Genomic DNA, 144,179 nt, shown 5'->3' with positions numbered 1-144,179 from the left:
AGGGAAATGGCTTAAGAGCACTATATAAGTCGACTGGTAAAAGGCACTTTGAATATCTGTTGGAGGCTTTCCGGGCAAAAATCCCCCCAACTCTGCTTTATGGCATAGAGTTTATTGAACTAACTGAATGGGGTTTCTTAGACACTGTTGAGGGATCCCTCTTGAGAAGCTTAACATCAGGTAATAATAGCTGCAGTACTGCTGCCCTTCGTTTGGAACTTGGGCTAAGAAGCAGCTGGGCACAGGCTTTGGCAGGAGCCATTCGCTGGGTAATATGTCTTATCAAGGGAAAGCCGACAACATTAAGATCCCTAATTAAAAAAGAGTTGATGGGCCCATTAAAAGAGTACTCATTGCTTATAAAGAACTATAGGAAGGCCCTCAAACTCTTGGATCTGGAGGAAGCTTCCCTCCTAGCCCTTTCTACACAACAACTAAAGCTCACATTAAAGCATGCCACCTGGAAGTTAAGCTATGAAAGGGATCGTAACCTGATTTTTCAAAAAAAGGGGACAAACCAAGTTGTTGATTCTTGTTTGGTAAGACAAATACAACCTTACGTCACTTGGAACATGCCCCATGGCTTGCGCCGCTTCTGGCTACTTCTTAGGCATGATATACTCCCACTGAATAAACTGCTAGCCAAATGGTATGGCATTTCCAATATATGTAATTTTTGTAACAGTTCAGTCCAAGACTCCTTACACGTCTTGTTAGTCTGCCCAGCACTAATGGCACACCGTCGGCAATGGGTAAAGCCCGTATGTATCCAGTTCGGTATTTTATCTGCTAAATCTTTGATGGATGCAATCGTTTGTCCCCCGAATTAAATTTTCTGTAACAGAATTTTTAATTTTTTTAAATGTTTTTTAGAATTGTACTAGTTGAATGGCATGAAATTTGGTATATCACCGTTCAATAGGTTGATAACCTGTGGCCTTATTTTATTATGTTTAACTTGTATCATCGTAATATGTGGTTCTCCACGGAGTTCCAAAATCATATTTATAAATAAATAAATAAATTGTAAATTGTACATGTGTGCTGATAATTCCCTATGCGTGTGAAAAACAACTGCTAGAGCACATATTGGAATTATAATTTCTTTTTAAATTGGAGGACAGTGATGGTACCAAGTGCAATAAAAAAGCGAGGCCCAATACATTTTGGTAGGTCAAACTTGCAGGAATGAAAAGGGAAAAAACATCATGGGGCATATTATCACCAAATAGCGATATTTATCGCTAAATGAGCTTAGCGATATTTTTTTTTATTGCCGAGCATCGCCGGATTTTATTGCAGAGATAATGTGCTATTAGCAACGTTTATCTCTAAAGTGATCAAATATCCGGCGATAGCGGCGAAATGCGTGAATATCGCTGGGAATCCAGCGATATTCAGGCATTAACGCCAATAGGGTCTTAACCTGAATATTCAACTCCCATTGGATATACAGGTTAAGAACTGGTCAGAGCAGGTGTTAGCTTTTGGCAATATTCGCACTTAGCGCACATTTTTTTAGTGCTACGCCTGCGTTGATAATAGGCGATAGTGATGTTAGCGACTGCTTTCAGTCGCTAACAGGTTGGGTACACCCACTTTGCATGTCATTAGCAATAAATATCGCTGACATGCAAAGCGGGCCCCAAACCGGTGGCTATCGCCTACAAGCTCTCTCTAACTGCTGTTAGCGACAGTTTGCGAATAAGGCGATAAAATTATCGCCACTTTTTGGCTGAAAACAGCCGCTAAAGCGGCGATAATCTCATCCCGCCTTGAAAATATGCCCCCATACATTCCCACAAACCTGTGATATGTGATAATAATTGCACCCTCTATAACTTCCAAACACGTCAGTGACGGATTTTAATAGTGTTATAAATATCACATCTCATAATTAGCCACTCACCGTGTGGGCCTTAATAGAGTGGATTGGAAAGCCCCTAAGGATGCGTGGAGACATTAGAAAAATTGTGTTGTTGGGAAGTGAGTGGAGGATAATCTGCATAGCACCTTTCTGGGGGTTGAATTTTAAATCCCATTTCTCTAATTTAGGCTTTCTTAAAGAAGACCAAGCTTATCAAGTGGGAATATTGTTCAAACTGTATTGTTTTCTAATCAATGTATCACGCTTTGGAGGAATAACTATTCATACTTGTAAAAAAATGGGTCACTAGGCAGGTGAGGTGGAAACCTCACTCAAACAATAAACACAGTTCTTGTCAGAATGCACCACAAAAGTCACTAGATAGATGTGTGATTAACCACCCAGTAGCATGGCACAAAGCAGACAGACTTAACTTAGAGGCATGTATTTATGCAGTACTCAAACAGTAATAAAGTGAAAGCACAAAACCACAAAAGAAAAATCCCAAACAAATTGTGAAAATATAATAAATAAAATGACATCATAGTGACAAAAATCCAATCAGTAGACCCAGCTTTCACTAACATTTGCACCAAGAAGCTCAAAGAGCCTACTAGAAAATGGGCTTTTGGTTGAGGGGGGCTGTGAGCCCTTTTCAAGCAATATTCCCCATGTCAGAGAGAGATCTCCACCCTGGTCCCTGACTCGTTCCGAGACCAACCTGCAGAAGCTTCAATTTTGAACTGTGCAGTTTCTTCAAACAAAACCAAAGTTAGAAGTGCACAATCTGATTTTACCATAGTGATAGAGATGCTACCTCAATTAGATAGATAGATAGATAGATAGATAGATAGATAGATAGATAGATAGATAGATAGATAGATAGATAGATAGATAGATAGATAGATTGATAGATAGATAGATAGATAGATAGATAGATAGATAGATAGATAGATAGATAGATAGATAGATAGATAGATAGATAGATAGATAGATAGATAGATAGATAGATAGATAGATAGATAGATAGATAGATAGATAGATAGATAGATAGATAGATAGATAGATAGATAGATAGATAGATAGATAGATAGATAGATAGATAGATAGATAGATAGATAGATAGATAGATAGATAGATAGATAGAATGAGTTTTGGGGTTGATTTACTTTATTGGCAGCTCCGTCTTTAGTTGTTCTTTTTGGAAGGTTTCTAGGAATTTGTAGAATGTCGGTTGGGATCGTCCTACTGTGGTTTGCAAGTAAGATTGGATGGTCTTTCCCTTCTTTTTTCGCCCTTGCCTCATTTTTCCCACCTTCTTTTTGTTGGCCCTTAGGTCTTCGGGCACCTTTTCATGGCTAATCCATGTTAGGGTGCAGGTGCTCTCTACTCCAAACATGGCTGCCACTGGCCCCTGCTACTGCAGCGTGGTCTTTTAGTGTAGCAACCTAGTTGCCAGGAGCTGACTGGGACCCCATACATTATTGCAATCCCCTGTCCCTAGGTAGAGTGGGGAAGCTCCTGGAACCTTCCAGAAGAGAGGCGGAGCCTATTTTTGCCTCCTTAGAGAGTGGTCACCTGACCTGGGCATATAAAGTAAGGGAGGGAACTTTTTCTAGTCAGTTGGGGCATCGCTGACCTGGGGAACCCACGCAGGAGTTTTAGGCGGGAGGGCCTAGTTAGGAACTTATGCCACTGGGAGTGACAGGATCTAGGTGCTGCCTCTTAAGCTGAGTGAGGTGTCCTAGACTAGCCCCCTGATCTGGCCCAGCGGTAGGGAACCCCAGGGTCCATCTGCAGTGACTGAAGGAAAACTCATCCAGCCTCCAACTCAACCCCCGCACTTCAAGAAACCATCACCTAAGGGCGCAGAACCATCCAAGCACCAAGAACACTACTTGCTTTAACCAGAGACTGCTGAGGGATCGACCAGGTACCGGACTGTGCTGCCCTGCGCATCCCCTGCCTACAGTGGGCCCACCTTGCCCCACCAGTCTCCCCCTGACTGAACTGCTCTGCTGTCCATTCTGCCTGCCTTCCCTGCTGAAGCGCTGAAATCCCCTTGTCAAGCGCTGTGTTAGACACAGCCCGGCCTGAGCTAACTGTGCACTCGTGACTCAAGCGCTGTAGTCCCCTGAGAGGCACTGGAATCCTGAGGCACTTTTTTCTCAAGATTCATCCTGCCCTGCGAGGCGCTGCAGTTGCCCCCAAGAGCTCACCTGCTGTCCCCTGCTAAGCACTGACATCGACACCCCGGTGTCCCTGTAGCGCTGTGATTGCCGAGTGCTGTCGGCCGCCGTCCCGCTGTGCCTGGAGGCGCCAGTGGCCCCCGCGTCTGCCCAGCCGAGTCTGCCCCTCAGGCGCTGTCGCTCAGCGCGCCAAATCATCGCCGCGGCCCAGGGAAGCGCTGCCATCGGCCCCGGCGACCCTCGGTGCCAAGGGAGGGTCGCCGCCGTGTTGTGTTTGGTCGGCCCCGGAGCCAAGGGAGGGCCGCTGACGTGAGAAAGGGCCGAGCTGGGCCTGAAGCCACACACTCCCAGGTCACGTGACGGGGGACGAGGCCCGCCTAGGCCGCCCCCACGCCCTCAGCCGCGCTGTCATTGGCGGCAAGTCCTTAGCCCTGATTACCTGCCTGGAGATTGGCAGCGGAGGCCGCACCCACCTCGCGCCAGCCCCTGATTGGTTTCCGGGTCTCTGAAGCACTCGTAGGCCCGGGTACAGGACGGAACACCGACGGAGGGCTCCGTGGATCGTGGGAGCCCCTCCTTGTGCCCAAAAGAGCCCCCTTGCCGCACCGGCCCCCCGGAGAGGCAGGAATCGGACCGGAGGGCCACGTGAGGCCTGACAGTGGGCTGAAACCCTCCCGCTTGCAGCGAGCCTTCGCAAGGGCCCTGAGCAGGCTGAAGATAGCAGGTAAACCTAGGGGAGGAGGGCGGAAGGCCGCTTTAGGCCCCAAGTTCACCCCTCCCCTGGGAAAAACCGAGGCTGGGCCCCGTTGGCCCCCCACGAGCCTCGAGAGACTGTGAGGCCTTAATTAAGATTCTTGGTGACCCAGGCCCATTGACTTGGTATGCCTGGGGACAGGCTCATCCCCTGCTTAACTATCGACGCCTGATTAACTGTTTAGGCCCACATTGATAACCAGGTTATTCACCCCCTTTACTGTCTTAAGCCTGCTAATTGAGCTGTGGGGCTATGCCTTGTATCGAATTTATTGCAGGGGCGGGCTTCAATGAATCCTGAGGGGTTTGTGTGATGAAATTGCTTGATTTACCCCATTACTATTTTGGTGACATGCTTTCTGGCATTGAATGGTTGATATTTACAGGGGGAAATGTTCATAACTGCTCTTGAAATGTTAATCCATGGTTTATGAGAGTACCCCCTTTTGCCTGCTGAAGAGTATAGAACTACAGGCTGTGTTATTTAATGTGTTACTGCTTTAATGAAACACTTTACTGAAAAGGTTTTACTGCTCTAATGAAATGCTTTACCACTTTAAAGGAAATGCATAATGGAAGGTTTCCATAAAACGCTTCAATGGAGTACTTTCATGAGATGCTAATGAAATGCTAACACCTGAACTGCTTTGATCTAAAACCTATATAAAAGATCTTGATTTTCAAACACAAATATGGTGTGGTCTCCATTATTGCGCCCACTTCTTGTCTCAGTGGATGAATGTGTTAAGTAGCTGCTTTACACGTACGCCCCTGGCTGCCTTCCTGCTCGAGCCAAGCTACCCCCCGGAGTACTGGTGGTCCCAGTTCCTACATTGGTGGCAGCGGTGGGATCCAGGACCTGTAGCTACCTAACACCCTCCAGTGGGACAGAGTGCGCTGCAATTAATTGGATACCTGTGGTGCCTATAAGCTAACTCAATTGCCCACCACTGTCTAGTCTGCAAAGTGTGTAGGAACCTGTGTTGACCCAGCATTGTGCCTACGTCCTAGAATCTTTCTTTCAGGATTATCTGGGTCCCCACCTGACAAAATGGAGTTCCAGCTGGCTGACCTTGATAGGTACATACTAGTGCAGTTAAGGGAGTTTTGTCAGGGGATGGGGGTGCCGGTGGGAGCGAGAGCTGTAAAAGAAGACCTCCGCACTGCCTTGAGGGCATGGGTAAGGGCCCACCCAGGGGAGAGAGAGGATGAGGAACAGGGGGAACAGGTCACACCAAGGGAGGTGGACACTCAAGAAGACCCAGGCCTACTCAACATTGACATGTCCGACAATGTGTTGCCAGGAAGACGTTCCGGGGCAGGGAGTAGTGTATGTAGGGGGAGTGCATCGTCGCAGGAGTATGAGGACAGGAGGGAGGAGAGGCGATTGAAGTGGGAGCTTGCCAAGTTAGAGCACCAGAGGGAGAGAGAAAGGGTGGATAAGCAGTTTGCTATGGAAGAAAGGAAGTTGGCGCATGAGTTACAGCTCAAGGAAATGGAGCTGAGAGCATTACAGTTGGGTGCGCCAGGAAGTCCGAATAGTGGCAGCGTACCAGAGGCTCAGCAGGAGCCCAGATTCTGGTTACCTAAGGAGGTGATAGCGAGCTACACCAAGGGGGATGGCATTGCCAGGTGGTTGGAGGCGTATGAAGTGGCCTTGACTGTCCATGGGGTGCCAGAGAAACATTGGGGAGGTGGTTTGTACCGGTATATACCCCCCGACGTCAGGGACACCCTCCTGTATTTGGAAAAGGCAGACCAGTTTAGGTATTCCCCCATGAAGGAGGCGCTCATTAAACATTTTGGCCTCAACCCTGAAAGGTATCGCCAGAGGTTCCCTGGCAGCCATAAGCTGTCCACGCAGAATTGGGTAGATTTTTTTCAGTATGCCCGTAAGGCTCTGGATGGTTGGGTGGGTGGCAGCGAGGTGCGTGATTTTGAGGGTCTGTATAACCTTTTTTTGAGAGAGCACCTCTTGGATAAGTGTTTTCCGGAGCTGCGCCAACATCTGGTGGACCGCAAGCTTACTGATCCCCGTGAGCTTGCAGAGGAGGCGGATACTTGGGTTAGCAACCGGGTGTCACACAAGGGCCCCGGGGGAGATGGCCCGAAAGGCGGACAGGGTGCCCCCCAGAAGAAGGAGGGTGGAGATAAAAGACCAGAGCTCTCACGAGGCCCACAAACTAGACAGTTTGGGAGAGGAGTAGGTACCCCACCTCAGAACAGTTTCCCAAAAACCCACTTACCCTGACAAGAGTCAGCAGCCAAAAGTGGTCCGGTGCTATGAATGCGGAGAGGTCAGACACTACAAGGGAGATGCCCAGTGTCGCAAATGACCCCTAGCCCCCACTGGTGGCAAGGGTCCCGGGGTGGCTAGTGTAGCGCTTGGGTTGGAGCTGCCCCTAGATAGGGAAGGGGAGTTGACAGGCCTGACCCTGGTTTCTCTCGGGGATAGAGAGATGGTCCCAGTGACGCCCTTACCATCGAATACTGCTAAGTACCAGCAGAGGGTGAAGGTCAATGGGGAGGAGGTGGACGCTCTGAGGGACACAGGAGCCAGCATGACCACCGTAGTGAGGCGGCTGGTGTCCCCTGAGGAGGTAGTACCTGATGTGTTCCATCCAGCCGTGTTGGCTGACGGCAGTATGAGCTACTATCCAGTGGCTCAAGTTCCCTTTGAGTGGGGAGGAGTGTCAGGCCCGTTGAGAGTTGCGATCAGCCCTGCCTAGCCTGTGGACTGTCTGCTCGGTAATGACCTCGAACATACCGCCTGGAAGGAAGTGGAGTCTAAGGCCCACACTGAGATGCTGGGGTTACCAGGGTGGACTTGCGTAGTCACGCGGTCCATGGCTGCCCGGCAAGAAGCTCAACCCGGGTTGGAGCCTGAAACAACGGCCCAACCCAATGCCGGTCCAGAGGAGAGTGGAGTGGAGGACACACCCTGTGTGATGGATGGGGAGCTCGCGGAGGTAACCCCGGAGTCCGTGGAGGTGGATGTCGTTCCCTTGGGGGACTTGCTGACCCTTGCCGAGTGGCATGTGGAAGGAGGGCCTACCCGGGAGGAATTCTGTCGGGCGCAGAAGGAGTGCCCCACGCTTGAAGCCATGCGCCGACAGGCCGAAGCCCAAGCGGTCAACCAAGAGACCGGCAGTTATCACGTGTATTGGGAGGAGGGCCTCCTGTACAGTGAGCCAAGGGTTCCAGTGCATGGATCCTCGAGGGCCTTAGTGGTCCCCCAGTGCTACCGGGCCTTTTTGTTGGAACTGGTGCATGAGATACCCTTAGCCGGACACCTGGGCCAGGACAAGACCTTTGCAAGGCTCGTCCCACATTTTTATTGGCCCAAGATGAGGGTCGCCTCTGACGCCTACTGCAAGACCTGCAAGACTTGCCAGTGGCAAGACGGGGACCAAAGTGAAGGCCCCATTGGAACCACTCCCAGTGGTCGGGACCCCTTTCGAGCGGGTCGGAATCAACATTGTTGGGCCATTGGACCCTCCGACCTCTGCGGAACACTGGTTCATCTTGGTGTTGGTGGACCACGCCACTCGGTACCCGGAGGCCATCCCTCTGAGGACCATTACTGCACCTGTGGTGGCGCGGGCCCTGATGGGGATATTTACCAGAGTGGGATTCCCCAAGGTCGTGGTGTAGGACAGAGGCACAAATTTCATGTCGGCCTACATGCAGGCCATGTGAAAGGAGTGCGGAGTGACCTATCGGTTCTCCACTCCTTACCACCCCCAGACTAACGGGCTTGTAGAGCGCTTCAATAAGACCTTGAAGGGGATGATCCGGAGCTGACCCGGGGACTTGAGGTGGAAATGGGACATCCTCCTCCCTTGCCTGCTGTTTTCATACCCCGAGGTACCACAAAAGGGAGTCGGGTTCAGCCCCTTCGAATTGCTCTATGGCCATCCCGTTAGGGGGCCCCTCAGCCTTGTCAAAGAGGGGTGGGAGAAGACTTCGAAGAAGCTTCCCCGTGATGTTGTCAGCTACATGCTGGCATTCCGCAGCCAGATGGCTAAGCTGTGGAAGGAAGCCTCAGACAACTTAGAGGCTAGCCAAGCCATCATGAAGGAGTGGTATGACCGCAACGCTCGGACGGTGGAGTTAGACGCTGGACAGAAGGTGTGGGTCATTGAGCCTGGGGAGCTTAGTGCCCTCCAGGACCGGTGAACTGGTCCGTACGAGATTGTGGAGCGTCGAGGCCAGACCACCTACGTCGTTGACTTGAAGACCCGCCGTCAGCCCTATCGGGTGCTCCACGTCAACCGCCTGAAGCCTCACCATGAGCGTTCGGAGCTTGCTCTCCTCATGGTGACGGATGGGAGCGACGAGGAGGAGAGTGAGCCTCTTCCTGACCTTCTAGCTGCTGGGGAAAAGGATGGTTCAGTGGAGGGAGTTGTCCTCTCCCCATCCTTGACCCTAGAGCAACAGAGGGACTGCCGCCAGGTATTGGCGCAGCACGCCTCGTTGTTCTCCCTGACGCCTGGAATTACCCATCTGTGTACCCATGATGTGGACACAGGGGACAGTCCGCCAGTAAAAAGCAAGTCTTACCGGCTGTCCGATAAAGTGAAGAACAGCATCCAGGGTGAGGTGACCAAGATGCTGGAGCTGGGAGTGATCGAACCCTCCAGCAGCCCGTGGGCCAGTCCGGTCGTGCTGGTGCCGAAAGCAGCCCCACCGAGCATCACACCAGAGCTTCGGTTCTGTGTGGACTATCGGGGGTTGAACTCTGTCACCAAGACAGACGCGCACCCGATCCCACGGGCAGATGAGCTGATTGACCGGCTGGGAGCAGCCAAGTACCTCAGCACCATCGACTTGGCATCAGGGTACTGGCAGATTGCCATGGCCGATGGAGCGAAGGAGAAGACAGCGTTCTCCACCCCCGAGGGCCACTTCCAATTCCGAGTGATGCCCTTCGGGCTCAAGAATGCTCCGGCCACCTCCCAGCGGTTGGTGAACCAGGTGCTATCTGGCCTGGAGTCCTTCTCAGCGGCATACCTGGATGACATAGCTGTCTTCAGTAGCACCTGGGAAGACCATCTGCAGCATCTCCGGGAGGTGCTGCAGGCTCTCTAACGTGCTGACCTCACCATCAAGGCTAGCAAGTGCCAGATTGGACAGGGATCTGTCGTGTACCTGGGACACCTGGTGGGCGGGGGTAAGGTGCAACCCCTCCAGGCCAAAATTGAGACCATCATGGCCTAGGAGCCCCCCAAGACGCAGACTGAGGTCCGAGCTTTCCTCGGTCTCACTGGCTACTACCGCAGATTCGTCAAGGGATAGAGCACCATCGTGGCCCCCTTGATCGAGTTGACATCCAAGAAGCAGCCACGCAAAGTGATCTGGACGGCTGCTTGTCAGGAGGCATTTGAAACACTAAAGCGCGATGTGCACCACTCCGGACTTCCACAAAGAATTCATCGTGCAGACAGATGCCTCAGAGCATGGCGTAGGCGCCGTGCTGTCGCAACTCAACGATGATGGCCAAGACCAACCTGTTCCCGGAGGAAGACGTTGCCTGGGGACACCGGTTCCTCCCGCGAGTGCTACATTTGGAGACCTCAGGAAGAGCGTGTGACTTGAGCCACTCCTGTGAACCATACGATTTGGAATCTATATATTGTGTTGGGCGGACACACTGTAGAGATTAAGATTTCTCGAGACTTGAGCCGAGACGGTGGCACCTACCCCACCCTTCTGGGTGGGCTGTGGGTTGACCGAGTATATTTGCCCTAGATTTGGACAGGGCCGTGCAAATGAGAGTACCCATGTCCTGATGAAGCCTATATCATCTGGCTGAAACGCGACCGCGACTGCGTCAACACCTTTAGCTTTGAACGGAGTCCCTTAGTTCAATACAACAAAAATTTGATTTATTCATTGATGCACCTACACAAATATAGGTTGGGTATATGTGTTAACCCCCTGGTGCCTGTCTGTTGGGACTACCTTTTTTGTATACTCCGTTAGATCGTAAGAGGAGATACATTTGTAAATTGGTGTATGTATATATATATTTTTTTCATATATATATAAATTTTTTTCCTTAGGGTACATAAAAGTTTTTTTGATATTATATATATTGTAAATTTGTATAGAATGTACATGTGATGTGTTGTATATATAATGTTTTTCTGTTGTGCCTCTCTGGCTGCCCGCCCATATATGTATATATGAATTTATGGATATGCTTCTTTGATTTAATTTGCTATTCACAAGAAAATTAATTGTTTCTTGTTTGAGAAATAAAAGTGGATTGATCCCTTCAGTACCATTTTTTTCTACTTTTTTCATCCGTGGATGTCTCCTGCTCAGGTACGGGAGGGTGAGGTGGGCAGAACCCCTAACCATTTTTTCTAGTCAAGACCAACCTGTGGCCTTCATCTCCAGAAGACTCCTCCCTTGGGAACAGCGATGGAGTACCATTGAGCGAGAGGCCTTCGCTGTGGTCTGGGCCTTGAAGAAGCTGAGACCATACCTTTTTGGCTCTCAATTCCAAATTCAAACCGACCACCGTCCCCTTCGCTGGCTCATGCAGATGAGAGGCGAAAATCCCAAGTTGCTAAGGTGGTCCATTTCCCTACAGGGGATGGACTTTAGGGTGGAACATAGGCCCGGAGTTGACCACGCCAATGCTGACGGTCTCTACTGGTTTTTCTGCCTTAGTGACGAGAAATCCCTAGAGGTTGGGTAGCTCTCCCCTCTTTCAGCTGGGGGGGACGAATGTTAGACCTGTCAACCCTAGGGTGGCCTTTCCCTACTTTTTTCGCCCTTGCCTCATTTTTCCCACCTTCTTTTTGTTGGCCCTTAGGTCTTCGGGCACCTTTTCATGGCTAATCCATGTTAGGGTGCAGGTGCTCTCTACTCCAAACATGGCTGCCACTGGCCCCTGCTACTGCAGCGTGGTCTTTTAGTGTAGCACCCTAGTTGCCAGGAGCTGGCTGGGACCCCATACATTGTTGCAATACCAGCCTGCCATCCCCTGTCCCTAGGTAGAGTGGGGAAGCTCCTGGAACCTTCCAGAAGAAAGGCGGAACCTATTTTTGCTGCCTTAGAGAGTGGTCACCTGACCTGGGCATATATAAGTAAGGGAGGGAACTTTTTCTATTCAGTTGAGGCATCACTGACCTGGGGAACCCACGCAGGAGTTTTAGGCGGGAGGGCCTAGTTAGGAACTTATGCCACTGGGAGTGACAGGATTTAGGTGCTGCCTCTTAAGCTGAGTGAGGTGTCCTAGACTAGCCCCCAGATCTGGCCCAGCGGTAGGGAACCCCAGGGTCCATCTGCAGTGACTGAGGAATACTCATCCAGCCTCCAACTCAACCCCCGCACTTCAAGAAACCATCACCTAAGGGCGCAGAAACATCCAAGCACCAAGAACACTACTTGCTTTAACCAGAGACTGCTGAGGGATCGACCAGGTACTGGACTGTGCTGCCCTGCGCATCCCCTGCCTACAGTGGGCCCACCTTGCCCCACCGGTCTCCCCCTGACTGAACTGCTCTGCTGTCCATTCTGCCTGCCTTCCCTGCTGAAGCGCTGAAATCAGACCCCTTGTCAAGCGCTGTGTCAGACACTGCCCGCCCTGAGCTAACTGTGCACTCGTGTCTCAAGCGCTGTAGTCCCCGGAGAGGCACTGGAATCCTGAAGCGCTTTTCTCCTCAAGATTCATCCTGCCCTGCGAGGTGCTGCAGTTGCCCCCAAGCGCTCACCTGCTGTCCCCTGCTAAGCACTGACATCGACGCCCCGGTGTCCCTGTAGCGCTGTGATTGCTGAGCGCTGTCGGCCGCCGTCGCGCTGTGCCTGGAGGCGCCAGTGGCCCCCCCGTCTGCCCAGCCGAGTCTGCCCCTCAGGCGCTGTCGCTCAGCACGCCAAATCATCGCCGCGGCCCAGGGAAGCGCTGCCATCGGCCCCGGCGACCCTCGTGCCAAGGGAGGGTCGCCACCGTGTTGTGTGGGTGGCCCCGGAGCCAAGAGAGGGCCGCTGACGTGAGAAAAGGGCCGAGCTGGGCCTGAAGCCACACACTCCCAAGTCACGTGACGGGGGACGCGGCCCGCCTAGGCCGCCCCCACACCCTCAGCCGTGCTGTCATTGGCGACAAGTCCTTAGCCTTGATTACCTGCCTGGAGATTGGCCGCGGAGACTGCACCCACCTCACGCCAGCCCCTGATTGGTTCCCGGGCCTCTGAAGCACTCGTCGGCCCGGAACAGGACGGAACACCGACGGAGGGCTCCATGGATCTTGGGAGCCCCCCTTGTGCCCGAAAGAGCCCCCTTGCCGCATCGGTCCCCTGGAGAGCTAGGAATTGGACCGGAGGGCCGCGAGAGGCCTGACAGTGGGCTGAAATCCTCCCGCTTGCAGCGACCCTTCGCAAGGGCCACGAGCAGGCCGAAGATATCAGGTATTATTATTATTATTATTATTATTATTATTATTATTATGTTTGCACTTGTAAAGCGCGCTGCTACCCTGAGGTTTCCTGGCGCTGTGCAACGCTGGGGAACCCGTCCTGGCTTTCCCTTTGGGATGGTCCCTGCTGGGAGTTAAATCTTTTATATGTCCATCAGTTGCACTCTTGTTGTCTTGATTTAAACTTCTGTTTAGAATTTTTCAACATTGTGCGACTCCCTCCTGAAGTGTTTTGTCTAGAAACACTGTCTACGTACATTCAAAATAGGTGAGAGCAGAAATTCTACACTCTGTTTGAGGTGTGCACATTTACACTTGGACCTGAAATGGTCCTATTCTTTAGATCCTCACCGTTCAACAAAAATCCATGAGAAAAAGTTTTTTTTTAAGCATCTTCCAATCCAATGTTTTATTCAGTATTTTTCTTCATTGAGCATGTATTTTCAAATATTTACGAGATTCATTATTTAAAGCATTTCAAATTGACCCAATGCATTTCGGGTACAAACGGACCCTTCCTCGGGGGTCTCTATGGAAAAAAACAAAAAAACATTTTTTTTTTTAGCCCAAAGCTATGTTTGAAGATATACAAAAACGTAATGGTTACATATTCAAAGCGCTAAGCAATTTAACCCAAAAACGTAATGTAACCATTACGTTTTTGTATATCTTCAAACATAGCTTTGGGCTGAAAAAATAAATAAAAAATAAAAATGTTTTTTGTTTTTTTTCCATAGAGACCTGAATGAATGAGTGATTGGGTACAAAGTGATGTTTATAAAGGTATTTTACTGATGACAGATGTAATTACTAACGATCATTCATGAGCAAATAGGCACATCAGGAAGAGAAAAGAAATGTTAAGGTTTCACTGCCACCTAGTGCCTAAATGAGTATCTTGTTTTGGCAACTTAAATAGCTGTGAAGGCTCACCTATCCTTACATGAGAGATGGGTGTAGATAATGTACAATAATTAAAGCAATTATGAGTGGCAAACTCTTAATGAGTCAATAAGAGAGTGGACAAAACTTTTGTTAAATTGTTTTTGGAGGCAATGGTTTAGAACAATCTACGCATAAGGGGTGCATCAAATAATGCAATGTTGTCTGAGGGTGTGATCAAAGTTTCATTACAGGGCTTGAACTTATGAGCATTTACTTGTAGTAAGGGATTGGTAACCGAAAGGGATATTGTGAAAAAAATATCACATAATAGACGATGTTGAGACATTAGGTCCACACAGATTAACAGGTTTACATAAGAGTTCCTCAGTTCCCCTCTCGAAGAGTATGATCAGAAGAGAAAAGCAGTCACCAGAGAAAAGCTGTGAGACAAGTGACATGCCATAGTTTCTATAGTTTAGGAGCCCCTGCATACCACTCAGAGCCCTGACTCATAGGGTGACCTCCATGCCATTCCATTTCTTATAAAAAACGCAGACTCGGGGAACGTTTTAAAACCTTTATCTATGTAAGATTTTCTGAGTCAAATGAATAAAGGCCACAATCTTGTGACAATACATTTTATAGACAAGACTACAACCAGTAGGTCATTAAGTTTGTAAGACATCACAGCAACACCATTAGACATTGGTACCTGGGAAGGGTGAGAAAGGGAAATAGCACAAGGACATTCCACACAGATTATATTTGCCTAGAATGGTGCAATGACCAATCCTGGTCATGGGCTGGGGCAAAGAGATTATGACCAGGCTCCCGACTAATGAGGTGCACACGGCACAAGACAGGTGCAGATGAGGACAGGTGACCTCAGCTAAGTGCATCGCCAGCGTCACACCCCTCTCTCTAGGGAAGCCAATTAGTACCCCGACTGGGTATTCAATTCTTCTGACAGAGTGCTCCGCCAGCACCTCTGTTCTCGATTGCCTATTGAGTGCGTTGGGTCAGTGACAGGTCAGCTATTCGGACAAGTCGGACAATTTCTCTATCTAAACCTACCTATTTTGTTGGCAATGTACCACCCCTAAATGTTGCAAATCTATGTCTTCCCCTTCAGTGATTGGTTGGAAAGACGAGGAGGGGTCATCACACCATACTAAGATGATGTAATTCCAGTTAGATTCATTTGATTGAATCTCCACCCACAATTTATTTTCCCATGACTTTATTCCGCCCAACAATATTGGAATACAAATCATATATATTGTATTTATTTGAGTCTTCTTGCTTATTCTTCAGAGGTCAGTAGAGCAGGTTCCAAGGAACATCATGGGGAGGATGCTTCTTGGCAGGATTTCAATGCCAATGCTTCAGCAATTTCAGAGTCAGAGGGCGCATGTGCGCATCCAAGATGGAGAATGAGACAATGGTCAGGCCCAAAGTATGATCTAGTAGCAAATTCAAAAAGAAACATATTAGAATATAAAGATAAATGAATGCACTGTATACCACTTTTCTCTACTCTATTCCCATTACTTTATTTTAACTATGGCATTAATGGTCAGGCACAACAAACAATGTTTAGTACTAGCAGCAGCATAAGCATTAGCATGTGAAACATAGAGCCGCCATCTTTAGTTCTAGTGTGCAAAAGCAAAGATTTCCCACCAAGCAGAGAGTACGTCATGTCACATGAGTGTGACAGACGCATGCGCAGTGAAATTCCCGCATTGCGGTGGCCATTTTAATGCAATTGCAGTACTGTTAGTAAAAGCACATAGGCGAGCTTCCCCTAGATACTAGAGATGTTGTGTTTGTGCAATATTCATAAACAAAACATATTGATTAATATATTACAAGTTAATTTGAGAGGGTTGAGTCCAAGCAAGTTTCGATATATGTGAAACTTTGCTCCATCACTGGGGTGCAGCGTGCATCATATCAGAGTACTTTAGGGGTCGGGTTTGTGACAAGCATCCACTGGCACTAACAGGTGGGCCCAAGTGCCCTTGCCACTGGAATGCAGTGGGCTGATATAATATTTTGGAGCTTTGTAGAAGAAACATTTATTTATTTTTAGAAAAAATGAGGCAAAAGTGAACCAGACACCCTAATTCTGGGTCAGCTGAAGTAATAATTTGTTCTGCTGCATGGGTTGCAGAGAGATGGAGGAAGGAAGAATCTGGGTAAGTAAAGATAGAGGGCAGAATGGAAGGTATGGCAAGAGGAGAGAAAGAAATATGAATTAGGGGAAAGAGAAGAGGGAAGAAGGAAAGAGAAGAGGAGGTGGAGAAAGGAAACAGGCAAGAAAAAGAAAAGTGAGAAAAAGTGGACGAATGGCCCTAAAACGACCAGATGTGAAAGTTATTAAAGAGACAAGAGGAGGAGAAGATGAAGAAGATAAAAGTGAAAAAGAGAAAGGAGAGAGGCAAGGATGGGTCACGGATTGATAGAGGCCAGTGCTTCATTTCAGTTTTCAATCTATGATGCCAGCTCTGCTGAAACTACCAGTGATGAAACTCCTAAATGCAAGGACTCGTGGGGGCATATTACCAACAAGTAGCGATATTTATAGCTAAGGGCTTAGAGACAATTTTTTTATCGCTGCCTATCGCTGGATATGTTAGCAGAGAAAAAATGCTATTAGCAACGTTTTTCTTCATTGTGCTAAAATATTCAGCGATAGCGGCGAAATGCGTGAATATCGCTGAGAATACAGCGATATTCACGCATTTGCGATGAAATGCTCTTAGACATGTTATCCACCTCCCATTGGATAACATGGCTAAGAACTGGTCTGGGCGGGGGCGTGGCCACGGAGGCGACTAAGATGGCCGCCTCCGATCAAAGCTCCGGCACTCGGGGGCACAATCCTGTACATCCTGTGGTGATGCTATAAACATATCCCCCGCAACTTCACTCCATCCTACAGCTGCAGCAATCTGCTGTCATCCGACGTTTGTGCCAGGCTCGGAGGTGGCCGGAGAGCATTAATCGGCAGAGGGGATCGAGCGCCACCCCCCTAGCGCTCTCCCTACCTGCACCCGGCCGGAAGGTGAGTGCTGCACCGGCGGCTTTCTGGCCGGCCCTGCGCTCTCTTGTAGCGCCGGGGGCCCGCTCGCCTTTTCCCCGGGCCCGCACAGAGGGGGGGGGCGGCTTTGGGCTTGCGGCTCTGGATGACACCTCGGTCTGTGGCCGAGTAGGTAGGCCGGAGCCAGGGGCTCGATTTGTGGCCTTCCCCGGTGGGCTTGGGGCATTGGCTCGGGGTGTCCCGGGCGCTGCGGGTGGACGGGCGGGCTGGACCAGGGGCCTTCGGGATATGCGCCACACCGGCCTAGGTGGCCCCGCCTTCCTTCAATACCTCCACACCGGCACGGAATTGGACGCTCGAAACAGCGCTATGGGCCTACATACCCGGCCCAGCCACAATTTCCTCTATAAGGATATGTGGGCACCTCTTCTACGGGCAAAGGTTTTGCCCCACTGCCAGAGGGAGCTGAGAGGTGCTGGTCTCCCCGCTTCCAAGTTGCGCCAGTAACACGCTCCAGACTCTTCCTCAGCGCCATACCCTGCCACGTGCGTGGACTGGCCAGGTTCCTCAACATGTGTGGGGCTTATTGCTCCCCCCCCGGAGCCCCGCTTTGGAGTGCCCTACTTGTACCCTTCAAGCTACCATTGGGTTGGCCGGTAGGCCAGTGGTCCGGACCAATACTCACTTTTGCCCGCCCTCGCTCCACCTGCATAGTACTTTTCCTAATCAACGCCTGAGGGTGTCTCCTCCTTGCCATTTCCACTGCTACTTGCCCCGCCATGGGGAAAAGAGACCCGACTCAGCGGAAGCTGAGCTTTGAAAAGACCCCCTTGCATGCCACCAATGCACCCCCTGGATCCTCATCCGACGCAGAGGCCCCACCCACACATGAGGACACCACCTCCCTGGTCACGGCCATGATGGGCGAAATGCGGGCGGGCTTCAAGGCGCTAGACGGTGGATTCGACAACCTGGAGCAAAAACTGGTGGACATGGGGTCCAAAGTCCAGGCCCACGACCGTAGGCTGGACGTTGCGGAATCTCGGATCTCAGACGCGGAAGATAATGCCAATAAGTCGTTGAAGCACCTCGAACGTGTCGAGAAAATCCTGAAGGAGGTGGCCATTAAAAACGAGGGCCTTGAGGCGCGTGGACAACGCAATAACATTCGTATTTTAGGAATTGCGGAGACTACCCAGACTGGCAGAATGGACGAATTTGTTGAGACTCTGCTCATTGACTTGTTCGGGAGGGAAACGTTCACCCAGGGGTTTGTGGTTGAGCGGGCCCACAGCTCACTGGGTCCTCGGCCCCGACCGGGTCTCCCACCACGTCCCATAATTGCCAGGATCATGAACTTTCGGGACCGTGATTCGGCTCTTCGAGCCACCCGGGATAAAGGTGAGATACAATGGCAGGGTAGTGCTCTCGCCTTCTATCCGGACTTCACCTTCATGGTACAAGAGGCGTGACGGAAGTTCACTGGAGTTAAGGCCACCCTGAGGAATCTTGGCCTCAAATACGGGATGCTGTACCTGGCGCGCCTCAAGGTAGAGGTAGCCGGCTGGTTCCGCATATTTGATTCCCCCACAGAGGCTCAAGAGTTTTGCCAAAACTACAAAAAGCAGGGTTCTCAATCAAACAACGATTCCAGAGCGCCTTCTCCGGGACGGAGTGACTCTCAGCACAGTGTAGAGCTATTTTCAGGCGGCGGCACAGGCTGATGTTCCCACATGCTTCAAGTGGTCCCATTGAGTAGTATCCACCAGAGATTCATTCATATTTAATTGATTGGTTCTTCCAAGTGTCGTGGCGTTGCCGCACCCCATGGCGTACGCCGTTGCCTTCTTTGTTTTTGCTGGACTCTTTAGCGTGTACATTGGTAGTATGACATGTGTAACGTTTGAATTTCCTATTATGGGGTGTGGGGTTTTCCTCTTGAGGGTTCATAAGAGAATGGGAGGAGGGTGGGGGGGTGTGGTTCAGTACAGACTTAGTTTCACATGTTGCCATATTTGTCAATCCCTGGAATGGGACACGAGCTACTCACTGTTTCTTTTGTTTTATGCATGCATTGCCTTATGGCCAGGTTAGGATTGCAGCTCAGACCTTCCGAGCTATCGATAATGTCCTGGAATTTTCGTGGGCTGAATAACTCCAAGAAATGCAAACAGGTCCTTAATTACACTTCCAGACACAGAATTGATATAGTCTTTTTTCAAGAAACGCATCTGACCACTGCGAGCACCACGCAGGTTGCCAGAGGCTGGGGAGATCACAGATACTTCTCCTGCTTCAGGACATACTCCAGAGGGGTTGCAATATGTATTCATAAGCGTGTCCCCTTTGCTCTATCACAGTGTATTTCAGACAAGGACAGCAGGTTTGTCATTGTTGATGGGTCCCTATTGGGACACAAGATAACACTGGTTGGTGTATATGGCCCCAATGCTGACGACCCTTCCTTTTTTCACGACTTACAGGTTCAACTGCTCACTTTGTCTCCAGGTTTGCTGATAATGGGAGGTGATTTTAACTTTCTGTTTGACCCGGTAGGGATAGCACTTCTGCCTCACTTGACCCTAAGGCCCGTTCGCGCTCTGTGCTCCTCGATATATGCTCTCTTTTTACACTGGTCGACATTGAAGCTCGCCTGCACACAACGACGCCCGCATACACACATTATTCCGGATACCACAAAACCTGGACAAGGATTGATTACTGGTTGCTCTCCCCTGGGGTGGCCGGTTGGGTGGAAGACCTTCTTACACTCCCACGCACCTGGTCTGATCATTCTCCCATCGTCCTTCGATTGAAGGATCCCAGGGCGGGTGGTTATGAACGACAATGGAGATTCCAGGGAAGGGCTTTAATGGACCCGGTGTTCACAGAAGAGATTAGGCTGGCCATAGAAGAATACTTCGAGTTGAATACTGGTACGGTGGATACCTGGGCTGTCCTGTGGGAGGGATTCAAGGCCACCATCCGAGGGGTCTGCATAGCAAAATACACTGGGGTGTTGCGTGATGTCCGCTCCACTCTGACCCGTATTGAACGTGACATTGCTGTGCTCGACGAGGAGCAGCTTGGATCCCCCTATGCGGAGAGGGAGACCAGGCGTCTTCAACTGATGGTTGAGTTTCGGGATGGGGCTGAGAGGGAGTTACGATTTTTATCCAAACAGCACACTGCACAGCAATATGGGGAAGAAGACAGACTAGGGAAGCTGCTGGCACACTTACTTCGTCCTCCTAATTACTCTTCTTACATCATGGAGATCAAGGGTCCACAGGATGAAATACACCATTCCACACCGAGATCTGCGACACCTTTTTGACCTATTATAAATCCTTATACACATCCACCTTATCAGGTGATCACTCCGATCGCAGCGCCTATCTTGACGACGAGATTGCGCTGGTTTCATTAGAGAAACACATGCAAGACTTCTTGGCCAGCCACATCATGTCTGACAGTATCGTTGAGGCCATTGACTCGCTGAGTGGTTCGTCTGCGCCTGGACTAGATGGCTTCTCTGCAGACTTCTATAAGACCTACAAAGAGGAACTGGTTCCTCGCTTGGTGGAAGTCTACGCTGAGGCTCTCGAAACAGGCCATTTGCCGCCCACACGCGGTAAATATGTTACTTCCCAAGCCAGGCAAGGACACCACCTTATGTGGTTCCTACAGACCTCTTCCCCTATTAAACTTGGATTATAAGATCCTTGCTAAGGTGTTAACAATCAGATTGTCGCTGCTCATGGAAAACATTATCTCCCTGGTTCAATCTGGCTTTGTCCCGCACCGTTCGACCTCCCTTAAATCTTGGAACCCTTTTTTCCGTGCTACACCGCATCGATCTGGACATCCCTGCTGCCTCAGTTCTACTCAATGCCAAAAAGGCATTCGACTCTTTGGAATGGCCCTTTTTTTGTCCATTATGAGAAGTATGGGGATGCCAGAGTGCTTTTTCCCCACGGTTGCACTGCTTTACACTCTGCCCGCTGCCAGACTGAGACTAAATGGCACCATCACGGAGCAGTTTCGCCTGACACGGGGTACACGCCAAGGGTGCATTTTGTCACCGTTATTGTATATTTTGGCAATGGACCCGCTTGTCTGACTCTTCCAGGAGAAGCACCTGCATTGTGGTCCCCAGTTTTGAACAGGCCCACTGTTACTTTTGGTATATGTGAACGACACCATCTTATATGTCCATCAACCCCACATTAATCTTGAGCCTTTGATATTGGAGATTATTCGGTTCGGCAGGTTCTCCGGACTTCGGATCAACTGGCACAAGTCAGTTATTTACCCGCTCACCCCCTGTACGGTGGAATGGCCTTGCCCCTTTCCTCTCACATGGAATAGGGATTCTGTGAAATATTTGGGAATTCATGTCCACTTAGACGCAGCGTCCATAGTCAGGTTAAATTACGGCAGGGCGATGTCTACCCTGGAGGGCCAGATTGACAAATAGATTCAACTTCCCTTGTCCATAGCTGGGCGTATTGCCATAATTAAAATGGCTGTCCTTCCTAGGTTCCTGTACTTTTTCAACAATATCCCTATTCCCCCTTACCAAGGTTTTTTTACTCCCAATTGCGAACTATGTTGCTGCGCCTTTTATGGGGTGGAAAAAACCCACGCGTGTCTTGGAAGGTCTTGACCCTCCCGTATGAGCGTGGTGGTTTCGGGGTTAAGGATTTTTACTTATATTTTCTTATTGCTCAATGTTTTTATGCATACCCGTGGTTTCACCCTGATGCCCGCATCATATATTTAAAACCAGAAGCAGACCTTGTTCTCCCCGGCAAGTTGTCCACTACACTTCCTACCGGTCTCTCCACGAGATATCCAAACTGTCTCGTCGACCTGCTGGGCGTGGGATAGACTACGCAGATACATTGGCCTTGATCAGTTATATTCACCGGTCCTTCCTTTACCCAACCAAAAGTGGCTCCCGATTACGGGAGAATCTGTAGTGCGCCATACACTGGCTAAATTCCACATTGTCACCATTGGCGATTTGTTCCCTGATGGTCACGCTTTTTCAGTTTCTGAGGACCACCGCTTCGCAGAAAGGTCGTTCATGGACTCCTTTGTGTTGACCAGACTGCGCTTCTTGTTACGAGCCTCATTTTCTACATTTCCTCTGCCCCCGGAGGAAGCCACCCCCCTTACCTTTTTAATTCAGCACCCATCGGGCGCCCATCTGGTTTCTAAAATGTAGTCATATGTGCACTAATTTTCTCCCTTCCACAGATTCCAAGGTTCGTTTCGCATGGGAGACAGATCTGGGCTACCCCAACTCAGAGGAACAATGGAAGTGGTGTTGTAGGGCTACCAGAGTAGTGTCCCTCAACAGTTGACATAAGTTGTTACACTTTAAATTTCTGCGGAGGTTATACCACACCCCGGCATGCTCACACAGGATCGACCCTGAGGCTCTCACAATTGCCCTAAGTGCCGAGCCCTGTTCGCTGACTTTGCACACCTCTCATGGACTTTCCCTCTCATTCAGGAATACTGGTCACAGGTACACGGTACATTTAGTGATATGTTACTTCTACAGCTGATTCCCACCACGGAGATGGCACTACTAGGCTATGTCGCAGACTTCCCACGTGGGGTGCGTAGACTGGCCTCTCTGGGGTTTATATTGGGCAAACGGGAGGTGGCGCTTAAATGGTGTGACAGACGACCCCCGAGGCATAGCTCTTGGCTCCGGAGTCTGGCCTTCTGCAACACTAATTGTGAGGAATTTTCGATGACGGTCCCCTCTGCTGCTAGACCGATAGATATATGGGGCCCGTATCGCACATACATCACCAAACATTTGGCTGCTCACCAGTCGCAACTAGACCACCACATTGTACCCGAGGGTGTTGGCTGAGGAGGGGCACAATGTCCCTCTCTGTGGGTAAAACACTGCAGGGATTGAGGATTGCCTGGTACACTTGTATTAACAACCCAGGTGCAGTGACTGAATGTCTGATATGGATTGTGGGACTGTCGCCGGAGGGTTGAGGATTTGTTGTATCTATAATTAAGGTATGCTTGTAACATTGAACCCCTTTTCCTCCCCCTATGTGCTCCAGGTGCTACTGATAATATGTTGCTTGTATAGATCTCATTCTTGATGTCTGTTGCTATGCGATATTCTCTAGGACTTTCCACTAAATAATCAAATGCTTGCTCTTTCCTTATTTGAATATAAAAGTGAGTGGACTCTATCGCGATTCTAGATACGTCAAATTGCAATGTAATGTGTATCATTTATGTGCTGAATATTATCTTTTTTTTTGTTTTGGAAAAGACAAATAAATAAAAAAAAAAAAAAGAACTGGTCTGGGCAGGTGTTAGTATTTGGAGATATTCGCGCTTAGCGCGAATATTTCTAATGCTACGTCTGCCTTGCTAATAGGCAATAGCGACGTTAGCGACTGTTTTCAGTTGCTAACTGGTTGGGTACGCCCACTTTGCATGTCATTAGCGATAAACATCGCTGACATGCAAAGCGGGCCCCAAACTGCTCGCTATCGCCTAAAAGCTGTCGCTAACATCAGTTAGCGACAGCTTGCTAATAGGGCGATAGAAATATGCCCCAAAGATTTTCTAAATACTGTCTCTGGCGCTGCTAAATGCCATAGTTGCAGAACACCAATATATATATATATATATTTTTAATCAACGTGCTTCATTAGCAAGTTTTTTTATGCATACATAGTACAGTAATAGCGTTGGCGGTGGCTCGCGGACGCCCTTAGGGTTACGACAGGCATGGCGGGCTTCATGGTGGAGCATATATCACGTAATCGATAGTATAGGCTTGTTGTTTGAATCTTGTTGCACCCTCGCTGAGAAAAATGAGAAGAGTAAGAGATGAAAAAAGGAGGGTGAAAGGAAAGGGAAAGGAGATAGAGATAGGTTGTCATGTGGTTCTACAGTGTCGAGCACCGGTGGCCAGTGGTGGGTTGGTGGCCCGTACTGATCCTTTTCAGGGGGGGTCGTATAGGCCCAGGTGTTTGTCCAGGGACGCCAACATTTCACCCCTCGCTTTATGATTGGGAGTGTGCATCACCGCTATGTTGTCTGCCCCCTTAGGAAGGTAATCCAGTTGACCCAGCCCTTGAATGTTGCTTTCCCTTTGTCTTTCCAGTTCGCTAGTATAGTTTTGACTGCTGCCGTGAGGAGAAGGTCTATCAGGTCGCTGTCCTCTTTGGATCCCAGTTCTGGGGCCATGAATGCTGTTGCTAGTCCCACAAAGCCTGGCTGTATGTCCCGTCCCACAATCTTTGTGATGAAGTCCTTGATTTTTGCCCAAAAGGTCCTGACTCGGGTGCAGTGAAAGATTTGGTGTGCAAGATCTCCTCTCTCCCTTTTGCAATTCCAGCAGGTGTCATTCTCTCTCACCCCACCTCCGCAAGGCCGGCCGGTGTCCAGTACGCCCTGTGTAGCAGCCAGTATTTTGTTTGTGCCACCTGGGGGGAGATTTTGTTCTGGGAGGCGGATATCCACAGGCGGCCTTTTTCTTTCTCATTGAGTTGTCTGCCTAGAAGTTCCTCCCAGAACCCCATTGTCTTAGTGTTGATTTTTGACGTTTTTGGACTTAGAAGTTTGTATACGTGGGAGGTTTGGTGGCCTATCTTGTTCAGGTTGATCATGTATTGTATGATGGAGGGTGTTCTTTTGTCTAGGTTGGCTTTTGTGATGGCCGCTTTGATTCTGAGAAACCCATAGAATTCGACTACGGGTAGGCTGTGGAGGTCTTTTAGGGCGTCAAAAGTTAGTGGTGTGTTGTTTATTTCCAGTTGTGTGGGAGTGGATATACCCTTCCCGTACCAGGTTGTGTTAGCTAAGAACTTTCCTCTATATTGGACTTTGGGGTTGAACCAGATGGACTCCCATTTAGTGTTCCTGATGCTCTGGTCCATCTTTTTATCTACCTTAAGGAGAGCTGCTTTTGTGATTTTGAGGATCGTGTTGTTGGCCTCTGGATGTTTGTTTGCTGTGAGAATGGCTATGGGGTTTAGACCTCCTAGTATAGCTCTCTCCAACTCCAGCCACACTCCGCTGCGTCTTGCTCCCGTGAAGCAGGAACCACTCAGGCTCCTGACTTCCCTAGCCAATCCCAATGCTGCTATGCAGCGTTGTGATTGGTCTGATTGTCGTAGATCAGCCTAAGACGGGGAATGGAGGCCTGGGCATGTTCTGCAACCAGATTGCAAGCAAAGTGCGCATGACTGCTATGGTCAGCCAGAGAGGACCGGCCAAACAGTTATTGGCACTTCAGAGTGGAGGAACCCCTCCTCCTGGCCCCGCTCTGCCAGTCTAGCCCGGACCAGGAAGCCCAAACTTAAAATGACAATAACGCTGGTTATTAATATTTTAGTTTTCGTTTAGCTACTGCTTGCAGAGCAGCGGGGCGACGCCCCTCCACCACAGTGAAAGAACTGCCACTGATGACTTGGCAGGTCTGATGTCACATCCGGGAGAGCGTGCAAAGGGGGCCTTACGTCACAGCCGGCACCCTATGATGAGTTGGCAGGTCTGATGTCACATCCGGGAGAGCGTGCAAAGGGGGCCTTACGTCACACCTGGCACCGTATGATGAGTTGGCAGGTCTGATGTCACATCCGGGAGAGCGTGCAAAGGGGGCCTTAAGTCACAGCCGGCACCCTATGATTCGTTGGCAGGTCTGATGTCACATCCGGGAGAGCGTGCAAAGGGGGCCTTACGTCACACATGGCAAAGGGGGCCTTACGTCACACATGGCATTGTATGATGAGTTGGCAGGTCTGATGTCACATCCGGGAGAGCGTGCAAAGGGGACCTTACGTCACAGCCGGCACCCTATGATTAGTTGGCAGGTCTGATGTCAGACCCACCCCTTTAAACCCTAAACATGATGACGCTTCTGAGGCCGAGCCAGGGTGCTGTCAATAAAAGCGGCCGCGGCCCTGGCACTGCCTCCGAGGCTGGCATCAGGATGGCACCGCCGGGGCTGGGGCTGGCTCTGCTCTGTGCTTTGGTTTCCAGGAGCTCCGCGGAGGCTCCGGACCCGGCCTTAGAGAATCATTTCCCTGCGCTTTGGCCGCTGGTCCCGGGACGCCTCGATGAATTCGAACAGAAAGATAACCGCGTGCGCATCGACCCGTGGAACTATCTGGGCAGGATGGGGATGGCCAAAGCTCTGTTAAATTACACTGCGAAATATAACGTCATTACGGTAATGAATAGAAGCCGCAGCGCCCTGTGGAGTCTCGCCCTGCTGTTCGAGTGGCTGTATCAATCAGGTAAGCAGTCTGGAAACAGGACTTATCTGGGAGAAAGACACCGTTTTGTTAAATAATGTTTACCTGCATCGCACAACAGAAATATTGCCCCTTTGTTTGCAAACACGCTAAAGGTTCTGAACTTGCAAGAATGCTGCCCAGTATTTCAGGCACTAGACGTACCCCGAGCCCGTCCCCACCTGTCCACATCTCCCGCAGCCCCGTCGAGTCTTTATCACGCGTTCAAGTGTCATTTTACATCTCTCTCTCCTTTCCTCATTTCTTGATCTCTCTCTCCTTTTATCCATATTCATTCGAAAGCGCGCTGTCTTCATTCCCCATCCATTCCTGGGCCCCGCGGCGCGCGGCCATGACTCGTTCGATGCCTTCAGCAGGCTCTGCTTTTCGAGACATCACCTTGTACATTTAGAGAGGCTTCCTTCAGCTCTGGCAGCAACGAGAGAGGGGCACAAAGTCTGTAACGAAGCATAATATTTAAAAAACAACTTTCAAATATCACTAGCTTTGTAGATGCATTTGGTGGGACTGCGCTCCGCCCCGCGGTCATGCCTATTTCGTGCATAGGACCATTCTAAAACAGCAGAAAGGCTGCAAGCAAAACAAGCATTGGAAATGCAACCAGTCTCGCATTTGTTTGCGCTCCTCCCCATGGTCATGCCTATTTCCTGCATAGGACCAATCTAAAACAGCAGAAAGGCTGCAAAGAAAACAAGCATTGGAAATGCAACCAGTCTCGCATTTGTTTGAGTTGTATTTTTCTTATCTCTTATGGAGCGTATGTATGTGGTGCGTACTGAAATGGCTTGGATTGGATTAGTTAGTTGTGTAATTGTGTAATGCGGAATTGTGCCGAGTGGATTTGTGTAGTGGCAATATGTGGCATGGTGTGCTGTGGAAATATATGGTTACCAATGATGTGGCATTCAGTTTAGTGACATTATGTGAAGTAGGATTGTGTGTTGTGGAGCGGTTAAGTAGTTCAGCTCAATTATGTGTTGTGCTGTTTGTTGAATTTTATGGCACAATGTGGATTTGTGTGGTGTGGATTGGATGTATGAGGTGTGTTGTTGAGTTGTATTATGTGATTTGGTGTTAAATTATGTGGCGTGGCTGGAAATGTGTGGAGCAGAAGTGTGTGGAATGGATCTGTGTGGATAGCTTTGCGTTTTTGCTGACAAAAAAGAACAAATAAGTAGGAGCTAAGCATCAGATCTGTGTGTTTAAAAAAAAAGAAAGAGTTGGAGCTATTGGCATTGTAAATTACTCTTACCTATGTCTTATGGATTGGAGTGGATGTATGTGGTGTGTACCAGTTATGTGGGTTGGATTGGACTCGTTAGTTGTGGTATTGTGTGATGTGAAACTGTGTGGTGTGGGTTTGTGTAGTGGAATTAAGTGGTATGATGTGCAGTTGTATTAGTGAATAGTAACTATGTGTTTTTGAGTGAATTGGAATTATGTTGAGTGGGACTCTGTGTAAGTGTGTGGAATGGTATTTTGTGTTGTGGAGTTTAACGAAGAATTATGTACAATTTAATAACTATTATAAAAAGAATTAACAAAACATGTCTTCTCAATTTTTTGTCCTTGCGATGTTGACAACCTCTTCCTGCCTGTTGCAATGCTTGTTTATTATACCTTTTTTATGAATGGAGGGACATAAACAATAGGAGGGTGGGGATTGAGAAATAGTACCTGAATTACAACATGAGCAGCGGACGGGCACTAGGAGAAAATCAACAGATGCCAGAGTTCGAAGGCACGCTGAGGTAGTGCTAAGTAATGCTGAAGTGGGGCTGAGGTGGTGGTGTGCTGGTGCAGATGTGATGCACAGGTGATGTTGAATGTTTCTCAGTTGCTGCTGAGTGATGCTGAGGTAGTGGTGTGCTGGTGTGGAGGTGATACTGAGTGTTGCTGAGGTGGTGCTGAGTGATGCTGAGGTGCTTCTGAGTGATGCTGAGGTGCTGCTGAGTGATGCTGAGGTGGTGCTGAGTGATGCTGAGGTGGTGCTGAGTGATGCTGAGGTGGTGCTGAGTGACGTTGTGTTATGCTGAGGTGGTGGTGCTGCACTGGTACTGAGGGTGCGCTGAGCTGGTGCTGTGTTGAGGTGATGCTCTGTTGATGCTGAGGAGGTGCTCTCTTGGTGGTGGTGTACTGATGTGAAAATGGTGCTGATGTTTATGTTTTGCTGCATTGGTGCTGAGGTGGTGCTGTGCTGCTGCCGAGTTGGTAGTGAACTGATGATGAGGTGATGCTGAGGTGATAATGAGGGGATGCTTAGTGATGCAGAGGAGATGGTCCATGCTAAGGTAATGGTGCTGCACTGGTGCTCAGGTGGTGAAGAGAGATGTTAAGTTGGTGCTGTGCTGAGGTGAACCTGCGCTGTTGAAGTGGTGCAGTATTGGTGCTGAGTTGCTGCTGAGATGGGCTGCTTTGGTGCTGATGTGGTCTGGAGTCATGGTGAGGTGGACCTGATTCATGCTGAGGTGGTGCTGCTGCCCTGGTGCTCAGGTGGTGTTACACCTAGGAGGAAGTAGTGCTGTGCTAATGCTGGGATGGAGCTATGCTGAGGTGGTAGTGTTCAGGTGGTGCTATGCTAATTCAAAAATGGTGATGCAGTGGTGCAGCAATGATCCTAAGGTGGTGCTGCACTGGTGGTGGCTCACTGATGAGGAGGTGGTGCTGTGCAGAGTGATGCTGAGGTGGTGATGTTTGATGGTTTGGTGGTGCTGAGTGATGCTGAGGTGGTGGTGGTGCACTGGTTCTGAGGTGGTGCTGAGCCGGTGCTCAGGTGCTGCTGAGTGATGTTGAGTTGGTGGTGTGCAGAAGTGGTGGTGCGCTGAGGCCGAGGTAGTGCTGCGTTGGTGCTGAGTTGCTGCTGAGGTGAGACTGCGTTGGTGGTGGTGCAGAGATGCTGAGATATTGCCGTGCTAACGCTAAGATGGTGCAGTGCAGATGTTAAGGTGGTGTTTCACTGGAACTGGGCTAATGCTGAGTTGGTACTGCACTGTTGGTGATGGGCTGATAAAAAGGTTGTGCTGCGCTGATGCTGAGGTGGTGCTGAGGTTATGTTGAGTGCTACGGCTTACTTCATCACCACCATCCTTTAACAGTGTTCCTTCAGGCTCCATAACCAGTAACGTTCAGATACATTTAATTAGTTATAAAGAACCCCTCATAGCAGTGTAGGGTTTAAAAACACTTTGCATTGCACACAAATTATACAGAGGCAATCAATCATATGTGTATGAATTAGGGTAAGGGAAATGTTACACAAGGCAGAGGATTTCAAGGTGTAGGATTCACAAGCCATGGATTTTGGTAGGCAGCATGGCTAAAGAGTGCTTGGACCCCAGAAGCACAAATTCAGAAATGAAAGCAGCACACCATAATTGGGGGATCTTTTAAATTAAATTAAATGATTTCTACCCAGATTAACCCTTTTTTCAACATTAATATCTGCTCTAAACTATACTTTGCAGTGCATGCAGTTTTATGATAGCAGTTATAAATTAACTTATAAGCTGCAAGTAACAGAAAAGCATTTACCCACTGACCTATTCACATCTTACATGATATATGGAATGACTCCCTTCAGACTGGCATCTACCCCGACTCTTGGAAGCACGCCAGACTAGTGCCCATATTCAAAAAGGCGAATGCAGACTCTACCGAACCAGCTAACTCTCAACCCATCTCCCTGCTCCCCGCTTCAGCTAAAGTACTTGAGAAACTCGTACAATGGCAACTGGCTGGCTTTTTGGAAACTCACGGCGCCTTCCATAACTCACAGCACGGATTCAGACCCGGTCATAGCACCGAATCCGCCCTCATTGAGATGGCTGATGCCATCCGATGGAAGCTGGATGAGGGGTCAAGAGCGGTGTTGGTGCTGCTCGATTTGTCGGCAGCATTCAACACCGTCTCCCACCCCCTCCTCCTTGACCGTCTGCAGTCAAAAGGCATTCAAGGCAAGGCCTTGGAGTGGTTTGCTTCCTTTCTATCCAATTGGACACAGGCAGTATTCACACCCCCATTTACCTCGGACAGTCGCCTGCTCAGGTGGGGAGTCCCTCAGGGCTCCTCACTTAGCCCCCTTCTGTTCAATGTTTATTTTTCCCCCTTGGCCGAGATCATCGCTAAATCTGGGATCAAGGCCACTTCTTACGCTGACGACATACAGTTACTGTTTTCATATGACTCCCCATCCCAATCTACCTTTGACCCGTTGAAAAACTGCCTCCGCAACATCGCAAGTCGGATGGACAACAACTCCCTCCGGCTTAACGCCGGCAAAACCGAGGTCATATTTTTCCACCAGCCCGCACCTCTGGATTCCAACTTGTGGTGGCCCCTCGAAGTGAGCGCACCCCCTTCACCTAAAGACTCAGTTAAAAACCTCGGGGTAATCTGGGAAACCAACCTCTCTTTCCAAAACCAAATCCAGATGGTATCCGCGGCCTGCTTCTCCAAGATGAGGATGATGAAAAAGTTCATCAATTTCCTTCCCAGTCATACTAGGAAAACAATCGTGCAGGCTCTAATCACCTCCCATTTGGATTATGCCAATGGATTTTACCTTGGACTTTCCTTGGGCCTTCAACGGCGTCTCCAGACAGTCCAGAATGCTGCTGTTCGTCTGGTCTGCGGCCTCCCCCTTCGTGAACATATCACTCCCCACCGGCATAAGCTACACTGGCTTCCCGTTCACAGAAGGGTGGAATTTAAGGCACTTACCCTAGCCCACCGGGCTGTCAAGGGAAAAGGCTCTGCATACCTATCCTCCTGCCTCCGTCCCTACAGCAACACCAGACTTCTCCGTTCCAGCTCTAAACATCTCCCTACTACCCCCAGATTAAAAAAAGTTCGTTCTGGGGGAAAAACATTCCAAGTCTGTGCCGCCACCCACTGGAACAAACTACCTTTGTCCATGCGGACCATCCAGGAGGAACCCCCCTTCCGGAGAGCTCTAAAAACCTATCTCTTCTGTTAGTCCCATCTGAGTCAGATACAGTCTCATTACCCACAGGAGCGCCGGGACACCCTGTTGGGGTATCTGTGCGCTATACAAAATGCTCCAAATAAATAAATAAATTGTATGCAAATCGTGGTCTGCATGGTACACTTTCTTTGCAGCTAGAATATTAACCCTCTGCTAACTTACGAGTCAAAACATCTTCCACTAGACAACTCCATCTCTCCAGCAAGAACATTAATCACAGGAGTTATCTTGACATTTTTATTGTCTGGAATTGTTTAAGGCCTGAAATGTGTCAGTGAGTCCTTTTAAAAGCAAAATAATCTCTGGAATGCAGCCCCTCTCAGGGCTCGACAAATCCACTCGCCCGCTCGCATTTGCGAGGTAAAATTAATGAGGACAAGCTATTTTTAGAACCTACTCACCCTTTCTGGCGGGTAGGAAGACAAACTAAGTGTTGTCCTCTGTCTTTGAAAACGGAGCAAATGTGACAACATTACAAGATTTAACCGCTCCGTGTGGCGCCGATTCCCCTCCTGTGCTGGACATTCCAGAACAGGGTGCGGTCGTGACGGAACCATTCCGTCATCAGCACAGCTCAACCGTGACTGATGACGGAATGGTTCCGTCTCCAGCATCGAAGGGGTTAAAGGCATTTTTATTGCTCACAAAGAGAATGAGCAATGAAGATGCCTTTAAATCTTGTTATCTTGTCACTTTTGCTCCGTTTTCAGAGACTGAGGTCAAGTAGTTTGCAATTAGGTCGCGGAGATTTTCTAAAGTACCAGGTCTGCAGGACTAGTAACATTTTTCGGATTTTTCGAGCCCTGCCTCTTTTCTGAAGTCAGTATGGAGTGCAATCACACCACCCTTGTGCCTGCCCTGCCTTCCTGTTCTGTAATTATTTAATGCACTACATTCAAATGCACATTTGCAGGGACAATTCTTCCAGAAAGAAAAGTTTCGGCATTATTGCAAAACTAAGAGCAGAACCCTCCATTCCCTCAGCCAGCAGCCAATCACAGGTGCTTGAAGGGTATGAAATAACACAAGCAGCATGCATATTCAAGTATCATTTGATGTTAATTTAATGCAACTGAAACAATGGCTGTTTTTACATAGTGGTTTATTTTTTTACATGATTTAGAGCTGCAGTAGCTAGATGGCATGCCTGTTACAGTGCTTTTGTGCCTGTTTTTAGAGGAAAGTAAATGAAGCAGACTTAGTCTAAATACCGCAATAATGAATTGCTTCAAATCAAAGCCAGCTTGATAGCTGTTTTCTGGAAGAACACAAAACATTACCAGCCACAGGGACGGTACTGAGAGGGTTAATGCTGCAATAAAATGTAAGCAGCTATGGGTCTGAGCAGCCACATTTTAACATGAGGTTAAAAACTTAATAAAATAGTCCCCCATGAGCAGATCAACAGAACAAAGCGTAATTATATTGTCCCTGCTCCTTGGTGGAATAAGGAGGGACAGAGAGGCATGACTGGCCACAAGTAAGCAAGGATTTTTAAAGGACATTGAAACAAACACATAAGATGCAAGAAATGGCATTTGGCCCACAGAGAACTATGTATACTAACGTATACAAGGGGTCGGAGTTTTACGCTCGGCCTTAAAAAAAGCTCACAAATATATTAACTTGTTGTGAACCTTAACCGGACCTTTGGGTTTATGGTGTCTTAACAGTCTTATGCCGGTTCAAAAAGAGGAACACACAAAAATCTTCAGAGGAAAGTGTGGTCTCAGAGCACGATACGGATACATCTAGACTACCAGCCCAAAACTTGCTGGCTGCAAAAAACATCTGAAAAGAGGCGGATGAAACTGCTTCAGGAGCTACAGCAAGTGCGTCTTTTTTTAGAAGGGGACCTAGATCCCGTCCGACCATCGGATCAATCATCTACCAAACTTACAAAGAAAAAACAAGGAGAGGAAAAGGAAAAAGAAAAAGACAAAGGCAAGAAAGGCCTCAGGAGTCAGTCAAGGGTAAACATCCTTTACCACGAAGTTTTTACCACGCGGTACCTTTACCACGAGGCCGTTACAACGCAAGTCGTTACCACGACTTGCGCTGGAGGGCACTTAAGGATGAAAAATAGTAAGTTTACTATCCCAACACCTTCCCTAGGGTCCACGGGGACTGGTGTTAGAATAGTAAATTATACTATTCGAAATCCGAGCCCCCAACGCAAGTCGTGGTAACGACTTGCGTTGTAAGGGATGCGGTGTAAAGGGATGCGTTGTGACGGTACGCGTTGTACCGTCATACATCCCAGTCAAGAGTCTCATAATTAACATCCCCAAAATTGAACTTACAAAATTTGAGAAAAAGGTACTGAATAAAGGCACTTCGTTTGTTAGTACATACAATACCACCAAACTCAAGACCGAAGTAGCATTCTTCAAATTTATGAGGATTCTAACACTAAAGAACTTTTTCTCCAATGTTTGTCCAAACGAGCCCAGTCAAGAGAGCATAAAACTCACTTTTAAACCCAAGAGCCCATTTGTGGCACCAGTATCCCACAAAACTCTCGATACTTTTGAGATACTTGTAAAAAACGACCTAAAAAATTGATTTTTCGAGAAAGTTCAAAAACTTAAGGCGAGCGGAATATAGTGCACCCAATTCATTGGCAAAATATCTCCACATAACTTTTCAAAAAGCAGAGAAAGGAGGAGGGTTGGTCCTAATGGACACAGAATATTATGACAGAAAAGTCATAGAACACGTCACCAATGTCACGACGTATGGAACCCTGAATGGTGATCCAACCATGGAAACATAAGAACTTTTGGGGAAAATACTGGATAGAGCAAAGAAATTAAACTGGATCGACTCAACTACAAAAATATATCTCATGAATCAGTTTCCAAGGAGATCAAGAATCTACCTATTACACAAAAAAAATTCACAAGAATCCTGTTGATCCTCCCTTTAGACCAATTGTGATGGGATGTGAATCCCTGTTTAAACATCCTGGGAGATTCATTGATGCCCATTTACACCCATTCGTCCAGCAATGGACCACTTACAATGACGACACAATGGATTTTCTTCTAAGTTTGAACTGTATTCAGGAAAATGTATCAGAAGATTGGTTACTATGCACCATTGACGTGGTCGCACTATACACTTCCGTCCTCCATGCAAGTGGACTTGAGGCCGTTGAATAAGTATTGCTCAGACAAGAGAATCCTGAAGTTTCAAAATGCTTTGTCATGCAGTTGTTAGAGTTCTGTCTACAGAATAGGTAATTCACATGGAAAGACCAGTTTTTCGTCCAGCTTAATGGAACTTCCTTGGGTTTTCCCGGAGCTCCAGCTTACGCGAACACGTTCATGGCGAAATTTGAAAATGAGGTTATACTGACTGACATGACCTGGAATGAAGGCCTGGTTTTCTTTTGCAGGTACATCGATGACATCTTCCTCATTTGGTAAAAAATCTGAGTCTGCTTTACTAGACAACATACAAACTTTGAATCTCGTGGATCCCATGATTCAATTTACACACAATATCAGTAAACGGTAATTGTCATTTTTGGATGTGTGAATACAACTAGCGGTGGGTAAAATCAACACACAAGTTTACAAGAAACCCACCGATAAGAACAACGCTCTTCTATACAGTAGTTTTTGCCCTCCATCTCTCATAAAAAACTTACCAGTCTCACAATTCTTGAGAACTCTACGCATTTCATCAGACAAAAAAGCATGTGAGGACACATTAGAAGAACAGAAATTGAACTACATCAATAGAGGATACCGCGGAACATTGCTAGATCTCCAATTGGAAAAGGCTAAACAAACACTAAGAGAACAATTGTTGAAAAGGGTACTAAGAAATCCACTACTAGGGTAGTGTTCATATGAAATTATTCCACTGCATCGCGATAGATCAAAAAGATTATATCTAAACGTTGGGACCTACTTGAAGCAGAGACTGATTTCCAAAAGCTATTCTGTGAGAAACCCCTTTTTGCATACACAAGAGCACAGAATCTCAAAGAATTACTAACAAAGAAAAAGCAAACAACAAAATCTGAGTTAACATCCATAAAAAATGGCACAAATAAATGCTGGAACTGTAAACATTGTAACAATGTAATTCGAGGGGATATCTTGTTACATCCCCGGATGGGTGCAAAAATAAAGCTTCGGAGTAGCACCAACTGTAACTCGGAACATGTAGTTTACACTATCAAGTGCCCCTGTGGGCCTTGGTAACGTCGGTAAAACCAAGAGAAAAATGAAAATCAGGCTCACGGAGCATAAAAGTTGGATTCGTAACAGGAATTTGACTTCAAGTCTGGCAGTTCACTGGGATAAACAACGCCACACAATCCCGCAACTTAACCCCTTCGCGGGGGGGGGTTATTCCCCCGCTGTGCTGGGGGGGAGAGGGCGCGCACAGAGCCCGCATGCTCATGACAAGCTAAGCTCGTCATGAGCCACGGCGCTCCTGTGCTCATGACGAGCTGAGCTTGTCACAGGTGCATTGGCTTCCGTGGAACGCTCAGCACAGCAGGGGAATTCTCCCAAGACCTGAGCGTTCCATGGGCCATGACGAGCTGAGCTCTTCATGAGCATCGGAGCGCCGTGAGCACCGAAGGTGTTAAATACCAGATCATTGAACAAATCCCCAAAATACCAGGCGTAGACAATTCAAAAATGCTCCTCCAGAGAGAAGTATTTTGGATGAAAAAATTGCAGACATTGTCGTTACTGGGACTCAACGATAAATTGGAAGCGTCATGTTTCCTCTAATAATGTAATATGTTAATTCCGTACCTACTCAGGGACACACTTGGGAGCATCAAAAACACCACATTACTTCCACACCATATGTTTGACACATAGACTGTTACACTCAGAAAAGGGCATCCCAGCGTTTGTAAACATGTTGTCCTGTACAATACCTCGTGTTTCAAATTACTGCCTTTAATGTGTATTGTGATTTATTCTTATCATCTTGGCCATTTCGCTAACCACTATCACGCTTGCTTAACCATTGGTATGCATGCACTGCGTATACTAACATTATTTTTTCTAAACCCACTTTTTTAGACTGATACGCCACATCAGTAATTGGTTTACAGAGTTTTTGTGGTATTTTCAGTTTTGTCACATTCCTTTTAAGACCGTTTTCCACAATTGCTAATCGATTTGGAGTGCCTGTTCGCAGTTGTGTTTTCGTTCAGTAAAGCTTTGGTGCCAACTTTAAGACCGTAGTCTATGTCTACGGATTCATGAACACGTCGCTGCGCGAAGGTGGGCATACATTGCAATGCGTCTGTGGAAGAGTGTTCCGCACGGCGGTTGCCCAAGCAAGTTAAAGGACTTGTCTACAGGCGGGATAAGGTGAGCACAACTGTCTTAGGTTTACCTGAATTTGGACACTGGAGTTCGGTAAACAGGTCGTTACTGGATTCTCCTCATTATTGTAGGTTCACTTGGTCTATCGGAGTGTGCACAGTTAAGACACATCAGGAGCGGGTCGACTGCTAATTGAGCAGCCTATCGGCAGGTAAGAACCCCTAACTGCAGAATACAACTTTTTGTTGTTGCTTTTGTATCGTAGTGTTTCAGTGAATACCTTCCACTTACTTTGCAGACCTCTGAAAGATTACGAGTCGCTCCGTTGCCATACGTTGATTATTGAGGGCAATTCTACACTGTTCTTACATTCTTGAGGTCAGTGTACCTTATTTATGTTTTCAGTATTTCCGCTAGGGAAGGCCGGCTCTCCAGAGCGGTGTAATAATTGCAGTCTTTCTGTTTAACAGCCACACCACAGTCTTCTATTCCATGTGTTAACTCTGCTTCATTAGGACCCCGCCTAGCTACATCACATTTTCTAGCAGGTACGTGAGATTGGTGATATTCTGCTTTATTTGTCATCTGAATCATTTATTGAACTCATGTAGGTCTAAGAGTTCCCATTTCTTCCTAAACTCCGCAGCTTGTGGCAGAATCTGGTAACAGAAATCAATAAGAGTGTTTGTACGGGTTCACATTCGCTTGTTTACACCCTGGTGAAGGTAGCACGATTTATTGGAGGAATCATAAATGCTTGTTTTTTTTACTAACAAATTCGACCGAGCTCTCCACGCATCCATTGAATATGTTTCCTTTTTCTTTCCAACAGACAAAAAAAAACCCTGATGAAGGGGCGAAGTGTCCCAAAATGCATTGGGTTGGAAAACCATTGTTTTAAAACATTTGTGTATAAATGAAACTGCTTTATTTTGTTTGTTTAATGTAAATAATCAGATGCTATGATTAGGGAACCCTCATGAATACGAGGTTTACTACTGTCATGAAAAATGTTTCATTAAAAACTTTATGGTAAATTTGCTCATTGCTTGAAAGTTGTTGCGTGCTAGAGTCCTAGTCGCCAGTACGGGGCTAGGCCACTTTCATTTACTCTTGCTCTCTGCCTGCGCTAGCGCACACCCTGCTGCCTAGTGATAATGCAGACACCCTTGCACGCTGGTGCCTGCGTTACACCCAGGATTGTCTTTGTGACTGAAGAGACATCTTCCGGCACAAAACCTATCCTTAGATGCTTAGGAAACGACAAGGACAAATGAAGACGTTTCTCCTCACTGCACCTCCCCTGGGAAGGTGTGGCATTTTGACACATTTCCAGGCTTACAGTCTTGGTATATCTAGGAGTGAGCAAAATCCACTGGTGAATACATGGGAACATCCACACTTTAACCAATTAAAGCCTCCCCAGGGCAGGGTAATGCATGGCAGCGACTTCTGCTACCTTGCCTTACTCCAGAGTTATCAAGCAACACAGGGCCACGCAAGGTAAATTTACATTTTTTTAAAACTCTTTTTATTAAACAAGCAAAGAAAAAGAGACATTACAAAAAAGAAAAACAAAACCGCAGGTGAGTACATATAATCTCAATAACATGGGTTATTATGGCTAGGTACAGAATCAATTGCTACGAAATTCAGTATTGGGATCATGGGGATTCCTGCACTTCCAATTCCGACCTTGGCATAGGCGGCTCACAGTTCTCACCTCGATAGCTGTTCCATGCCCCCCATATCTTTGCCCACTTCTTCTGGCAACCCCTGGCTACATACATTGTTTTCTCTCTAAACATGCACCAGTCGAGATCTTCCGCCCACTTGGTGACCCGGGGTGGCTGACTGGCTCCCCAGAGCTGAGCTGTATTCCGTTTGGCAACCATATAAGCTAGCGTCACCAATTGTTTCTGGTTCCTATTTAGATCAGTAGGCTCCCACACATTCAACAGACATCTTTGAGCTTCTGTAGAACAGCAATGCCCCTGCACTATACAATTGTGTAACACATTACAGTAATGACATTAGTGGCAAAAGATGATCAGTGAGTATACATCCACACTTTCGGAGTGACTTTATAAGGATCAGTTACTCCAGGTTCAGGTACAAGAGTTCCGTAAAAGAAAGAAAAATGTTCTGTTCTTGGTGAAAAATAATAGGTTTATTGTTCCTTTGTTAATGCCAACACGTGTTTCATCGCAGGGAACCTACTGCGAATCTTCAGGGCTGGACGGAAAACACAAAAAAAGGTGCATTTGCACGCGGTTCTTATTGTAAAAGCAGAAGGTTGGTGACTTGCCAAAGTGAAAAAGTGGTCATGCATGTAGTGACTCTGTGCAATTGTGACATGTTTGGTATCACAGTGAATTCGTGATTAAATAAACGGTGCGAGTAGTTGAGTTGGTCTATAGTGACATGTATTGGTATCCTTTATTACTTTTTGGTGCCACTGCCTGTCTGAACACTGGATTTAGGAACATTGAGTTAGTGATGGTAGGTCTAAACATTTGCCGTAGAGAGAGTGTAGTGGTATTGTGAAAAGAGTGTGACTGTGTTTGAAAGGGCGATAATCCCAAGTGACATAGGTAAACATGTGAGTAAAATCAAGGTTACGTTAAATGCAAAACACACGTATATCTGTATATAGCCCTAATTGAACGCTTAACATATACTGCCCTGCTAAGGCCTAGCATCATAGTTACTTCACTATGCATAAACTGTAGGTAAGATAAAGAATTCGCCTGGCTGGCTTGTTCAGATACCCTTGTGGCCGGTTGTAAAGGTTTACTCGAGATAAATTCAGAAAGCCTTGATGAGTAAGCGTTATGTGTTTGCAGATGTGTGTTGTTGGTTGAAAAAGACCTACATGTTATGTGTCGAAGGTAGCACAGACTAACGTTAGTGAGGGAATTGGATACGTCTTAACGGTTGCGAAAGAAGATAAAGGAGGAACTGGTCTTCTAAGGTGATGGAAATTGAATATTAAAGGTGATGTAATTTAAAGAAACGTTGTTGTTTCTATCAGGCTCCAAGAGCTAGCTTTAGGGTTAGAGCTTCGAACAGTATGTCCCGCTTACCTTCGTGAGGAAAGTATGACAAATTATGTCAGAATGGTGCGGAACGTCCGTGTCAGGACGAGATTCTTGTTAGTAGAATCGCGTAAAAGAGAGGTATGTAGCACGCTGCCCGCGTGTTCACGGAATCTGGGTGGGAACAAGCTATATTTAAAATCCCGATTGTCACCCTCATGGCGAACACGCACAATCGACAAAGGAACTCGTAATATGTAGAACACACTTATACCTTATTCGGTTTAGATGTGTATCTATAACCGGGAGGAGTTGACGACGGCGGTCTTGTGAGATTACCGCTCGCCCTTTTGCCTACACCCACTACTTGATGGTGCTCTCTACCGTGCGGACACACGGGTGTGCGCCCAATTTCCCTGGTTTAAATTGAAAATCTCCTTGTTGTTTACATATACTGTATTCCAGAGAAGGCTGCCCCCCGCTTAAGACTATTTTTTCTTTTCCCTCCAAAAACAACTCTCTGACATCCACCTGTATTTATACACCCACACGTCCTCTACCACAAACATGGATAGAGACAAGGTAGCAACGGACCTTTTTGAGAATCTTGCTAAAGGCGTACCAACACATACGGCCACGGCCAACTCTGGTCCCCCTAGAACAGAGGGCCTTAAAGACAAATTCAAAAGACTAGAAAAACTAAAAAAACAAGAGAACTCCCGATGGTGGGATGCTAGGACCTTAAAACAATATATGCAGGTCAAACAAATACCTAGGGGTTTGCGCTCCAACATCTTCCCTACGTATGATGATCTTGACATAGACCTTCTAAAAAAATGGGAAGATTCTGTAACCAATAATTCTTTCTGCCTAATTGATATCCTGATAGAAAGCGCAGATCGCAAATCCAACCAACTACTAGGAGAAATTGCTATACTAGAACAAGAGATCAAGGATCTCAACCTACCGGAACCCACTTGTAAAAACTATACTATTCTAGATGATGTCCTACTTAAACACCAGGAAGAAATTAAAACTAGAAAAGCGAGGCAAATTAAGAGAGACGACGCAGACTACCGCAACGGTAGAATCTTCACCTATGACCGCAAATACGATGCGATGATCCGGCCTGACTACTCAAAAAAATCCGGAGACAATGCATCTACCCCCAGCTCTGTTTCATCTAGTAATACTTCTTTGAACAGTGCGGGCACGGGTGCTCCTGACCAAGACTTGGGTGGACTTTCAGATGCTAATAATCTCCCTTTTTTAGTGGAAATGAAACGTATCCGCAAAGGGAGCAGGACTCAACCCCAAAGGGTCGTACTAAACCAAAAACCCACAGAGGTAGTAGAGGAGGTAAGCGAAGATTACCGCAAAAAATTAAGATCAGGGACGATGAGAAAATAGAAAGTGTGAACAACGATGTTCAAATAATAAACCTTTCGTCTTTCTCTCTAACTCCCGACATGAATAAACTCCTCTCTAAAGGTCTAAACTTTAATCCTTACTCCACAGGAGACATCTGCCAAACCAAGATAGATCTCTTCAAATTTGTCCGCAATCTTAAAATTAAAAAACATTTTGCCGGTAAAACTTGCACTAACAAAAATGTTTTGAATATTCCTGACTTTGTATTGCATGATGAGCTTACAATAAAGGATGTACAAGCCACTCATCTACTGTTGTCTATTACTGAACGAGAAGATAGTCCCATAGAAATGGAGCAACTTTTGCAGGACCTCAATATAGACACAGAACTTGGGACTGTGAGTGGTCTCAAAAGTAAATCCACCTGGATACCCACCTTACCGGGTGGAAACACCATTGACACTTTTCATAAACGGGTTCTGGAAGACTTAAACAAAATTAACACTAGCAAACTGAATGAAACATTTACATTTAAGGATAACTTAACTAAAGGAGAACGTTATGCACTTAAAACACTCATACAAATTCCCACCATTGTTATTCGTGAGGCAGATAAAGGAGGAAACATCGTGGTTATGAACACTGATGACTACAATAATGAAATATTAAGCCAATTAGCAGATCCCACCTGCTATGAACCACTTGCATGCAACCCTATGGGTCCACTAACTGTGACCATCAACGACCACTTACGCAAATGGAAAGAGGATGGTTTATTAAATGATGACGAATATCTCTACCTTAAAGTTAATAAACCCACGTACCCTTGGCTATATACTCTCCCAAAAATCCACAAAGATCTCCCTTTCCCACCAGGCAGACCTATCGTCTCTGGAATAGGGGGTCCCACTGAAAGACTGGCGGAATATGTGGACGTGTTTCTGGGTCCATTAGTGAGAAATCTTCCTTCCTATATACAGGACTCGAAACATATATTGAGCCTTTTGAGTGACCTGGAATGGCAACCCAACACTACCTTAGTGACTATGGATGTTGTAGCACTCTACACTAGTATTAATCCAACTCTAGGCCTAAAAGAAATTACTCGTGTACTATCGAACAGACCGGCATCCTTATGGGCACATACTCAAATGCTTATTTCCATGATGACCTTGATCCTTGAAAACAACTACTTTATTTTCCACAAACAATGGTTCCAACAAAAACGTGGAGTAGCCATGGGTTCTAAATTCCCCCCCTCCTTCGCCAACCTCTTCATGGGTGCATTTGAAGCTGACCACATTTGGGGCACCCATGGAAGCAGATATACAGACTCTATTCTGTTTTGGGGTCGCTACATAGATGATTGTATTCTATTATGGACAGGAACAGACGACCTACTACAACAATTTGCCAATCACCTCAATCAAAACAACTGGGAACTCAGTTTCACCATGAAATCCAGCAAAACCAACATAGAATTCCTAGATCTGGAACTCTATGTAAAGAACAACAAGCTGGAAAGTAAACTCTACAGGAAACCAACATCCTGCAACGCTATACTCCGTGCAGACAGCTTCCATCCTCCTCACCAGATTAAGGCAATACCTTACGGAGAATTTCTGCGAGCAAGACGCAACTGCAGTGATGACACAGATCTTGAATCAACTGTCCAGGATATGGAGTCTAGATTTGTGAAACGTGGTTATCCAAAGGCCACACTATCGTCAGCTAGTAAAAGACTCGCTAAAATCAAAAGACCGGATATTCTTAAAATGACGAACCCCAAACAACCTAAAGACTCTACTATTAGAATGATCACTGAGTACAATGGTCTACACCATTCAGTCAGAAAAAGTATTACCAAACATTGGGATCTGCTTAAAGAAGACACGATATTGAGAGAACTGATCCCGGTCATTCCACAAATCACCTTTCGCAAAGGGAGAACTTTGAGAAATAGACTGAGCCCCACCGTCCCCCAGGCGGATGTGGCCCCTAATTGGCTAACCCAACGCAACAATGGGTTTTTCAAATGTGGTTTCTGCACAATGTGCAAATGGGCTAAGCACAAAACCAAGCACTTTCAAGGACCCAAACTAGAAAACTATGACATCAGAGTCAATATCAACTGTACCACAAAGTATGTGATCTACATAATAGAATGTCGATGTGGTAAAAAATACGTAGGAAGCACCATCAGGATGCTAAAAGACAGAATATCGGAACACATGAGAGCCATCCAAAAACAAGTTCCAAGATATCCTGTAGCCCTTCATGTAGCCAAGTGTCAGGCAAACACGGAGGACTTTAGTGAGTCTTTCTACGGAATCGAAACAGTGCCCGCCCATATCAGAGGGGGTAACCGTGAACTGACTCTGAGACGGAAAGAAGCCACCTGGATCATGCGTCTCCGGAGCATTGAATTCGGGCTTAACTATGATCCCGAGCTCCAATACTTCCTAGATTAACAGACTGTGATGTAACTCTTTGACCAATGCTTGTCTCCCTATGTAATGTGAATGAATAGTAAAACCCATCCAGCAATATCTATTCACAGACACACTATGATCAGTTCTCTCTTTCTTAATTTACATAAATAGCATAATCCTTCTGCTAATATCATTTCACATGTACACCACTAGGCACACCTTGCCCCACTAGTAAGTGTTCTTATGTTACACATCAGCCCCATACAAATAGAATTCAACTAGGAATTTCTGTACAGTACACTACAGTTTAATTCCTGTTCATAACCCGCCGACTTATGAGTAATGCTCTCATATCACGAACTGTCATTTATGGCTCCTCGATATTTTAAATAAGACCGTTTAAAACACAGCCACCCACAGCTCTACTCGCATCTAAATGCACTGAGCTTTTCGAAAATTAACGCTGCCCGAAAGACATGCCACTTCTCCAAATACTTATCACCAATAATTCGTAGTAACTCTTCTTTTCAGGGACTCTAACTGATCCCCCTTGGAAAGGACAGATACGCTCTAGTCTATTCAGGGAGTAGAAGACGGATTTCCGGTATTTAACCGGCTCACACTTCCCGTCACGTGACCGTCATCGTAAAACGGCACCGGGAACCACAAGAGGGAGTTTAATACTAAGAAGGTAAGCCAGCTCTCCCCCGTTTAGAGTGGATTATATATCCAGCGTCCAACCGAACTTAACAAAAGAGTATTTCTCTTTGCGCACCCACCTTCACCTAATCCTTCTTTTTCAGGTGTACCCGCCTTCATGAAATGCTTGTCTTTAACCAAGAGACCTTGTTTATTATCGTCAACTCCTCCCGGTTATAGATACACATCTAAACCGAATAAGGTATAAGTGTGTTCTACATATTACGAGTTCCTTTGTCGATTGTGCGTGTTCGCCATGAGGGTGACAATCGGGATTTGAAATATAGCTTGTTCCCACCCAGATTCCGTGAACACGCGGGCAGCGTGCTACATACCTCTCTTTTACGCGATTCTACTAACAAGAATCTCGTCCTGACACGGACGTTCCGCACCATTCTGACATAATTTGTCATACTTTCCTCACGAAGGTAAGCGGGACATACTGTTCGAAGCTCTAACCCTAAAGCTAGCTCTTGGAGCCTGATAGAAACAACAACGTTTCTTTAAATTACATCACCTTTAATATTCAATTTCCATCACCTTAGAAGACCAGTTCCTCCTTTATCTTCTTTCGCAACCGTTAAGACGTATCCAATTCCCTCACTAACGTTAGTCTGTGCTACCTTCGACACATAACATGTAGGTCTTTTTCAACCAACAACACACATCTGCAAACACATAACGCTTACTCATCAAGGCTTTCTGAATTTATCTCGAGTAAACCTTTACAACCGGCCACAAGGGTATCTGAACAAGCCAGCCAGGCGAATTCTTTATCTTACCTACAGTTTATGCATAGTGAAGTAACTATGATGCTAGGCCTTAGCAGGGCAGTATATGTTAAGCGTTCAATTAGGGCTATATACAGATATACGTGTGTTTTGCATTTAACGTAACCTTGATTTTACTCACATGTTTACCTATGTCACTTGGGATTATCGCCCTTTCAAACACAGTCACACTCTTTTCACAATACCACTACACTCTCTCTACGGCAAATGTTTAGACCTACCATCACTAACTCAATGTTCCTAAATCCAGTGTTCAGACAGGCAGTGGCACCAAAAAGTAATAAAGGATACCAATACATGTCACTATAGACCCACTCAACTACTCGCACCGTTTATTTAATCACGAATTCACTGTGATACCAAACATGTCACAATTGCACAGAGTCACTACATGCATGACCACTTTTTCACTTTGGCAAGTCACCAACCTTCTGCTTTTACAATAAGAACCGCGTGCAAATGCACCTTTTTTTGTGTTTTCCGTCCAGCCCTGAAGATTCGCAGTAGGTTCCCTGCGATGAAACACGTGTTGGCATTAACAAAGGAACAATAAACCTATTATTTTACACCAAGAACAGAACATTTTTCTTTCTTTTACGGAACTCTTGTACCTGAACCTGGAGTAACTGATCCTTATAAAGTCACTCCGAAAGTGTGGATGTATACTCACTGATCATCTTTTGCCACTAATGTCATTACTGTAATGTGTTACACAATTGTATAGTGCAGGGGCATTGCTGTTCTATTGTTTGTGTGGATCCCCTGGGTCCAACTTTGGGCGGTCTTGTGAGATTACCGCTCACCCTTTTGCCTACACCCACTACTTGATGGTGCTCTCTACCGTGCGGACACACGGGTGTGCGCCCAATTTCCCTGGTTTAAATTGAAAATCTCCTTGTTGTTTACATCTTTGAGCTTCTGGTCGTATCTCCACACCCAAAACTTCCCTCAGTTCATCATGAATCTTCGACCAGAATGTCGGTATCACCACACAATGCCAGAGAATATGTATTAAGGTGCCAGTTTCTCCACACTCTCTCCTACACTCGCCGCTCTCACTTCGTCCCATTCGTAGCAAGCGAGGCCCGGTTATATAGGATCTATGTAAAATCTTCAGTTGCACAAGGCAGAGCTGCATCTGAATAGCAACTACCTTCGGGGAGGAAACTGCCTCCACCCAATCTTCATCATCTAGTTCTAACCCATCCGCACTCCACTGGGCTCTAATTCACGGCAACGGGTTCTCCATGTTTTTTACCAGCTTCCTATATATCAAAGAAATAGTTTTCTTGGGAATGTGCCCATCAAGTACACGGTCTTCACAAGGCGACGCCTCCGGCAGTACCGTGTTCTTAGGGACAATGGAGGTGAGGGCATGTGTAGTGTTCATTATCATGTAGACTAAACAATTGTTGGAGAGACTCAAATGTACGCACTGTGTCCTTACCCCACACATCCTTTATCTGGGTAATTCCGAAAGTTATTAACAACCACCCTAGCCAGGGGATTTGCATATAGTAGACGCACCCAGACAATAAACTCACTTCCAAAGCCCAACTTCGCCAACACCGCAAATAGATATTGCCACTCCACTCTATCAAAGGCCATGGTGGCGTCTAGAGAGACCAGCGCCGTCGGCTCGTGAATTCTCGAGGAACCCCCAAGGACGCCATGCAGCCTCCGCAAATTTAGCGCCGTATTGCGACGCAGCATGAAACCGGATTGGTCCGGGTGAATCAGAGTCGTAATCGCATTAACTAGCCGAGTGGCAAGAAGTTTTGCTAATATTTTGGGCTCCGCATTAAGGAGCGATATGGGCCTATACGAGTAAAATTGTGTTTTTTTTTTTGTGAAAACCTTTATTGAGGCAGATGTTGAGTACACAGCTGTAAACGCCTACATCCTGCGGGTGTAGGCCGGCAGCAATCTCAGAGTCTAACATGCAGTGTGAATGAAGTGGGTAACATCTGACACAGCAAGCCGCCGACAACCCCTCGGGGCCGGCCGCATTTAGAACTATAAGGAGCTGTGTGTGGCAGCATTCAAGAATAATGGAGGTGTCAACAGATAATGAACAGTGAATGCCTGAGGTTTTCTTTTTCACTGGTTTTTCTCCCCCTCCCTCCCTCAAATAACAGCAGTCAACAACAGCGCAAGTATGTGGTTCGACGATCTGGTGTGGTCGACGTAGCCTGTCCAACCTTCTCTCTCCCGCCCCCCCCGCCCTGTTAGGAATGGAAATGAGGAGGCAAATAGATGGACATCCAGCCCCCCAAGACTCGTCTGTGCGGCTCTAAGGATCCCACTCCGTGCCATCCATGTCCCAATGAGGAGTATGTGGTGCTAGGAGGGAGGGGACGGGTGCGGCTCTAAGGACCCCACTCCGTGCCATCCATGTCCCAATGAGGGGTATGTGGTGCTAGGAGGGAGGGGACGGGGGAAGGTAGAACCAAAGGTGAGAGGACTAGCGAATGGATCAAGGTCATGAAACCGTCATCAGGTCAACACTAAAAAAAAAAGGGGGGGGACGCAGAAGCGGCCTGTGGAAGGCTAGTGTCTGGCGAAGTATCCCGATGCGTATGGCGCTCACCCTGGGTGAAGCAGAGGTGGCGGATTTATACCGCGCCTCGAGGGCAGACTAAAGTCCATGAAGCATAGTACAGGCAGGAGTGTCTCAGGGGGGGTGGGTGTCAGAGCATGCAACGTGATCTACCCTAAGGACCAAAGTGTAATACGTCGGTGTTAGGTATTAGGAGTGAGGCCCAAGGTGGGGCGACCCAGATGCCCCCTCACTGCCTGGTGTGTCAGAGTCCGTTTGTGTGAGAGCTTGGAGTCGCAGAAGGTACGCAGCAAGCGGGCACCATATGTCTTTAGGCCTTGACTTGAGGGGAAGAATTTCGGCATAATTATGCAGTTGGTCTTGCCAGGTAGACATCGTCGTGAGCCAGTCCTTGAATTTGGGCGCGCGACCGCGCCCCCAGCGGCACGCCATATGACGTTTCGCTATGAGGAAGCTCAGAGCAAAGAATTTACGGTGGGCTTACAGAGTAAGGCCAACCTGCCCCAACAATGCTATCTTCGGGCAGGGTGACACAGATACACCAATTATGTCTGATACGGCCGCGAATATTTCCTCCCAATAGGCAGCCACATTGTGACATGTCCATGCGAGATGGAAAAAATCTGCACACTCGGCCCCACAGCGGGCACATCTGTCATCCTCCCGGAGACGGTAACGGTGCCGTTTAGCCGGTGTGTAGTAAATTCTGTGCAAAAATGTGTAGTGTATGAGTCGAAGGCGTGCATTGCCCGTTACGGCAACAGCATGAGCACAGCTCTCCGTCCATTGGTCGTCAGTCATTTGGCGTCCCAATCTTGTCTAGCTCTCAATGCAGGTGGGGACCCGGCTGCCTGAGTGTGTTTATATAATAGCGAGACGACATGCTTCGGAGCGTCAGTTTGGAGGAGGGAGTGAAGGGGCTGAACCGTCTCCGGTTCATCTAGGAAGTTTGGGGTGACCGCCTTCACATTCTGCCGTAAGCGTACATACAGAAAGGTGTCCATAACGGATGGGGAGTCATCACCAAAGAACTGTGCAGACGTTCGGAAGGTACCCTGAAGGTACAGGTCCCCCCATGTGTGCAGCGCCAAGCGCGTGAGCATCTTACGTCCTATTTCCTCGCAAGCAACACGAAGCCTAGGGTCATAAGCGAGCGTCATCAAAGGCGAGTATAGAAAGGGTGTGCCTAAAGCGTCAGCCAGGCGTCTCCAAGCGAGGATTGTTCAGTCCACCGTGCTGGGGTCGCGTTCTGAGATTTTGGTCTCGTTGTAAAGATAGCCCGACGGTGGAGTCGGCCTCATGTAGCCGTCTTCCACTGCCAGGTGGGCCATAAATGGAGGGGGGTGGAGCCAGTAAGCAGCAAAGTGAGCTTGTGCACAGTCATAATATCTCCGAAAATTCGGATCATCGAAGCCTCCTTGGCTGTAAGGGAGCATTAGTGTGCGCATGCCAATTCGCGGCTGCTTGCCACCCCAGATCAGTCTGGACATTTGGGAAGTGAGGGCCTGAAAGAAGTGAGGGCCAGGGTTATACGGAATATTGGTGAACAAGTATAATAATTTGGGTAGCATGACCATTTTGATCAACGAGATACGGCCTGCCATTGACAGCGGAAGATAAATCCATCTGGTGACTTTATCCGTCAACGTATCTAGGACCGTACCATAGTTGGCTCTAATAATAGTGTCACCGCGCCTCCTCACATTAATACCCAAATATTTGATTTCATCCGCTTCCCAGATTATAGGGTAATCTAGGGGGAACCGTGTTGTAATGTCAGTTAGTGGGAATAGAAATGACTTCGACTAATTAATTTGTATGCCTGAGAAACCACCGAATTTGCTAATCTCTCGGAGAAGGGGATTAAGATTCTCTTTGGGTTTATGGACATAAAGGGTTAGATCGTCGGCATAGAGGGCAATGAGCAACTGTCTATCTGGGTATATAAGGGAACGGTGGTTGTGGTGCTGCCTCAGTTTGGCCGCCAAGGGATCTATTGCGAGCGCAAACAGGACCGGGGATAGTGGGCATCCCTGCCTCGTGCCACAGTGGATTTCGAAGGGAGAAGATCGGGACCCATTCAGCAACACGGAGGCCATCGGTTGACGGTAAAGCAGTCGTATCCAATCGAGGAAGCTAAAAGGGAACCCCATCCGCTCCAACAGAGCCAACAGATAGTCCCATTCCAATGAATTAAACGCCTTGGTGGCGTCTAAGAAAACGACTGCAGCCTCACACTTGGGCGTGATGTCTTGGATTACAGCCTGGAGGGTACGCAGGTTGTGGGAGGTGGCGCAATTAGGAACAAAACCTGCCTGGTCAGGTAAAACCAGCCGCTCCATCAGCAAATTAAGATGTGATGCAAGCACTTGTGCTAGTATTTTCACATCCGAGTTCAGAAGGGATAGGGGCCTATACGAGTCACAGGACTCCGGCGGCTTGCCCGGCTTTAGCAGTGATGCTATAAGAGCTTCCCGCATAGTGGTCGGCAGGATACCCTCCTCCAGCGCCGCATAGTAAACCTGTTGTAGTATCGGGGCAAGAATATGCATGAAGGCCTTATAAAAATAAATCGGCAAACCATCCGAACCTGGCGATTTTCCGGACTTCATAGACATGATCGCATCCGTGATCTCCTCTAGTTCAAGTATGTGATGAAAGAATTTTTGTTGGGATGGACCTAACCATGCAAGTGCGGTGTCGTCAAGGTAAGTGTTCAGGGGCGTGGGGTTGGACCGCTGGGAAGTGTAGAGCTTGGAGTAGTGGTTGGATAGGACGTGAAGCTGTTCCGGCAGTGTTCGTTGAAGCGCATTGTGTTCATCTAACAGCATCGTTATATAGTTGTGGTATTTGGGGGGGTTTATCGCAAAGGCTAGCGCCTTGCCAGGCCTGTCGCCTTCGCCGTAGACGCGCGCTGCATATGGCTTACCCAGGAATTTGCATTCCTTGTCAGCCAGATCTGTATAGTCATTCAATTTCTCACAAAGTGCAGCCCTAGCTGTGTAGTTGGGTGGGTCACTTTCCGCCTCCCTTTCGAGTTGCTTCAGCTCACGTTCAAGTTTCCGCAACTCGTCTCTAAGGGACCTAAGGACACACCCCCTTTGGCAATACACCACCCTCTGACCGTCACTTTAAAAGCTTCTCAAACCGTGGAGATGCTGGAAACCGAGTTTATGTTACGGTCAAAGAAGTCCTGAATATCTTGCTCCAGCTCTGCCTTAAAGGCTGAGTCCGTGAGATGTGCAGGGTTTAGGTGCCAATTCAAATAGGGAGATGCGTCTTGCGGAATACGCAATGAAACATACACTGGGGCGTGATCAGAAAGGGTGCGAGCCAGGTGGGATGCTGAAACTATCCAAGAGGAGAGCCCTGCAGAGCAAAAGATGTAGTCAAGGCGTGCCCAAGTGGAGTGTACGGCAGAGTAATGTGTGCCTTGCATCTGTGTTGGATGTAGGTGCCTCCAGATGTCAGTCAGACGGCACTCCCCAACTATATTCAACAGAGTGCGTTGGGAATGCGTGTAGTGTAAGGACTGAGGGTGGGACCTGTCTGCATTAGCACAAAGCGCTGTGTTGAAGTCGCCTCCAATGATTATGTGTGCAATCCCCATAGACTAGACCTTACCCCACAGTGTGACGAGGGAGGACGGATCATCCACATTGGGGCCATAGTAACAGGCGAATAGAACCCTATGTGAGTTTAGCCTACCCCATGCCATGCAGAATCTGCCTGCTGAGTCAGCTTCTGATCCTTCCAGAATAAAACGCACGCCGCGTTTCACCAAAATTGTCACCCCTCTAGCATAATTGGAGTATGAGGAAAACACTCTACTGGAGGCCCACCGGGCCGCAAACAATGGAGACGTTCCCGACATTAAGTGTGTTTCCTGCAGCATTGCAACAGAGACACAATGCCTTGCCTGATCCCCCAACACCAGTCTCTTCTTTCGCGGGTTGTTGAGCCCTCGGACATTCCATGACATCAATTTTACTTGCTGAATGAGTTGTGTCCCCTCTACCTCACCCATGTCGAGAAACACAAATAGGCATGCCTATGTTGCATGGGCGCATTACCTTTACAAGATGCTACGCCATGTGAACAAACATTAATCATCAGCCCCACACAGATCAACCCAACCTGAATGCTCATCAAGTAACAGTGAGTACGACTGTAAGAAATCAAATCCCCTTCCCACCCACACCGGCCACCCCAACCCGCCGGGTATAGAACACCTCCCACCCCACCCAACATCCCAGAGAAACAAAGCATAATATACCAACAGTTCAGAGTCACTTTTCCCCCTAAAGGGGGTAGGTAATATCGGGGATCGCCCATTGGGGAAGCATTGCCAGGGGCGCCCGACCTGCCTCCTACCCCACAAGTCACACCCAAAAGGCGCCAGCCGACAGCCGGATCGCCCTACTTGGGATGGAGGTAGGTTGTCGAGCCAATTCTAGTATTCAAACCGGCACTGATAAAGTTAGTAAAAAGTACCTCACCGGGAATGAAGGTCCTGGAGCCGCACATCGGGAGCACATGCAGCCATCATGTGACTGTATAACCCGAGACAGAGTCAATCCTGCTGCTCCAGCGGCGAGCGCGAGCGTGATCTGTTTCCCTCTGCGTCGTGTCCAGTTCGGTCGCGGCTTCGCTGCTTCAGAAAGTCTTCGACCTGCTGCGGAGTTGCAAAAATGTGCTGCTTGCCGTGGTGGGAGATCTTTAGTTTTGCAGGGTAGAGCATGGCATAAGAGATGTCCAGAGACTGCAATTTCTTTTTATTCGTTGCAAATTTTCGCCGGGCCTCTTGCACTGCAGGGGTAAAGTCCGGAAAGAAGGATACTGTGGCGTTGCCATAGGCCACAGTGCCAATTTCTCGGGCACGGCGGAGCACTGTATCGCGGTCCCTGTAATTAAGGAATTGGGCAATGATGGGCCTGGGGGTAGCTCCTGGGGGTGGTTTAGCCGCTAAGGACCTGTGTGCCCGTTCCACTATCAGATGTGGGGAAAAGGAGTCCTTCCCAAACAGTTCCACAACTAAGGCCTCCACAAAGGGCTCCATTTTCCCAGTATTGGTGGATTCCGCCAGGCCTAGAATGCGGACGTTGTTTCGTCGGGACCTGGCTTCCAAGTCCTCATTCTTTTCTGCTATAACTTTGAGGAGTCTGTCCATTTGGGAAACCTGGTGACGCGTGGCGGCAGCTCCATCCTCCATCCCAGAGACTCTGTCCTCTGCCTCCTTAAGACGTGTTTCGTGTTGATCTAATATCATCACAACGCCATCCATGCGAGAGTTCATTCTGTCAATTTTGGCGTTGATATTGGTTAGGCTTTGTTTCATGCCCAGGAGTAGGGACTTCCAGTCTTCGTCCAGCGGCGTGGCTGCGGCGGGGCTGTCGCCTGGCCCCGGCATCATCTTGGTCGTCTTCCGGGTCTCTAACGGGACCTTCGACTGCTTGGCGTCGCCACGGCCCATGGCGCGCCCCTGCGGTCCAAATGTCGCTATCACAGGGCCGTCGGGAGTGCAGGGTCACCAGCGGTGCCTGGACAGAGGATGGGAAGGCAGAGGTCTGTGCAGGGCTGGGGCCGAGCAGACGAGTTAATGTCCCCCATGCTTGGATCCACAAAATGGCGGCTGCTGGGCAAGGGAGCGGAGCCCCCACTCGGTCTTCACCCGCCGGGACCCACTCGGTAGTAGGACGGCAGGGGGGGCCCCAGGGCGTCACAGGTTTCAGCGCGGACCCCCCTAGGCCAACAGATAGCACAGCAGATGTTCAGATCCTGCCCATGGAGGGTGCAACTGCCGGAGTGTTCTTCGCGCCAAAAAGACCGGGCCCCCACTGAGCCCTGTATGAGGCCGATGGGGGATCAGTAGAGCGAAGGTGCCTCACAGCTCCGACGGGCACCGGTAATTAGGCTGTGTGAGAAGTTGGCCTGGTATATAATGCTCACTAATTCTAGTGATCACTTTGTACCATGCCAAGCAACCCTTATGATGATTGGTTGTAATTCAACCTGGTAGACCAGTTATCCTAGTGGTAACGTGGACAAGGCAGTCTTAGGCTAAACTCTGAAAGGCATGTGAAGCCAGCTGTATTACCATACACAACCCCCTTGAATACCAAATGAAAGGGACACCACACAGATATATATTGAAAATATATATTGATTTATTAACTATAAAATCCCCTGGACTCTTTATGAGCACAAAAGCACAAGCGTTAAATCACAAGACAGTTTAAAATACACAAAAGTTGCACAATATGGATGAGCCCTAGGGGCCACCTAAACCATATACTAAGAAAGTGGTATAAGAGATTCCAATCGGAATGGGAACAGGCCTAGGGCCTTGGGAATCGCTGGAGCTATTCGAGACTATCAATGATTAAGTCGGGAAAGGCCCGCGGGACTCGGGTGCAATGTTCAAAGTGCACGCACTTTCCAATGTAAAGTCTATGGTGCGTAAAAAGTACAAAGTTAAAGAGTTAGGAACCTTCCGAGTGACCTAGAACGCTGAAACTTAAGACACAGGCCCTTGAGATGTGTACCAGTAAAGGAGCTCTGGCGGAGCTGAGTTACCTCACCCACAGGAAGCGGGTGCACAGGGTCGAAGTAGTGTCGGGTTTCGTCACGCTGGTCGATGGTGCTTGGAGCTGAAGATGCTGCAGGCTGCTCGATGTGAAGAGTTCCGGTGGATCCAAGGGTGGATCTGAAGATGTGAAGACCTGAAAGCAGAGGGGACAATGTTCAAAGTCACTAGCCAGTGACTACCGTGGAACCAGATTGGAACCAGGCGATGTCGGGTGCAAACAGGCGTTGTCAGGTAGCTTCTCTCTGCAGCCACGTGGACACCGGGGGTCGAGGACGTCCAGGAGTCGGTCACGAGCTGTCCCACGCAGGCTTCTCGCTGTTGGCGGTGTCGGCGACCTGATCGGAGCAAACAGGCCTTGGCTAATGCAAGCCACGCAGGAATTGAAAGATGCTTAACACTCGGACCAGCAAGGTCAGAGCGAGTGCTCCTTTTCACAGGAGCTTGGATGAGTCTGGAGCAACCAGACCCGCTGTGTAGTTAGGTTTCGTCGCCAAGATGGCCGCTGACCACGTGGCTAGTGGCCGGGATGGCGCGTCGAGTGGCACAATGCAAAAGGGCCCCACGCAGATCGTGGAGATGCTGAAGGGCTGATCTTCGGTGCCAGGGCTGCTCGATGGTGGGGGTTCTCAGTCCCCAAAGCACAACATCGAGGATACCTCAGAAGCTGCGCAGTCAGCTTTTCGAGTGTCTTCCAAGAGGTCCGGTCCCACGTCACTCGGTGCCTCCACGGGTCCCTTCTTTGCAGGGACTGTGGATCGGGCTCTGAGAGGTCTGGGAGTCTGGTTCTTGTCGGGCTCTGGGCTCGGGCTCCGGCGGGAGGCGGCGGCAAAGCAGACGTCGAGTTGCTGGTTGGTGCCTGTGTTCACAGGGTGGCCACTCCTAGTCCACAAGGGAGATTCTCTTCAGTCTTCTGAGCAGCAGAATGTCGAAGTCCAGTCGTCTTCTTAGTTTCAAGTTGATTCAGGATGATCTGAGTTGCATTGGCACTGCTCCCACTCTTATTCCAATCTGAGGGGTGGATCTCCTGCTAGGTCCCTCCCTATGGGTGGGACCAGGAAGGGGGGCGGTTACACCCCCTTTCCTTTGTCCAGGTCACACTGGAGCTGGGGCTGGGATGCCCCAGAACCGGTTTGACCGTATTATGCAAGGGGAAGCCTTGTGCTCCCCAGGCACTGTCTGGTTTCTATTCAGCCCTGTCCTACCCAATACACAAAACCCTGTCTGGGGTGGTGCTTGCACCTCCCAAGGCAGGAAACCCTTTGTCCAAGCCTCCCTCGCTGGAAGGACTCCCAGCAGCAGGAGGTCAGACTCGTGTCTGTGGTGGCAGCATCCATTTTGTGATGCTGAGGCTCTGGTTAACTTTAACCGGGGTTAAGGCGACACACATGTCGTGACCCTCTAGAAGGGTGGAATGCTATCCCCGTCGACAGAACTGTCGAGGGGATAGTATTCCAATTCGTATGACACCTTACTCGACATGTTTTGATAAAGCCAAACCAAAGATAGCATATAACCGCGAGGATTATAATAAGAGTATATGGTATGGCAATATCCCAGAACAGCTTAGGGAGTGGTTCCCGACAGCTGCAGACAGGCTCAGCTCATGCTAGAGCACCATCTCACATGTAACCACGCACTCTGCCCCCAGGATTGCAGGGGCCTTCCATAGGAATGGCTTACAGGTTAACATGTGTCCAGTTTAAGGTTAGATATAGGGATACTATATCTAAGTAAGAGGTGATTACACCAACTTACCCCAGCTGAGTGATCAGCCAGTTGTGTCAAATCTGGAGGCCAGGCCAGGGGTGGCACAATACGTGCTGCAGCCCCTGGTAGGCCTTGGATGCACCTATGCCCTGGGTACCTAGGGTACACTGTTACATGGGCCTATAAGGCGAACCAGTTCCAATTATGTTATGCACCTAGGGTACATGGAGTCCATTTTAAGGAGAGAGCAATCAGCCTGGGGCCCTGAATAGCAGGATCCCAGGCCAACTATGTCAAAAACCAGCTAAACACCAGGCAAAAAGTTTGGGGGTAACCATAGTCAGATATCCACCTTCCTACAGGCTGTGCAGGGGGGACAGTTGGACATACGGCAAGCGGGAGAGGGCAGCGGCCGCAAGCTGGATGGCGCGCCCGGTCCCATCACAGCGCAGGGAAGGTGAGGCGCGTGAAGGAGCGGTTCTCGGCAGGATACCTTCACGGGGGGTGTGTCTCCTCACCTCCGTCCAAGGCCACCGCAGGCGATTCGCCAGGGCCGCCCGCCCCCGGAACACTGATGCCGCATGGGCCGCTGGGCCTAGAGTCCCCGGTGTCGCGTAGTTCTCCGCTGCAGGGGAGCAGGCATGTAAATGAGCGCGAAGGGTCGCTCGCCGGGTCCGCAGCAGCCGTCTCCTGCTGTGGTGGTCCCGCCGAGGAGTTCTTGGTGTTGGAACGTTCAGCTCGGTGAGAGGAGGGTGCTCCCGGTGTAATGAGAGCGTTTAGGGCCGGTTAGGATGAGATGCTGGATCGTGAACGGCTCAACCAGGCGAGAGCCTCACTACAGTGCGGCCATCTTGGTCTGGCGCCACCTAGTGCCTCCCCGTAAAATTGTGTCTTAGGCTTACCCACCTTGTGTATAACCACTATGTCGGCTACTCTTTGGTCGTATGGAAGCTGGCCCTTCTCTCTGCTTTCCAAAAACATGGCACAGACATGTGGGGCAAGTTTGCCGGCACTTAACTTGTATAGCTCAATCGGTATCCCATTAGGACCTGTTGCTTTACCGGATTTTATCTGTCTGATGGCCTGCGCAACTTCGTCATCAGAGAAAGAAGAGTCTAGATATCTCCTGTCCTACTCTGACAAACTCAGCATAGCAATGTCCTTAATCATGTTGCTATTCTCAGCCTCAGTATACTCACTGCCGGCCTTATAGTACTTCTGATAGTATTCCGAAAACTCGTCCGCCACCGCCTGCGGATCCGTGATTCTATGGGACTCCGTCCCCTCCAATTCCGGTACCAGCCTAGATACCTGCTCCCCCTGCTCAAGCCAAGCAATCAGTTTGCTAACTTTATCACCGTGCACATATATATGGCTCTGTACTCCATTATTCTGACCAATTGCTCTATCTTGCACAAGGTCTTTATATTCCTCCTGCTGGAGTCTCAGTAGGTGGAGCACCTCAGGTTTTTGTGACTTAGGGACCCTCTCCTCCAAAAGTAGAACCTCTGCCTCTTTCTGAGCTACCTCAGCCTGACTTTTCTTCTTTTTCCCCGTCACTAAGGACAGGTCCTCACCCCTCGCCACTGTTTTGTTCGCTTCCCAGAGCAGGGTCTTGTAACTGCCAGTCGTTATTAGGGGCTATCCTGCCCACTGCCGGTCGACCAAGGGCAAGCTGTAACCACACCGGAGAGTGGTCAGAGATACCTCTGCCAAGATACTTCACCTTTTGGATCGTGATAGCCATCACCGCCGGCAGCAGTATGTAGTCTAGCCTAGACAAGCTACCATGCACTGCAGAGATGTGAGTGAAATGCGTCAGCGTTGGGTTTCGGACTCGCCAACTATCAACCAACCCCAGCATATCCGGGAATTCTGAAAGCCATCTCTGCGATTGTCCAAGTGCTCGGGGTGGGCAACGTTCAACCTCTCCATCCAACACAGCATTAAAGTCGCCTCCTAAGACTAGGCCATCAAGGGACCGCGTGAGAAAGACAGAGCCCAGGTCACGAAAGGTCTCGCCTGGAGGCCAGGCGGTACATATAGAGATAAAAAGGTGACAGTCCTGTCTCCCGCTCGCCCCAACACTCACGCATACCTGCCCCTCTGATCCAACCACGTAACCTGCACGGACATGGGGAAGGAATTCTTGACCAAAATCCTAACCCCCCTTGAACCGGTGGTAAACCCAGCGTGCACCACCAACTTACAGCCCCCCTTATGGAGGGCCAAGCATCTATTGCCAACTAAGTGTGTCTTTTGCAACAATACCACATCCAGGGAGTGCCTCCTAATAAGCTGGCTGACCATCCCTCTCTTGATCCCTCTCTTGATCTTATCATCCAAGCCATTAACATTCCAACTCAGCACTCTCACCCCGATCCTCGACTACCCTGTGCCATTCAACCCACGTAAAGAACATCACGCTACATTATAATCACCTGAATCAAAAAAGGAGGGGAAAGAACTTAAAAAAAGGAAACAACAACTTCACAAAAACTTTCCCAACCCACCTCCCCCCGCCCTGCACCCCTGCTCGCGGCATTCGCCAACCCCCAATTCGCAGTGTGCCTGTCGCCCCATGGTCTAACTAACCAACTATCTAAATGTACCAAAAGTAGTACCTGGGAGGTAACCTTAGCCTTGCTCCCACCCGCCTCCAAAATAGCCCATACACCCTATGCTTATATAATTCCTGATTCGGCATCCCAGAGGTGTGCAGCTTAATTGTCTCGACATTCTAGTCTCGCCACTCGTGCCAGCAGATCCCTAGCAACAGTCTTACTGTTCAAGTCCCTCTTCGCCAGGTCTGGATTCACGTTGCTCTGCCCCAACCACGGGCAGTCCATCGATCTAGTCCGCTGCCACTTCCGGATTGTCGAAGAACCATGCCTTGCCTTCCACTTTGACACACAGACGAGCCGGGTACATCATAGCATATCGCAACCCCTTATACCGTAACCTCCTCTTCACTGGAAGGTCTTAATTTCAGGACAGTCTGGGTGAAGTCCGGGAAAAATGAGAGCGTCGCATTTTCATACCGCAGTGGGGGTCCCGTTCTTGCTGCCTGTAGTATGGCATCTCGATCCCGAAAGTTAAGCACTCTGGCAATCATCGGGCGGGGGGGCACCCCAGGTTTGAGTCTCCCCCCTGGTACTTTGTGGGCTCATTCAATTGTGAAAAAGTTGCTGAGACCTTTCGGCTTGAGAAGGTTTAGAACGATGTCCTCAACAAACAGATCCGGTCCCGAACCTTTTGAGCGCTCGGGCACTCCAAGAATGTGCACGTTGTTGCACCTGGCTCTCCCTTCATAATCATCCAGCTTCCGATCCGTGGCTCCCCGAGAGGCTCTGAGGGCGCGCACCTCCTGTTGTAATTCCGCAACATCGTCGATCAGGCTCGCTGTCTTGATGTCTAACGACTTCACCTTTTTGTTGGCTTTTGTGAGATCTGCGTGAATCAAATTCACCTGTATAGGAACCGTATCCAATTTATTGTCCAAAGACTCCATCTTGCCACCTAGGGAAGACTGAACTCCACTAATTGCTGCCATGACATCTGCCAATGTTAGCTCGGAGGGGACATCACGAGCACCATCTCCCACCGACTCGGTCTTCCTGGGCTCCACCGGCGATCCCCTGGGCAACGCATAGCGATCCAATTTGTTAGATTGCACCTGCCTCGCCCCCTTCGAGGATCTAGACCATGGGTACTCACAAACTTTCTCTCGGGGGCCGAATTCCAGTTTGGTTTGTGGCCGAGGGCCACACCGGTGGAGGCGGGGTCAGTGGGGAAGTGGGAAGGGGCTAACTGTGACGATGAAGTTGAACACAGGCCCCTGCGTCGGATGCGTTCATCCACTGAGCCAACAGACCAGCATACACACACATCTCTCTTTCTCTCTCTCTTTCTCTCTCTCTCTCTCTCTCTCTCTCTCTCTCTCTCTGTCTCTCCCTACCTCTTCCTCCCTCTCTCTGTCTCCCTCCTTCTATCTCTCTCTCTCGCTCCCTCCTTCCCTCTCTCTAGATCTCCCTCTTTCTCTCTCCGTCTCACCTCTCTTTCTCTCTCTGTCTCCCTCCCTCTCTTTCCTTCCCTCTCTCCGTCTCCCTCCATATGTCTCCCTTAATCTGTGTCCCACTGTCCAGCTCCCTCTGTCTCCCTCCCTCCATCTGACCTCTGTCTGTCTCCCTCCTTCCCTCTGTCTGTCTCCATCCCTCCCTCTGTCTCCATCCCTCCCTCTTTGTCCCTCCCTCCCTCCCTTCCTTTGCCTCCCTCCCTCCCTCTGGCTGTCTCCCTCCCTCCCTCTGGCTGTCTCCCTCCCTCCCTCTGTTTGTCTCCCTCCCTCCCTCTGGCTGTCTCCCTTCCTCTGTCTGTCTCCCTCTGTCTTTCGGTCTCCCTCACTCTGTCTGCTTGTCTCTGTCTGTCTGTCTCCCTCCCTCCCTCTGTCTGTCTGTCTCCCTCCCTCTGTCTGTCTCCTTCCCTCTGTCTGTCTCACTCCCCCTGTCTGTCTTCCTCTCTCCCTCTGTCTCTCTCTGTCTGTCTCCCTCCCTATGTCTGTCTCCCTCCCTCTGTCTTTCTCCCTCCGTCTGTCTCCATCCCTCCCTCTGTCTGCCTCCCTCCCTCTGTCTGCCTGTCTCCCTCCCTCCCTCCCTCTGTCTGCCTGTCTCCCTCCCTTCCTCTGTCTGTCTGTCTGTCTGTCTCCCTCTCTCCCTGTCTCCCTCTTTCCCTCTGTCTGTCTCCCTCTTTCCCTCTGTCTGTCTCCCTCTCTCCCTCTGTCTGTCTGTCTGTCTGCCTGTCTCCCTCTGTCTGTCTCCCTCTGTCTATCTCCATACCTCCCTCTGCCTGTCTCCATCCCTCCCTCTGTCTGTCTCCCTCTCTCCCACTGTCTCTCTCTCTCTCTCTGTCTCTCTCTCTGTGTCTGTCTCTCTCTCTGTTTGTCTCTCTCTCTGTCTGTCTCTATCGCTGTCTGTCTCTATCGCTGTCTGTCTCTATCACTGTCTATCTCTACCTCTATCTGTCTCTGCCTCTGTCTGTCTCTGTCTGCCCCTGTCTCTATCTGTCTCTGTCTCTATATGTCTTTATCTGTCTCTATCTCTATCTGCCTCACCTCACCCGGCTCTCACTCCCTGCTGACCTCTGTCAGCTCACCCGGCTCTCACTCCCTGCTGCCCTCTGTCACCTCACCCGGCTCTCACTCCCTGCTGCCCCCTGTCACCTCACCCGGCTCTCACTCCCTGCTGCCCTCCCACCTGACCTGGCTCTCACTCCCTGCTGCCCTCTGTCACCTTACACAGCTCTCACTCCCTGCTGCCCTCAGTCACCTCACCTGGCTCTCACTCCCTGCTGCCCTCTGTCACCTCACCCAGCTCTCACTCCCTGCTGCCCTCCGTCACCTCAGCTGGCTCTCACTCACTGCTGCCCTCCTACCTCACCGGGCTCTCACTACCTGCTTCCCTTCCACCTCACCGGGCTCTCACTCACTGCTGCCCTCCCACCTCCCACACTCGGGATCTCACTCCCTGCTCTGCCCTCCCACCTCCCTCACCCAGGCTCTCACTCCCTGCTCTGCCCTCCCACCTCCCTTACCCGGGCTCTCACTCAATGCTCTGCCCTCCCACCTCCCTACCCGGGCTCTCACTCCCTGCTCTGCCCTTCCACCTCACAGGGCTCTCACTCCCTGCTCTGCCCTCCCACCTCACCTGGCTCTCACTCCCTACTCTGTCCTCCCACCTCACAGGGCTCTCACTCCCTGCTCTGCCCTCCCACCTCACAGGGCTCTCACTCCCTGCTCTACCCTCCCACCTCACCCGGCTCTCACTCCCTGCTACCCTCTGTCACCTCACTCGGCTCTCACTCCCTGCTGCCCTCTGTCACCTCACCCAGCTCTCACTCCCTGCTGCCCTCCGTCACCTCACCCGGCTCTCACTGCTGCCCTCCCACCTCACAGGGTTTTCACTCCCTGCTCTGCCCTCCCACCTCACCTGGCTCTCACTCCCTGCTGCCCTCCTACCTCCCTCACCCGGGCTCTCACTCCCTGCTCTGCCCTCCCAACTCCCTCACCTGGGCTCTCACTCCCTGCTCTGCCTTCCCACCTCCCCAACCCGGGCTCTCACCCTCTGCACTGCCCTCCCACCTCCCTCACCCGGTCTCTCACTCCCTGCTCTGCCCTCCCACCTCCCTCACCCGTCTCTCAAGCCTGCTGTCCTTCCCCCTGTGTGTCATCCTGGGCTGACACAGCCTCTCAGGCACCCCAGTACTTCACAGGTCTTTAAAAGACCATTTGTTTGTTAATGAGGCTTTGTTCACCTCTTAGCGCCCCTGCAGCTCCACTCTTGACTGTGGCTGGAATCGCCCGGCCCCCACAGAGCAGTCTCTCTGATTCCGCACTGCTGCTACCAGAGGTGTTTGCTGAAGTTTAAAAAAAGAACACAGGTGCGATGTCTCAAGCTCCGTGGGCCGCCACTGAAGGCTTGCCAGGCTGCTACTGGCCCGCGGGCCGTACTTTGAGTACCCGTGATGTAGACGTTGGCTTGTCAGAGTCCGGCTTCGTTGCCATCGTCTCACCGTAACTCCCATGTGGAGGGCCACCAGGTCCAGCAGGGCACCACACAGAGAATATCAACAACAGTCCATGCGGTCGGTGCTGAGGCACTTTGACCCCGGTGGGGCTCCTCATTCGGCCCAGATCAATATAGACATCAACGCTGCATCTCACTTTCACCTAGGGTCGCCGGATCCACCTGACAGCAGATCCGCACACTGCTGCCACAAGAGTGCGGCCCCCAGCCAATCTGAACCACAGATTGGGCCACGTCACCACGCGCCAAAGCCTCCGAGTCCCGCTCCCGGCCACCATGAACGCCGACATCTGCAGCCTTCCTGGCTTCGGTCATCAGCTTATTTAACCACTGGAATTGCTCATGCACAGCTGCATGTATGGGGATGGCTGCCTCCAAGGCTGGTCAACAGCTATCAGTCACCAGCGTAGATCTTGGGGCTGCTTGATAAAAAGCTCAAGACAATCCGTCTTTCCCACACAGGCAGTGAAAGGCAGCTCGAACCTCAAACAAGGCACCCTCGACCCCACCACGGGCCTTATCATGTCTCCAGCCTCATACGTCACCGGCTAGAACCAGCAGCACCGGCCAGCCCAACAGCAATGGAGCCCTCCGCTCATCGGACTGCCGTCATCCCATCTGGTCCTGCTGTCAAGTGTCCGTCGGGCTGTCGTGCATCCAGCGCAGCAGGCCAGATTTCAGCGACACTCCCCCACGTGGACTCCTACAGGCGTCTCAGCCTGATCTCAATGTAAATCGCGCCGATGTGCCACACTTATTCAAATTTGGCGAGGTTGAGGGCTGTGTCCCACTCGGGTCCCGGCTGCCCTCGCGACGCCGGAGATTCTCCGGGCCGTACACTCCACTTACCGGCCCCGGGACCTCACGCCGTAATCAGCAGACCATCTCATTTGGCTCAATACCAGTGTGCGTGTCCGGGGTGTGCTTCTCTCCGGGGGTGCCAACAGGTATCTCCCTCTCCAGTCCGGGAGATCTATTCAGAGTTGGACCGCCGGCGGGGAAATGAAAGTCCGGATCACTCACGGGGTTGGACCAGACACTTCCGGTCACCGGCCCCGCTGCTGTTCCACTGCAGCTGGGGTCGAAAATCACACAATACCCCGGCTCACCAGCTAAAAGGCCGTAAACTTGCAGGTGAAGTCGCTCCGGTCTGGCACGCCGTAGCAGGACGCGGAAAACAGCATCCGGCATCGCTTTGTCTCCTCCACCAATTTCTGGGCGCGGGGCACAGGATGTCAGCCAGGATGTCCCCGGAGGCGGCGGTGGTCTAGGGAGCTACGGGCTCACACGGCCATCTTGGACTCACGCGTTGCTCCTCCCTCAGGTAAATCTAAATTTTGTTTTATGTTTTCTTTGGGACACTATTTGTAACGCATGAGCAATGTAATACAATGATAAATCCTAACCTATATTTTTTGCTGGGAAGATACAATTTTTGCTACAAAAACGGAATATGCGAATAAGTTGTAAGCCCCACTCCTTTAAAAACCACCTCAAAAACTTACTGACAACTGGCTATAGTATGTCAAAATATGAATTCCTGAATAACATGTACCACTCAGTCAGTCAGTCAGTCAAAACACTTTATTTGATTACTTAAAATCATAAAAGCATATATAAACAGTACATTGTTCCAAATCCATACAATCATCAGTGCAAATTATCCTACAATATACACAATTGATAAAATTCATACAATCATCAGTGCAAATTATCCTACAATATACACAATTAATAAAATTTCATATTAAAAGGTTATATACTATTTTAAAAAGGAATAGCATCAGACAGGGTGGTTACGAACAGCGGTTCTTTTAGCATTGTTACGTACAGCAGCCAACTCTATCCTCATGGTAAGTACGTATAAATAAGATGTGCATGTGGATTTAACACTAATACTTTGTACTTTGATGATATAGTTGTAGTCAATATGCTGTATTGAATATTTGTGTTGGCCAATAATAAACACCTCACTATGGCCATAAATTCCCTTTTGGCAAATATGAATGGGATATCATTCTGTAAAATCCACCCTATTGGCCAATAATTTGAGAAACTTTCTTGTGGGAACGACCTCACCAACCCCACAGGTGATCAGTTTGCTTTCTTGCTGCTATTTGTGGCTGGTTTTGCAAACTTTAAAGAGTTGATTTTGGTACCCGGCTCACTCTTGTGTTGAGGTTGCCCCACACCTGAGGCGCATTTACATAGTTTGCGCGCTTGTGTAGATTATTACCAACATCTCCAAATTCTGTATAGTGCAACAGTGCAGCTGCCTTTTTCACTGACATTCTAGCAGCACCATTTGTAGTGATTGGTCAGTCCAGATGTTTGTGAAAATTTCAATGACAATACAATCTATCTAAACTGGCCACCGGTATATCTGTGAGACTACATCAGCCGAGTCAAGACCGTAGAAAACTGTGGTAGGGTCAAATTTAGTAAATGATAACTCCTAGCTTAGGGCATTACTGTTATCTTTCTAAAGTTCAGTTTATTATCTCTTTTTAAAGTTTGTTTTCTGGTTTGCGTTTCAGGTAGATTAGCTGATCCTCCAAATCGAAGAACCTGTGGCGACAAATCTGGAGATAAGTACTGTTTATCTCCTTACAGCTGGGGTGCCTGTAAGTATTTTGTGAAATAAGACAAGGTACAGACTATGGTGAGAACTATGCATGTCTTGAGATCTATCACAGTAACCTTGCTGTTTAATGCATTAACTGTGATGGTCATCCCACGAGACCGTCGCAGCAAAATTAGCATGAATGACATAATGATAACATCCTTTACATCAGCTTCGAAGCACTTATTTCCATTTGTTCGCCTTTGGTACATCTATTACAACCTCTCTCCATGGGACGTGCTATCAGTGATCTTGGTGTAAGATTAAATCAGTCCCTTGGTACTCTTTCTAGAATTGTCATTGGAGGCGTGTTTTAATAGTCACTACTGAACTCTATATCATAGTGATTTAGATGCAAAAACAGTACTTAAAAACGTTGCATCAGATCACTTCATCAATTGCTGTGTGGGTATTTTCCTTTCTCTCTTCTCCATTTGCTTTATATATCGTGTTAACCCAAATGTCTGTTCAAAAAAACTTGTTTTGTGCAATTTCTCCCTTAAGGGAATTTGTTAGGATACTAGTGTTTATCTTCTTACTTGTCTAACTTTACAGCAAATCTGGAAAATGTCACACATAAAAGAAGTCCTCCCTTTATTCTCACTTGCATGGTAACGTTCCAAAGCTCTGCTTATTTACCAAAAAAGTAAAAGTACTGGCAGAGATTTCTATTTCCACCTGAATGCATTTTTACATTTTATTCAGTGTTCACCATCTTGGAAAGTGTGCTAAAGGTGTAGTTCTGGGATGTGACATTTCTTAAAGGCTCATAATCCACCTGTACAGAGTTCTTCACAGATGAATAGAATCTTCCTTTGCAAATGCACTTTTTCTCTATTGAGAATATATGTTTCTCCATGGGAAAGGGTGTTCTGACTTCCACCTGGGGATGGTCCATTCCCATCCTGGAAGAGTATTTACAAGTGTCCTTGGCTGGGTACCTCTACATCCATATCCCAGGATGGAAAGAGAGAAGAGAACAGCTTTGGAATGCCCACTTCCCACTCTTTGACTTGGATTTGCTACTGTGGATTACTCCACACTCATGGAAGAGGATTACACACCAGTGAATCAAGTTACACCCACCATGAATCCCATTGTGAATTTCTGCAGCCCAAAATAACTTTGTGTCTATGGGTATTTAATTTGTACTCAAGAGTCTGACAGATATATTGTACCTGTTGAATTTAACATATCTATAATAGAAAGACAAAAACCCGCCCTCTGAGCTGTCTCACAACATTCGGACCATAGTTTCAGATATCCCAAACTGAATACAACGCATCCAATTGGAAATCACAAACTGTAATCTGTGAAATGCATTACCCTTGTGAAGAGGATACCCAGTAACAATGCTTGACAAAGGAGTTAGTTATGTTATTGATCAAACTTTTATTCTGAGGTAGTCATGTGGACAGAGTTTTATCTAAGAAAAAGGATGAGTGAATAATAAACTAAATCTATATGCTGCTAAACATAATAAAAATATGGGAGGATTTCAATTAAATGAAATGTCAGCTTGGTAGGTCTTTGTCCATCAGCTGCCCTTAGAGCATTTTAGTTGCTGTTTTAAGTTGGGGGTTGATTATCCTCTTTCATCTAGTCATCTGCTTCTTTATTGCTTTATTCTCTTTGATCTTGTACAGTGATTTGCTGGCTCTGGGCTACTTTTGTGATGTAGATTCACCACATGCATGCATACAAACATACTGACATAAATAAATACATTTATACTGCTTTGTAACCCTGAAGCATTTATATGGACATAACATGGGCACATGACTCATTGAAGTTGTTTTCCACTCCCCCTCACTGCATTCGCTGCATGTATTCCATTGATATTTCCACTTTAGTAATTACATTCTTCTCATAGGCAATCACATGGTTTTAGCCCCCAGGTTAAAAACCAACCTAACTGATTGCCACATCTAATTGATTAGTATAAAATGAATAAATTAATGCATCTATTTATTGTATGATTATTTAAAATCATTGCAGTCATAAATAGTACAACAGCAGAAAAGAATTTCCCAGATTTAAAAGCAATACTAGAGCTGTGCAATTGATGTCAGTTCAGGCAGGACCCCCAGTCCATAGCCATTACTCAAGTAAGGAGGACTGGGTATATAGTATTCCACGTTACCAGGGATTTCTTTGTAAAATAAATATTACATTCAAGTCTAAACCAGGTTTACCATGTGTGACATATTTTAGGGAGAGAGTACAAGCACTTAACAGTGGTAAAGTGCACAGAGTCCTAAGAGCAACAAAAACAAATTCAGAAAAATAGGAGGGGATGAAGGCAAAAGGTCTGGGGGAGACCACCCTAAGGCTGACCGGTCTAATAGGAAGAAACGGCTGGTTTAAAGAAACAGATTATCAACGCGGAAATTACCAAAGCTATTCAGTAAGTGGTGATTTCGAAATCTCCAGGTCCTGATGGCTACCAAGACTCACTTCTTACTCACCTGGGAGTGCTTTCTGCCAATTTTCCAAACACTGGAGAAGTGAAAAGCAACGCCTCAGAAGCTACTACAGTAGTAATACGTAAAGAAGGGAATCTAAAACTTTGGAGCAATATCACTGCTAAACGTACATTGTAAATTGTATACCAAAATTCTAGCAATGTGCCCAGAAAAAGTCCCTCCTAAAAGGGCACACAAACAGGCTATATTAAAGGACACCTTGCATCACCTAAAATAAGATTGTTAGCTCATGTCTGAGAGAAGGCTGAATTACTTCTCACTTCAATGATGGCCATGGCCCTGGATGCAGACACATCCTTTGCTAGCATTTCCTGGAACTTTCTGACCACACGCAGACACTATTTACAGAAGAAGATGACAAAGTCATGCAAGTAATACACAACATTATTAACAAGCATTCAATTGTTTCAGGGCCCTCTTAAACATGAGAAAATGGATATTTACCTACTAAATAGTTCATGTCATACAAAAATTAAAGGTTCAACTGGACTTAAATGGCAAACTAAATATCAGAAATACTTGGATGTAGAATTTAAGCACAACATTGTAGATACAAAAATTCACATAGAAAATACTCTAAAAAATGTAATGTCTTGGAAAATTTGTCTCCTAAAAATATTGTATAGTGGGGAAGAGTTGACTGTGGGAACATGATGATATCCCCCACATTAGCCTTATCACAAGCATGTTTGCCATTTTGCTCCCTTTGAGTTTCAATGAAGGAATTGTTATACTAATCTCAGACTACCTCTGGCAAAAATAAGGCAGCCACAATTACACTGAACTAGCAGAATCTTAAGACGAACCAATGAAGGCCTCAAATTGCTGAATTTCTATAATCATTAAAAAGGATTTTTGCTGAAACAAGCCAGTTGGGGGAGCCATCCACAGACATCTCTGACCCCGTCATAACTCATGAATGGACTTTGAAATAGACAAAATAAAAATGTTTTCCTTTCTCAATGTACTAACTATGTGTTACTTGTATTTTTCTTTCTCACTAAATATCCTGTTTGATAAAATTAAAGCTATCAAGATCCTAGATTGTAAATTTCAAAACAAAATCTGAGGCTCAACCATTACTTTTCTTTGGTTAAATAAGAATATCCAATAAGATTGGATAAATACTCAGAATGAAACTGCATACGAACTATTAAAGACTGATATAATATAAGTTGGGAAAATCTGAAAAACACAAATATTGTGCCATTCATTAAAGTAGCACTCTACAACATGTCCCAGGCCTGCGATTGAAGCCTTTCCATTAAAACGCCTTGCCAAGCCTCAAAGCCCACCTTTAATACACATATGGCAACCTTTAAGTATGCCCTAGGTAGCCCATAGGGCAGGGTGCAGTGTACTTAAAAGGTTAGGCATGTACATTTAAGTCGTACATGTCCTGGTAGTGAAAACAACCAAATTAAATGTTCACTACTGTGAGGCCTATCCATCCCATAAGATAACATTGGGGAGTCCTTATTACAATTTAAACATCTGTAATTCTTAATTAGGAGCAGAAAGATATCTCATGTTTGGTACCTATCCATTTGTAATGATGAACTCTCTTTAATAGTAAAGTCAGATTTTTCATTGCAATTTTGAAAACACCACTTTTAGAAAGTTGCCATGTTCCTGCCCATAGCCCTTTGTACCTGCAGTTTGTCTTGGGTCCTATGACTACGTGTACCTGACAGACTTTGTGAAATCCTCTCAGATAGTCACACAATAGAGGGAATGAGTGTGACTCAAAGGGCTATCTACTGGCAGGAAGGAGGCAGGGCTGGGCGCATCCCCCATTTGAATAGCCTGTTCTTTACATTCACACTTGGGCCCTTATTACAATGGCAGTCTGTCAGACATCCAACTGCCATCGCAGTGTGCAGGAGACCGCTCGACAATCAGTCATTGGTCCCACCATCCAATTACAATAGGATCACTATCATGGTGATCTGAAAATGCTGCGGTCAAGGAATGCAGCACAAGCCACAGTGAAAAAAACACTTTGTGCACATCCATGTGAGGCCTGGCACACAATGCATTGATGTGGGGGGGGCCTTACATGTGCCCCCAGTAGTCTACGTGAGATGGGAGACCTGTTTTGGGCCCCCAAAGTCTCTTACTGGCTGCCTTTTGAAGCTGGGCAGACTGCAATGAAAAGGCAGTCGTAAAGGGACATTGTAATCCCCATGGCGGTGTTGGCGCAAGCACCACCGGCATGCTAAAGAACTATTCCAATCAATGCACCAACGGGATCTTGTATCCATGCATTGCAAGGAGGAGGGCAGACTGATGGCCTGTCCGGCAGACTGCCACATACGGCCTGTCAGTGGAAGTCTGCCTGACATTGTAATCAGGCCCAGAGTGCCTAACAGCCCTGCAGTGTCAGTGCAGCCAGCTTGGGGCCAGGGCAGTGGAGCCAGGACATTCCATGCAGTTTAAGGAACCTTTCCACAAGCTTCTCCCACCTATGAGAAGAAGGGCACCAGGATATAAAAATATGATCTTCAGACCCAATCTTCAGTTTACTACTAGTCCTTCTGAAGGACTCTCAGAAGACCGAGTGTTGCTATGACCATCTGTGCACTCCAGATTGCTGCAGTACCTTGAAGGACTGCTTTGCTGCCTTTGAATCTACCATGAGCCCTCAGAAGCCAGCCCTTCTGTTGAGCCTTATATATACACCTGCAAACAGGAGCACCAGTAGTGACTTTAAAAACTAGTTTTCTGGCCTACTGTTTGGAGCCACAGGGACATAATAGACTCCCACCATCTTGAACCCACGGCTAGACTCAGCCTGAGTGAGTCCTGACTGCCCAGGAAGTGTCCCACCAGTCCTGGACCCTTTGTTGTGGGGTTAAAGGTTCTCAGGTGGCCAGGGCCGGACTGGGCATAGCGGGCACCTGGCAATCCCCTGGGGCGCCGCACTGCAAAATTGGTCCTGTACCAAAATCGTCCGAAAACCGTCCCCGACAAAGAGCTTGGCGGCACCTCCAACCCCCGAGTGGGGAGGGCGGGGGGAGGCGGCCGAGCACTTTGCCAGGGCCGGTTGTGGTTTCCAGTCCGGAACTGCAGATGGCTTTAACCCAAAGCTGTGGACACGTTTTAGCCTCATGTATTGTAAAAGGGGCTGATTCAAATCTTTCATATACTGTATCTTTCATGAAGACTTCATCTGTCATAATAGAAGATCTTCTAGAAACATTGCCATCACATATTATTTGCTTAGTTGAAAAAGAAAGATTCAAATCACCTTTGACCAAAGGGCATGCTTTGGTAAGCAAATTGGGGATTTCAATTTATACATAATTATACAATAAGGTAAAGAAGGAGGGTGAATCTATAATTGTCCAAACTTGTACAGGGTATTTTTTCTTCTCATTCCTATTCACCTATGACATACAATTCAGAGGAAGACAGAAACAGTGTTTACTAAGTTAATTATCAAGGATTGCTTGCTTCTTGATCATTCTTATAAAATATGGTTGCTCTCACATATTCAAGATGGCCTGATCCCTCTAAAGGATCTTACACTTAGTTAACAATCCAGGGACAACTTCTTATTAATCTAAGAATAGATTAAAAGCAATGTTTGTTGATAAAACAGAGGGCATGAGAAAGTGGGTGGAATAAATGAGAGCATTATTTAGTAGTTACCTGTCTATGTTCAAAAGTGATGGTTTGCAAATTCATTTATCTATTGTTACTAATACGTGACACCCATATGTTGATGTTTTTTAGTTGGGTACTGTGCACATTATGGGGGCATTCCCAAAGAGAATCCTGAATGGAGTAAGCGAAGCAGCTATGTATAAGGCCACCATCTGACATTACAGAACAGTTGCCACACCACTCTTGCATCAAAGACAGTGCCTCTGTCCTACAGCACGGAGAGCAGCTAGGACTACGGGCACCATCTGACGTGCCTTAGGAGCTCCCTCACCAGGAGCATGGCAAGAGCTTAAAGACTGCACCTCTTTCTCACAGTACGGGTAGCAGCTAGAAATATGGGCACCATCTGACATTGTGCCAGGAGCCACCATGCAACACCTGCCCCAGGAGCAAGCCACATGCTTAAAGACAGCACTTCTGTTTGCAGCATGGGGAGCAGCTTAGACTAGAGGCACCACCTGAAATTGCTACATGAGCTGCCACACCACTGCTGCAACAGGAACACGCTAATTGCTTAAAGACAGCACCTCTGTCCCATGGAATGCATGGGATGTGCTCAGGTGCGTGCCCAGGCATATATCAGGCCAAGTCTGGGCCTGTCTTTACCTTTCATTCTTTATATGAGTTTGGACCGTGTCCCTCCTCTTAAATCTGTGACTCCACGACTTCTACTGGATGTGATGAAGTTATTCTACTTTTCTTTATCCTAAACTTTAAGCAGTTGGTTAAATTGTTATTTTTGCTGTAATTGCAGAGACTCAAACATGCAAAAATGTGGAGAAAAAGAAATCCACAGAAGCATCAGGGCTATCAGCTTTTGCTGAAAAAAAGTACCTCACAGTGGCAGTCTGGGGCTTCCTAGTGCTACAAATAAAGATTGCACATCCAAGGATATAGATCGCCTCTTAGAGGAAGTTGAGACACTGCTAAACACCAAGGAAGCCACCCACAACCAGAGACAGGCCAATCAGAATGCACGATATGTTGAGGAAAACCAGGAGTTTTACTAATGGTGCTGCCAACACTGCTGAAGCCCCGAGCATCTGTGCCCCTAGGTCAATGGAATCAGGAACTAACTGGCACAAGGAATCAAGTCCCAGCGGCCCTTTGCCAACTGCTTTCCCCTAAGCTGAACATTATCTTGAGTATACCTTGTTCCAATAAGTTTCCCCTTCTAACTGTAACCAAGGGATTCAGCCGACCACTACCCAAATCCACTGATTCATTAGAATCTCATGCTATAGCAATAATCTTTAACAATCTTATTGCCTCCCATCTGATGTCTGAAACAGGGACTGCCATGTACTACTCCACCACAAATTGGATAATTCAGAGAGTCTGCTAATTTTCTCATCTAATCAAATAGTAAACATTTTTACTGCAACTATTCTTGTGGGAAAAGTGCTAAGAGGAAACAATAACTCCCACCCTCTGACGGTAAAGCATCTACAGGGCAGCTACTTATAAGTAGAGCACATTCTCATACACATGGACTAGGCCTTGCTGCTAGATGCCAGTCGCCCTGGCCAGACCAAGAACATAGCAATAACGCAGGAATAATTCATCAAGAGAAAGCCATGGGTCAATATCAGAAGCCACTGGGCCACACCTATCCGGGACCCATGTTCAAGTCTTTTGTCCATACGCCTGGCCCCAAACCATTTCATGCCCAATAATGTGATGTAGTGATAGGAAGGGGTCCCAGTTACATAAGAACAATAATCAAGAGGAGTAAAAATGTAAGTCAACCAAACAGCAAATCTGTCCACACTGTTTTAATCACAATGGGAACGTATATTAAATATACAGTATATTCGAACAATAAATAGGTGGTTTGACAGTGCCCCAATTAGGGAGAGGAAGTAAGGAAGGGGGGTGGTTGGTGATCAAGTGAGGATGAAGTGAAAGAAAAAAAGGATAATTTTTGAATGACAGTACAATCAGCCAGTATGAATCTTTTGTCAATGTTACATAAAATGTACAGAGACCGGGACCATCAGTTCAAAACAATTATTTCAAAGAAAAGCATACTCCACATAGTTCAATAAATGAAAGAATAGGGCGTGAAGTTGATATTCAAAGGCAAGCGGTTGTTGACGTTTCGACCCTCATATATGCAGGTATTAGTGCTATCCTTGCTGTGGGGTCTTCATCAGGACAGGAAAGTGGGACACATAACCTATTTAATATATAAATAAATAGTTTAAGCATGGGAAAGATTATCCCTTGATATATCATAACATGGCAGCACACAAATCCCATGACAGGATTGGTAAAAGGTATGCAGGCTACATTGGGGCTCGACATAGTTTCAAAAGCGATACCAATTAAGGGCTATACTTGTGTGAGCAGAGTACAATTTCATTGATTGGGCTAAACAGTCACTATGACTTGTTATACAATGAGGGACAAATGGATAAATGAGGACAAAATCCGTTGGAGATAAGCCAGCCCGGAAAGGGTGTGTACGGCCTAGCAATCATAGTACATAACTACTCAATGGGACATGGTAATACACCTGGGGCCCGATGAGTCAGGACCATAGTGCAATCACCGAGTCTTGTGATAATCGTACCAGATCATGTCTGGTATAAGTATGGGCTGTTAATTCACGTCATAGTGTCATAGACTTATAAACTTAGAAAACAGCGTGGTATGTACAGAGCACGCACTTGACAAAGCTGTATGGCTGATCACGATCAAACGGATCGAGATTGAAGTAGAATCTATCAAGGAAGAATAATGCGAACATTGAGGAGGCAAGTTTACATCGGGAGGGCAATATGAGACTAAAATCCAGGAAAGTGTTATTAATGGCGCTATATGGTGGACTCACCATTTCGTAATATAGATAGCTCGTTGGTGTGAAGGGCTCTGAGGACGGTCGTAGTCTGATGTACCGACGATATTGTGAATCCATCGGATATAATTAAGGCAGACATTTAGGAAAGTAATTAACATGTTGAAAAACTAACGGCATCAAAAACCGTGATGCAATAACCAGGGAGGGCACTCACCAATTGGCTATGTGAAATACACGTTCAAACGGGAATCGTGACAGTTGGAAAACTTCCTCGAGGCATCTGAAAGACAGAGCGAGGTGGAGTTATAAACGGCGCCACCAACGGAAGAAAAACAGCAGCAACGGCTAGCTGCTTCACGCCGTGAAGGTGCTGGAATAGTACTTACCAGGCACGGAATGAATCACGTCCTGGACACCTCTCCGATTCGCAATGGCGAAGCGGGGTTCTGGGTTTGGTAATATAACCATGGAGATGTGATCACATGGTGCGTCTCACCCGCATGGAAATGGTGAAAAGAGTAGATTGGTTGCCATGTTACAGTAAACTTAGAAATTCGGTCATAGGCTCGAGCAAAACTTCACGTTACATAGGTAACAAAATGTAGATTGCCTATGATATTAGGAGCGTGTACCATTTAACAAACCTAGTAGAATAAGACCGCATGTGTCCAGGAGGTTGTCTAGTTAAAGGATAAATTGTTGAATACCATGACATGGATGATCTGGGAAGTGACAAACAACTAAGACCTTCAATACGAGACATCCTAATAAATAGCATTGCTTAAACAGGGGGAGGCGTACCTCTCACACGAGGGTAAAGGCCACACACCATTGTAGTCAATTGAATGCAGTACATGGGGCATTGAGATGTATATCTAATCACCCAGAGACTAGTGCATTGCAACAACATTTATCCGGATATGGCGTATCCCTCGGAGAAGGGAGACGGTCATATAACATCATCAAAGAGGGTAAATGCCACACACCATTTCAGTCAATTAAGTATTATAAACAATGCATTAATATGTGTATCTAATCACCCAATGGATTGTGCATTTCGACAGCATGATTTAAAAAAAGGCATTTCCACAACATTATGCAGAATACGACATACCCCTCGGGGAGAGGGAGAAGGTCAAATAGCATCATTAAAGATATGGCGTACCTCTCACATGAGGGTAAAGGCCACACAGAGCATGATTCAGATTATAATCAAGACAAAGTAGCTAACTGGGAAAAAGAGCTGTTGTGCTCATTAAGACCCGTGTCAATGGAATCGAAAAAGAACATCCATTTCAACTCACGAGTATTCAATATATTGGCGATATTCCCACCCCGAGGTCCTAGTGTGGCTTTTTCAATAATTAACCATCTAAGACTTTCAGGTGGGTGACCGGCCACGGAGAAATGCTCCACCAATGGTGCGCCCTGTACCTGACATCTGATTCTACTCATGTGTTGAAGAATCCTCACTTTAGCTTTTTGCTGTGTTTGGCCTATGTATATCATTTGGCACGGACATAAGATGGCATATATGATGTTTGAGGTATTGCAGTTGGTATGTGTCTTTAGGCAAATTTTGTGGTGGCGATGTACAAATTCCTTGGTCTGAATCGCACTATCACACGCTTTACAGTTGCCGCATCTGAAATGTCCCACCACCGGAGGCAAGTTCCAGAGAGTGGTGACGGTGGGGTCCTCGGGGGTCATTAAGAAGGAACAAACCACATGGTCTTTGACACTTCTTGCTTTTTTGAAAGCATGTAACGGTGTAGCAGGTTGCTTGATGTCATCTGATATTAATTCCCAATGATGGTTGATTATGCGTTTTATTTTATTACTCTTGGTGTTAAAAGTAGTAACGCATACAATTCTGCTTTCTGGTTGATCCTTGTCTGGCTTTGGGGTGAGTAATTCATCACAAGGGTAAAACCATGCCCTCTTCCTCGCCTGTTTGATCAGTTTTCTTGGGTATCCTCTAGTTAGAAGTCGATTTGTCAATTCTTCTGACTCTGTGAAGTAATGGTCCTTATTCGAACAGTTCCTGCGAATCCGCAGGAACTGCCCAAAAGGCAGATTGGCCCGCAGAGCTCGGGGATGGTGGCTATTGTAATGTAATAGTGAGTTCCTTTCAGCAGGTTTACGGTACAGCGTAGTGAGTAGGTGTCCCGAGTTCTCATAGATGGTAAGGTCCAAGAAGTTTATAGTGTGGGTATCCGATTGAATGGTGAATTTAAGAAATTCTGATTGTTCGTTAAGCCACATGAAAAAGGACATTTGTTCTTCCAAATCGCCGTTCCAAATCAGTAAGATGTCGTCTATATATCCCATCCAGAGACCAAGGTGGTCTCTGAATGGATTGACTTGGTTGAGCACAGTGTCTTGTTCGAAGGCTGCCATGTACAAGATGGCTACATCAGGAGCAAAGGGAGCCCCCATGGCTACTCCTGTTGTTTGGATGTAGAATTTGTCTTTGAATATAAAGACATTTTTGGTCATGGCTATACGTAGTAGAGCCACAATGAATTCCGTCGGAACTTGGACTGGTGCCGGTCGTTGATGTAGGCAACGTGTGATAACCGTTAGTGCTTCTTGTTGGGGAATACATGTATACAATGATACCACATCACAGGTGGCCAAACATTGATGGTGGGAGTCGAAGGCTGAATTCTCAATGGTATTGATAGTGTGCATGGTGTCATGCAAGCAAGCAGGAGTGGCTTCTGCCAATGGTTTTAGAAAGAAATCAATATATTTTCGGAGGGGCTCGGGCATAGAGCCACATCCCGAAACAATCGGACGACCAGGAGGGTCTACCATGGATTTGTGAATCTTTGGTATAGTGTAAATTGTTGCAAGGCGTGGATGTTTTTTGTTCAAAAACTGGAACTCCAGTTCCAATAGAAAACCCAGATCAAGTCCAGCTTGGGTTATCTCCAAGATTTCGAGAGCAATTGCTTTGGAGGGATCCGATCGTAGTTGTTGATAACTGGTTCCATTGTTTAGTTGACGGAGGATTTCGGACTCGTAAGTAGTCACCTCCTGCACCACTATTGCACCGCCTTTATCTGCGGGTTTGATTACAAGTTGATCATTGTGGGCAAGCGATTGAAGAGCCATTTTTTCTTTTCTACTGGTGTTGTATTTGGTAAAGGACTTTGTTTCCAACAGCTGTAGAACATCTCTCAACACTACTGATTCATAGGCCAGAATGTTATGTGACATTGTACTGTTAAATGGGACAAAAGTGGAGGGGGGTCTCAACCCAGTTACAGATGATTGGATTGTGGGTTTAGAGTTACGAAAGAAGTATTTCAGTCTTATTTTACGAAAAAATTGGAACAGTTCAGTGCGGACAATGAAGGTATCCGGGTTATTAGTGGGGACGTATGATAGTCCTTTTCCTAATATGTTGATTTCGTCATCATTTAAAGTTTGTTTCGATATGTTGACAACTGGGCTGTCAACCACAGGGGGAGCTCCTCCGAGAAGTTTCAGTCGGGGATGATTTTCCAAGTTGTCTACCATCTGTAGGTTTTGTTGCGAGTCACTCGTTCACCGTGTTGTGGTTCCGTCTGGAAATGCACCTGTTTCTGCGGTTGTCCACGACCTCCGTCCCACGTGCTTGGACCTTGTTGAGATCCACGTTGTTGGCCGCGTTGCCAGTTGTTGCCTCTGCCGCGGGGGGGGGCGCCATGACCCCTGGCGTTGCCCTAAAAAAGGGTTGTATTGATATTGTTGATGGTATCCGTAGTCTGGGTAGTTGTGCTGAAAACTAGGACCCGGTTGATCCTGTTCACCCTCCGAGCTGTGGGAGGAATCAGAAAAGGTTTGGTAGTTCCGTCTACCTCTGAAAGTGCCTCGCCCTCGGTTTGTAAATCTTCCTTGATTATCTTGTCGGAAATAATCTTCTTGTAGATAAGGATAAGTTTTTTTCTTGTCATATAACCTTATATCACGTGCTAATTTTTCAAGTTTGCGATTTTGAGTTGTTACATCGAAATCTTTGAGGGTGGCTTCAAGATTCGTTAAAGTTTCTTTTGCACTAGCAAAGTTGGCATCTGCCGCTATTTCTGCTTTCAAAGTCTTAATTTCAGCCGTGATCAGTTGGATTTGTTCAGCAGCAGTTTCCACGCCAAGGACCATCCAATGACGGGAGCAGTTGTTCGCGACGTGGCTGAACTCTTCTCTGAACTTAGGCACCTCCACAAAGATGGCCAGTTCGATCTTTATTTGTAACCCGATTGGGATGATTTTTTCCTTTAGGTACCTCGTTAAGAGATGGCCATGCCACCTGGTACGGACCAGTTTTTTCTCCAACCGCTCTAGACGGGAGATTTTGTCCTTCAACGTAAAGTCAATAGTTGGAATGTCGGATGAAATAAAGATGTTATTTGGATTTTCAAGTAGTTTATCGATATAATCTTCAGAGTAAGATAGAAGTTCCCTTTCTACCATGGTGTGCGCAGGTCAAATTAATTGAACATGAAACAGAACCTCGCAGACAGGCGTCTGCACGAAGTAGGATATTAATAGGGGGTTTACCCAGTTGAAGTCACAGGGACCTGGGCTATCTAGGTAGTGATAGGAAGGGGTCCCAGTTACATAAGAACAATAATCAAGAGAAGTAAAAATGTAAGTCAACAAAACAACAAATCTGTCCACACTGTTTTAATCACAATGGGAACGTATATTAAATATACACTATATTCGAACAATAAATAGGTGGTTTGACAGTGCCCCAATTAGGGAGAGGAAGTAAGGAAGGGGGGTGGTTGCTGATCAAGTGAGGATGAAGTGAAAGAAAAAAAGGATAATTCTTGAATGACAGTACAATCAGCCAGTATGAATCTTTTGTCAATGTTACATAAAATGTACAGAGACCGGGACCATCAGTTCAAAACAATTATTTCAAAGAAAAGCATACTCCACATAGTTCAATAAATGAAAGAATAGGGCGTGAAGTTGATATTCAAAGGCAAGTGGTTGTCGACGTTTCGACCCTCATATATGCAGGTATTAGTGCTATCCTTGCTGTGGGGTCTTCATCAGGACAGGAAAGTGGGACACATAACCTATTTAATATATAAATAAATAGTTTAAGCATGGGAAAGATTATCCCTTGATATATCATAACATGGCAGCACACAAATCCCATGACAGGATTGGTAAAAGGTATACAGGCTACATTGGGGCTCGACATAGTTTCAAAAGCGATACCAATTAAGGGCTATACTTGTGTGAGCAGAGTACAATTTCATTGATTGGGCTAAACAGTCACTACGACTTGTTATACAATGAGGGACAAATGGATAAATGAGGACAAAAGCCGTTGGAGATAAGCCAGCCCGGAAAGGGTATGTACGGCCTAGCAATCATAGTACATAACTACTCAATGGGACATGGTAATACACCTGGGGCCCGATGAGTCAGGACCATAGTGCAATCACCGAGTCTTGTGATAATCGTACCAGATCATTTCTGGTATAAGTATGGGCTGTTAATTCACGTCATAGTGTCATAGACTTATAAACTTAGAAAACAGCGTGGTATGTACAGAGCACGCACTTGACAAAGCTGTATGGCTGATCACGATCAAACGGATCGAGATTGAAGTAGAATCTATCAAGGAAGAATAATGCGAACATTGAGGAGGCAAGTTTACATCGGGAGGGCAATATGAGACTAAAATCCAGGAAAGTGTTATTAATGGCGCTATATGGTGGACTCACCATTTCGTAATATAGATAGCTCGTTGGTGTGAAGGGCTCTGAGGACGGTCGTAGTCTGATGTACCGACGATATTGTGAATCCATCGGATATAATTAAGGCAGACATTTAGGAAAGTAATTAACATGTTGAAAAACTAATGGCATCAAAAACCGTGATGCAATAACCAGGGAGGGCACTCACCAATTGGCTATGTGAAATACACGTTCAAACGGGAATCGTGACAGTTGGAAAACTTCCTCGAGGCATCTGAAAGACAGAGCGAGGTGGAGTTATAAACGGCGCCACCAACGGAAGAAAAACAGCAGCAACGGCTAGCTGCTTCACGCCGTGAAGGTGCTGGAATAGTACTTACCAGGCACGGAATGAATCACGTCCTGGACACCTCTCCGATTCGCAATGGCGAAGCGGGGTTCCGGGTTTGGTAATATCACCATGGAGATGTGATCACGTGGTGCGTCTCACCCGCATGGAAATGGTGAAAAGACTACATTGGTTGCCATGTTACAGTAAACTTAGAAATTCGGTCATAGGCTCGAGCAAAACTTCACGTTACATAGGTAACAAAATGTAGATTGCCTATGATATTAGGAGCGTGTACCATTTAACAAACCTAGTAGAATAAAGACCGCATGTGTCCAGGAGGTTGTCTAGTTAAAGGATAAATTGTTGAATACCATGACATGGATGATCTGGGAAGTGACAAACAACTAAGACCTTCAATACGAGACATCCTAATAAATAGCATTGCTTAAACAGGGGGTGGCGTACCTCTCACACGAGGGTAAAGGCCACACACCATTGTAGTCAATTGAATACAGTACATGGGGCATTGAGATGTATATCTAATCACCCCGAGACTAGTGCATTGCAACAACATTTATCCGGATATGGCGTATCCCTCGGAGAAGGGAGACGGTCATATAACATCATCAAAGAGGGTAAATGCCACACACCATTTCAGTCAATTAAGTATTATAAACAATGCATTAATATGTGTATCTAATCACCCAATGGATTGTGCATTTCGACAGCATGATTTAAAAAAAAGCATTTCCACAACATTATGCAGAATACGACATCCCCCTCGGGGAGAGGGAGAAGGTCAAATAGCATCATTAAAGATATGGCGTACCTCTCACATGAGGGTAAAGGCCACACAGAGCATGATTCAGATTATAATCAAGACAAAGTAGCTAACTGGGAAAAAGAGCTGTTGTGCTCATTAAGACCCGTGTCAATGGAATCGAAAAAGAAAATCCATTTCAACTCACGAGTATTCAATATATTGGCGATATTCCCACCCCGAGGTCCTAGTGTGGCTTTTTCAATAATTAACCATCTAAGACTTTCAGGTGGGTGACCGGCCACGGAGAAATGCTCCACCAATGGTGCGCCCTGTACCTGACATCTGATTCTACTCATGTGTTGAAGAATCCTCACTTTAGCTTTTTGCTGTGTTTGGCCTATGTATATCATTTGGCACGGACATAAGATGGCATATATGATGTTTGAGGTATTGCAGTTGGTATGTGTCTTTAGGCAAATTTTGTGGTGGCGATGTACAAATTCCTTGGTCTGAATCGCACTATCACACGCTTTACAGTTGCCGCATCTGAAATGTCCCACCACCGGAGGCAAGTTCCAGAGAGTGGTGTCGGTGGGGTCCTCGGGGGTCATTAAGAAGGAACAAACCACATGGTCTTTGACACTTCTTGCTTTTTTGAAAGCATGTAACGGTGTAGCAGGTTGCTTGATGTCATCTGATATTAATTCCCAATGATGGTTGATTATGCGTTTTATTTTATTACTCTTGGTGTTAAAAGTAGTAACGCATACAATTCTGCTTTCTGGTTGATCCTTGTCTGGCTTTGGGGTGAGTAATTTATCACGAGGGTAAAACCATGCCCTCTTCCTTGCCTCTTTGATCAGTTTTCTTGGGTATCCTCTAGTTAGAAGTCGATTTGTCAATTCTTCTGACTCTGTGAAGTAATGGTCCTTATTCGAACAGTTCCTGCGAATCCGCAGGAACTGCCCAAAAGGCAGATTGTCCCGCAGAGCTCGGGGATGGTGGCTATTGTAATGTAATAGTGAGTTCCTTTCAGCAGGTTTACGGTACAGCGTAGTGAGTAGGTGTCCCGAGTTCTCATAGATGGTAAGGTCCAAGAAGTTTATAGTGTGGGTATCCGATTGAATGGTGAATTTAAGAAATTCTGATTGTTCGTTAAGCCACATGAAAAAGGACATTTGTTCTTCCAAATCGCCGTTCCAAATCAGTAAGATGTCGTCTATATATCTCATCCAGAGACCAAGGTGATCTCTGAATGGATTGACTTGGTTTAGCACAGTGTCTTGTTCGAAGGCTGCCATGTACAAGATGGCTACATCAGGAGCAAAGGGAGCCCCCATGGCTACTCCTGTTGTTTGGATGTAGAATTTGTCTTTGAATATAAAGACATTTTTGGTCATGGCTATACGTAGTAGAGCCACAATGAATTCCGTCGGAACTTGCACTGGTGCCGGTCGTTTGTACATCGCCACCACAAAATTTGCCTAAACACACATACCAACTGCAATTCCTCAAACATCATATATGCCATCTTATGTCCGTGCCAAATGATATACATAGGCCAAACACAGCAAAAAGCTAAAGTGAGGATTCTTCAACACATGAGTAGAATCAGATGTCAGGCACCATTGGTGGAGCATTCCTCCGTGGCCGGCCACCCACCTGAAAGTCTTAGATGGTTAATTATTGAAAAAGCCACACTAGGACCTCGGGGTGGGAATATCGCCAATATCATGAATACTCGTGAGTTGAAATGGATGTTCTTTTTCGATTCCATTGACACGGGTCTTAATGAGCACGACAGCTCTTTTTCCCAGTTAGCTACTTTGTCTTGATTATAATCTGAATCATGCTCTGTGTGGCCTTTACCCTCATGTGAGAGGTACGCCATATCTTTAATGATGCTATTTGACCTTCTCCCTCTCCCCGAGGGGTATGTCGTATTCCGCATAATGTTGTGGAAATGAATTTTTTTAAATCATGCTGTCGAAATGCACAATCCATTGGGTGATTAGATACACATATTAATGCATCGTTTATAATACTTAATTGACTGAAATGGTGTGTGGCATTTACCCTCTTTGATGATGTTATATGACCGTCTCCCTTCTCCGAGGGATACGCCATATCCGGAACAATGTTGTTGCAATGCACTAGTCTCTGGGTGATTAGATATACATCTCAATGCCCCATGCACTATATTCAATTGACTACAATGGTGTGTGGCCTTTACCCTCGTGTGAGAGGTACGCCACCCCCTGTTTAAGCAATGCTATTTATTAGGATGTCTCGTATTGAAGGTCTTAGTTGTTTGTCACTTCCCAGATCATCCATGTCATGGTATTCAACAATTTATCCTTTAACTAGGCAACCTCCTGGACACATGCGGTCTTTATTCTACTAGGTTTGTTAAATGGTACACGCCCCTAATATCATAGGCAATCTACATTTTGTTACCTATGTAACGTGAAGTTTTGCTCGAGCCTATGACCGAATTTCTAAGTTTACTGTAACATGGCAACCAATCTAGTCTTTTCACCATTTCCATGCGGGTGAGACGCACCACGTGATCACATCTCCATGGTGATATCACCAAACCCAGAACCCCGCTTCGCCATTGCGAATCGGAGTGGTGTCCAGGACGTGATTCATTCCGTGCCTGGTAAGTACTATTCCAGCACCTTCACGGCGTGAAGCAGCTAGCTGTTGCTGCTGTTTTTCTTCCGTTGGTGGCGCCGTTTATAACTCCACCTCGCTCTGTCTTTCAGATGCCTCGAGGAAGGTTTCCAACTGTCACGATTCCCGTGTGAACGTGTATTTCACATAGCCAATTGGTGAGTGCCCTCCCTGGTTATTGCATCACGGTTTTTGATGCCGTTAGTTTTTCAACATGTTAATTCCTTTCCTAAATGTCTGCCTTAATTATATCCAATAGATTCACAATATCGTCGGTACGTCAGACTACGACCATCCTCAGAGCCCTTCACACCAACGAGCTATCTATATTACGAAATGGTGAGTCCACCATATAGCGCCATTAATAACACTTTCCTGGATTTTAGTCTCATATTGCCCTCCCGATGTAAACTTGCCTCCTCAATGTTCGCATTATTCTTCCTTGATAGATTCTACTTCAATCTAGATCCGTTTGATCGTGATCAGCCATACAGCTTTGTCAAGTGCGTGCTCTGTACATACCACGCTCTTTTCTAAGTTTATAAGTCTATGACACTATGACGTGAATTAACAGCCCATACTTATACCAGACATGATCTGATACGATTATCACAAGACTCGGTGATTGCACTATGGTCCTGACTCATCGGGCCCCAGGTGTATTACCATGTCCCATTGAGTAGTTATGTACTATGATTGCTAGGCCGTACACACCCTTTCCGGGCTGGCTTATCTCCAACGGCTTTTGTCCTCATTTATCCATTTGTCCCTCATTGTATAACAAGTCGTAGTGACTGTTTAGCCCAATCAATGAAATTGTACTCTGCTCACACAAGTATAGCCCTTAATTGGTATCGCTTTTGAAACTATGTCGAGCCCCAATGTAGCCTGCATACCTTTTACCAATCCTGTCATGGGATTTGTGTGCTGCCATGTTATGATATATCAAGGGATAATCTTTCCCATGCTTAAACTATTTATTTATATATTAAATAGGTTATGTGTCCCACTTTCCTGTCCTGATGAAGACCCCACAGCAAGGATAGCACTAATACCTGCATATATGAGGGTCGAAACGTCGACAACCACTTGCCTTTGAATATCAACTTCACGCCCTATTCTTTCATTTATTGAACTATGTGGAGTATGCTTTTCTTTGAAATAATTGTTTTGAACTGATGGTCCCGGTCTTTGTACATTTTATGTAACATTGACAAAAGATTCAGACTGGCTGATTGTACTGTCATTCAAGAATTATCCTTTTTTTCTTTCACTTCATCCTCACTTGATCACCAACCACCCCCCTTCCTTACTTCCTCTCCCTAATTAGGGCACTGTCAAACCACCTATTTATTGTTCGAATATACTGTATATTTAATATACGTTCCCATTGTGATTAAAACAGTGTGGACAGATTTGTTGTTTGGTTGACTTACATTTTTACTTCTCTTGATTATTGTTCTTATGTAACTGGGACCCCTTCCTATCACTACCTAGATAGCCCAGGTCCCTGTTACTTCAACTGGGTAAACCCCCTATTAATATCCCAATAATTTGATGTGGCATCTAATAATTTTAGTACAGGGCCTAGTGGATTCCCCGTAAGGAATACGTCACTGCAACAGCCTTACTCCCAGAGGCTTTTATTTAAAACTGGTCACAAGGATACCAGCAGGAAAGTCATTTATATGACTCAAGTACCCATACTCCTCTATGGGTCCTCTGAGGGCAGACCTGATAGCAGTAGAAGAGATGTTGTCCCACTGGAACATGAGCAGTTTATCGCACATGTGAGTTCTTTGTTCCTTTTAAGAAGTGAAAGATGGACATTGGAGTTTTTGACCATGAAATGAAGTTGATTGGTAATGACCTTGGCCAGCTGGATCATAGGAATGTCTGAGATGATGTTTGGTGGTAGAGCAATCAGGACTATAACAGGTTTAAACTGGTGCTTAAAAATCTATGCATTCTACTGATTTTTAAAAGGTTTTCACAGTTTGGCATCAAGTTGACTCCCAAAAAAAGAGCAAACTCATTGACTTTCCTTCTGAATATCTGCAATCTGATATGCCTGGCTATAACATTGGTCACGGTGGCAAAGGCAGTAGCTTTAGAATATCTCAATTTCAATTAACTTATAGTTCCACACATCAAAATACCCTACTCATTACCAGTTTGAGTCACAGCTCCAATAGTCTGGAAATCATTAACAAGGGCCTAAGAGGAATAGACAGCATAAATCCCAGCTTTAACTGCCTTACTCATAAACTCATAACATTTTTTGAGGGCTGAGTTGACTCTTTCAACCACTGCATCTTCCTCTGAGATGTCGTCTGTCCAACAGAAGATCTTGCAGAAAACTGCTAACATGGTTCTTACATTGTCTGACACACAAAGATCCAAATCACTGTTGACTTAGAGGCATCAATTGGTAAGCAATTTGAAAATGTGATCTTTCTCTGTGTACTTCCAGTTTTCAAAAAAAAGATGTAAGAGGAGGAATAATCTGGATCTTGCCCATTAATGGGTATTTTCTCTTCCCTTGGTCACATTTTTATTTAGGAGAATGCAGATTAGTATAAAAAAATTACCTCAGAGGCAGAGTTTTATCCTAAATAGTCACCTCCAGATCACTTCAATATTTCTGTAAGAGAAGTAATAAATGAATGAATTTGATGTTCAGAAATCAAGGAAATGCCGGTATAATTTCTGCACTACTTACTACCACAACCATTCCTGTTCTTCTTGGGTAGTCGGGTACGACTTGGGATGGTGCTTGTGATGCTACATCTTACTTGTCAAATTTCTACAAATGAGGGCCCATTTACACCAATAACAATGTCTTACACAAATAAAAGAGCTAAGGAAAGGAGGTATAAAACACATCCTAAATCTTCACAGTACTAAGTAGAAGGACCCATAGTCTTATAATACCATTACTTATGAAGAGAACGGAGGGAGAATATGGTTATTTCTGAAAAGTGGAAAAAAGGAGCTTCATTTTTTATAAAATGAGCATGAAGGTCAGAAATGCACACCAAACAAGTCAACACAGGAAAGGCCTGCACCCAGTATTACAAGCAGGGAAACTGTGTTGGCAGATTTCTACACTACTAGTAAAAATGTTCATTATTTTCGGTTAAGGAAGAAGCTCCAAACCTATAAATCTCATTCTTTGGGTAAAGGAACAAGAACTATGTAAGATACAAAAAGGATCATTAGATATGAAGCCTACTAGCAAGACAAAAGACTAATGGCCTCATTTAGCATTTGAGGGACAGGCTACTCTCTCACAAACATCAGTTTTGCTTCATTCTAGGAAAGCGAGGAACATACTTCTCATTTCATCAGCTTCGTACCATATATAATCAGTACTTCTTGCCCAAGGCTGCAGGGCAAGGTAGAGATATGCTGACTAATGTTGCCACAGAATTACATCAGAGTTTTATCCCTAATGTGGAACGTTTTTATTATATAAACCATGCCTTGACCTGTGTAGGGCAGAGGGTGTTCCATCCAGGATGATCTCTGGGATGCATGCCTTGTGACATTAAGCTTTACTGGTGCTTATCTGTCAATTTCTTGTGAGAATTGCCATGTATACAACAGGCTGATTCCAGATACCATATCCAGGTATGGGGCCAGGGCTCACTCATAGATCAGGCCAGGCAGAGGGTTGCAGCCATTCTGCTGTCAGATGCAGACATAGGATGAGGTAGGAACATTACAGCCTCTAGAACATCTAGAATCACTTACATCATGGTCAGACTGTTTATCTTTTTTACCATGTTTGTAATGCAATTACCTTGCTTTAGTTCATCTGCCTAATTATCTCAGCTCACTCTTAATATGTTAGATTGTGAATGTTTCAATAAATATATTAAAAACCTTTCTTGCATCTTTGTCTCCCCTCAGCATGGATGAGTAACTGAGTAAAAGGAGTACAATCTGTTCATGAATTCCCTGGGGAGGAGGAGTGTCATGTTCAGGTTCCCATAATCACCTTTGAACTCAATGGGTTTGGGGAATTGGGTGATCCTCAGTCTCCTATGCCTTTTTGTTTGTATGTTCTAAACACCCAATCCTATTACCAAAGTAGGAATTGCATAAGATGATCTATAAACATCCCATGTGGTTGTCTGCCATGGCAGGGGTGGTATTACCTCTGTCCCCTGGTAGACAGTGGACCACAAGCCAAGTTGAATGGTTCCTTTCAGGAAGGGGGACATGCTGCACTGAGTAGGTATTTCAGTAAACAGTGAAGGAAGGAATGGTATGGTATCTTCTTTTGATCTTGCTATTTAGTGAAGGGTATTTTTGTAATGTTTGACATGTTTCAGAGTTTGTTTAATACAGTGTTTATTTGACTGATGGTTGCTAATGGTTACCCACTGCACTCATTTTTCGGGACAAGCACTTATTTTTTCACAGCAGACATTTACCAATAACAAGAGAGGAAAAAACACAAAGAAAAAGTAGGAGCAAAATAAAGACCACAAAACTAACACAAAGTAATAAAGGTGGAACCTGTAAGAGTGAGATAAGTTGGCCATTTATGTGTGTCAGGTAGTGCATTAAAGAGCTCAAGGAATAAATTAGAGCAAACCCAATGGACAAGCTATCTTTACCAGAACTGCCAGGTGGTGCTTTCATCTATCTCCTCATTCCACTCACCATTGTGACCTACAATGCAACTGCTTTGAGACTGGAAAATCCAGAGGGTGGAGGGAAATTCAAACTGATCATTTTGACGTGCACAGTAATTTCTGAGTTTCCTTGCTTCTCCAATTGTCACTCCAATCAAAACATGGCCAAAAGAATGGATCAAATGGAGCCAGCACCTCATGTCTCTCCCAAAAAGGTTAAGTAATCCTGTTACTGGGTGTTTGATTACAAGAAATGAAAGAGCTCAGGTATTCATGACCACTTGGCTAGCAGCAACCATTGCATTAGCCGACAAATCCTCTAATCAGAAGATTGCTTCCTTAAGAGATACACATGGAATCCTGCCCTCCTATGGGGATTCCCTTTTAATGCAGTGAGGTTAGTGGGCATGAAACTTGTTTGGTCCGGTAGCTCAAAGCCAAATAATCAACATTGAGCCAACACTGACAAGAACAAATTAAGTAGGAGGATAGGAGGAGGAGTGGTGGTCTCAGACAATTCCCCTCAAGCACGAGGATGCAGACAGGAGCTGACACAGTGGCATTTCTGCTCTATTACTAATGTACAATGCAATAGAGTCAAAAATAAACCCTTGAAAATTGCAGTTGGTGCATCCAAGTCATGATGGACACATCATTAAAGAAGTGGATAAGGGATCACTTGATCACACCATTGGGTGAACTGGGCTGATCTAAAGCCCTCTGCGTATGTTGTGTTGACATGAACTCTGGCAAACAGCTAGAACTGACTTCAGCCAGACATGAAAAAGTCTGCAAGCTGTATTTGTAGAGCTCTAAGGAATCAATGCTTACCTCCTCAGAGGATATGGTATGAGGCAGTAGCTTCCACAATAGCTGGTGAACACTATTTGTCAATAGACAAGAACTGTTGATGTGGCACCAGTGCGCAAAAAATGTATATCTAGAGCATAATGTATTAAAAGGCAGGTCACAAGGACTGAGGAAAATTGTGCAGCATTTGGGACCTGCCTGCCATTTTACAATTTAGGGGGCGATTCCAATTCCGGTCAGAAGGGCTCCGAATGTTGTCGGAGCTCGTCCAACCGCATCGGAATGTGCCGGCCGTATTCCTTTCCAACCGAGCCATTCTGATGGGCTCGGTCGGAATGCAATCCGACTCGAATTTCCGGATGGCTTACGACAGGCTCGGCGAGCCCATCTGCCGTCCGGAAATCCTTCAGTACTCCCCCAGTTGCCTCTTTACGACTGAGGGAGTCTCATGGCAGTTTTTCACTGTCTTTTCGTGCTGGTGTTTCTGGCACGAAAAGGCAGTTGGATACTTTCTATGGAGGCCCCCAGCAGGGCCCCCATGGGTGCAAGGCTGCGGAATGGCGGCCTGCGGGCACCTACGGTGCCCCTCTGTTGATCCCAGCACCCGGTGGCAGGCCCCTTGGGGTGCTGGCCACAGGGTGCAGGGATGAACTGCACCCCTGCTTTACACAATGCAGGCATGCATTCTGCTCGGAATGCATGCTGCCATTGTGAAGTATACGAATGCGACCAAACAGGGTTCGGTCACATCATACTTGCAGGGCCGCAACCGACGACAGCAGGTCAGTCGGTTACAGCTCATGACCGATGTCGGACGGACCTGAAATGTGTGTTCTAATTGGTCACTTTGCAAAATATCCAGTGCCTTTGGGTCTCCAAATAATGTTTGTAATGGATATCAATCAGGCACGTTGCTCTTTATGACTCCATGGGATTTCCCCCGAGCACAGAGATGGAGGCCAGCAAGCAGTAGCAGACCAGGGAGGCTCCATTCGAACACCCACTTATTGTGATTCTGAATGAGTTGAGGTCAGAATTCAGGTCCCAGTGTTCCAAAACTGGCATACTTTTTCTCTAGACAACATCGGCTCTTCTCAACAAACCTTATCCTCTGTTCCCACATAATCCAGTAAAGTCAGCCGGTCTCTGATCTTGCAGCAGAGTACAAAGTTCCCCAAGGGAAGTGTAACAGCGTGGAGAGAGGAGTAGGTATTGTCAGTACTGTGGCTGGAAGGGTTCCCTAGTCTGAACTTAGAGAGCCTCACACACCCAGAGTATTGGGTGTGAAACACACCATTACTGGAGGGTGTCCAGTGTCATCATCGACTCACTGCCCCTCGTCAGACCGGCGCTGCAATGTCTGATGGAGTAGCCAAAGGTACTCTTTTGGCGGGGTTCTTTTGTTCCTTGCCGATGGTGGGTGTAAGTGAGGATGAAGAGAAGTGTAGTCAGTGCAAACGTGAGTGAAGAGAGTAAAAAAGGTAATCAGTCCACAATCCACTTTATTAACGTGGCTGGTTCCTTAGTTCAAAGGGGTGAGAGGGGAGTTAGAGACCGTATAAGTGTACAGAACACTAACTCAACCCCCTGGTGTGGTCAACATGTTTCTCTCCAGGACCTCAATAAAGTACTACACAAAAACAAGTATGAACTCAATGCTCAATCTCTTTGAAGAAAGCAAATACAACCTCGCTGGGTCGGAGGAAAAAGAGGGCCACGGGGTCCTGCTCTATTTAGGCGACCCTAAGGGGATTGTATAGGGCCTCGCAGCATACTCCCGTGAGGCCAGCGCTATTAGGTTGGATGCACCTTCGGTTATGCGCTGGAACGGCGGATCACCTACCGCTCACGCTCGCGGCACCTGGTCAGGATGCGGAGCAGCTGGTAAAAAAAAAAAAAGCCGGTCTCTGATGTCTTGGTTGACTAATAAGTCCTTAGCAGAGGCCTTTGGTTGACCTCATGATGCCAGGTTCCAATTCCAGAAGTTTCTCTCAGAGTTTCATCTTTATTAGGTCGATAAAATGAGTACCATTGGGTAACAATAAACACATTTTATTCAGCGCTACGATACCTTTGGCTGAATGTGCCTTCTTCAAATGCACATGTTCATGTGCCGATCACCAGATTATTGAACTTTTATCCAGTTTACAGATAGGGGATGAGTAAGGTACATTTAAAGAAGGCTAGAAGACAACTACGCTTCCACACTCACACATGCATGCTGAGAATTAATTGATTGCAGTGTTTTGATCCCTGCCAGACAATGCTGTCAGGCTCTATGGCTCACAGTTGTTTTAGATGATGGTTACTTCACCTGTGATCAAATAAATATCCCCCACCGCCACCACCATCATGGACAAGTGCTGACTTTCATCTTATTATCTGTTTTTGATCATTATTATTGTTTAGAGTGTGATTTTACACTCTTTTTGTTTATTTTGTCACATAAAAATGTATATGTTCAATCTCGTATTTGAAATAGTGGAACCTCTTCCATACTCCAGTAAATGTCCCCCAGCAAACAGACACAAAGGAGTACCGGAAGACACAATGAGGGCACTCTCAGGGTGTCATTTGACAATCTTGACCTTATTAGCAAATGTAAATGAAAATGGGGCTGCCAAAAATACAGTGTCACTCTATTTAAAAAATATATATATATTGAGAGGATGAGGGGAGAGCTCCTCCCCTTCCCCAATAACACTTGTCATTGAAGAAGGCCAGTATGGCACTTCAAATGCTTGTTGCAGTCTCCTGGGAGCATTGCCCATGCTGTCAGTGGGTGATTCCAGGGGCAGAAGTGACCATTTACCAGTGGTGACATTGGTAGTAAAAGCTGAAGGGGGATGTGGACTCAAGAATTGTTTTGGTCACCGGCACCCAGGTTAAGGTTTGTTTTTAACAGTGGGAAGTGTCACAATAACCCAAGAGCATTGTTTGCAGCTCCTCGTTCAGGTTGGGCAGGTTTCAATAAATTAATAAAATGCTTCCATAATAAACACATGGTATTATTGTGGAAATCTTTTTGGTATGTTCAGTGTTTTTTTTCTATTTTGTATAAAGATCATGTTTTTCCAGTGCACTCCTGTTGTGTTGTTTGCTATGATGATTCTTGTCTCTCTTTCTTACAGGCATGGAATATTATTTGTCAACTCCTCCTTTCCTTGCAGCTGTTAAGGTTGGCATTGTTCAGTTTCAGCAAAAGGAGACAGAAATAGAAATATTGCCTCCAAAAGAATGCTCTAATGACTTTTGTTGCACTTATGACAGTTGCAAGTCATCAATTCCAATTGCAATGGACAAATGGACATTATTTTTTGAGGTAAACTGATTTGCTCTTGACATCTGGTATGGCGAATCGGCATTTTGTGTTGCTCACTTGTATGATTATGAAGCACCACATATATTTATTAGAGATGTGCTTTCATACTAAATAGCAGTTTGGGGTCTAGCACCAAGGAGATGGAAATGAACCCGCTACAAACAGACATTATTTGAGTCAAAAAGACATCTTGTTTGAGTGTGCAGCACCTCTCAGGGTAGTAACTGTGCTTCACCCTGGCTGGCTGGGGTGTTGATCTGCAAGAACAGAACTCTGGTTGTTAGTGTGCCATGGGTTGGTTCTTTGGGACAAGGGACTCTGTATTCACAGGAACCCCAGGAGATGGACTCTCTGGGGGCACACCATGGCTCATTGAGGGGGCAGACAGCCTCCTTCATAACCAAACATATCACTAGGCTTCGGTGGATTGGATTTCCAGGCTGAAATCAGCTTATGGAGGGGAGCTGCAGACCCCCATCTCAAACAAATATGCACTGGGTACCGAGAGATGAGGTCTTTGGGGTCAGAATTGGCTGAGAAAGGGGGAAAATGGCCTCCTCCCTAACCACATATGCAGGAGGACCCGGGATGTGATATCTGGGTTGAAATTGGCTAATGAAGTAGGGCCAATGCCAACTTCCCAGCTCAAATTTTCATGGATCCCCAAGGATTGGGTTCCCGGGGCCTTGAACAGCATGGAAGGAGGGCCCCATGCAAGCCCCTCCACTTCTTTTCTGATAAAGCGGTACATGGCCTACCCTGAACGAGTTTGAAAAAGAGAAGGACAGCAGTCTTTCTTTAAAGATTTGCTCTTGATCTTTTGTTCTGTTGGAAAAAAATACAGATTTTGGTCCCAGTATGAGGTCAAGAGTATTAGGGTATCCCTACCCTGCCACCTATATGCTTTTCTTTATGTCGCTGAACTAGAGTTCTGAAATGCTTGTTATAACATCTTTATTGATGTTGTGGCAGCCAAGTTGATCTGTCGGGTCTCTTGATTCACCACAGCTTGACATATCCGCCATTTTTAATCTTTATTTATTAAAAAACCTGAATGGATTTACAACAAGTCACAAAAAGTATGTTTTATGGATTAAGATCGAGTCTGCAGTCAAATGTTATCTATTTCTGATCAGCAGTTTTTGTGGTATTGCTGTTCAATTTCACACTGTGGTTGAAATCAAAGTCCTGTTACCAAAATATCCAAAAAAATTAAAGCCCTCCTTAGAATGCATTATTTATATATGGTTTTCTCTTTAGCTGCTATTTTAAAGAGCTTTTGTGTAGTGCTATCATCAATAACCATATAAACTTTAAACTTTTAGTGCAGAGATCTTTTCTTTCAGCAAACATTCCTACATAACTTTCATTTGTGAAGAATGTGTAATGTATGGGTGATTCACTTTCCATCACAATGAGACTGTAATCATGGTCCTAATGGCGTACGCCCTTCTTCTCATTTCATTTTTACAAAATACAGAGAGTTGTATATGGGACCCGGCAGTAAATGCCTAATCAGTGGCTAAAAATTACCTATGCCTCTAGTGACTTCACAACACTTATTCATATGAAGTAAGATGAACGTAGGCAGTGCGACGAACGCGATGTTTCTGTCGTTTCTGCATTTACGTGTCAGGTGGCTCCTCTGCCTATGTTTACTAACAAATGTCAGGGTCTGGCCAAGTACACTAATTCCTGTCTGAGCTGATTGATCCTCGTCCGCACTGTCTGTTGGTTCACACCATTCTTTGCTCCAAGTTATCTTATCTGCTGTCTTTCGCTACACTTCTCGTGCATTCTCCTGTTTCACAATTGTCCTTCTCCCACATACAGCTGTGTTTTGCTGATTGTAAATTGGATTGTGTGGTTTCGTTTGTAATTTACTTAAGGGGTCGAGTGACAAACATAAACCGGGAACTTGAGTTGCTTTAGACTTAAAGTATTGTTTGCAACATTTGCCTATGTCTCATGCTCTTGTGTGATTGCATTTTGCATTGTATTGTACCGTATATAAACCTGTGCGCCACGGAGTTAAATGGCAGTCTCTTTTGAACCTCGTTACACCAACGACTTCTAAGACCACTGTACTAGCTGCAGCTAATAAAAACTATCTTCTACGCCAGACGAAGAGTCTGTGTCTCTGTTTCGGACAAGGCAGGTGAATCCCGGGGATTTCAGGCATACCCTGCGCCGACGGGCCTTAAGGCTGTGGTTCTCCACTATGATGGATGCAATTCACTGTTACAGAATGATGCTTAGCGGAGGGGCACAGGAGGGACGTGAATGAAGCTATGATGGTTGCAGGTCACTGTTACAGAATGATGCTTAGCTGAGGGGCACAGGAGGGAGGTGAATGAAGCTATGATGAATGAAGGTCACTGTTACAGAATGATGCTTAGCGGAGCGGCACAGGAGTGAAGTGAATGAAGCTATGATGGATGAAGGTCACTGTTACAGAATGAGGCTTAGCAGAGGGGTACCGTTGTGAAGTGAATGAAGCTATGATGGATGCAGGTCACTGTTACAGAATGATGCTTAGCAGAGGGGCACAGGAGTGAAGTGAATGAAGCTATGATGGATGCAGGTCACTGTTACAGAATGATGCTTAGCGGAGGGGCACAGGAGTGAAGTGAATGAAGCTATGATGGATGAAGGTCACTGCTACAGAATGAGGCCTAGCAGAGGGGTACCGTTGTGAAGTGAATGAAGCTATGATGGATGCAGGTCACTGTTACAGAATGATGCTTAGCAGAGGGGCACAGGAGTGAAGTGAATGAAGCTATGATGGATGCAGGTCACTGTTACAGAATGATGCTTAGCGGAGGGGCACAGGAGGGATGTGAATGAAGCTATGATGAACGATGATGAACGCAGTTCATTTTCATTGTAAAAGGGCGATACCTGGGGGTGAGGACCAGGGATTGTTGTAATCTGTATGTTTGAGAATCCGTAACAATACTTCCATTGGGAATTATTTCTGCAAAGCGTATGGAATAACATTTAAACTTTGCATTTGTGCAATTAAGCTAGCTAATTCTGTAGCTTGTCTTGTTTCCAGAATCCCTCAGCCTGTGTCATTGTTGGCCAGCATTAGGGGCCTTGTCCTTTTCCTAGAACGTGATGATCCATGGCAGAAATATTCTATTTAAACCACAAAACACTTTTTGTATTGTAGCACATCATGGGATTCCAAGACATAGACAAAAGATAATGCATACAGCACACTCTATGCATGGCACTGGCCTCTGAACCAGCAGCAGTGCACAGCAAAGCTAGTGCTTCCCAAATTTTTATAAAACCACTTTATGATTATATGTCCTTATGTCCAAATCAAAAGATATTGCAAAGCTCAGGTGTTCTCTATAGGAGGATGTAAGTTTATAGTGCATGCTGCCTATAACCTAACACTATGAATGATATGTTCGTTTTCAGACAATATTTCACTCCACACCGTTATCAAAAGTTCCAGCTGCTGTTGATCAATTGCAGCACTACATGTGGGAAGCACATGAGGCGTCTATTGAAGCTGCGCTTCCAATATGCAAGAACAGGTAATATATAGTTCATTTGTAGAAGCCACCTACATGCTTCATGTCATAAACAACCTGTTATCAAACACAGCATGTGGGACAGGATGGCATAACCTTACACAAGAGTAAATCTACATGCGTAAGTGTACTCTTACACTTTTAAGTAACTTTACTACTTTTGCTGTTCATAACTTACAAGTGTAAAGGTACACAAATATGTAGGCTTACATCTCACTAACCCTTAAAGCGGTCCCCAGCCCAGCTCTCCCCATGCTATTTCATCGCCCTTGCTCCTGTCTTCTACTTGCTTCAGCCCCCATTTTTCGAGTGCCGTCTCCTTACTTTTCACTTTTTCTCACTGATTTCTCCTTACCTTTCTCCTAGTTTTGTGTGCCTTCTCCTTGCCTTTTCCTCATTTTACTACTGTCCCCTTGATTCTCCCGCTGTCTTATGTGTTCATTATCCAGGCTTTTCCCTCCATCTTACTGCTTTCTCCTGTTTTGTCCCCCATTTTTGTCTTCTCCTAGCTTTTCCCCTGTTTTATGTGTGCCATATCTTTGCTTTTCCATCATTTTCACTGCTTTCTCCTTGACTTTTCAGTAGTTTTTTGTGTGCCTTCAACTTCCCTTTCCCTAATTTTTTATGTTCCTTCCTGATGCTTTCCCCCTGTCTTTCTTGTATTCTCCTTGCTTTTCCCTTGCCACTGCAGCATGCTACCCATTATTTTTCACTTCTCGACTTAACCCACTCACCACCTCCCAGTGCTCCTGCCCCCACCCGGGGCCGATTTAGGGGACCCCATTGAGCAGGTTCCTGTCCTGCTCTCCCATGTGCTCCTGTCTTCTCCTTGTTTTTCTCCCTTTTTTAAGTACTTTCTACTTGCTTTTACCCAATTGTTTTATCTGCCTTCTCATTGTCATTACCTAGTTTTCACTGCTTCTCCTTTCTTTATCACCTGCTTTTTGTAGGCCTTCCCCTCGCTTTTCCCTCTTTTTTTTGCGTGCCTTCTCTTTGCTTTCCCTCCTGTTTTTATGCATGCCTTCTCTTTGCTTTCCCTCCTGTTTTTTGTGTGCCTTCTCTTTGCTTTCCCTCCTGTTTTTTGCCTGCCTTCTCTTTGCTTTCCCTCCTGTTTTTTGCCTGCCTTCTCTTTGCTTTCCCTCCTGTTTTTTGCCTGCCTTCTCTTTGCTTTCCTTCCTGTATTTTGCCTGCCTTCTCTTTGCTTTCCCTCTTGTTTTTTTGCCTGCCTTCTCTTTGCTTTCCCTCCTGTTTTTTGCCTGCCTTCTCTTTGCTTTCCCTCCTGTTTTTTGCCTGCCTTCTCTTTGCTTTCCCTCCTGTTTTTTGTGTGCCTTCTCTTTGCTTTCCCTCCTGTTTTTTGTGTGCATTCTTTTTGCTTTTCCCTCATTTTCACTGCTTTCTCCTTCCTTTTCCATTGCCACTCCTGCATGACACCCATCAGTTCCCACCTCCTGCCTAGCCCTCTGCTGCCTCCCAGCTCCTCTCCCTCCTCCCAGGATCTACTTAATGGATGCCGCAGCGCGACCCCATTGAGCTGGTCACCGGCCCAGCTCTCCCCATGCTGCTGCATCGCTCTTGATTATATCTTCTGTTTGCTTTTCAGCACCTTGAGACCCTCAATGCTATGCTTTTGAAATTCTTGATCTATGAATTGATTGTTAAACTATGAAGTGGGGTCACTAAAAACATCAAATGTGAATTATTATTATTATTGCATTTATTGAGCGCACAGCTACCCGGAGGTTTCCCGGCGCTTGCCTTGGGAACCCGTCCTGGCTTTTCCCTGTGAGATAGCCCCTACAGGGCATCCCCAAGGTGAAAGCCAGGCATCCCACCGCTGGGGGCCGTTGTGGAGATTAAGCAAGCTTAATGCCCAGAGTTGCAGAGTGAGAACCCATGATTAGAACAGGCACCGAAGCGAGAATTATCGAGTCCGTGGACATTTGAGCTCAAGACCCTGCCGCGTCGGGAATTGAACCCTGGTCCCGGGTCTGACCACAGCTTCCGGGTCTGCCTGCTCTACACCGTGAGCCACACTTCTCCACAATGTCAATCAAATGTGAATGTAAAGTTACTACTATTAGTGGCATGATCAGATTTTCTGTCAATTACAATTGTTACTAAACAGCAACACTTTAATGAAACAAAAACATGGTAACCTACAATTTTGTACTAGCTATGCTTAACAACATTAAAAAACATAATAACTCTGAAGCTTCATCTGTATTCTGACAGCCACTTAGGATGTCCTTGCATATCAGAATGCCCCTCTTTAAAGAAATCAGATTTAAAAACGTCTGTTTCCCATCTTTAGGTCCGGGGGATAAGCTTAGGAAGTAAAATATTGTCCCCTAATTGTATGTGTAAAGACTTCAATAATAGGTTCCTTGTGAGTGCATTTAAGCTTTAATTAGAAAGCGCTGGATTTGCACTTGTATGATGTTGTTCCAACTGGCCCTCTTCCTTTAACTCTTTAGGTCGGTGTGGCATATTGAGAATGGTGAAACTCTCCCCGAGCAGGTACCACCATCCCTGTCAGAGTGAAGTCAGAAGCAACACCAAATTAACCTGTGCTCAACCCCTTGGTAGCTTGGCACAGAGGAGTGTGGCTTTACGTAGGGTCAATGTATACGGTAACACAGTTAAAACACACCACAAAAGGATTCCACATCATATTTAGAATAATAGATTATTCCTTAATAGATAAAACAAGACCAAAATGACAAAAAAACAATCAGTAGAAAGGGAGATATGCAATTTAAAAAGATGCAGTAAAAAAGCACAAAGCACCAACTGTGGAGCCGATCACAGCAGAGTGGGACAAATTCACAAGTTCAGGCAGACCACAATGAAGCATGGGCTGGCTAAAGGAACCCAGTTAGACCCGCTGAAATGAATGACCTTAAATCCTGGTTGCGGAGCATTGCCAGGTTCCTTTTAAAGGATGTGTTGCAAAGACGAGGCAATGTTTTGCCACAAGGAGCTGCAAATCTGAAATTTGAAGTCCTGCAAAAGGAACAATTGATCGACAGAATGCTGAACAACCCCAACATTCACCCCCAGTCACAAGTATCTTGGTTTAATACATTGTTCTTTTGCTCTCTACGCCACTCCAGTTTGGACCCAGCCATTTGCAAATCAGTCTTGGCCCTGTTCCTCATAGGAACAGTCCAAGCCCATACTACCAAGTCAGGTCTTACCTGAATCAGAAAGAAGCATCCTAGAACCGGTTTCAGGGCAACATCCCTCATCAGTCAGATTAGGTTGAATCCAGTGGCGCAGTGAGCATGGGACCCATGCCAGGGCATACTCTTCCCACTTAGGGCAACAAAAGCAAAAGGAACCATTGATGGATGAAATGCTGAACAATGCAAACATTCACCCCAGTCACAAGGATCTGGATTTATTTGATCGGTGTTTTGCCCTCCATGCCAGGTCGTGCATCATCATCATCAAGGTTTCTGTTCATGAGGGCTTGTGATGTCAAGTCCGTTGTCAGGGATGTTTCTTGCAATCAAGGTGATGCATCGGTCTTGGGAGTTGTGAGGCTGCAATGCAAGAACCTGCGTTGTGGTCGAGGTTGACATCAACAGGAGATTTGCATTGCAAGGGCCTGTGTGGGGAATGCTTTGCACAGTGGCAGGTACAATATGGGTTATGAGGTTGATGGGTAGTCTTTCCACTGTGGGAACTTTTGCAGCAGAGGTGATACATTGGTTCGGCACTGGATTGTGTTGCGCAGAAGAGGAGATGTGCTGGTTCAGCTGATTGATTGATGGGCTTGTAGAGCACCTTAAGGCCTGCTTCCAAGGGTTGAGGACTGGGGTGGCACCACTTGGCAAGGTATGACTCACAGATGGCAGAGTCCACGTCCTGGGTTCAAGGTTATCGGAGCTTTCTGTCCCTGATACTCTAAACCGGAGGCCAGTCAACTAGCCCTTAAAGTCACTCTGGATGGCAGGATTAAAAAAATGCGGGTCCAGTCAGGAGGGCAGCAGGTCAGCACAGCAGGGGCACAGTCCTTCAGAACAGCAGTCCAGCAGAGTGGGATTCATGTCAGCTGCATAGTAGTCCTTCTTCCTGACAGAGTATTTACAGGTTACAGAAGTGTAACAAAGAGTTGATATTTGAGGTCCAATATTCCTAACTGGGCTCTCCTTTGAAGTGGGAAAAGCTTCTAGAGGTTTCCCTTTAAAGTCCACAGCCTCCATGCCTTCCTACCTGGCTCCACACTATTAACTACAGTGGGTAGTCAGCCATTTATGTAAGTAGGGGTGTGTTCAGCTCTGCCTTTCCATCCTGCCAGTGATGGCCCATCCAGGCAAACCTATCCCTCTCTTGTGTGCCAGTCTAGGAAAAGTGTGCACACCCTATGTGCCAGCTACACCTAGTCATGTGGCCCAGAAACAGACTGCAGACATTAAATAGCTAAGGCCGAAAAATTGCAACTTTCATAAAAGTGGCATTTTTAAAATTGTAATTACAATTCCAAAGACACCAAACATGAACTCCTTATCTGTTCCCATTTATGTAATAAAGTAACTCAAAAGTTATGGGAGGGGTAGGCCTTACAGTAGTGAAAAACGAATGTGCTTTGACACCAGGTTTTGATTCACCATCTCGGCAAGCTGGGAGTTTCTGGTACCGCCCTGAGCAAGCCGCACACTTTTATGGAAGGTCGTACGTTTCAGGTCTTTGAAGATGGCATGAGTTCCAAACCTCTGCTCCTCAAGTGCAACGTCCTTCAGGGTTCGTAGCTGAGCCCGACACTTTTCAGCGTGTACAGGGTCCCCTTGGCATCCATTGTGACCTCTTTTGGGATCCATATGGTCTCTTAAGCAGACGACTCCCAACTGGTCATAGCCTTAAAGCAATCCACACCATTTTCCACAAATCTGAAAGCTTGTTTCACGGACGTGGTAAACTGGATGGGGTCCTCCCACCTGAAACTAAACGGAGGAAAGACCGAGGTCATGACCTTGGGCAACTTTGATAACTCGGCACTGAGAACCATTTGGCCAGCATGTATGGGTCCAGTTCCAACCCCTAAGCCTGAAATAAAGAACCTGGGCATCTGGATGGACCATAATTTGACGTTCCAAGTGCAAGCCAGCAAGACAGTGGCAACCTGCTTTGGCTTGATCAGAATGGCAAGGAAAGTGCTCCCTCTGCTCCCTCTCCAAGCTAAAAAAACCATGGTCCAGTCTATTCTGCTCTCCAGACTGGACTATGGCAATGCACTCTACCTGGGATCCCTCACCTCGGTAATCAATAGACTGCAGGTTATCCAGAACTATGCAGCTAGATTGATGAAGGGAACTCCAAAATTGCCCTCTGCAAACCCCGCCCTCCGTCTCCTTCACTGGTTGCCAGTGAAAGAGTGAATTAGTTTTAAAACACTTAGCCCTGTTCATAAATCCCTTCAGGGGTTAGGCCCTCCCCTGATTTCAGCCATAATCCAGCCTTAGAAAGCTAGGAGAAAGCTTCGCTTGGATGACCTTCATCTCATCGCAACCCCCAGAATAAAATGTTCTAAAAGTGGCGGCAGACTTTCTCCTTGAACGCAGGCAGACTTTGGAACGCTCTGCCTCTCCACCTCCAGAACGAACCCAGTCACTTCTCCTTAGGAAAAAAACAAAAAATATTTGTATTCCCTTAAATCAATCTTCCTGCTCTGTCCATCGGACCAGTAGTTAGCCTAGCACTGGGAGGCCCCCGGGTAGCCATGCACTCTAAAAATGCCCTTTTCATTTAATTTCATTCATTTGAAATGTAAGGACTTGTAAAACTAGGAACTACAGGCCCAACTTTTTAAATACACTGTGTCCTACCCTCCGGCCTGTTCAGGGCATAGCCTAGGGGTGACCAACATCTATTATAAAGTAAAGTTTGGGCCTGGCAAAAGGTTAATTTAGCCAGGTTGAAATGGCAGTTTAAAACTGCACACACAGTCTCAATGGCAGCCCTGAGATATGTTTACAGGGCTACTGAAGTGGATTGTAGGCCCACTATTATCAGTTAATTTACAGGCATATGTAGTGCAACTTTATTAGGGACTTACAAGTGAATTAAGTATGCCAATTAGGGATAAGCCAATGTTACCACATATTAAGGAGTAAACACATGCACTTTAGCACTGGTTAGCAGTGATAAAGTGTGCTGGGTCCTAAGGACATCAAAACAAGTTCAGCATAAATAAGTGGGGTGAAGGTACACTCCTTCAGGAGAAGACCACCCCAAGGCTGGCAGGTTAAATGGTTTGACATATGAGTTACATAATATGGCAGCTTTACAAGAGAGTTCTAAAGTGCAGTGATGCTTCCTGCATGTGATTGGAGTTAATTGGCCTTTTCGTATGGTTTTTAATGCTATGTTAATTACTATTTTTGAGAGATTAGTGTTTATTTCCAAGTCGGTTATGGCTCTGCATAATTTATTAGCCCACATGTTTTTGTTGGTATTGTTATTTTCAATTACCATGCTTAGATGATGCATTAAGGTGTAAGCTGCTGCATGTTTGATACCATATAAATATTTTTTTAAAGGTGCATTGCGAGCCAATACCTGATTATTTAAACCAAATTCAATGTGTATCTGGGAACATTTTGGAAGATGAGAAACTGTCCTGAAAGAAAGTTTTACTGCAGCTTGCCTATCAATGACCTGCCAATGGACTAATTTTGGCTGGAAAAAACGAGTTTCTTATGGACAAGTGTTTGAAAGAACCTCACTCCTATTACTTTAAAAATGGCATTGGTCAAAGGGCTTGCACGTTTTACATTAAACAGAAGCAATGCTTTTCATATGAGAGTAGTGATACCTATAGGATACAATTGTCAAATATCCATATTGCAAGGTAGTTCTATAAATATGTGTAGTCCAACCTTCTGGAGCCTAAAGACCACATTTGTAGCTTTGTTCTCATATTTTACCAAAATCATAATCTTGGTTTTTGATTAATTTGCAGTTCATTTGTTTTGTTTGTTATAATCATGCAATGAATGTACACTATGCTACAGTCCTGCTTTGTTTTGATCCAGGATTACTAAATCATGGGCTTATTGCAAAATCTGAATCTTTTGCGTTCCATTGTTGGGTGGAAAGGTTCTTCCTTTAGCTAATGCTGTTGCCATATTTACTATGTATAGGGAAAACAACACAGGGCGAATACGCATCTCTCTTTTACTACAGTAGAATCTGTGACGACGTCTGCCCAAAGTGTTGGCATAAATTACATAATTGCATTTAGTGATGGAGTGGGATTTCCCAATTGATCTGTTTTGACAAGAGTATGCTCTGCTCGGCATTGTCAAATGATGCTGTGTAGTCTACAAGGCACATAAATAGAAAAAATCTGAAACACGTATGGATTTATTCACCTTTAGGACAGTGCGAGAATATTATTAGTTTATATCATTTATTTCTCCTTAGCCCACTTTTCAAGAGATCATAAAAGAATTCTGGTGTATTTTTAGCCACAGCATTTAAAAGGGGTATGATAGGATAATTGCAAGGGTTTTAAGTTTAAGATGCTTTATTGAGGTTATAGAAACAATGTAAAACGTCAGTAAAAAATATTAGCAAGAATAGGAAAAATTGACAATTCGGAATATAAAACAAAGGCAAAATGACTTAATATCCTATGAAAGAAAACTGTGCATAGTGAAAAGAGCATTTTGGTGAATTTTAACGTAGAGGAAGAGAAGGAAGAAAAGAAAAGGAGAAAGGAGAAAAGGTGGAAAAAGAAGAGAGAAAAGTGCAAAGGAGAGAGGAAGTGAAGTAATCAGGGTTCCCAAGGCCTACATGCTCCGTAGATAACCCACTTACACTCAAGAACTGTTGGCACGGAAACTGTAAAAGTCAAAGAACAAGTTTATTAAGACCCCATGGGGTGGTGGTACACTCATACAGCACCCTTCGGTAATGCAAGAGGTATCACACCGAACATCGGTGTGACCCCGTCTTTTATACAGTTTTCAGGAAATAAAGATAGGCGGCACAAAGTTACAAGACATTATGTACATATATGGTCATGTTTTGGAACACAGCCAGCTCATTGGAGGGGGTACAACTCCGCTGGTCAGTTTGGCGGCACATTCCTGAGGGGTGACTGGTCAGTGGGGACTGCGCATGTACGAGCTTGACCAGTACTAAAAATAGCCTGTTGCTGGGCAAACTGAAGTGGTCAGTGGTACGGAAAACGGACTAAAGGCCACGCTAGCCACGAGGCCGCTTATGATCTAAGATGGCCGCCGTAACATTCAAAATGGCGTTTTCATATATAGCCAAGTTAAGCAGGAAAACGTGTAGCTTCAGCCAATCGCTAACGCGGCCATATCAAATACGACAGACGACCCTTTTAGCGTTTAGCTGAAGCTACCTCATAGTGAACATAATCAGGATGTTCGTCCTCAATGTCTATTGACATTATTTGCGTCACTTCTTTATGAAGCATCATTTTGTCATGAGCAAGCGCTCGTCTTGATGGTACACAAACTGATAAACACATAGAACATAAAGCTGGGCCACATTGGATACATAAGCACACAAAGAACAGTACCCCTACAATGATACATAGAATCGTTAATAGTTTCCAGCCCCAAGCAGTAAGTATTGACCAGAACCATCCTGAAAGTGTCCAAGTTCCATTGTCCGGGTGTATTTCAGGTGCTATTTTATGCAGCTTTGATATGGCATCATAAACAGATGGTGAATTGTCAGGTATGTACACACAGCAGCTACTTCCGATAATTCTACATGCCCCCCCACGGTCAGCTAGAACTACATCCAACACCATCCTATTTTGGAGCGTAACGATCCTAGAAATCTGAAGTTCCTCAGTAATATTCCCAAGTGCAATGGCAGTATCATTTGCTACAGCCTCAACAACACGTGTCAATCGTCTTATTTTCCGACTGTTCAATGCGGCCCCCACAAAGGAAAACAGTCCCAAATTGAAGTCCACATACTGCTGCAAGGCAGTATCAGTCTGGTCGATGTCATCCAGAACAACAGTCCGCTTGACTCTATTCAGGACAAAATCGTGATACAGGACATAGTCATTATGATACATCGGCGGGGCAATGAATACAGGGGGTAGTACAAACGATACATAACACGTGCCTAACCATCCCAATGGAAGCTGATGATAACCTTTAGTTCCACAAATGAAATACGTATTTCGAGATGCTACAAACGAGATGCCATTCGGACTATCAAAAGTAAATGTGGTATTGCATTCACTTTTCCCTACCGGAATCGAACCTTTATTTCTTATACACAAATCGGCTTTAGTAGCAATAACATTAATGACATGTGAACTGGATACATTGATATTTCGTTGATTGCTGTACACACGCGGGGCAGATATGTTATCGGGCCGGTACTCCTCCCATTCAAATCGAGTACCCTCAGCCCGTGGAAACCCATCCTTGTCATGGAAACATATTTTATTCAAACGAAAAAGCACCCCCCCTTTCGTTGGCCATCTCAGAGTAAAGAGGAGGGTGTACCAGGCATTGCAAGATCCATTATGTGAGAACGGGAGTGGAATGAGTGGGGTGCCCCCTTTCTTCTGGTGCCCCGGCAACATCCCACACACCCAGCAATTGGAAGTATTAGTCATATTATGCGTGTGATGGAGAATCTGGATAAAGCTGTTGTTCAGATACGTTTGCCGATGCCGTTCTTCATGGTAGGGTAAGGTAAAGTGAAAATGTTCAGATGGAGCCGGGGTAGTCGGCAGCAAATGTTCAAGTGCAGGTACCATAAGTTCAACTACCCAGGCTATTACAGCTATCACCACAATAGTCAAGACAAAAAGAATGGCACCTAATATTCGTTTGTCTCGTGATGCAGATGACGCCATAGTTCAAAAAAGTTCTTACAAAGTCTCAAATAGTTCAAATTGTTCACAAAGTCTCAAATACACATATGTGTATACCTAAAAAAGAAAAATACGGTGCTGAGCTCCGAGGTAGCCGTTGTTTTCTTCTCCGGGCCAAGACGGGTGTCGCTACACTGGGCAGAACTGATCCCCCCCCCTTGGAATTCCCGGTCTCCTTTTCACAAACCCCAGAGCGGTAACCAACCAGTCACGAAAAAAACCAAAAAATCTTCTTATCGTGGCCGCAAATTGTAACGCTCTCGTCCAGCAACGGCGTGGTCCGGGAAGGCTCCCTCAACTTCGGCCGACGTCACAGCTGGGCTCTTTTCTTTCTCCAGAATCTCTTTGTAGTCGGTCAACACAGCAGGATTCACCAGATTAGGAGAGACACGACAGCAGTGTGTCGAGTGCACCCACCGCTTCCTGTTGGTCACTCGTACAGCGGTCCGGGTCGCCAGGAGAACCTGCTCTGGGCCCTTCCACCTCGGCTCCAAACTGCTCGCCCTCTCAAACGACCGAATCATAACATGGTCACCGGGGCGAAGATCATGGCCCTCTCCAGTAGAGTTGTCAGGGAGCGCTTCTCGAACCTGTTGATGAATAGAAAGCAAATCATTTGTTAATCGTGCCAAATAATCGTTCATCATTATACAAGGCACATCATGTATCAATCGCGGCTTGGGCACCCCCCAGATATTCATAGGGCGACCAAACACCACCTCATATGGTGTGAGGCCAGTTCGTGAATGGGGTACTGATCTAAGAGAGAGCAGTGCTAGCGGCAAAGCATCAGGCCACTTCAACGACGTGGATGCCACAATCTTGGCCAATTTGAGTTTTAACGTAGCATTGTACCGCTCAACCAGACCTGCCGACTGAGGGTGGAACACAGCGTGAAACTTCTGCTGAATCCCTAACCCCTTCAGTACATACTCCACAATCTTCCCAACAAAATGAGGCCCATTATCGCTCCACAAAAATTTGCAAACTCCAAAGCGAGGAAAGAATTGCTAAAGGCACATACCACCACTAGGACGTACTTCAGGTTGTTGCAGCGCTCGAGTTGGATATAATCCATTTGGAGTACCTCAAATGGTGCAGAGGGTGGAACGAACCCTCCTTTCGGAGTATGGGTCCCCTTTCCAGGATTGTGTTGTAAACATACCAGGCAGGTCTGCACTACTCTCTTAGCAGTATTAGCAATCTCGGGATGTTCCCAGACTCGTGTTAACAGTCGAGTGATTGCAAGAGCTCCGACATGCGCCAATCCATGTGTCATCTGGACCATCGCCTGCAAGTAAGCTGCAGGCAATTTCCATTTTTCCATGTCCTTGCTCCTCCAACAACCTTCATCATCTAGCACCCCATCTGCTGCCCATGCCGCAAGTTCTGATTCAGTAGCTGATTTCTGAATATCCAAGATTTCTGCTCTAGCATCGCTCCATCGCTCAGCCTGTGATTGTGTCACATACATGGGGGAGTCAGTCCGAGACATAGCCGTTTGTCTCGCTATACTGTCTGCGAAGGCATTTCCTTGGCCCACTTTATCGGTAATCTTTTTATGGGCGCTACATTTTATTATCGCTACTTTCTTTGGGCAAAGCAACGCATTTAAGAGATCACGCACCAGTTCTCCATGCATGATATGTACTCCGTGAGAAGTCAAAAACCCACGCTCTCTCCAGAGTAGCCCGAAGTCATGTGCTACTCCGAAGGCGTACCGGCTGTCTGTGTATATGTTCACACATAGGCCAGCACTCAATTCGCAGGCTCTTGTTAAAGCTATCAGCTCTGCTGCCTGAGCCGATTTCTGTGGTATTCGTGCTGTTTCTACCACTGTCTTAAGTGTCGTGATCGCATAGGCTGCGGAAGTCGTACCATCTGGCAGCCTCAAACACGATCCATCAACCCACAGTTCCCCATCCACATCTGGAAGTGGCATATCCTGTAAGTCAACACGACCCTTTGTCTGTTCCTCGGTCAGGAAAACACAGTCATGATGTTTTTCTTCCTGACCCTCCTCGACCGGATAGGGCAATAAAGTGGCAGGATTCAGGGTAGCGCATCTTTTCAGTGTGATATGTGGCGCCAAAAGTGTAAGCTCATATCCTGTTAGCCGTGCACTCGTAAGATATTGGGTCTTTGTTTGATTTAGCAGAGCATCTACTGCATGGGGAACTAAAACCAACAGTTTGTGTGATAACACGATTCCCTCACTCTGCCGTATGGCTACTGCTGTTGCTGCCACTGCTCGAAAACACCCAGGCAACCCTCGTGCTACAGGATCAAGAATGGCAGAGAAATACGCACATGGTCTCTGCTTATCTTCGTGTGCTTGCACTAACACTGACAACGCGCACCCATCGTTCTCGTGCACATACAATGTAAAAAGTTTTGTATAGTCTGGTGTACCTAACACGGGTGCAGAACAAAGGGCCTGTCTCAATTGTTCAAAAGCATTCTGACATTCATCTGTCCATTCAAGGGGCATTGGTGTAGCTTTGGACAGTAACGCTAACAAAGGTTTTATAATGTGTGAAAACCCCATGATCCACTGTCTACAAAAAGACGTTAATCCTATGAAGGCACGTACATCTCTCTGTGTGCGGGGAACTGATGTGTCTAAAATTGCTTGAATTCGATCAGATGTTAATGCACGCCCCTCCTTAGACAAAAGATGACCGAGGTAGGTCACCTTGGGTCTACAGTATTGGAGCTTTTTCTTCGAAACCTTATGATTGTTCTGTGCCAGAAAAGAAAGCAACGCAATTGTACTTTCTTCACATTGTGCATAAGAGTCTGCAGCGAGCAGAAGGTCATCCACATACTGGATGAGGACAACGCCAGTCTGTAACTCAAAGGAATCAAGCTGTCTTTTCAAAGCCTGGCTGTAGATACTCGGGCTCTCAGTGTAACCTTGGGGAACACGACAAAATCTATACAATTTATTATTTAACGTGAAGCCAAACAAATATCTGCTATCAGGATGGACAGGGATGGAAAAGAACGCGTTTTTCAAATCAATTACACTAAAGGTCGTGGCCATTGGTGGCACCAATGTAAGCAAGGTCGTAATGTCGGATACCACCGGGTATTGGGGAATGACAATTTTGTTAATCTCTCTCAAGTCAATAATAAACCGATAGACTTTGTCGTCAGTATCTCTCTTAAGGATCGGAAGAATAGGGCTGTTACAAACATTATAAGGAACCTCTTCCACCACTCCTGCAGTGATCAAATCCTGAACAATGTGTGTCAAGGCAATTTCACCTTCTCTCGAAATCTTATACTGTGGTACACATGGTAGAGAGGCCCCCTCCTTAACAGTAATGTGAATAGGTGGAATACGCATCTCTCCCACATCCGTATCTGAGGTCGCCCATAACGTGTGCGGTAGAGAGGCCAAGGCTGGAATGTCTAATATAGTGCAAAACCTATCTGAGTCAGGATAATTGTCATTCAGGATAACCCGCACTCCCTCAGGAGTGCACCGTATCGTTGCTCGAAAATATTTAAGCAAGTCAATGCCCAGGATATTATCTGGTGTATGGGGCGATAACAAAAATTGACCAAAACTGAAAAATTTGTCAAGACAAAGTGCAAGGGGTTTTGACAATGGGCTAGGGGAGGGTGTGCCATCGAACCCTACACATGTTATCATTTCGCCAGACAGGGGAGCCCTCGGAACCAAGTTTTTTGACAAAGCGCTACGAGTAGCCCCTGTGTCGACTAGAAATTGATCAGTAGAACGCAGAATACCCGCTGTTACATATGGACCCTTCTGATCTACCGGCACTTCAATTGATTCCGTACCCCATCCTACGCAGTCCTATGCATGCACATAATCCTGGTGTTCCACATTCTCACCCTCCGATATCTGATATTGGTTTCGTCTATCAAACGTGTTTCGTTCGTCCTGGCCACGGCCCCTGTCCTCAACCCTTCCACGATCACCTCCGCCACCTCTCGCCCCGTATAGCTGCCTCTCGACCTACCGCCTCCTCGACCACGCTGGCTACGCTGCTCACGAAGTACCGGACAATCGTCAGCCCAATGCCCAAACTCTTTACAATAGGCACATTGATCCTCCGCTATATCCGTACGACCATACGACGTATTTCCTCCGCCATGTCTACCTCTATCATTCCCTCTACCCTGTGTTCCCCGAACCTGTGCCAACATCACCTTCGTTTTCAATTCTTTCGCCTTCTTATCAACACTTTCTTTAGCCTCCAACTCCTGCCGCTCATAATACTGAGCCATAGTTAACAAAGACGCAGGGGTCGCCGTGGCCCAGGAACTTTCACTCGACTTCAATCGCTTTGCAATCTCCGGTAGGAGATTAGCCACATACTTATCTACGAACAAATGCCTACCCGTATCGTCTGTTAAAGACTGACCACTGTAATCATGGAACGCCTCCTCGAAGCGTGTAAAGAAATCTGAAACCGTTTCATCAGGCTTTTGTTTGCACGAAGCTAACATGGTCCAATCAATCTTTTTAGAAGGAACAAGCGTTTTTAGTTTAGTCAGGGTAGCCGCCGGAAGGTCTAGAATCAGCTCACATGGCTTACATGCAGGTTCCCTATCTAAATCTGCTTGGTTTATTTCTTTCCATGTCCCCCCCAGTATTGCTTCATCATTATTTTTACGAATTAGTCTCCACATATCAGGTGGAAGAATTAACCTGAAGAACAGATCTATATCAACAAGAGTCATTACACAAGACGAAATGGCCCCTTCCACCCCTTCATAAAATGCCGCCGGATTTTTCCGAAGGTCAGGTAAAGAATTTTTCAATGCCATAACATCTGCTCTATTCCAAGGAGTATACACCCAGTTATATATAAAATATCCATTCGCATCCTTAGACAATTTATCATCATCTGTACCCTGCCCTTTAGGAGGGACATACAAAGGTGCGGCCTCACGCATAGGCATAACATGCAGTGCAGAACTCCTATCTGAACCCCGGAGAGAACACTCCTTAGACCGCTCGTTAGACTCCGGCCCGGACTCCTTTTGTTTCCTTTTCCGCTCCTCCCGCAATCTGGTGGTCTCATCTCGCAGCTGGACCAGTTGCTTGAAAAAGTCATCAACATCTGTAAGAGCAAATAAACCTTTATCCAGATTCTCACGATGAACTGACACAGCTTTAGATTCTAACGTATCTGAAAGTTGACGATACGCGGCAACAACTTCTTCCGCCAAATTAGACAGAAAATACAGTAATTCATGATCCGTCCAACTACCCCAGTCCGTAATCACCTCAGACTGAGAAACACAGTTCTTATTCACTTTACGAGCCCAACTACGTAAATGTGCGGACCTCTCCGCAGTAAACCTGAGAGCGGATACACCCTTCTTTTCCGGCTTATCCTGTCCATCATCTTCCGAATCTGCAGCTGGAGCCGTAGGCGAAACGTACGGAGGCGGTGACCGATCTAGCAATGAAAAATCATCAATTTCATTATTAAGGACAGGATAAAGCGGTCGGCGAATAGGAAATTGACCAGTCGTTTGCAATTTACGTTCCCGTTCCTCCCTCTCTCTTTTCTCCTGAGCCTCTTTTTCCTCAAGCTGTAAAGCCTTATCTCGAGCAGCCTTGCGCTGCTCTTTGTCCGCCAAGGCAACTTCACGCTTCATTCGCTCGCGCACCGCTTTCTCCCACATTCGCATACAATCAAACATATTTTGTCTAGACCTGCGTTGAAACAAACATTGTTCCACAAACTGTACTTTACGTAAATCGAACGACCCATGTAGAGGCCATTGCAATTCAGGATCAGATTTGGTGTACTTATGCCATAATTTGCTGTACATTATAGGGGGAAGGCCAAATTTGATATACATATCCCTGTTTGGTGTTCCTTCTGGGGGAGCCGGCTGTGCTTCTGCTAACCTAATTGTGGTACCATTTCCAAGACAGCACATCCCTCGGAGTGTGCTCAAAACAGGCATGTTCAAAAAGTATCACGAAAGCGTGACACCGTATAAAATGGCACTTACAGTACTTCACACAAATGTGCCGCTCAGAGGAAAAAAAACAAAGTTAGAGAAACATCTCTACATGCCTGCCTATGTGAAGTGCACTACACATATAGATTCAAAGTTCACAAATTCACAAACGTTAGCTAACTCAAATCAAAATCATAGGTCATAGGACTCCGGCAAGCGTCCGAAGACTACCTTACCGATCACAAATCATAGAACTTCAGTAAGCGTCCGAAGACTACCTTACCGAACACAAATCATAGAACTTCAGTAAGCGTCCGAAGACTACCTTACCGAACACAAATCTTACCCAAAATCTCAAATGTCCAGATTCCAACTGCCAAGGTCTTGTGATCAAATCAGCCAAACGGCACTTTCCCAGCAACGCAAACGATCGAAAACTCAGTCGGAGACCGGCGCCACCTGGAAGGTCAGATCAGAAGGAAAGGAAGAAACACCGTAGGTGCCAAGACTCGGGTCACTCAGTGGCAGCGCGCGTCCATGGCGAGTTTCCAAGCCTTCGTCACGACCTCTCCTTCGGGCATCCGAGTCGCCGATGAGTCCCTTCGTGGTTGCCAATTTGAAGTAATCAGGGTTCCCAAGGCCTACATGCTCCGTAGATAACCCACTTACACTCAAGAACTGTTGGCACGGAAACTGTAAAAGTCAAAGAACAAGTTTATTAAGACCCCATGGGGTGGTGGTACACTCATACAGCACCCTTCGGTAATGCAAGAGGTATCACACCGAACATCGGTGTGACCCCGTCTTTTATACAGTTTTCAGGAAATAAAGATAGGCGGCACAAAGTTACAAGACATTATGTACATATATGGTCATGTTTTGGAACACAGCCAGCTCATTGGAGGGGGTACAACTCCGCTGGTCAGTTTGGCGGCACATTCCTCAGGGGTGACTGGTCAGTGGGGACTGCGCATGTACGAGCTTGACCAGTACTAAAAATAGCCTGTTGCTGGGCAAACTGAAGTGGTCAGTGGTACGGACAACGGACTAAAGGGCACGCTAGCCACGAGGCCGCTTATGATCTAAGATGGCCGCCGTAACATTCAAAATGGCGTTTTCATATATAGCCAAGTTAAGCAGGAAAACGTGTAGCTTCAGCCAATCGCTAACGCGGCCATATCAAATACGACAGAAGTAGGAAAGGAAAAACATCTTTGAACCAATGTCTATATACAAAAGTATAGCGATTTAAAAAATATTAACAACATGAATCATGTTAACTTTCTGGACAAGAAGGTAGTTAAAGGTAACCATAGTAAGTCTCCCTTAATTAGCAAGGAGGTGGAAGTCGCATAAGCTCTGTCCATTCTGTGATGATGACATAATAAATTCCACCAAGCTTGGTAAGAGATTTTAGAAGTATCCTTCCAATTACCAGTAATAATCTGAAAGGAAAGTGCTAAGAAAAGATTAATAAAAGGGCCTACATCCTTATGATTGGCAAAAAATGGAGAGAGACTACCCAAAAAAACATGGTTAATATGAAAAGGAACATCGAGTTGGAAGATATCTTTGAGCTTATTCCAAATAGTAGTTAGGGAGAATATTGGGCCTGTTCCAGAGAGCTCCATGCGGTGCAGGAAGAAGAGGTAAAATCGGAAAGGAAATTCCAAATTTGTTTTAAAGAAAAGGCTGAATGGTATTGTTTAAGATTAGGGAAATTAAATCCCCCCCGAATATTTCGGGAGTTGAAGTTGGGCTAGTGACATTCTAGATTTGCGGTTATTCCACAAAAACTTGATAAGGATAGTATTGACGGTGCGAAAGAAGGTATTGGGAAGAGAGATAGGAAGCATAGAGAGATCAGAATTAATGACTGGGAGAAGCATCATTTTGATTGTGGCCAATCTACCCCACCATGAAATGAAGAGTGGAGACCAACTATCAATATGGGCCGAAGTCTTTTTACAAATTTCAGCAAAATTAGTTTTAACAAGATCATTAAGGTTATTAAATAGAGAATACCGAGACACTTGATATGAGAGGGGGACCATTCAAAGCCAGAGTCAGTAAACAGAGGGGGGATGCAAAATTTGTTGAGGGGTAACATTTCCGATTTCACAACATTCAACTTGTAGCCCGAGACAGTAGAATAACTATTCAATAGGGAGAAAAATGCTGGTAAGGAAACATATGGGTTAGAAATAAAAAGAAGGATATCATCAACATAAGCAGTGAATTTAATCTCAACATTTTAGAACTGAAAAATTGTACAGTACTTGGAACGTCTAATGGTGTCCAGGAAGGGCTCAAGGGCAAGAATAAAGAGGAGGGGAGAAAGGGGACAGCCCTGTCTAGTGCCTCGAAGAAGGGGAAAGTAACTGGATTGACAACCATTAACCCAAACAGAAGTGGTCGGAGCTGAATATAATAGTTTAATACATTTAATATTAGTGGGGCTAAAGCCATGCCATCTCAGAGAGCCAAAAATAAAGTCTCAGCTTACCCTTTCAAAAGCTTTTTCAGCATCAAGGGTAACGGCTGCAAGAGGAGAGTCAGATTTTGTGGCAAGATGTATGATATTAAGAAGAGTACGTGAGTTGTCTGTGATAGAGCGACCTTTCACAAAGCCAGATGGGTATATGTTAACTAAATCAGGTATTACCTTATTAATGCGGAGGGCGAGAAGCTTGGAATAGATTTTACAATCGGTGTTAACAAGGGAAATTGGTCTATAATTCTTACATAGGGTGGGATCTTTATCCTTTTTTGGGATAAGGCGAAGCATTGCTTGTGTAAAGGTACCTTGTGAAGCACCAGCAGACAAAAAGGAATCTATCAATGACAATAAATGAGGGATCAGAAGAGTTTTAAAATGTAGGAAGAAACAAACCGTGAAACCGTCCGGACCTGGTGTTTTGTCTTTGGGCAGTAAAGATATCGCCTCAATAAGTTCTGCGGTAGAGATGGGTGTATCTAAGGAGGTAAGATCAGGGACATTGTCGGGGGATTTGGGGATGGATTGAAAGAAAGAATCAATATGGTCAGAAGAAGGAGAAGTCTCCGGTGTATATAAAGAGGAGTCATATTTAGAAAAGCAATAACGTATGGAGGAGTCAGAAAAGTGTAAAGTGCCTGAGACGTCGTGAATAGCTACAATTTTAGACTTTTGTTTCTTAACTTTAAGATAGTTTGCTAGAGATCTGCCGGCTTTGCTGCAACCACCATACATCTTGGTATTAAATTTAAGGAGGGTATTACTGGCCGAATCCTAGGAAAGCTTATTGTATTGCATCTTGGTTCGAATTAGAAGAGGTAAAGTATCAGGAGAAGAAGTGGTAAAATACTTGAGTTCAAGAGGTTTAATTTGCTTAAGAAGCGATAGAGAATGAGAAAGAGCTTTCTCTTTCTTTCAAGAGACATAATCGAAAATAAAGCCCCTAGCAGAGGCTTTAAAGGCGTCCCAGAGCACATGAAATTGAGAACTGGAGGAGAGATTAAGTTGAAAAAATTCTTGGGCAAATACAAGGAATTGTTCGGAAAATTGAGTATCCAAAAGAAGAGAATTATTAAAGCGCTATCTCTTGGAAGTAGAGGAGGGAGAAGGATAATCTCTATCTAGAATGACAGGGGTATGATCAGATATGAGTATTAAGCCAATTTCAACCTTATTCACAAACTGGAAGGTGGGCTGTGTGAGGAAAAAGTAATCAATCTGTGAGTGTGATTTGTGAACAGGGGAAAAAAAGGAACATTCAAGAATATCGGGGTGAGAAGTGCGCCATGTATCTATAAGTCCCCTATTGGTAATAGTCTTGTAGAAACCTTTCTGCATTCTATTAGGGACGTATCTAGTCTGAGATCGAGAAAAGGGTCCATTAGTTGGTTTCAATCTCCACCTAAGACTAAGTGCTCAGAAGAGTGTGAGGAGAGGAAGGTGGAAAAATCACTCCAGAAGGATGAATCAACACCATTTGGGCCCTTAACATTACAGAGAGAGAAAGGATGATTGTTGACTGTAACATTTAAATATAGCCATATACCATTAGTATCAGCAAAATCGTTATGCAAAACAACATTTAAAGATTTATGAAATAAAATAATAACACCATTCTTATTATTAACAGCAGGTGAACAGAAAATCTCACCAACCCAAATAACATAGATAAATCTTGGGTAGCAAGATGAGATTCTTGCAGCATTGTAATTTGACAGTTTAATCTAGCACTTGATGTCTTTTAATGGGATTGCGCAATCCCTTAACGTTCCAAGTTATAATGCGTAGACCTTACATGAGGAAGGAGTAAAGAAAAATAGAGGATTAAGAAAGGAAATATTTTGAAAAGGAAAAGGAAAAATAGATGAATTCAAATAGATGAGAGAAAAGTTGAAAGATAAAGATAAATGAATAAGAAAGGATAAAAAGGCTGAAATGGAAAGAGATGAGATAAACATATAAAGAGCAAAAAGAAGATAAAGGGGGATAAAGTACCAACAATTGTGAAGTGAACCAAATTTTAAGAAGCGGAAGGATACATGAAGAAAGAATAAGAAGAGAGGGGAGCAAGAAGTCGTGAAAAATAGAATGAAAGAAGCAAAACATGAAAAGGAGAAAGAAAGAGGCAAAGAAAAGAGAAAGGAAAAAGGCAGTGGAGGATAGGACTCCACCACAATGGGTATCAAGAAGAAGATAACCAAGAGTCCGCAGACTCTAGTCACGGAGCGATGCAAAGGAAAATGCATTAGAGAGGGAGGGGGCGACAAAGGCAAGACAGCCACACAGGAGAGGAACATCGAGAAAAGGAAAATGATAAAATGGGACAGAATGAAGAGAAAATACATAATGGAAATTAAAATAAATAGGGTGGAGAATTAGTTACTGTGACAAAAAATACGTATAAAGAAGTACAGGGGGCTTACCACACAATAGGGAGAAGCGGGACAGGGAGTAATACAGCACACGTAGGACGCATATGAGGTCAACAAATGGAAGGGTAGCCAGCAAGCAGGACAAGGAAAGACTACCTGAAAAACAAGAAGGTAATGATGAGGAAATAATGAACAGGTAACAAGAAAACAGCAAACATTGAACATTGAACAATAGCTGGAAGCATAATAAACAAAAACTAAGACAAGCTACGGAAATATCAAGGAATTATCATGGCTTGCTGAGTTCCATCTGCTCTCCTCTGTGTGAGTGGATAAACTTGCGAAGGTCAGCTGGATCCTCAAAACTCAAAGTTTTTTTTTTGTATGTAACCTCGAAGAAACAGGGATGAATTAGTCCATAAACGAGCATTCATAGATCGAAGTGCAGGTCTCAGATCAAGAAATTCCTTTTGACAACTAGAAGTGAATTTGGAGACATCTTGACTCAAGAAGATTCTGTGACCGGACCAAACAAGTTGTTTGTGCTGTTTCGCAGCACTGAGAATAGCCATGAGGTCTGATTAAAGGAGAAAGTAAGCAATGATGCTGAGTTGTTTGGAAGAGGTAGAGGCAGTCCGAGGCCCAAGCCTATGCACCCTCTGGATATTGAAGTCCATAGTTTTAGGGAGACCAACAAGCTGGAGGACTTGAGATTTCAAGAACGTTATCAAGTCGTTACCTTCAGAGTTTTCTGGAATATCATAAATGTGCATAATATTGAGCCTATTTCGATTTTCCAAATCCTCTATGGTCCTCTTCAACTGACTGACTTCTTTTTTCAGAGTTTCGACCGTAGTTGCCACAGCTTGGGCATCACTGACCCTCTGCTCGACATCTGATAATCTGGAGTCAAGGCCTGTCCATTTGTCCTCAATGAGCTGTATGGCAGCAGCAGTATCAGTCATAATGGGCCTAATAAGACGCAATTCTTCCATAATGTCTTCCAGCGTGAGTGGAAGAGGCGACTTGGTGGGAGATGGCGGATCATGTTTGAGGCGTTTACCAGTACCGGCCTTGGTATCCTTACGACCCCCAATTGAGGGACCCTGGCATTTCTGCGAGTGTTCCATGCTAACAACCAATGCAGAACAACAAGCAAAACAATGCTGCGTCAGAGGCAGAAAATGGGCGACAAAGAAGCTTCACAGGAAAAAGGAAAAAATTCCAAGAAATATAAGGAAAAAGAAGCTTATACTGAGAAGCAAGCATGCAGGAAAACTAAGGCATGAGCATAAGAAATGGCTGCGCCAAAGTAAAATATGCAGGTTCCTTCTTCAGCAGCATTACAGTCCAAAAATGAATGACATGTGAAACTGGGGAGAGAGTAAGAAAACGTTTTGTCCCTCAAAAAATAGTAGTATTAGGCAGTAGCAAGCACAAGATGGGGGAAAAAGAAAAAGAAAAGCGGCACCACAACATCGCACTGAGGAGATTGAAAAGCGAGGGGTAAAATACCTAAAATGGCGGCCGCAAAAGCTCTGCGAAAAACGGGAGCGTGAAAAGAGACAAAAAGACCTCCATGAGGTCTAATACTTGCTGGAAGCAGTCTCCATGCGTTCCGACATCCGGAACCGGCTGCCAGGAGAAGCCGGAGGGCGCGGAAGAGGTCCCTGTTAATACGAGCGCTGCTCAATGCTCCTTAGGTGGCGGCCATCTTGCTTCGCCGCGCACCACGTCTCTAATTGCAAGGGTTTGACATGACACCATTTTCATAGATCAGAAAACATTATGGAACCTTTCTAAGATACAGGTATATTATAGAGGTTGGGAAGAAAAGAGGGTGCAGTCTATTTGCTCAACTATCAGCAACTGATTTATGTACTGGGGACAAAACTTCCATTTGGGCCTGGGGCACCATTTGCCCTATTTCACCTTTAAGCTTGCTTGACCTGAGTTTTAGTAGTAGCATCTTCCCATTGTGCACTGCTTGATGAAATTAAGAAGTTTGAGCTTCCTACTGTGACAAACCCCATTTCCAGATTTTTGGATCTTGGTTGTACTCAGACCATAGGTTTATGTAGAGTTTTTGTTTTCAAATCACTAGTGTTAGTGGCATCCAGACTAGCAAGTCCAGATTGCTTCCTATTTCTTCAAATGGAACAAAGTTTCAGTCTCCAAGTTTTTAATGTAGCAGCATGTCAGTGAGATGTTCTGGGCAGGTTTTAGCTGGTTCTTAATTTTCTCGACCTGCCAGTGGTTATGTAAAGAGTTGAGTACTTGTGGCCAATGTCTAAACATTGGGTGAATTCTTCAAATCCCACTAATAAATGTTTGGCTGTATTTTAATCCTCCCAGCCCTTTGAAGTGTCAGGACCTACTGAACTCTATTTCAGTCTTTTCAGCTACTTGTGATTGAATGGCCGCCCACTGCAAAATTGTCAGTTCTTTTAGTGGCAATGATGAAGCAGAAGGTTATTGGATTGTGGAGACTTTCTGTGTGGGGAGTAATTTGGAACACTGTAGAAATTAGAAATATCATGTTACCTATAAAGTTATAGTCTATAGTCATAGTTTTTTCACCTGATGAATATATATGTGTTGCAGTTTGATTAAATTGATGATGGCATGAGAGTGGTTGAAGTCTGTGTAACTGAAACAGTTTCAAAGGCCTCTGACAGGGTGACTGTGACTCTTCTTCCAAGTATTCACTGAACAAAGTTTTATTTAAGTTGAGGCTGTAGAAATCATGCTGCTATAGCTTCGCATCCAGGATGTTGGAGCAATATGTCCTACTGTTTCTTGCTGAGAATAGACCTGATCATGCCAAGATCTTGCTACCCATGCTGGTGCCAATGCAAAGCTCTGGTGAACCCAATTCATCATGCTACGGTGACTACCACCGACCTGAGAGCTGCACTTCACGCTACAGGATCGACAGCCTGTGGTGAATGCCAAAGGCAAAGCTCCAGCAATGGCCATCCATGACCAGGACCTTTGAGTTACATCAATAATTGTCTATGACTCAATGCATCTTTTTGGTCAACAGCAACAAATCCCTTCAAAGCCATAATGCCTGTTGTGGCTTTCTCCAACGCAAACTTGACTCTTCAGACCACACTTTGAGAAGGTACCTTTTCAGCAGGATTAATCTGGTCCCTGTATCTGGTCCACACTCCATTATAGTCAGCATATTGCGCCTTTCACCAGGTTTACCACAACCAAAAAACCGTGACTGTGCTTAGTGTTTTTAGAGCCATACTCAGCTAAATCTTTTAAACTGCAGTTCTACAGATTAAATTTCTGTCATTTTGCTGTCAAATAAAATATTAACATTTAACTTTTTCTGAATGATTGTGGTATTTTTGTGTGTTATCAATGTATTACTGTTCATGTGCTGAATAACTACTTTACAAATTGCCTATAAGTTAAGCCTGAATGATGTTGTGCCAATCTACCGGAGGGTTAAGTACAGTAATTTTTGGTGTCTTTTATGGTTCACCGTGACAAGGATTCTGGCATTTCCTTAGGAAGGGCGCACTCACACCCCCACTCAACCAACAACCCAATTTCACACAGAAGTGCAGCCCTTCGGTGTTGTAATCTGCAAACACTACTGCACCAATAGTAATAGTCTTATCAATGATCAGGGTAATAAGAAGATTTACACTTTTTTTGTTCATGAATCAGTTTATATATAGGTCATAAAGTACAAGAAGGGCATGGTCCTATGAGTCTGCAAAGAATAGAATGCAAATTGTTGCATACAAAGCTTGCAAACAGGAGCTACAAATAAGGCCTATGTCATTCTTTGCTATAGTATTTCAAATAAAACAGCATAATACTCTGTGATAGCCCTCACAATATATAGTACTCCGACTAGTGCAAAACGTTATCAATTACTGATATTAAACAGCATTGCCAAAATGATATTAGCATTCAAATTTTATTAGGAAGATGATGGTGATAGTTTTTCCAGACACTGTCCTTGAATTTGAGCTCCAAAATAATGTAAGCTCACACCTGCCCTTGGTTAGAATGATTCCAAATGTTTACTGAAGCATGGGCTATTACAAAATGAATCTTAACTCAAGAAAGCGAGAATTGTCTTCTGTTTGCTTACTTCATAAGTATAAATGGAGGTACGGGCATTACATAAACATTCATTGTAATCCATGCTGCATTTCGGTGTATCGATTCTCTAAAAAATGGTCTTTTTCTGGCCTTCGTGACATGACTGTGGCTTAGCTGTAGAAAGTCGCGAAGCTCCTTAGAGTTGCAACATTATTTGTGAATAAGAAGAAACACATGTGGTAGAAGGTGAGGGGAATGGCTTGTGAAGAATGGATGGTTGGTTAGATGTAAAAAAACTAAATAGCTAGAAAGAGGATGTTAGTGTGGCATTTGGGATACATTTCTTCTAGCAAACATACAAGAAAACATTGAACATCAGAGAGATTAGGAGTGTAAAAAGCTTTCTTATCCATCACTTGCTCATCAAGAATTGCACTCTCAGCGCCCTGAAATATAATGTCTTCAGGAAAAGCACAACAACTCCTTTTAAAGCAATGGTTACAAGTAGTGATTGTAACATCATAATTATCAACTCTTCTTCTGAAGCAGTCACAGCACCAAGACCACCCTTCTCGCCACCACCGACGACAACCACTCTCTACTCCACCAGGACGAAACAGCAGCCCTCATCCTCCTGGACCTCTCTGCCACGATGACACAGTCTCCCACCACACCAAAAGGACGCAAATCCATAACGCTGGCATCTGTGACAAAACGCTGGATTGGATTCACTCCTCCCTCGCTGGTCAAATGCAGCAAATTAGACTTCCACCAGTCCCCTCACAATCCACAGAGATCTGCTGCAGAGTGCCCCTGGGCTCCTCCCCAAGCCCCATCCTCTTCAACATCTACATGGCCCCACTCTCAGCCATTGTCACAAACCATGAACTCACTATTGTCTCCTATGCTGACAACAACCAGCGGATCCTATTCCTCACAAATGAATCCACAGGCACCAGAAATAACTTCAACAATGGTATGTAGTCCATCGTCACCTGGATGAGAGACAGCTGCCTCAAGCTCAACTCGGACAAGACTGAAGTCCTCATCTGGGGACCCTCCCCCTCAGCTTGGGATGACTCCTAGTGGCCCACCTTGCTAGGAACACCCCTCACACCCACGGACCATGCAAAAAATGTCAGCTACAATAAACCACCAAATCAACACAGTTTCCTGCTTCAAAAAACTTTCAGACGGATTCCTACTGAATCCAGAAAGACGGTCATCCATACACTCATCAGCAGCAAGCTCAAATTTGCAATGCACTCTGCCCCTGCTTCACCCAAACACTCCTTAAAAAACTACAGATAGTTCAAAATGCCATAGCCAGACTGATCCACAACATCTTCCAAAGCAGCAACATCCCTGAACACCTGCAAGAAATCCACTGGCTCCCAGTCAACAAAAGTGTCCCTTTCAAGCTCCTCACACAGATATCTGAACCATTGCCTCTCACTCCATGCCCCACCAGACACCTCCGCCCTGCCCAACTGGCTCTGTCCACCGTCCCACTTATCCACAAGACCTGGACTGGAGAAAGGTCCTTCTCCTACCTCACCGTCGTGACCTGGAACACCCTACCTCTCCATCTCAGGCAAGCCCCTTTGCTGAACCAATACAGGAAGTATATCAAGACTGGCTCTTCAACTGAACCCCAGTACCCAGACTGCTCAGCAGTCTCCCATGCCCCCTCAGTGCCTTAAGACCCTAACAAGGGAGTAATCATACTATACAAACGTTGATTGATTGCTTGATTGAATGTTTATAAGCAGTGACTGCAACATCACAATTATCAACAATTCTGCTGGCAGATTCAATGGTCGACATTTTGGGAGATGGCAACCTCTTAGCAAGGCTTTGTACCCCTACATCCTATGTGCTTTTAAAATATGATTGTGAAACATTATTATTATTTATCTTACTTCCAAGTACAAGCATTTTTTAAATTGTCGTTACCGCTAATGATGTTAACTCATTTGGATGAGTTCAGTCAGAAATAATATACTTTTCCTGTTGCCAATTCAAGGTTTAGGTGATGTCTGTCAGTGGAACAATGGCGCATGTAGAGGACCAGCCTTTTACTCGTCCTCACACCATGCTGCTAGATTTAAATTTCTTTATTCGTAGGCTCTTGCAGGCACATGCATCAAGAAAAGCTTTTGCGAGTGCTTAATTGCGATTATTAAGGAATCACAATTAAGGACTCTCAAAAGACTATGCATGTAGGAAACACTATTAAAATAGCGATTCCTAAACATTCCCTAATTGCGACTTGCAAATTGCGAGTCGCAATTAAGTAATGCCTTCCCATTCATTCCTGTGGGCCTACAGGCCCATAAGAATGAATGAATGAATGGGAGATTGCATGCACAATTTGCGAGTACCAATAGGTACTCGCAAATAGCGCATGCAATTTCAAGGGTACAAGTGTGTCCTAGGGACACCCTGTGGCACCCCTGAAATTGCTCTGTGCCACAACTACAACTACAACTACAACTTTGAAAAATGCACTTTAGTGCATTTTTCAAAGTTTTTGCAAATTACCATCAAGTTCAACTTCATGGTAATTTGCGCCCCCAAATTGTTATATCGCAATTTTAAAGTGGTTCTTGAATTGCATTTAAGGAATCGCAAATTGCAATTCATTAAATGCAATCACAACTTGAGAAATTGCAATTATTCTCAAATTCTCAAATTGCGAGTGCCTTGAACCTTGATGCATTGGAAATGCTCTTTTTGCGGGCGCAAACGGCTGATTTTTGCGAATCACCCCATTTGCGCTCGCAAAAATGGATGATGCATGTGTCTGTTGGTAACTAGGTACTAGGGCATATTCTACCAAATGTGGTCAAGCATCATTGTGTGCAGTTGTATTGTGTGTTCTCAGTTTTAAAGCCATTTTCCCTTCTCACGCCTTTGTCTTTGTTTTTATACTTTAGATTAGACTTCCTGCCAGCACCTGAAGCAGACTTTGTTTTAAACTTAGCGATAGGGGTGCACCTCATTGGTGCTACCCGCTTCAAAACTGAGTATGAGCCAATGAAAGAATTTGTGGCTAATTTGCTACCCCGCATCCTGAAGGATGGCGATACATGCCCATCCATCCCTGACTTCACACCAGCACAAAACACAGTCTGCCAAATGCTAAAGATGCTTCGAGACTTGATTACGTCAAGCGGTATGTATGTTTTTTCATGTATATGTTTTGAAATGTTTTGAGTGGTTACATATTTCTTCCATCTGATCCCTCGATTATTGATAGAAAATGTCTGGGAGGGCGCTATTCGCGAGGGTATTTATGGATGGAAATACCTCGCAAGTATATTCACACAAGGAATCCTGGCAGTCACAACCTCCGGCCAGGAAATCTGCAGTTGTAAATCCCAGTCAAGGGATGGGCAGAGGGGGTCCCAAGGCATGTTTGTGTTGGAAGTTTGCAATCCCCCAAAAGTTTGTATATTTGTGTTCAGTCACAGTCTGCGATTCAAGCATCTGCTGCTCTGGAAATGCTCATAATCTAACTCCAGCCGAGAGCTTCCAGATGTGAATGGAAACAGACCACCCACCACAGCAGGTGGGAATGAGGACACTGTGTTTTCTCCATTAGGAATCTTTCCCCTGCAGAGTGAACGAACACTCCTTTTGCACAGGCAGCTCCATTCCCCCATGAAGAATGATATGTTCATGCTTAGCCCAGAAACTCCAGGCTGGCAGGTATACAACGTTTACAACGGAATTTTTACAACGCACTACCATTAGAACGAAGGTATTACCATGCATACCATTACAACGCATTGCGCTGGGGGGCGCTCTAGGATAGGGAATAAGTATAATTTTATATCCAACACCTTCCCTAGTGTCCACGGGGACTGGAGTTGGAATATAAAATTATACTTACCACTATCCAGCACCTCTAAGCGCTATGCGTTGTAACGGTATGCGTTGTAAATACCGCGTTGTAATGGTATGCGTGGTAAAAGTATGCGTTGTAACGTCATACATCCGGCTGGCATGATGGACTGTAAATAAGTGACTAACAATCGAAAGCTCGGGACTCTTGGCGTCAGATCTGATGGTTCATTGATCTAAATGCTGCTTATGAGTAATGGCCGAAAATATTCTTCAGACTTTAATAGTTACCAAACACTGGGGCCGAGTTACACACAGCTCGCTATGTCTAGGTCTGACTTACTCGTCTAGGTCTTTTGGGTAACTCCTGGGTTTCAATGGTAAACCAGCCAAACTACGGCTGAAAGTCAGAACCAAGTCTTCTTGAGTCAGCTCATGGTCAAGGGAATCATAACTAGTCAATGATGCAGCTCCTTTATTAAGAACAGGCACAGAACACACACAATGGCAAAGCTAATAGGTCTCTGCAGAGTGGGAACTATTGGCCTTGTCAACGTGAATGTCTTTTCAGCCATGGATTCTAGCAGCACATCTGCTGTTCAGCATGGATGTATGACATTACAGCGCATGCTTTTACCACGCATGCCTTTACATCGCAGATTTTTACAACGCATGCTGTTACAACGCATACCGCTTAGGGGTGCTGGATAGTGAATAGTTTAATTTACTATTCCAACTCCAGTCTCCGTGGATAGTAGGGAAGGTGTTGGATAGTAAATTAAATCCATTCCCTATCCTAGATCGCCCCCCAGCGCAATGCGTTGTAATGACATGCGTTGTAATAGTTGCATCGTAAAGGCACTGCGTGGTAAAAGTTGCGTTGTAAAGGATGTTTCCCGTTCAGCATGGCTGAACGTTACTGAGACTCTAGAATCAGAGGGATTTGAGCCAACGCCAGGTCTCTTAAAGCCCAGATGTTGCGTTTAGTGCCATGTCCCTCCTAATGAAATAAAAAGCGCTATGACATGGCCAGTGCTGGGCACATCAAGCACTTTTCCCAGTGAATGTATAATTGAGTGACTGTAATATGATGTGGCACTTATACACCTAGGCACGTGAGTGGTCTAAGTGCAACTTCACTGTTCTATTGTCATAGATGGAAGAAAGTATGCGCCTAATGTTACAAATGATATTTTAGCTTTTAGCAGAGGGAGGTTGTGGTGGGCACACCCTGAATCACATGATCTGATGTAGCGTGGGCTTGAAACAACTTCTCTGAAACATCGACATATAGCGCTCTCTAGTTTCGAACTCTTCCCCAAGGAACCAACTTCTTTGGTTGATGTGTGTTTTTTAATAGAGGCTGCTGGCATTGGTAGTTGCCTCTAAGAAATACAGTTCCTCCTGCATATCAATACTGTAATTGTTGCTCCACGTGATGAACATGCATAATTAAAGTGGTGAAGGCTACAATGGATGCCACTTCAGGACCGCACAAATGTCCTCCTCCAGTTGAGGACCACAGAAAGCAGAGAGGTACAGGTTAGCAGTAATTGTGTGTAATGTTGCACTTAAAAAGCCAAGGCTGTAATGGGAGTATTTGTGCCTGCCATTCATTTTCTTTGTAACAGTGCCCATCTAAAGTAAGAAAGGCAGCAACTATTCCTGCAGGCATGCAGCATCGGTGGCTGACTCCATACACAGAGCAGCTACCCCTAGCAACAACACCAGGGAGCGTCACTGGAGGGGACTACAGTGGTCACCCCCTGGGTCATGGTTTTAGTCTGTTCACCTTCGGTTATAGGGTCTTCAGTCTTGAAGGGGTTTGTATGGTCATTAGATGAGGTATGAGGTAGGTCTTCATGGTGGACACCAGGGAGTGACGTTGGCAAATCACCTATTACTTTTTACACACCTAATTCACCTCCACTGCAGTCTTCGTGTGTGGCATGTAGGGTAGCTTCGAGCCCCTTAAGGTGCAGAAACCACCGCTATTGACAAAAACTGAAATTCTGAATGGTGCCCAAGTTGCAGCACTCTGGAGCTAATTTTGGAACGAAAGCTATTCATAAGATGATAAAATGTCATAAAGGATTGAGGGCCATATTATCAAGAAAGGGCGATACATTATCGCCGCTTTTATCGGCAGGAAACCGCCACTAAAGCGGCCATAATGAAGCCCAGGTTCTGGTGTGAACCTGGGCTTCTACAGGAATTCTCAAGGGCATATGATCATTTGCGTTATTGATGTGCTGCTGTGTACAAGGACATTGTGGACTCGAAGCTGCAAATAAAAAAATAGATAATCACCTCCCACCCACACCAGCTCCCAGAACTAAGCGGATGAAAAAAGCATTTTCAAGTCAGCAGGAACATGCGTGGAATCAAAGGAATGTGAACCATGCGGGGGATGAGAGAAACATCACAACCTTCATTGGGAACAGCTTCAGAGAGAAAACAATTCATGCCCCTACAGCAAACCTACGCAAGAGCCCAAAAACAGTGATCCTTAAAAGACAGTCCTTGCAACTACAGCAATGTATGTAGCGTGAAACACCCTAAAAATGTGCAACAAGTAGAGGTACTCCATGACATGCGTTATAGTGTTGTATGGCCAGTCATAAACAAGGGACAGAGAAGTCCCTTTAGAGGCCGAAAGAGTAGGGCAGCCGCGGCCATGCAAGGCCATGAGGGCTCTTGAAGCGCAGCAAACCCTGCAAGTGGTTCAAGGCTTGCATGGGTGAAGAGAGGAGACAAGCCTTCCCCCCCCCCCCACCCGCCACCCCAATCTAAAGGAGGGGCCAACATCGCTTCTGGAGAACAATCAACAACAAGCAATACTGGCTAACCATCAATACCGCAAATGGACAGGACCCCAGGGCTTGTGCATGCAGAAAAGGGGAGCAAATGAGAGGACCCAGAAATCCTGACTATCTGCAGGCTTACCGGGCTGAACCCCCGTCTTCAAAGCACACTTAATGCACAGCTCTGCAACACACCCACTTAAGTGCCAAGGCACTCAAGCCATTAAAAGGGCTGCAGGGCAGAAATGGAAATACTGCTGCAGTGGAGTACGGAACAGAGACACAGGAGTAGAGAAAGAGAGCGGTAGCCGATGAAGGGTACATGAGTAAGTTATCTATCCCCTACATTTTAAGCCAAGACTGAACTTGCGTCCTCGAACCAAACAGAGGGGCAGATTTACAAGAATGTGATGCATGTGTAGAGATGCATCACTTTCCCTGCACCACCATGCAAAATCCTTGCGCCACCATGGATACGCCGTAATTACGGTCACTTTGCGCCGGGCATCTACCGTGTGCTTGCGGTGTGCGTCTTTAGGGCAGTGGTCGAAGTGGGGGAAAAAAGTAGAGGAACTGTGGGCAGAGAATCAGAGGGTGGGAATAAACTGAGGATTGGATCAGTGGGCGGAGTTAGAGGTGTGGCCAGGATGTGCAAAACATCACAATCTTTAGTATTTGTTTGGCATTTCACTGACCAGTTACAGCTTATTATGTTATGTAATTCAACTAATGGATACACATGATTATTTAACGATTAATATGACCTATTGACATTAAAATAAATTCACAAAGTGGAATATGTTTCTAATCAGAGAATGTCCCAAATATGCTTAAAAGTGGAAGCACAAGCCATTTGTTTCCGAGCCATGGAGTTTCTGTTGTCAGCAATATACACAGAGACAATCAATTTTACGTGTGTAAATCACTGTATAGTAAATGTTACATAAGACAAAGGGCAACAAGGTGTAGGAGTCACAAGATAACCATACTAGTAGTCAGTATAGTTTAATAGTGCTTGGCCTGGAGAAACTCAGAATTTAAAACTTAATACCATAATTGAGGGTTCTCTTTAATAATTATTGTTGATTTCTATCAAAAATAACACTTTTTGCAACTTTAGGATAATCAAAGGCTTAGGACAAAAACCATAATGCTCTAGTTTATACCTTGCAGTTTGTATGCAGCTTTTAGATGAAAGTAAATAGCTCACTGTTCTTTGTTAGGATTTTAACTTATAAACCGCAAGTAGCAAAAGGATCTCACTGACAAAAGCTGTAACCCACTGACCTATTTAAAATATGTGCACCTTGTGATGGGTCTGGTGCATTTTCTTTGCAGCAGGCACATTAACCCTCTGCGCTATCTTTCTATGAGTCGAAAACTTCCACTAGACAAATCTCCGATCTCGCTCTAGGAAGAAGTTTATTCATCAGAGTTATCATGACATTTATATTTTTGCCGAAAATAGCTGGCGTCCAGGAAGGAGACAGCAAGTGCTTTTAAAACCATAATATACGATGCCCCCATTCAAAGTCAGCGGCAGTTGCGGTCACACTAGTCGCACTGCCCTAGAGCCAGCTCTTCTCAGGGGTCCTGTGACCTCAGTGACAGAGTCACTGTTGCTCTAGGGTCTGCTACTTCGTAGGTCTACCCGCAAGACTGGAGGTGAACTTCAGTATGGATTGTGGTGGGCAAGCCTTCAAGGTGAACCCACACTTGCCACTGCTAGGGTCCACCTGATGGTGCTAACACACCAGGGCTTTTCTGGTGCCTTCTAAGGTCTAGCATGGCAATGTGCTCCCTCAGGAGAGTGGACTGGGGGGCTGTTCATGAAGACTGAACATGGTTCCCCAGTTCTAAATTCAGCAGCTCTGCCCCCAGTGCTACATCTGCTCCCTCATTGAACGACATACTGACCCACTGTGGGAAACTCATACTGCCTTCAGCTACAATCCAATTTGACCTGCTATAAATAACTGGATGCGACTCAATTCAAATTACGCACTAGGCAAGAGCAATATGCTGCCTAAAAGAAAAAGTAACAACATCCTGGAAAAAGCAAACACTCATAAGGAATGAAAGATTTAATAAAGCATGTAAAATGTAAGCAGGAACTTGGTGAACTTAACACTTTTACAGTCATTATTCAGAATTCAACAAGTATTTATGCCTGAAAAGTTAAGGACATAACTACGGGGCCCAGAAAGGACCCATTTCAATGTCCACTGCTTCTATGCTTACAAAACGGTTTCAAAAGACCACATTTGTGAAAACAAAGCCGCCGTACACATTTTGTTTTCCAATCCACCCATCAACCAGGTATTGCAGTACCTCCAGGTAGGAGGTACTGGAGGATAACAATGCTGCTCAAAGAAAGACAAGAAAACAAAAGTAGCTCTTTACTGGCAAACTCTGTAAAGTGGCACTAATGAGTTTGAACATTTTATTTTCGAGGCAGCAGTTTGGAATAGAAAAATGTCAAAACAGCATTTCCATCAAAAGTGTTTTTCTTTTTTACATCCATTTAACATTGGTACAAATGTACAATAGGAAGAGACGGTGCGAACCATTTCTTGATTCATGATTTTTGGAAAAGTGAGAAGGAGTTAGACAGATCGAGAGGGAATAGGAGTAAGAAAGAGGGGGCAGCTGCCAGCGGCAGAGCAGAAGCGGACACCTTCCTTGTCTTGTCTGGGCAGGAAGTAAGAGACAGAGACCTTTTCCTTCTCTGCTCCCCGCCCGTCCACAAACAGAATATTTCTGACGTCCAGGGACGCATGTTCATAATTAAAAAGTAGGGGAACGGAATCTACAGAATTAAAGAAGTAGGGGCACGCTGTGCCCTGCCGTTCCCGCCCACTTCGACCACTGCTTTAGGGGGGAGCAGTGTTAGGGGCAGAAGCTGTTTCACGCTACCTTGTTGGTGAATGTTGGTGTCAATTGATGTCCGCGTCATCACCGAACAACTTGTCCTGGGACTGCCCGCTCATTCACAGGCACCAACTATGCAGGTATCCACTAGACCCGCTGTCGCACAAGGCCAGTGCTGAACACTGTATCGGAGGCCCTGGCATCCTCAGTGGGGGGGCCTCTGCTTGTTGCTAGTGCTCAGTTGGGCTGACTCACAGGCCCGGGACGTCTGGAACTCCGGCCGGGGGTCAGTCTGCTCCGCAGCTGGGCCAAGATAGCGCCCCGGACCATGCACCTCCACAGCGCCGGTGGCCTCCCACTGTTCCAGCAGCGTGGGGGGACGTCCTGTAGCTGCTCAAAGCCTGCATGGTTCTTTTGACACTGGGCTACCGCTGCTGCTCCCGGTGACACAGGGGAGCTCGATTAGGCAAGGCCGCTGGCTCCCCTTCCTCCTGGCCTCTATTAGCGAGTTTCTCAGGCGGTCCTGATTTCCGGCAACTTCTCACCGGCAAGCCTGGTTCTGCGCATGCCACCGTAAACCCATTGCAGAGACTCCACATTCACAGCAGCAGGTCAATCAGGTCCGGATCACACCGGGCCTCTGCACGGTGAACTTCATCGCTCTCCACTCCCTGGGTCCCTGCCTGGACGTGTGCCCAGGCAGGATACTGCCTCTGCATCTCGGCTGGCAGCAGCTGATGAAAAAAACAGGTCAGTGCGCTTCCCAGCGTAGAGTGCACACACTCCTCTCTGTCCTAGGCCAGGATGGGAAGTTTGGACACGGATACTTGCCGGGTTTTGTACTCGGCCGACCGAGCAACTTTACCAAGGCTACCGTGCAGCTCGGCTTGGCCACGCCCTATTTCTTCATATAGTTGATCATCCAGAAGCACGAGAGTCAGATGAAAGTAAGTGAGGTAGCTGGGAGTTCCTGTAAAGAGGCTGCTGCTGCCACAGATTCCCCTTACTCTATGCGTCTCCGCATGACTTTAGTCTTGAGTACGGCCACAGAGAGTCACAGCATGACACAACTTCTCTTAACTGTGGCTGAGATCTGGTCTGTCTTGGGTGTTGGAAGAGAGGAAAGAGGAGCCTGCCAGCCCTCCAACGTTCAAAGCTTGGCATTCAATCCCAAGTAAATAAATGTGTATGCAGGTCAGCCTAAATGTTCAGTTTCAGGCCAGGGTCTCTGAGTTTCTTCTTAACCTGAATAAAGGAAGCACTTTGCTTTTGGACCACCAGTGTGTACTTAGGGAACAGCATCACTGTTGCATTATTGAAATGAATAATACTTTTCTCGAGGGGCTGCTATGAGGATGATATCACAGCCTCTGTGGTGCTCCTATTAGATGCTGTTTTGCTGCTAAGTGTTGTAATTGTTTGATCACAAAATGAAGGGAGAGAGCATTCAGAGCAATTTGTGTCCACCACATTTCTAGGAATACAGTGGGATCTTTGTCCTCTGCTCCTTCTGGCAGGCCCTTATTGTGGACATTGTTGCAATGGGAGCATCCCTCCAAATTATCCAACATATCTTCAAAATCTTTAGAATTGATGGTTATTCTTTTGGACACTTTGTGCTGATTGTCTCTGTGAATTTCCAGATCACTAGCCAGTGAGTCGAATTGTGCTTGAATGCTTGCCATGAGTCTGCAATTGCTGCCAGGATTTTGTCCAGTTTATCTTGGGATCCAGGGGGACTCATACAGCATTGGTTTGGAGATAGAGTCCATGATGGCCTGTAGTGGGTGTAGATGAGAGTGAAGGGGCAGCGTGCGCTCGTGGAGCAGTGTTCTTCTGAGGCTTTGTGTATGGCCTTTGATTTTTCCATATGGATATGGAACTGACGTTACATTTCTTGTGTGGGGCACAAGCAGCTCAATCTGCAACAGTGCCATGTCCCCATTCCTATGTGGGCCGGAGTTACCTACTGCACAGATCCTACACTGGAACTGTCAAGGGTGGCGGTCTATAGTACACAATGTTTTGGTCTCTCACTTCAGGTAAACCGAGAGTCTCAGATCCATGCTCAGCGCTCTTCTACACCTCTTGCCAGAGTTCCAGGACCAGGTGGCACCCCTCACTACTTACTAGAGTGGTAACAATGAGCACCTGTCCACTCCACCACCAGTGTATCAGTACACAGTCTAATGGGCAAAGCAGCATCCTGCAGAGGATACATCCCCTCAGGCATGCGGACGAGCTCAGCCCCTTACATTTCTGATGTCTGACGACTACTGTGTGTATTGTTGATTGTTTTGTGGGGCACATTAGGCTGAGTTGTGGCAAGGCCCAGTTTGCCCCCCAGAGCTGCGACAAGCCTGTTCAGCACACCGGATCCTACACCCCTCAGTGCAGCCCCACCCCAGTCATTCTGCAATCACCTCTTCCCCATTGAGTCCCAGGCGGCAAACCCTGGCCGTCCCTCCTATAAAAAGTTCAGTCTCAACTCAGTGGGCCTGACCGGCAGGGTACCCTTCCCTTCACTCTGTGTTCTAGGGCAAGGGAGCCACACAGCAGCCAGTGACCCACCACTGGGTCTTTGGGTGTCACAACTTCGGTCACCTAGCCAGCAATTGCAACCCCATGTTCACCCAGCAAAAGCAGTAGACCCTGCTTGGGTAAGCTGCCAAGGAAACTTTTCCCGGCTCCAGCAGGATGTTGTCAGATCGAGAAGGGACATGGCTCACCTCTACATAGTGTCCACCATTTTTGGCAATTGGCCACACCCCCATTCCACTTTCAATCACACAGTTCTTGGACACAAACTCTGCGTTGGTATACAGGTCCTTTCATTATGGTAGGATATGGCTATAATACTAGCTCAATTGAGACATTTCTGTCAGTTGCAATATTTTATATATATTTTTTTAGTTTTGCGGGTGCTCAGAAAGCCTATTACTTTGTAATGTTAAGTGTTGCTAAAGAACAGACTTGCACCTTGCGGTCTCCCTGAAAGTAATAAGGTAATATCAAAAGTACAGAGGAAATTCACTGACAGCCTCCCTTGATGTAATTTTTCGGCAACTGTTCACTCCTTTGGAGAGAATGATTCTGCATAAGCAAACCATTGATATTAGCCATATTTAAGGAAAACAGCATCTTCTCAAAAAGATCCCACATTTTTGGTGGTTCAAGGAAATGCACTGATTTAGCGTACAGTATCCGCATCCAGCACTCATTAAACAAAGTGGAAATGTGCAGGCATGTTTTTTTAATAACTTACATTAGACTGCAGAAAGCGGTTTTTTTCAGTTGGTGCTGATATGTTGATAGAAGACAGTGTATAGAGGATACGTCAGGACAATCAGAAACTTTTGTATGGCCCGGGTCCCATACACTCTGAAACATCATCGTATTAATGTTTTCTACTATAAACATATTGCTCAAAATAGAAAGAAAATTAAAAAAAAACATTTTCCTTAGATACATTTGGGGCATTCCCATGTTATGCCTAGAGTTAATCTCTGCAAGTCTAATGTGTAGGTCTAGTGTGCAGTGAATAACTAATTAAAGTTTCATTTAAAAAACAGTCCTTCACTCTCTATGAAAAATATTTGTAAAAGCACAACTCATCCCTGCTGGACTTATAATTGCTCCCCACACCTTCTTGCAACAAAGGCAGGTATCCTTAAACATACGTTTGGATGAAAATGTGCAGTAAGAAAGCGGTACAATAAACCTAATTTTTATCGGTCTTCCTCCAAACTTTCACTCAAGTCTTGCACATTTTGAATGCAGATCTAACCACCCTGTAAGTGATAATGGTTTAAATATGAGGAAAATGTGTGAAGTCTGAATACACTTTTTCTAATAGTTTCTCCAAGTATACATGAGGCTGTGTGTGAGCAAAATAGTTAACATCTGCCTTAGCCTAAGCCTTGTGCAAAACCCCATCAGACAAACTAGATGGAACCAGAGCAGGAATGGAGCACGGGCCGGGGGAGGCGAGGCCGGATCCAATGGGAGCCAGTGCAGAATGCCGCATGGGGAGGCGTGTTCCCACGAACGTCCGCGAAAGGGAGGGTGCGCCCGATAGTGAACGGGCCAATCAGGGCCCGAGAAATGGAGCGGCCGGTGGGGTCAAAAGGGGGCAGGGGTCCCCCTTGTTGACACAGGAAATGAACCAATACACAGGAAACCCACCAGTGCAATTGTAAGTGCTGTGCCTTTGGTGGCACAGGCTGTTACAGGACAAGGGTTCAAATCATTCCAGTGCTCTCGAAGAATCCTAAGGTGATACATTTTCCTAAGAAGGAGCCAGGGAAATTTTGGTTCATACACCACCGATCGCACCCACATGGGGAATCCATCAATGATTGGTTGGAGCGGGACAGCTGCTCAGTAGGTTACACCTCCATGGATGATGCAGTAGAATTGATCAAGCAGGCAGGAAAGGGGGCGCTGCCGGCCAAAACAGACATCGAATCAGCGTTCTGCCTGCTGCCCGTCCACGCAGACAGTTATCATCTCTTAGGATTCCAGCTAGATGGGAACTATTATCATGACAAATGATTACCCATGGCTTTCACCATATCCATGCCTACTTCAAGGTATTTTGCAGTTTTTTGGGATGGGTACTGGGCACAAGCCTTCCAGAATGGGAACGGGTGAATTACTTTGATGACTTCCTTTTCACCGGAAGGGCAGGAACAGGGGAATGTGCATACCTCTTACGCCTGCTCGTGCAACTAGTGTGGGAACTGGGAGTCCCACTAGTGCCAGACAAGACTTAGGGGTCGACCACCAAACTATCCTTCCTCGGGATAGAGCTGGATTTGGGCGGAATGTTCAAGCTGCCACTGAACAAGGTAGCCTGGCTGTGGGCAATAGTCAGATAGCTGCAGCATCAGTAAAAAGCAACACTGGGAGAGATACAACAACTGTTGGGGAAGCTGAACTATGCCACAAGAGTAATCCCTGCAGGGCGACCTTTTGCCAGGTGCTTGGCCTGGCTAACCAGGGGCATAGCACGGAAGCATCACGGAGTGCGCCTTACACAGTGGTTGAAGGAAGATTTAGGCCAATTGAAAATGTTCCTGGCCAGTTTTAACTGAACACTGTGGGTAAGGGCAGCAGAGCTGGAACTTTACATGGATGCTGCAGGCAGCCATGGCTATTGGGCTATCCTGGGCACAGCATTGGAGGCAGGGAAATGGCCAAAAACTTGGTGCCGGAACGGACTTGCAAGCAATATCACATTGTTAGAGCTCTTACTCATAGTAGCAGCATTTATGGTATGGGCAAACAAACTGACCAATAGGCAGATTATCCTATGGTCGGACAAGCACGCAGTGGTACAGTCAATAAACTTGGGAACAGAAAAATGCCTGGTGGTCATTTCACTGTTAAGGAAACTGGTCAGGTGCCAGCTGAAGGCAAACATAGCCAGCAGGGCAAGGTACATAGTGGGCCTGGATAATGCCATAGCTGACACCATTTCTAGTTTTCAATGGGATAGCTGGTGGGACAGCTGGTAACAGAGGCAGACCAAGAGATGACCCCCATGCCACAAGACCAATGGAAGTTGGTGAACCTCGATTAATGAGATTGCTGGATAAAGCATTGCCCCCCAAAACAGAGAAGCTATATCGGAATTGCTGTACAACCTTTAGGGGCATCACAGGCACTGGGGGGGTCCAAGCAGTGACACAGGAGGAGGTAGGGATATTCATAGACTAGGCATCCCAGAATGAGAAAACAAAATCATGGACACAATCGCACCCGAGTGCATTCACCTATCACTCTAAGCTGGCAACAGGGAGGGATCCCACAGCGGCCTTTTTGTGCACAATGGCCATGAAAGGCTGGGGAAAGTTGCAGCCCAGAATTAAGTACAGGAGGAAGCCCATTGATTTTACAATTCTAAATAGGGAAAACGCTGCGCTGGCAGGAATATGCCCTGGGGAATACAAACTAAAATGATTAGGGCTGCATTCACATCGGCCTTCTTTGGGGCTTATAGGATCACCAAATTAGTCGCCCTAGCAAGGAGGCACCCGGGAACAGTGTGCCTACGCAGAGCGGACTTCCATATGGGGGCAGGGCACATGGTAGTACACCTGCGGTGATCAAACACAGACCAGGCAGGAAAAGTGAAGCGCACTAGAATTGAGTGTATCAAGAACAAAGAGCATTGCCCAGTGTGCCTCATTCAATCTTCTTACAACTAGGAGGGAAAACGCAGGGGCCGCTGTTTGCACACAAAGACAGATCTTGACTCAGCTGTTTTCAGTTTGTCGCAATGATGCAGAGGGCCATAGCGAATGCAGGTTTTGTGCCAGGAGAGTTTGGGTTGCACTCATTCCAGAAAGGGGCAGCTACTATGGCAGCTAACCTGGGGATGGGCACCGAGCAGATCAAAACTTTAGGCCGGTGGGCATCCAGGGCGTTTAAAAAATAGGTATGCCAGTGGGTCACAAGAGAGTATGGATAATGAGCCACTCATACATAACCCAGGCGCAGCAGTGGTCAGCGGCTCGGAGTGAGTTCAAAGGGATCTAGCTCCACAACACGAATGTTACCTGGCTAGGGAAATCCGGATGAAATGGGATCAGATGCTGCCCGCTGTTCAGAAGACACTTCTGAGAGGCCGCAGACCATATGCGTTAGTGGTCTCCTGGGAGTAACGACCTGGCGGCCATGGGGAAGAGAGTACTATTGGAAATATTGATAACAGACTTGGCTCCTTTAGCCTAACTAGTCCTATGGCCGGTCCTAACGGACACCCACAATAATCAGTAGCAAGGAAAGTCTGGAACTGGGGACGTGGAAACCTTGCGTAAGTGGCACATTGGACATGGCTGCTACTTTCATAAAAAGTCAGAACCAAGCAGAAGTAATGTAGGATGTACATTAACATGAGGGGACCCGTCCGTGCCTGGACAGCGCCCAGCGCCAGAATCCATTACCCCCTGCGCCCACCACGACGACCGCTACAGCTACTATGCCATCATACTGCACGCTCTCAACCTCGGATGGACTCACACCTGCATCAAGGCCTCGCCAAAACACACACATGATCCCTTCACCTACTGGAACTGCAGCTACACAAGCCTCAGAGCTGCCGAACCACCCGCCAAGAAAGACCTCAATCACCTCCGATGCATCCTACTGAACACCCGCTCCACACGCAAGCATGCCGTCGAGCTCTGGGACCTGCTCGACACATCATACCCGACGTCGCCTTCCTGACAGAGACCTGGATGAACGACTCCCCCGCACCCAACATCGCCGTAGCCATCCCAGATGGCTACAAGATCATCTGCAGAGACCGCACCAACGGAGTCGGAGGAGGAGGAATCGCCATCGTCCAGAAGAACAGCATCACGGTCTCGACCAGCACAAATGACACTCTCTGCACCGCCGAACACATGCAAGTCCAGATCCACACAGACCCCGACACCACCCTAATAGACAACCTCACCAACCTCGGACTCGTCACAAAGCATACCCATTCCACCAGCCACACGCTTGACCCCGTCTTCTCCTCAAGCTACCACGTCTCCATCAGCCATACAACCAAACTCCTCTGGACCGACCACTGCTGCATCCACTTCACCTTCCAGAAACCCACCACACACCACCGCACCTAACAGATCCCCTGCCACTGCTGGAGCAAAATCACCGAAGGCCAACTACACGCAAACCTTGCTCTCAGCCCACCCACCGACACCTCCGGCATCAACGAAGCTGCCCGCAACCTCAGATGTTGGATCGATGACTGCCCCAACATTCTCGCCCGCTGAAGAAACCCACCACAAAGAAACGGCACAATGAAAAGACACCGGACAGCCTCACAGCCCACAAAGACGCCATCCGCAAACACCATCACCTCATCAGGTCTGCCAAGAGGACCTTCTTCAAAGACCGCCTCAAGAACAATGCACACAACAGCAAGGAGCTCTTCAACATCGTAAAGGAACCATCCAACCCCAGCTCCAACACCAACGACATCCCGCCGTCGCAAGCCTGGTGCGATCCTCTCACCACCTTTCTCCACAGCAAGATCTCCCAGTCAGACCCACTCCCGCACCACATCTTCAACAAAGCCAGCAGCTCCATCGCACCCCACCTGCGCAACGTCATCAATCTCTCCATTGAAACGACAACCATCCTAGAGAGCTTGAAACACGCGGAGATCAAAGCCCTACTCAAAAAATCCAAGGCGGACCCGAAAGACCTCAAGAACTTCTGGCCCATCTCCATGCTTCTGTTCCCAGCCAAGGTCATCGAGAAGATCGTCAACAGACAGCTAACCTGATACCTCAAAGAAAACAGCATCCTGGACCCATCCCAGTCAGCGTTCTGCAGCAACCACAGCACCAAGACTGCCCTCATTACTGCCACTGACGACATCAGGACCCTGCTGGGGAACGGTGAGACCGTGGCCCTCATCCTCCTGGACCTCTCGACCGCCTTCGACACTGTCTGCCACCACACACTACGCACACGCCTCCACGACGCAGGGATCCAAGACAAGGCCCTGGACTGAACCACCTCCTTCTTCTCCGGCAGAACACAGAGTGTCCACCTCCCCAATCCCGATCTGAAGCCTCCAAGATCATCTGCGGCTTACTGCAGGGATCATCCCTCATCCCGACACTGTTCGACATCTACATAGCCCCACTCGCACAAGTCGCCTGACAGCAAAACCTCAACATAATCTCCAACACCGAAGACACTCAACTGATACTCTCCCTCACCAAGGACCCCTGCACCGCCAAATCCAACCTCCACGAAGGAATGAAGGCCGTCGCCGACTGGATGGAGATCAGCAGACTGAAGCTGAGCATGGACAAGAGGGTGGTCCTCATCCTCGGCTCCAACCTTTCAGCCTATGATGACTCCTAGTGGCCTACGGCACTGGGGGCAACCCCAACACCCACCAACCACGCACGCAACCTGGGAGTCATCCTTGACTCAACACTCTCCATGACCAAGCAAGTCAACACTGTCTCCTCCTCCTGCTTCAACACCCTCTTCATGCTCCCCAATATCTACAGGTGGATCCCGACAGATACAAGAAGAACAGTCACCCATGCCCTCGTCAGCAGCAGACTGGTGGGAGCCCCTGCCAAGCTCAACAAACAACTGCAACACATTCAAAACATGTCTGTACGCCTGATCCTCGATGTACCACGCCACAGCCACATCACCGCCCACCAGAGAAACCTGCACTGGCTCCCCGTCAACAAGAGGATGTCCTTCAAGCTCCTCATCCTCGCACAGAAGGCAGTCTACAAGACCGGCCCAGCCTACCTCAACCGACACATTTTCTTCCTCATCCCCAATCACCAGCTCCGCTCTACCGACCTCGCCCTCGTCCCTCACATCTGAAGAACAACCACCGGCGGCACATCCTCCTCCCACCTCACCGCCAAAACTTGGAACAACGTCCCACTGAGCTTACGACAGACCCAAGACCTGCCGACCTTCAGGAGGCTACTCAAGACTTGGCTGTTTGACCAGTAGTGGCCCCCACCTTTCTTCCGTCAGCGCCTTGAGACCCTCACGGGTAAGTAGTGCGCTCTACAAATTCTTGATTGATTGATTGATTGAATGACCAACTAATAAGTTGTGAAATGTATAAATCATATTTGAATAAAACTGCGGCCTAGCTACGCACCATATCATGTCGTCACTTGAATGATTTATGGGGAGGGGAAGGACATATGTGGGTAAGACACACAGGGGGAGTAGGCAACGTACTGGGAGTTAATGATTGAACACATCTGGTCCAGTTTCTAGTTTCTTCTAGGCTGACAGATCATTTGAGAGGTCCTTAGAGGTAAGGAGAGATCCAAACAGCAACACAATAATCCTATTGGTCTCACAATAAATCTCAGAGGCAGAAATTCAAGTTTAAAGGTTTATTACAAATTTAAAGCCAGACTTAAGTAAATGACTCCCATTAACATATTATATAAGTACAAAATCACCAGGGGGTTACAAAAGCGTCTAGCATGAGGCACACCAATATCTCTGCTTCAGCAATACAAATATACGAATCTCCATTTGATCTTCAAAATATTAATTTTTACCTTTCTGCATAACTATTGAAACTAATTAAATCTAAATGGGCTAATTAGGCTAAAGAATTCTCAAATCCAAGAAATGGGGAAATAGTCACTTGTCAGCAGGACCAAAACCTCTTATGAATAAGTGTGATGAACTTTTAACTATAATATCATAATCCCAATACAATTTCAATTCAGTAATCTATATTCGGATATACAGTGTCCATAAAAGCACAAACAATTCTCACAAAAATAATCACTTACACATTTACATAATAAAACATTGTCTGGGTTTAAAACATACATAATTTACAATACATTAATTATAAATGCAGACATGTATTACATTCCAGTCCATAGATGTCAATGCTGAAGCGCGCATATAACTCCCCTACATTTCCACTTGTGACTGCACCATGGTTCATGCCGTTTTGATGCAGGACGTGTTGTGTATTTCCTATGAATCCCCTCGGACATGCATGTTTTTGATGACCGAAACTGAGGACTTGGTGTCCAAACCACTTCTGGGCTCCCCCACAGGATATGTCAGATGTTAGACCAGCTAGATCCACAGTGCCACTACCATCCCCCACTGTATTCGCTCAGTCAATTGTGCTTACTTACTCTCAAAAAAGTAACCAAGATGGCAATCAGGATATTTTTCAATAAGTATTTATTGGTCCATCTTCAGTCTTGTGGAAAACATATTTGCTGAGAAAATCAGGAGACAGAGGCATACAAAAGAGATAGCAAGTACCAATATAGTAAATAGTAGATACATGTGTACCATAGTGCTAATAAGATGAAGCAGTTCAGATAAAATCAGTAGCATTTGCATATTCCTGAAATGTGCACCCTTAGTAATTTTCCTAAATGTACCCAGCCTAGATCTCTATGTGGAGCATGCATATGCGTTTATGTGTGTATCCAGTGAAGAGGCCCCAAAGGATGAACCAGCCCCATCACCTGATGGTTGAGAATGAAAGACCCGGTCTCTGCCTCAAGGATGGCACCCTGCAAGGGATGTCAGATTGCTGCGTGTCGAAGGTTCAGCATGCAGGACCCCTTGTCAGCTTGGAAGGAATTCTCTTCTAATTTGAAGGGGGGAATAAGGGCCTTATATACTAGAGTGATCACTCCAGGGATTCTTTGAGAATCGATATGATTTGAAAACAGTCATGAATGTTTTGAAAACAATCATAAATGTTTTTCCAAACAAATGCAATCATGCACAGCTGGCTTCTTGGCCAAGGATAAACAAAAGCGGTGACCCCTATATAGAGTATTCATGCTGTGCCTAAAAGCATGTTTATGTACATCAGGTACAGAGATTAGGAGATTATACTATGAGCCTGGTGTCGTAGAGACAGAAGCTAGCTACTAGGTAAAAGGTCACCTGTTTCAGAACCATTATTGTTGTGTGGATGGGACAATTTAATGTAAAAAGGAGTATACACGAAAGGACTATCCCAAAGGACATAATAGATGTACTGCAGACGGGCACAGCCGAGTTATAGTCTTTCACACTCAATGAGTAGGTATTTTATAAATGATATGTAGAAACACAGTATAGAGGTTGGACAAGGATATTCTGACACACTTCTGATCAAACACAAGGTTAACAAGAGTGACGCCTTCATTGGAGTCTTCTGACATCTCCCAGTGATTCCACTTGCTTCTTAAGAGTTCAACTTAGATGTTCTGAAAACTTTGTGAATACTCAATGCGTTCAAAGCATGTGGTTGTGTCCCACATTTGCACTGGATTTTGGTGAGCAGCCCTCTGATGAATCCCTGGAACCTCCCTTACTTAAATGTAAAGTGGAAACAACAGTCCATGGTTTCATGTCTGCATTAACCCATATGTTATGCACATGTATAATGCACACCAGCATATGTCTTTTGACGACATTGAAACTTCCTTAGTGTCTACTGTGTCTTTGAATAGTAAGATGGGATTTTGGTAAATTGTTTTTTTCACTTTAACGTAACCTGTACTGAGGCACATATATGTTTACTTAAGATGTTGATGGTGTCCTTCTCCACTCCCCATCCTCCAGGTGGATCCATCTTGCTGCAGTGGAAGGAGGCCATGTGTTCACCTGAAGGCCGCAAAGTATGCGAAGATCTCCTTCAAAGCATGTTTGCAGGCCAAATGTATACTCTCCCAGAATTAACTGAAAAGCTGAAACCCTATGCTGGCACTATTTGCATCCCTTTCCAACAAAAGTAGTGTTTATTCTTCCAAGCTGGAGTTGGACAAATGAGATCAGAATGCTGTCAATTAATCATTCACATCTGCTTATTGTCTAAGGTGATTTCTGTTAAGTGCTCTTTCGAGATTATGCTTGCCGCATTCAAGTAAATGTACCTTGAAATAAATAAGCATTCTATTACGATTAAAAATGTTGATAATACTGAAATAAAGCTGTTGTGACTGGATCTGCTTCTTTCTGGTTCATTGCTTAGTGATGCTTTCTTTAAAAAGTGGGAATTTTCTTGTAATTTCAGTGCCTGCCATGACATTTTGCTTTAAACGTACGGGCGATATTTATGACAAAGTCACAAAGCGCAGCACGTCGCTGTGCCGAGCCGCATGACAGGGAAAGGGCAGGAATGCAATGTATTTGAATGAATCTGGTGCATTCCTGCTTTTGTTCCTGCGCCGGCACTGTTTTGGCTGCCTTGCACCATCGCAGGCACCGTTGCACCATGGGGCATGGGTGCCTGCATTGTAAGGAGGATTGATTCTTCTCAGGAAGGGGCACCTTTCTGCACAGGAAGTAACAAGGAGAAGTTACAATATTTCTCTATCATGCCTCACCTGAAAGGTGTAGCACTTTGTCTCATTCCCATGTCTACCACTTCTGGTAAATATGGAAATGCATCAAAATTCATGGGTCAACATCCAAGAAAAGCTTCCCTGGGCAGATTAACACAATGCTGCGATTTACACTGCATCGCATTACTGCATATGTAGCAAGACGTTCAAGGCTATGCAAGTTTGAGCTGCGTGGCATGATAAATTGCATTTTGGGCTTGTGCTGCGCGTGCCCCACATTGCATGTTGCAAGAGTGATGTAAATCCACTCATAAATATGCCCCTTCGCCTTTTCTGCTGAGTCTCAGTTGCATTAAAAGAATGTGGGATAACCACATATATGAAAAAACAACAGGTGATGGACAGAATGCAGAACAATATCTTACATTCACCCCAGCACAGAGATCTAGGCCTAAATCCATCGTTTTTTTGCTCTCCACACCACCCCAGGTCAGACATGGCCATATGCAAATCAGCCTTGACCCTGTGCCTCATGGGAACAGTCCAGCCCGAACTGCCAAGCCATGCCTTCCCTGGACTGGAAACAAGCATCCTGGGACCGGTTTCTTGCTATCAGCCGTCTTCATCCGGGATATGATGCGATATATGATATGACCAGCCGGGTAGCCTGCCTAATATTGCCAGGTGTATGTAGAATATTGTCAACAGCATGTTAGCACTTTTAGGGTGCTCAGAGCCAATGTCAAAGACAGCAAGGCAGGAGTGATATTCCTCTGTTCATGCCCTCTCTTCACCCTCCAAATGTTAAATGCAGATTATGCCCAATGGAGTATTGAGGACAGGTAGCTCCAAAAGGCATGGACTCTTGGAGACCGCTGATTGGGGGACAAAAGTTGATGTCACGTCTGGAAGAGCCACAGACCTCACGTGTCCACTGTTTGCATTATGAATGTTCTTTTATGTTTCATTTTTATTTTATATGATAATGTGTTTCCTCAGTGCAGTAGCAGTGCAGTTTTGCCTCCATCACTCTGAATTCCCACAGCACTATCAGGAAGAGCTCAATCTTCCACAGGTACCACCGAGGGAGCAGTACTGTGAACTTCCTCATGCACT

The 144,179-nt window shown here is 46.1% G+C and overlaps 1 protein-coding gene across 1 annotated transcript; it reads left to right on the top strand.

Annotated features, from left to right (window-relative positions):
* The first annotated feature begins 26,104 nt into the window (after positions 1-26,104).
* Positions 26,105-142,723, top strand: LOC147709752 (protein LEG1 homolog). The gene is made up of 6 exons (XM_086928216.1): positions 26,105-26,464; positions 65,075-65,161; positions 92,181-92,371; positions 95,804-95,922; positions 123,640-123,878; positions 142,342-142,723. The coding sequence occupies exons 1-6, from the start codon at positions 26,158-26,160 to the stop codon at positions 142,512-142,514; spliced, it is 1,116 nt and encodes a 371-aa protein (XP_086784342.1). The 5' UTR covers positions 26,105-26,157; the 3' UTR covers positions 142,515-142,723.
* The last annotated feature ends 1,456 nt before the right edge of the window (positions 142,724-144,179 follow it).

Source organism: Lissotriton vulgaris, chromosome 6 (assembly GCF_964263255.1).
Source record: "Lissotriton vulgaris chromosome 6, aLisVul1.2, whole genome shotgun sequence".
Taxonomy (NCBI): Eukaryota; Metazoa; Chordata; class Amphibia; order Caudata; family Salamandridae; genus Lissotriton; species Lissotriton vulgaris.
This window is presented reverse-complemented; position numbering and strand designations above follow the sequence as displayed.

Bases quoted from the DNA above. Each gene is read 5' to 3' on its own strand.
- LOC147709752 (XM_086928216.1), top strand. From the start codon at position 26,158: ATGGCACCGCCGGGGCTGGGGCTGGCTCTGCTCTGTGCTTTGGTTTCC. The intron at 65,162-92,180 runs GTAAGTATTTTG...TCTTTCTTACAG, and splicing joins TCCTTACAGCTGGGGTGCCT to GCATGGAATATTATTTGTCA. The intron at 123,879-142,341 runs GTATGTATGTTT...CCCATCCTCCAG, and splicing joins AGACTTGATTACGTCAAGCG to GTGGATCCATCTTGCTGCAG.